At 41.9% G+C, this 144,179-nt stretch overlaps 1 protein-coding gene across 1 annotated transcript; it reads right to left on the bottom strand.

Moving 5' to 3' along the window:
- Positions 1 to 22,882: 22,882 nt before the first annotated feature.
- AMOT (angiomotin) lies at positions 22,883 to 93,130 on the bottom strand. Its single transcript, XM_040999529.1, has 14 exons — positions 92,763 to 93,130; positions 84,387 to 84,454; positions 74,285 to 74,414; positions 71,370 to 72,303; positions 63,953 to 64,454; positions 60,030 to 60,174; positions 58,301 to 58,393; positions 54,238 to 54,383; positions 37,505 to 37,654; positions 36,558 to 36,748; positions 29,549 to 29,671; positions 28,684 to 28,916; positions 26,821 to 27,549; positions 22,883 to 26,496 (listed from the first exon to the last, which is right to left on the bottom strand). The coding sequence occupies exons 4-14, from the start codon at positions 72,239 to 72,241 to the stop codon at positions 26,399 to 26,401; spliced, it is 3,282 nt and encodes a 1,093-aa protein (XP_040855463.1). The 5' UTR covers positions 72,242 to 72,303; positions 74,285 to 74,414; positions 84,387 to 84,454; positions 92,763 to 93,130; the 3' UTR covers positions 22,883 to 26,398.
- Positions 93,131 to 144,179: the final 51,049 nt, after the last annotated feature.

Below are 144,179 nucleotides of genomic sequence, written 5' to 3'. Positions count from 1 at the left end.
TGCTGGCATTCCATAAGCACACCAGTTTGTGTCCTGACTGCGGCCCTTAGAGTCCAACTGTCTGCTCATGGCCTGGGAAAGCAGCAGAAGATGGCTCAAATGTTTGGGGCCCTGCTACGCACATGGACCTAGGAGAAACTTGTCTCCTGGCTTCTGCCTGGTCCATCTCCAGCTGCTGCAGCCATTTGGGGAATGAACCAGCAGGTAGAAAACGAGTCAATCTCTCTCTTTTCCAAATCTCTGACTTTCTAAAGATTTTTATTTTTATTATTTTTTTATTGGAAAGGCGAATATACAGAGAGGAGAGATAGAGAGGAAGATCTTCCATCCGATGATTCACTCCCCAAGTGAGCGCAACGGGCCGATACTATGCCGATCCGAAGCCAGGAGCCTCTTCCGGGTCCCCCACGCGGGTGCAGGGTCCCAATGCTTTGGGCCGTCCTCGACTGCTTTCCCGGGCCACAGGCAGGGAGCTGGAAAGGAAGCGGGGCTGCCGGGATTAGAACCGGCGCCCATATGGGATCCCGGGCGTGCGAGGCGAGGACCTTTAACCACTTGCGCCACCGCGCCGGGCCCCCTCCAAATCTCTGACTTTCAATCAGATAAAAACATCTTCAAACACATACGCAAAGAGGATGATATTCATACAGCTCTCTTCTTTCTTTCCTCTGAAAAATGTATATTTTCCTATTGCTCTAGACATATATTAGTAATCTGTTCAATGTATCTCTCCACATTCCAGTATATGATTGTACCAAAATTACCTTAACGTTTCTAATTTCCAGGCTTTAGTTTGTTATTTTTTGTTTCCCCTCATTTTTTTTTCTTTTCCTTTTCTTTTTGTGCTGTTACAAAGTTGAAGTATCATTCTACATAGTTCTCAGTGATAATTTGTAAGTGCAGAAGTAGAAGAAGTTTTGACCAGTAACATTTGGTAATCTTTTTTTTTTGTATTTAGGTCTTGTCATTTTGGATATACCTAAAGAACAATAAAGGACACATTTTGTATCTTTATATTCTTTATATATCTTACAATTTTCACATAGTAGACACAGTAAATGCTAGATGAGAAAAAATAATGAAGATAAAAAATACTAAGATTTCAAAAATTTTGAGTAAAATGCATATTACGAAAAAAACTACACATGAATTTCAAAATGCTTTTCTATCAAAGCAAATGCATAATTTTACTTTTCTATGAATTATTGAAGCCCCTTTGTGATATAATGAAAATAATAAAAATAATGAAAAACCTCCAAGATGGCCCTCATACAGATATTAAAAATCAGACAAAAACATTGGGCAAGAACTTGAAAGCATTATGTTATTTTATGACATAATTTCTACTTCTGTCTATATTTTCCCTAAAGAAATCATTCAAAGTATGAAGATTTAAAAATAACAGTGCCCAGCGTGGTGGCCTAGCAGCTTAAGACCTCGCATTGAACGCGCCAGGATCGCACATAGGCACCACTTCTAATCCTGGCAGCCTTGCTTCCCATCCAGCTCCCTGCTTGTGGCCTGGGAAAGTAGTCCAGGATGACCCAAAGCCTTGGGATCCTGCACCCACGCGGGAGACCCAGAGGAAGCTCCTGACTCCTGGCTTTGGATCAGTGCAGCACCAGCCATTATGGTCACTTGGGAAGTGAATCATCGGATGAAAGATCTTCCTCTCTCTCTCTCCCCCTCTCTGTATATCTGACTTTGCAATGAAAGTGAAATAAATAAATAAATAAATAAATCTTGAAGAAAAAAGAAATAAAAATAACAATTAGGACCTGTGTGAAAGCAAAACTTTCAGAGCGGGTGTCATGGCACAGAAGATTAAACTACCACTTGAAATGCCAGTATCTCACGTGAGTGCTGAACTACACTGCTTCTGAACCAGCTCCCTACTAACATGCCTGGGAAAGCAGTGGAAGATGGTCCAAGTGCTTGGGCACCTGATATATACAAGTGAGACCCAGATGGAGACCTAGGTACCTGGCTTCCATCTATCCCAGCCCTGGTGGCTGTAACCATTTGGAAACTGTACTACTCATTACTCATTGGAAGATTCCCGCCCCCCCCCCCCAATCAAAATCACTGACAAAAAAAAAAACTTTGGAGACTGTTCAGTTGACAAATATGGATAATGCTAAGGTGTGTGATGGAGAAACATAGAAATATAGGTAGGTGATAGTTAATAGACATAAAAATATAAATGTAAAACTTTCAAAAAAACATGCTTGAAAAAAATGCAATAACATGGGCAAATTTAAGATCGTGTAAAAATGAGAAAAGTAAAAATCATATATATAAATCTCAGTGATGTAAGATATTTGAAGGGCACTGGAATTAAAACTAGACTGTAACATAACAGTTTTTATCTGCTTTTAAACACTTTTCCATGCTGTGCATAACACATTTCTAGAGTAGCCATGTGTTGCTTTGGTAATTGAGACCAAGATTTTCTCTCAAGTTAGCTAGAAGAAAAGGATTCTAATTGCTGTCTCATATTGGAGATATCTTCTGGTATTTGCTCAGTTCCCAGTCTACCTCTTATGTTTAGAGTTCTGTAAAAAGGCACAAGGAGCCACTTCCAACTGTAGGACATACCCTGTCATGTACTTCATTTCATAGTACTTCAGGCTAAGTCATACCGTGCCATCTACCCCTCTCAGCCTCTTTTCCCTTCCTTTTTCCTGCTGAGATTCATTCAAATTCACGTCCTTAGGTTGGCCACTTGATTATTTCAGCAAGTTTTACATTGTGGGTAATGTCCCCAGAAAAGTGTTGTGTAAGCACTGGAATACCCTTATACCTAGGGAATAGTCATGCCATTTATGAGGAGGAAGAGGGGGAAAGAGCTACCTAGAGTCTGACTCCTGGGAGTTATTATTTGGCACCAATATTCTTCAACCTGATTGGTTTCAGATGGGTTATATTTTTTCTGGGTTCTTCATTCCTGCCTTGGCTTTGGGAATTTCCATTGAGAGTGGAAAACATATCCAAACCCTACATGGTCAAAACATGACTAGACTTTATGGTCTGTGAAGCCTAAAATATTCCAAATCTGTTTCTTTATGGAAAAGCTTGCTCCTGGCACAATGGCCTAGTGGTTAAATCCTTGCTTTGCATGTTCCCAGACCGCATATGGGTGCAGGTTTGAGTCCTGGCTGCTCCACTTTCTTTCCAGCTTCCTGCTTGTGGTCTGGGAAAGCAATAGAGGATGGCCTAAGTGAAACACATGGGTCATACGCTAGCATTAATTTCTGCAGGAAGATAGTGTTTTGCACCACCCTAGCGTCACACTGATACGTCCTGCTACAAGTTCGACAGCATCATGGAGATGAAGGCTCACTATATACTTCTTTCTTTTTTTCTTTCTCAACCCATGGTGGACTGTACCTAAGGGAAGGTATAATGGAAGAGCAGCAGAAATCAATATGTCCATAGGCAGAAACAGAGAGAAGTATATCCTCGTACATTCAATACAAGGATGGTCTCATAGTGAAATGACAGATAAGCCCCTACATTGTTGGGAGACACCTCAATGGCAGTATGATGGACTTCCAAGCATACTCGAAAGACACCTATTAAAAGACTGGAGGGGAGAGCAATGAGGGGGTTACGGAGAAGGGGAGGGGAAACCTATTAAACTATATCATAAAATAAAGAATTAAAAAAAAAGAAACTCTAGTGCATCTACTCCATGGAATACTACACATCCATTAAAATTAATTAAATTCTACCATTTGTAATGAAATAGTCCCAACTAGACACTATTATGCTCAGTGAAATAAGCCAATCCTAAAAGAACACATAATGTGTGTTATCTCTGATATAAGGCAACCTTCATGTAAAGTAAAAGATCAATAGATATGTAGGTAAACATGTACACGCATATATTTACGTAAAAGAATTGTATTATGTATTATGGAAAGTGACAATACATTACAGCATCTCTAGTTCTGAATAAAAGATGGACTCTGAATGAAACTGTTAAATATATCTTGACAATAGGATGCTGGAGTTTCTACCATTGTCCATACCTGCAATGTCAGGATACACTTAAATAGCAGCATGATGGACTTGTAACTATTGTTAGAGGACTAGACTATTGTATGTACATATTGTAAATGTAGGGGAAATCATTGAAGGAGGTGGGGGAGATGTGGAGAGTAGAAGAAATCCCTGAGCCTGGGGAACTGTATCATGAAAAATAAACATTTATAAGAAAAGAAAAAATAATTGCAGTGTCTCTCCTATTGACGTTTCAGCTTCTAGAAGATGAAGCAGTCACAGGCTTTTCTCTTGGCTCTGTTCTTTTCGGCTTCCTGCGGACTCTGCCTACAAGAGTGATAGTTTTCAAAAGAGATGAAACTGTGCATTGGGCATCTAGCCTTGGCCATGTGCTCCAACTTTCCCGGCAAATTATGCACTGAGTTTTTAGCATCTCAATTAAAGTGATACTTTGTCCTACACTTGACAGCACTAGTTCAGCATTCCCAAGTCTTATACACAAATGGCATGTAAATACTAGCAAAAATTTCCCCCTGTTCCTAACACAAGCATTTCTTGGTTCGCTCAGGTTGTTCTAAGTCTCCATGATTCACTGCTCATCCTTACCCCTCAAATGCTGCAGGTGACTGACGTTTTTGCCCTTTTTTTCTTTGTGCTCTATGCTCTCCTCATTTATAATCTCAATCAGTTCTGTCACTTTAAATAATACTACCACACACAGGTGTAGGAATCCAAACTATTTGTCTCTATTCTGTACCTTTTTTGAGCTTCAAACCCAAAGATGCAAGTGTATCAAGCGTGCCAATTACATTGTCTTTGTTATCTTCCCTTCAGTAGAAAATGGCCCAAAGCCTTGGGACCCTGCACCCAGGTGTGATACCTGAAAGAAGCTCCTGGCTCCTGGCTCCTGGCTTCAGGTCAGCTCAGCTCCAACCATTGCTGTCAATTGTAGAGTGAATCAGCAAATGGAAGACCTTTCTGTCTGCATCTCTTTCTCTGTATAAATATGCTTTTCCAATAAAAATAAATGCTTATTTTTTTAGTTTTATTTAAAAGAGTTATAAAGAGAGGGACAGACAGAGAAATAATTCCTCCACCACTGGTTCACTCCCCAAATGGCTACAGTGGCCAAAGCTGAACCATTCTGAAGTTGGGAGCCAGGAGATTCTGAGTCTACCATGTGGATGCAGGGATCCAAGGTCTTTGGACATCCTCTGCTTCTTTTCCAGTCCCTGAACAAAAAGCTGGGTGGGAAGTAGAGCAGCTGAGACTCAAACTGGTGACCATGACCTGCCAATGCCATAGGTGGAGAATTAGGATGCTATGACACAACACCGGCCACAAGTGTGTGGACTCTGACTATCTGTGTTTCAAAGCTTTGCTACGAGCCCAGCATGGTAGTCTAGCAGCTAAAGTCTTCACCTCGCACACACAGGGATCCTGTATGGGCGCCAGTTCTAATTCCAGTGGACCCACTTCCCATCCAGCTCCCTGCTTGTGGCCTGGGAGGTTGAGGATGGCCCAAAGCCTTGCAACCGCATGAGAGGCCAAGAAGGGGCTCCAGGCTCCTGGCTTTGGATGGTGTAGTTCTGGCCGTTGTGGCTGCTTTGGGAGTGAATCAGTGGACAGAAGATCTTCTCTGCCTCCTCCTCTCTATCTGCCTTTCTAATAAAACTAAATAAATCTTAAAAAAAAAAAAAGCTTTGCTACTTGCTAGCTGTGTGATCTTCAGCAAGTAAATTCACCTTTGATTCTCAGCTTTCTTCATCAAAAATTGGAGATGGTTGTTGTTAAGATTAAATGAGATATGGAGTATTTGTTAACTGCTTACCTCTATACTTGGTATCTAGCAAGTCTTTCATAAATGTTTCCACCATTGGGCTGTTGTAACAAATAAAAGCAATGACTCTGCAATGCTGAGGATTTCAGATATCAGAGTAAAGGGACTGTAGCAAAGTGGCTAAGAAAAGCACTTTGAACTCCAGTTAATACATGAGTTATTTAATCTCTTTGATCTCAGTTTCTTCATCTGAAAAGTAAGGAAAATAATAGTACTTAATTCTTAGGGTAATTCTGAGAGTGAAATGAGTTAATATATGTAAGACACAATAATATCTAGTACTTAGTAAGCAGTATGTCACTGTAATTAGGTTATAATGTAACATGTTAGCAAATGCATTTCCTTGCCCACTTTGCCCTACCCTGGCCCATCCAAAATGCAACTACATTTTGGTAACATCTGTATCAGAATGTTGCTTCATTTTTTAAAATGTTTATTGCTTTTAATTTTTTCATATTTTTTCACTATGCAATTCCTTAGGCTCGGGGAGTTCCCCTTCCACCCTCTTCATTTCCCCTCCCCTCACTGTTTCCCCCTTATACTAGTCCTTCAGCAACAGTCACAAGTCCATCATTCTGCTATTTAAGTGGATCATGACACTATTGAATTTTTTATCATTTATTTTTGTTGTTGGAAAAGCAGATATACAGAAAGAAGAAGATACAAAGAGAAAGATCTTAGGCCTGCTGGTTCACTGCCCCAAGTGGCCACAATGACAGGAGCTGAGCTGATCCAAAGCCAGGAGCCAGGAGCTTCTTCTGGGTCTCCCATGTGGGTGCAGGGTCCCAAAGCTTTGGGCCATCCTTGACTGCTTTCCCAGTCCACAAGCAAGCAGCTGGATGGGATATGAACTGGTGCATGTATCAGATTCCAGCGCACACACAGTGAGGATTTAACCACATTGGGCTGTCATGCTGGGCTCTGAATTTTTTTAATCACAAGCTTTCATGCATGCAGAAGGTTGACTTCCACACTGTAACCCCACAGCCAGCACAGTCTTTGAAACACTACCTGATGGACAGATGTGTTGGTAGGTGGATGGACAGCTTGATAAACAGAAGTATGGACGGTTGTAAGGATGGATAAGTGAGTGGGGAGTGGATGAATGCTTAGAAAGATGAATAGGTGGAGAACCCAGCATGGTGACCTAGTGGCTAGGGTCCTCGCCTTGCACACCGGGATCCCATATAGGCGCTGATTCTAATCCCAGCAGCCTCACTTCCCATCCAGCTCCCTGCTTGTGGCCTGGGAAAGCAAACGAGAGCAGCCCAAAGTCTTGTGACCCTGCACAAACGTGGGAGACCCAGATGCATCTCCTGGCTTAAGACTGGCTCACCTCTGACCGTTTTGGTCACTTGGGGAGTGAATCATCTGACAAAAGATCTTCCTCTCTGTCTGTCCTCCTCTCTGTATATCTGACTTTCCAATAAAAGTAAAATAAATTAGAAAAAAAGAAAGATGGATAGGTGGATAAACAAATAAATGATGAATGGATCAAAATAAAGTACAAGTGTGCAAGTAACTTAACCTCTCTGATTTTCAGCTTTTCCCATCAAAAATGAAAATTGATTTGAAGTTCTACACATGGTATAAAATATGCAAGTGAGATCAACTTTTGTGATCAAATGGCAAAAGGAACACTCCCAGTGGGAACTTATGAAATATTAATAAATGACACTTAAATAACAATATGCAAATGGCACATTCCATTTCAGTTAACTTAATGTGCTAGCTCATAGTTCTCTATCTAAAAGTAAGCATAGCGGATCATTCACTTTGCCTTGCATACCAAGCATCAGCCTGAAACCAGTGCCCATGTGGGATCCTGGCTCATGCAAGATGAGGACTTTAACCATTAGACTACCATGCCGGGCCCTGGAATTTATATTTTTATAGACTACTCAAATGTCTCTAAAGCCATGCCTTAAGATAGCTAAAATTGACCAGTAGGTGTCACTGAATCCTTCCTACACCTGTGCAGTCCACCTGTCCTGTTGTGCTAACCTTTACCCACTTACTGGAAAACAATGTCTTCAGAAAGTTGCTCGGCCAGATCCTGGAGGCATCCCAAAGCTCAGGTCACATGCACCATGAGAAAAAAACAAAGGTCTTGTCGTGCATAGCATCTGGAAACCAAATGTTTCCCTAGGCAGCTTGGAGAAGCAAGGGTAGCAGGCACTTTGGCCTGTGCAGGAAGCAGCCCCCAAGCCTGTGGTTTTTCATTCTGTCCTGACGCATTGGTTTGTAAGGCGATACAGCCTGAAGGAACCTCTGTTCTTCTGGATGCCTGGAAAGAAATTTGTTCAGTGGAGAATCAGAAGCAGCAATAGTACCACTTCACAAATAAAGAAAAAAAAGGCATTTCAACTTTTAAATTGCCTTCAATTTTAACTTTACTTCTAGCTTTTGGAGCAGTAAGGGGCAGGGTTAAAGAGTTCAGAAGAAGGTGTGGAAATAATTGTATCTACTGTAGAAAGACAAACAGAACTTGAGCACTGGAAAAAAAAGAAACAGACTGTTCCTTGCTTCAGCAACTCAGTTTCTCAGGGTTCAATCTAGCCAGTCTTGCTTCGGGATTCAGCAGTTTGTTCAGCACTTTGGCTTTAGTTTAAAATACAGACACCTTCTTGCTAGAAACGGTGGTGGACTCCAACAACCTGACGTTGAATTTCAGTTGTTCTTGTCTGGGAACCTAGGACTCACTCACTCACACATCACACTGCATTCTTTTTTAAGTTTTAGGGTCCTCTGGGCCCAGCACGATAACCTAGTGCCTGAATTCCTTGCTTTAAACAAGCTAGGATCCTGTGTGGGCACCAGTTCTAGTCCCCGCGGCCCCGCTTCTCATCCAGCTCCCTGCCTTTGGCCTGGGAAAGCAGTCGAGGACGGTCCAAAGCCTTGGGACCCTGCACCCATGTGGGAGACCTGGAGGAAGTTCCTGGCTCCTTGCTTCGGATTGGCTCAGCTCCAGCAGTTGTGGCTGCTTGGGGTGTGAACCATTAGATGGAAGATCTTCCTCTCTTTCTCTCCTCCTGTCTGTATATCTGCCTTTCCAATAAATAAATAAAATCTTTTAAACAAAATGTAGGATCCTCAAATCAGGGCCAGGCTTCTGTCCTTCTTGATTCATAGCTGTTTCCTTCATGGCTTCTGCATGCCAGTTAAAATATGCCTGAAATATGATGGGTGTCTTTCTCACCTCTTGCTGCCATAGCAAATGCACTAGAATTGCATGCCTTAAACCATAAAAATAGAGTTTCTCACAATCCAGAAGCTAGAAAATTCAAAATCAAAGGTTTGGCAGAAGGGGTCAGCCTACTCACTCTGACCTCCCACGGTTTTTCCTCACTGTGAACTTACAAGGTGACCGATCCCTTCTAATTAGATCCCTACACTTATGACCTCAGTTTGCCTTAATTACAATATCCTAAGATCCATATTTACAAATATACTCATATTAAGATGTAGCACTTCAGCATATACATCGAGAGGACACGATTCACTCCCTAGCAGAAAATCTGAAATAGGATTCCTGGACACTGGTTACCAATTTGTCTGAGTCTGGAGAGACAGAACACCCACACATGCAAGAAGTTACATGAAACAAATCTATTATCTACAGGTACCGAACAAGAGGCAACAAAAGATTGGGATTCCTTGTCAGTCCCACCAGCTTCGGGAAGCTTCCTGGGCTGGCTGCCATGTTTGAGTGTGAGCTCCCACTTCTACAGCAGATTACAGAAGCCAGAAAGCAGCCTGCTGAGGGGGGGGGGGGTTATACCTCAAGGTCACATGACTTATTGGGCTAAAACATTTGAGGACATCTTATTTCTAGGAGAGGCAGGAGCAGAACCCAGCTTGTTCCCGCCAGCTCCCCATATATGAAAAGAAAGTATTCTTGAGAACAAGTAGAAATGAGGTATGACAGCGCCCGAAGTTAAAACCCATCCCGTAGAAGTCATTTCTGATATCTTAAAAATGTCAGGAAGTCCAGCCTAGCACGTGGCCTAACGGCTCATAGTCCTCACCTTGAACGCGCCAGGATCGCATACAGGCACTGGTTCTAATCCCAGTGGCTCTGCTTCCCATCCAGCTCCCTGTTTGTGGCTTAGGAAAGCAGTCAAGGATGGCCCAAAGCCTTGGGACCCTGCACCCACGTGGGAAACCCAGAAGATGCTCCTGAGTCCTGGCTTTGGATCAGCTCAGCTTTGGCCATTCTGGCCCCTTGGGGAGTGAGCCATCGGACGGACGGAAGATCTTCCTGTCTCTCCTGCTCTCTGTATACGTGACTTAATCTTTTTTAAAAATGTCAGCGTGTCGTCAACAAAGTAACAGAACCTCATTGGCTTCCTGGTCTCCAAAAGTGTTCCTAAGTGTATAGCAACATGGAGTATAGCACTAAATTTCCCTCCAACTGCTTCATGTATGTTTATTTGGTCTGTTTGAATCACATGTTTCATGAAAGCTTGGACGTAGGTCTGTATATTATTGTATTCCCCACAAAGCCTATGATAGACTTGAGGGAAGAGGATGAATTCACATATTTTATCTCATCTTTATGAAAAACACAAGATTATCAGGCTATGAACGTACCCTTTGTCTTTCAATCTTCAAAATGTTTATTTTAATTCCATTTAGTGTGTTTATTTATAGAACATTTATTGAGAGCTTATCATTAATTTTATCATTACTAACGCCAGCTGAGTACCTACTATGTAAGCAGTCATTGGATCAGGCACTGTGACAAATTCTGAAGATGCATACGTCAGCCGCACATGTTCCCGAACTGAAGGAGTCTTGTGAATGCGTCTCTCAACTGTACTTCTTTAACAATGAGGATCCAACCATTCTCTAAGCATCTTGCTTCATCTTGGAACAGTTCTGATAGAAAACTCTTTTTCACTTTGTGTAAGTCACCACCCTCTTTTGCTCATCACCACTCCTTGCTCCCAAGCCTAGCCCCAGGGCTGCATAAGATAACTTTTCCATTGCCTTTGACAATCTTTCAAATGTTTGCAGGCAATCGTCATCGCCATCCTGTTCGGCTTCCTTGTTTCTGCCTGATCGATCTCCTTCACAGCTGAACACAGTGACCTATCCTGAAGACTGCGCCTTGCCCCAGTTTCCAGGGCAAGGGAAGCTTGAAACAATAAGCATGGAAGTGGACAGCCTCCATCAAGTGCTCTGGTGGTGGAAGTACTGAGTGGAGGAGAGAGCCAGCCGTTCCATTTAAGGTTGTGAGGGCTCAGTGTTTTTAGAATTCTTGGCATCATTCAGTGCCACACTTGAGTTCCACAAAAACTCAGGAAAAAAAAAAATGGGCCCAGTGAAATCTTTAATGTGCCCAGGGTAAACACACACACACAGAACTCACAAATCAGAGGAGGACATTCAGATCTTCATGTAGTCCTCATCATAGTGGCTTTTAGAAATTGCGGGAGGATGAGTGAGCTGGTCCGCTGCAATTTCCAGCCTTGGGTAAGTATATGGGACTCGGGCATTGCAGATATTGCCGAGGGTAAGGTGTGTATGGCTGAGGAGTGAATCCTCAGAGAATTTTAAGAAAATGCTACAAAGAAAAAAAAAATGACACCTCCATTTCAAAGTCCAACTGCTGGGGCTTTGCATGCAGAAAAGGTCTTGGTTTTGTTTCTGAATCAGAGCTTCATCCTCACCCATGCCCTTAGTTGGTGAACCAAAACTTCTTACTGCAGTGACATTACAGCTCAGGCCTCTGTGAAGAAACTGTGGAGGACAGGAGAAGCTGCAGCTGGACTACGTTGATTGAATCAGAGGCATGCCCCTGGAAAGAGAGGCTGCAGATAAGGGAAAGAAAGCGCCTGGGAGTGGATCAGGACACCCCCGAGGAAAGCAGGAAGGGTAAGGGCCAGGGCAAAGGTGGGAATGGGATGGTTCACCTGATTTTAGTCAAGAAGAAGGACACCTTATCTTCAGAGACCGGAGGAGAAAGGCACGTTGAGTGGAGCTGTAGATAAGATTGCCCGTTGGAGAGGGCAGGAGCTTGCATTGTTCCTGAGGCTGGTTTTGAGCTGGTTAAAACCATCGTAGCAAGGACAATTGTTCACATCTGAGTGTTTTCTGATTGACCAATGGCTGTGGTCCACCTGTTGCTATTGATTTTATTTATGGGTTTTTTTGTTGTTGTTGTTGTTCTATTTGAAAGGCAGGGTGAAAGAGAGTAAAGACAGAGAGAAAGAGAGAGAGAAAGAGAGAGAGAATGAATTACCTATTCACTTGTTCATTGCCTGAATGCCCACAACAAGCAGGATAACAGCAGGCTGAAATCAGGATCTATGAACTCAGTACTGATCTCCCCAGAGGGTAACAGGGACCTGAATATTTGAGCTATCATTGTGTCTCCCAGGGTTTGCATTATAAGAAGCTGGAATGAAGAACAGTGCCAAGATTGGAAACCAGGAATGAATATGGGATGCAGATGTTGCCAGTGGTGGCTTGGCCTGCTGCATAAAATGCTTGCCCTGATGCACATTTTTTAATATGAACCTTGAGGTTCCGAGTGAAAACTGCCTTCACATTGAAACAGGAGCTGGCTACTTTCTATAAGGCAGAAAGATGGGTATTTGCATGTTGTGTGTGAAGAATACTATGGGAATACAGTCATGCATCATTTAGTAATTATGATACATTTTGAAGAATGCGAGTTAGGTAATTTTGTCATTGTACCATGTCACATAATGCATTTACATAGAATATATAACTATGATCTCACTGGACTGAGTTTTATGCAATTACTGCTGCATATGTAGTCTTTCATTGACTGAAACAATAAGTTGGCAATAAAGGTAGCTATTTGTTGAAGGAAATAGGAAACTGGCCAAGGGCAAGTACAAAGTATAGCTGAATGGTATCCTTACAATGCAGCAAATGATGGTTCAGGTAATTGGGTTCCTGCCACCCACATGGAGGCTCTAGATTGAATTCTTGGCCTAGTGTGCATTTGAGGAATAAATAGGCAGCTACAATTTCCATCTCTCTCACATATATAAATAAATCTTTGAAAAATGAACTTCCTGAATATGAATGGTATAGTGGAAATATAAAAGCCACAACCAAGTTTGCAGCAGTATGCTGAAGACTTGGGATGAATAGTTGCAAATGCCCTCCCGGACTAGCTTTGGTTTGGAGTGGTTGACGAGTTGGGACTAGACAAAGATGCAAACAGCATGGCCAGATACGCAGTAAGCAGTCTGTCGTTTTGCCTGCAGGAGATAGTGTCTTTTGATTAGGTAATGTATAAGGGCCCAGTGATTTGGACTGAACTCCTACACAAGGTCCCGACCTAAATGGAAGCACTCATGGTTGAATTCCACACCATTAAGACAAAACTGAATTGTTTATCTGACTTTCCAAGATATTAGGGAAGAGGAAAAAAGAGAAATGGCTAAATCTCCACACAGGCTAGTTACAGCCAGCCTAATAAAGAAGTCATTTCTGTTATAGCTCTGTAAGAAAAAAAAATAACTTCGAAATGTCCCATCTGCTTTTTGTTTCTTGGTTTTGCTTTTTAAAGCCTTTTTCTGTCTAAAAATACTGCCAACATTGTAGAGTGGGGTTATCTAATCTTTTCTTGTTTTGAAGGCTGCCCAATTCACAAATTATTCTTTGCTTAAAAATACTCCATTAATTTCATTTTGCATAAAGTTTTTGGCAGAAGTGAAGCAGAAAATGTTACTCTGGCTCATTTTCCATCACTGGACCCTCCAGCAACTAGCTGAGCTAGGAAAAGGCAAATCATTCATAGATGAATAATTAGAAAGTAGCTGATACAGTGTTGATAAAAAGTGTGCTATTTTTGTGAAGGTGAAAAAGTGAAACAAAAACACCACGAAAATTTGCCTTTAAATAGAAGAAAAATGTACTTAACCATTGCTCTATAAAATTAAAAAAAATAATAACGAAATAACCAATCCTCTATGTGCAGATCACAAAACAGAGATTACCGACCTGTGGACAAGATAGTTGGAACTCAGTAGAAGTGCTCAGATTTCATTTTCAGGATGGAACTAATAGAACTTGCTGGTGGCCTGGATGTGAGATGGAAATCACATTGAATCAATCCAAGGCCATAGGGTTCCTAACAAAGAGTTCTACGAAATTTACAAAACTAAGTTGAATGTACTGGTGATGGTTGGTCAATGTGGTTGATCGTTGACTTCACATGTCAGTTTGACTAGGTTATGGTAAACAGTAGGTGGACCAACAAAAATCTAGACATTGTGAAGGTATTTTTACTGTGCAGCAACATTTAAATCAGTACTTTTTGCCATTCATAAAATGGGCTAGTTTCATCTGATCAGCTAAAAATTTTAACAGCACACATTAAAATTTCCCAAGGTAAAAACATTTCTACCTGAAGATTGCAACACATACTATGACCTGAATTTCTAGCCTCATAGCCCACTCTGCAGGCTCCAAACTTCCCAGCCACACAGTCACTTGCACAAATTGTTTAAAATCAATCTCTCTTTATCTCCTCTCCCTGTCTCTTCCATCCCCTATGTACACACACACACACATACTTCAAAAAATTAATGAAAAAATGCAATTAAATGTTGTTTATTTGCTCTAACATATGTTTAAAAACTGTATATTTTTCATACTGCATGTTTTGCATGAACTTTTTGGTTTCCTTATATATATGTATGTGTTTATATATATGGGGTGTACATACATAAACAGATCTACAGAGAGAAATAAATATCTGGCATAACAGGGGAGTTCCCCAAGTTTCCCCTACCAGGTCTGCTCCCAACCCAAGGCTGAGATATATCTATGTGGTTTTCAACCAGTCTTGGGTATAGATACATCCTTCCTAAACCATACTGGCAAAGGAGTAGTCTCCAGAATTATCCCTACTGATTACACTTATTCCACAAAACAGTACAAGAATGCCACGTCAGAGGTCTTATCACTACATAAATGTGTTGTACGTTACTTAGCACTGAAAGCTTGTCGGATGGGATGAGAAGCCATGTATGAACTATGTAGATGTAGAAGTGAATTGATAGACAATCCCTCTAGACACCTGAAGTGTAAAAATGATTTGCAGAATTTTCAAGCCTCCTTACAGGACACACTCTGTATTAGGAATACACTCAGCAATACAGGGACAACAACTATGCATTATGTTTTTCCTATTCTGTGATGAGAATTGCACAAAGCATAGTTTTATCAGAGTTTTTACTGTCTTAGAGGACAAACTTCAATCAGTTCTATAGGCTGACAATAATAATAAATTCTGATCATCCATGCTGGTGCAAAGACAAATGTTTCTATTATCTCAATTTATAATAATGTCCCAAACCATTGCCATATAAAGATACAAACAAAAAATATAAATCCGGAGGTATGCATAATATGCAAGAAAGTTGTATGAAGTTGATGGAAAATGCTAAGTTGCATTTTTCTTTTATTGTGATGTGATGTTATTAATTTTTTTCATTTTTATTTTTTATGATATAGTTCCATAGGCTCAGGGATTTTGCCTTCCTTCCCTCCTCATTCTCCACACCCTCCCCACCGCTGATTTCCCTACATTATTACAATACTATAATCCTTCAACAATAGTTGCAAGTCCATCATTCTGCTATTTGAGTTTATCCTGACATTGCAAGTCTAGACGATGGTACAAATTCCAGCGTCTTATTGTCATGATATTAATATCCTCTTGTCAAGATAAATGTTTCATTGGGAGTCGATCTTTCGTTCAGAAGTAGAGATGCATACTGCTCTGTGTCTTCCATTTTCAGTGTGATAATCTCCCTTATCCAGTTTCTCTAGATGAATATATGTATATAGATGTTTCCCTATATAGCCACTGATTTTTAATGAAGGTTGCCTCTTATCAGAGAAAATATAAGATATTTGTCATTTTGGGATTGGCTTATTTAACTGATTGTAATAGTCTCTAATTGGCACCATTTTCTGAAGATTTTTTATTATTGTTATTTTAATTTTCATTGGAACGTCAGTGAAGAGACAGAAAGATCTTCCATCCACTGATTCACTCCCTAAGCGGCTGCAATGACTGGAGCTGTGCCAGTTCGCAGCCAGGAGCCCAGAACCTCCTCCAGGTCTCCCATGCGAGTGCAAGGATCCAAGGTCTTGGGCCATCCTTGACTTCCTTCTGGGCCACAAGCAGGGAGCTGGATGGGAAAGAGGACAGTCGGGATTAGAACTGGCACCCATATCGGATTCCAGTGCATGCAAGGTGAGGACTTTAGCTGCTAGGCTACTGTGCCAGGCCCTTGGCACCATTTTGTTGCAAATGGTGGAATTTCATTCTTTTTAATGGCTGAGTAGTATTCCACAGATTAAATATACCACAATTTCTTTCTTTTTTTTTTTAATTTCATTTTATGGCACAGTTTCATAGGCTCTGGGATTCCCCCAACCTCTCCCCATGCCCTCCCCTCATGGTGGATTACTCCACCTTGTTGCAGTACTACAGTTCAAATCCAGACATGATTCCTTCATTGCAAGCATGTACCACACATAAAGTCCAGCATCTTATTGTCCAGATACATTCAACAGTTTCTTGGGGAGACCATCCCTGGTCTGAAAGTAGAGCTGGCAGAATAGTATCCCGTCCAATGAAAAGTCACAACATAACATCAACAATAATTTGCAACACTATGGAGTTAATTGACATGGCATTAAGTGACCAATATGTTAGAAAATGCAAGTTCTTAACCACATCCTATGACTACTTCATTGACCTTTGGATTTTAGTTTATACACAACCGGCTGTTATACACCTTAAAATGGTTATAGGGCACTATTCAGCTGTCTTGTGCCTATTTTCAGTAGTATTCCACAGATTAAATATACCACAATTTCTTATCCACTCCTCTTTTGACAGACATTTGGGTTGTTGTCCATATTAGCTTTTAAAAGTTTGTACTTAACTGTCATTTCTTATTCTGAATAAAGATTTTAATATCTGGTTATAAAAATATGGTTATGAAAAATATGATTACATATTCATAATTTTTAAATTGTCTTTTCTTTTTTAAAAGTTTTATTGTATTTTTATTTGAATGACAGGTTTACAGAGAAAAAGAGACACACAGAGAGAAAGATCTTCCATCTGCTGGATCGCTCCCCAAATGACTGCAATGGCCAGAGCTCAGCTGATCTGAAGCTAGGAGCCAGGAGCTTCTTCCAGGTCACCTCTGTGGGTGTAGGGTGTCAAGGACTTGGGCCGTCCTTGGCTACATTTTCAGGCCATAATAAGGAAGCTGGATTGGTAGTGGAGATGCTGGGATATGGGCTGGTTCCCATGTGAGATGCCACTACTTGAAAGTGGAGGATTTGTGCAATGGCTCAATGGCTAAATCCTTACCTTGCAAGTGCTGGAATCCCATGTGGGCATCGGTTCATATCTTGGCTGCTGCACTTCTCATTCAGCTGTCTGATTATGGCCTGGGAAAGTAGTAGAGGATGCCCCACAACCTTGTATCCCTACGGCTGTGTGGGAAACCCAGAAGCAGCTCCTGACTCCTGGCTTCAGATGTGCTCAGCTCTGGCCAGTGCAGCCCTTTGGGGAGAGAGCCAGCATATGGAAGATCCTACTCTGTCTATCCTTCTCTCTGTAAATCTGACCTGCCCTACCAATAAAAATAAACGTATTTTTAAAAACAGAGATTTAGCTTGTTGAGCTCAACACTCACCCTGGAAATCCCCTCTCTCTCTCTCGCTTGTTTTGAAGATTTAATTTATTTTTATTGGAAAGTCAGATATACAGAGAGGAGGAGAGACAGAGAAGAAGACACTCCATTCATTGATTTACTCTCCAAGAGGCTGCAACAACCAGAGCTGTGCTGATCTGAAGCAAGGGGCCAGGAGCCTCCTCCGGGTTCCACACGGGTGCAGGGTCCCAAAGCTTTGGATTGTCCTCGACCGCTTTCCCAGAGCACAAACTGGCAGCTGGATGGGTAATGGCACCACCGAGACTAGAACCGGTGCCCGAGACTAGGACCACGGTGCATGCAAGCCGAAGACCTCAGCTGCTAGGCTACTGTGCTAGGACTGAAATTCATTCTCTCTTTTTTGAAATTCTCTTTTTAAAAGAGTTCTTTCCAAATCCCCTGAACATAAGGAATTTGTGTCTTGCATATAAAAAAAAGAAATATTGAAAAACAGGTCCCCGTTCCCATTTTTTAATTAAGAAAATACTGCTTCAGGTATTGGAAAGAATACATGTTTTGTATATTTCACGTAACTAGCTTCTAACACCTGAGGCTGACAGGTCGCAAAAATGTTGTTTCTTTTTAGGCTTTCCCTATCTCCATTTGCTCCTAAGGGTATCCTGATGGCTCAGCAGTGGCCATTCCTTTCTTTGTCATGTGTGACAATATGTCCTGTGCTTGAAATATTTCCCTTTTACCCTTGCCGGTTTGTTTCAATTAGCCCTCATAATATTGGATGAATGCAAATTACTATGGACTCATGGCTGAATAGAAATATAAACTATCCCCATTTCTGACTGTTTCAATATCCACAAAATTTTCTAGAAAAGTCAGTCTTGTGGACCTCTCTTCTTTGGAAAATGACACATACAGTTGGAAAATGAAGTAGGTATAGGCAAGGTGGGAGAGTAAAATATTAAGTGGGAATAGAACTAATGACAGATTCTATCTTGACAAATACTTCTACAGGCCTGTATAATGTTTTCAGTATATCCAAATTTTAAAATATCTTTTAGCTATGCTGCATAAACAATTTTGGACCCATGTGCAAGAATGTATGACCTCAGAGGCAGTTTTTAGTCTCATGGAATCCTGGTGTGTAAGAGCCAGAAAGGACATTAGAGATCATAATCCAGTGACCTCATATTACAGAAGAGTCATCAGAGTTAAATGAGTTGGCCAAGATTACAAACGTGGTTGTGGTTGTCTCGAGGACTACAAACTGTGCAAGCCAGTAACACAAGTAGCCAACAGAATTCTCTTGCTTGATCAGAGCAGTAAATCCAACCACTTAGAGTCATAGTTGAGAAGAATAGGCAGCTATCTCACCATGGCTACTAACAGTGAATGACGAACTAAAAATGATTGCCCACAAAATAACAGATAGTGCGATAGATAGTACCTAAATGTGAGGCTGGTGTTGCAGTGCAACTAGTTAAGCCAACATCAGTGAGGCGGTGCTGAAATCCCATTGGAGCACTAGTTTGTGTGACATCTGATCCAATTTCAATCTAGTGTCCTACTAATACCACTGCGAAAACAGAGGGAGATGGCCTAAATACTTGGGCCACTGCCAAGTACATGGGAAATCATGACAGAATACAGGGTTCCCAGCTTCAGCCTGGCCAATATACCTGGCTGTTGCAGCTATCTAGGGAGTGAGCCATTAGTTGAGATATCTTTGTCTCTCTGTCTCTCTTTCCTCCCTCTTTCTCTGCAACTCTTACCTTTCAAATGAATAAATGCATCATTTTAAAAAACACAATATTGGAACTGGTAATGTAGTATAAGAGGTGAAGTTGCCACCTGCAGTGCCAGCATCCCTTACGGGCTCTGATTCAAATTCTAGCTGCTCCATTTGCAGGCCAGCTCCCTGCTAATGTAGCTGAAAGCAGTGGAAGATGACCCAACTCCTTGGACCCCTATACCCAGACCCAGAAGAAGCTCCTGATTCCTAACTTTAAACCAGCTCAGTTCCTGCTGCTGTGGCTATTTGGGGAATGAATCTGTTTAACTTCTGTTTCTCTCTCTCTCTCTCTCTCTCTCTCTCTCTCTCTCTATATATATATATATATATATATATATATATATATATATATATCATTCTGCCTTTCAAATAAATAAATCCTTAAAAAAAAGACGATGCCTACACTCAACTAGGACACTTAATCATCCAAAGTTGGGGCTCTGTCACATAGCCAGGAAACTGAAGAAAGGAAAAGAAAGTGTCTCTCCAATTATGCACCTTCAGGAGGAGATACAAGAAATTTTGCAACACTTGTTGAGATGCGGATTCCTGCATCTTACTCCAGAAGTGCAAAAGTGCAGGATAGCATCTCTGGGGGCAAGATGAGGGAATGTACATTGAATCATTACCCAATGTAATACCAAGACAGGTGGCTTAGAAAGCATTTTAGGGAACACTATGCTGACTTCAATGTGCAAAATAATGAACATGCTGAAGAATCTAATGGAATAAGAGTCAAAATGTGTCTGCACCCTGATCACAAATGCATCAACTTTAAAACATTAGATTGGGGGCCAGTGCCATGGCATGTAGCAAGCTTAGCCTTCACCTGTATTGCTGGCATCCCAAATAGGTGACAGTTCATGTCCTGGCTGTTATGCTTTCCATCCAGGTCTATATTATGGCTTGGGAAGACTGTGGAGGGTGGCCCAAGTGCCTGGGAACCTGCACACATGTGGAAGAATCAGGGAAGCCTTAGGTTCCTGGTTTTAGACTGACTGAGCCAGCTCCAGCATTTGTGGCCATTTGGGGAATAAATCAGTGGATGGAAAGTATGTCACTCTCTCTCCTTCTTGGTCTATAAATCTGCTTTCAAATAAAAAGAAATCTTAAACTTCATAAAGTTTCATCTTTATGTATATTGAAAACATTATAGATAAAATGCTATGATGTGTGTGACAAGTTTTGAAGTCATGTAGGGTGAGATGGTGGAGACAATAAACACATGAAGATTAACCACACGTTGGAAATTACGGAAGTCTAGTAAAGTATGTGCGTGAATGATTCCCTAACTATTCTGTTTTGGTATCTTGGGTTTTTTTTTCCTTAATGAAAAATTGAAGAAACCACTTGATCTTAGAGATTCAGCCTATCATTTTGAATGATACTTCTCTTATATTTTCTTTTCAAGGCTTCTTTACGCCAGCTCCATCAGATTCACAAAGACAGATACTTTTTCTCTATTTTACAGGGAAATTCTTTTGATCCTGTTAAGGAACTTGTGCACAGGTAAATCACCATTTAGCGGCTCTCAGTAAGACTAGAATTCCATATTCTTTTGAATTGTAGATGAGTGCCGTCTATCACCTGATTGAATTTTTAGATTTTCATTAGGAGGTTACTAAAATTCATAGCAATTATCTAGGTCCTTTGACTTTGGAAACAGAGACTTGACTGGATTGTAGGCTCCGGGCAGTGAGACTGCCTTTGCCACATGTTCTTCTTTCTGCATGGAATATTCATCTCTGTCCCCTAGTTCAGAGCTCAACTTAGTTGTGCTGTTCTTTCATTGCCACTCCCCCACCTATTGCTTTTGCACTGGTTCTGAATCTTATTCAAACTTCTGCCATTTCGTATATCACAATGAACTGCTAATGCTTATGTGATTTTCCTTGATAAACTCAGATCACGGTCAGCATCTTAAATTTTGTATTATAGTCTCTCACCTAATGGCAATATGTAATTAGTAGTAATTCAACAACTCACACATGCCTGAATTCATTGATGTAGACGATTGGGAGGTGAAGACTCATGGGGTTTCAGGTACATACTCTGACCTTGGTCAATTTGTGCATCTAGGTTGCTCATCTAGGTCATTTTTCTTCTTTGAAGTAGATCTAATCACCCAGTCAATGTAGAAAATATTCTAAGACTGAGCATATTTTCCAATGAAAACTTCCTTCACAAAAAGATGGAAATGGAAGAGAAGGGAGGCAGAAGCACTTCCAGGGCACGTGTGTAACTCATTGAAAACTGCTTGCAAAAGAAATCTGCAAGACAGTAAATGAACTGCAGTGCAGATACCAGATCATTCGTAATAGTGAGTACAGCCTAGAAACATTCCTCCAGTGCAATCTCACATACTTTGAAGAAAGCCTGCCATTTTCTCCTCACAAATGATTGCTCATTATGAACTAAGCCCAATATATTCGAACAGTACTAGATTCTTGACCCCGAGAGAGAAGCATTCACTCACATAGTTTTAAAAGTATTCATGAAGAATACACAGGCATGGGGCTGGCACAGTGACTCAACTGGTCAGTCCACCACCTGCAAGTGCTGGCATCCCACATGGACTCATGTCTTGGCTGCTGTACTTCCAATCCAACTCCATCCTTGTGTCCTGGAAAAGCAGCGGAAGATGGCTTATGTTCTTGGACTCTTGCACACGTGTGAGAGCCCTGAAAGAAGCTCCTGGCTTTGGATTGACTCAGTTTCAGCCGTGCAACCATCTGGAGAGTGAACCAGTGAATGGAAGGTATCATTCTCTCTCTGTCTCTCCTCTCTGTAAAATCTGCCTTTTCAACAAAAATAAATAAATCTTTTAAAGAGGAATACACAGGGGGGAAATTTTCACCTTAAAAAATTCAAATTGATAATTAGACAAATTCTATACCCTACTTTATCCCTTTTTCAACACCCAGAAAGCTAGTCTCACTGTGAACCCATGTCATTTCAAAGTCTTTGCAGGCCCTTGTCCTCACCAGTCAGGTCTGAGACTCCCTGGTAAACAGCAGACACAAGAAAGGGCAATATGGAGGTAGATTTTTAACATTTGCACCCAAAAACCAACTTGTCTGTGGCTTTCATTTGGTTGTTATTTTAATTTTTAATTTGTCATGATACTGTTCCATTGGTTCAGTGATGTCCTCTTATTCCTTCCCCCTAATAATGTGTTCCCTCAAGCAGAACTGATGAATTGGTCTAAAAACAAGGGTACACAAAAAATATATCAAGGGGCTTTCCAAAATGCCAACCTAAGGAGAAATTCCTTTTTCTGGGAGGCCATCCTGTTATCCCTCAGAATGAGGAGACAAAAAGATTTTAATACATGCTACCTGAGTATTAAAAGAACCCGAGCAGAGCATGTGGCCTGTAACATTGTCTTTATACCTTTATAATTAATCTCTAATCACTTTCCCATAACTTGCAAATTTCAGTTCTGGAAACTGATTCCTTGAAAGGCAGTCTCACCACACGCTGAATTCAGAGTCATAGCTGATACTGCACTTGGAAAACTTTTGCCATGTGGCCACCAAAGCACTTTCCACTCCATACTGCATTTTAAAATACTTTATTGTCAGTGAAAAGATAGGCACAAAGTGGATTGAAACCTGCTTCACTTTATTGGAACTAGCTCAGTTGATTACAGAATAAGATCACAATCATCATGGGACAAAATACATTTTCAAGCAAAGGCAATTCTTCTCTAGTCCATCTCGCAACCCCTGTTCTCTGCTGTACAATCACATGCTGTTAATCACAAGGAAGCCAGAAAGAGGTCTGATGGCTCCATGGAACCTACCATTGCTACCAGAAAAAAATAAACTCCTGACACCTGTCCTACTAATGATGGATGGCACTTGCAAGATACATTCCCGAGAATGGCGGCAGACTGAGATTGGTGGCAATGAGCCCTCAGTGCATGCCTTCCTTTGAAAACATTTGTTTGCAAAAATGCACATTAAATGTAACATCTTCCATATGTGAATGAGCAATTTTGTTAACAGGAGAGTATACACTAACAGACATAAGAATATAATTTATGAAGGTTAGTGTATACATACTAACTTCAAGCTGTGGCATTATGAGTATTTAGGCTCTTGGTGCAAAGTTTTTTACACAGTTTGTTCATGTTCCAACGGTTATGCCCACCCAACAGTACAACAACAACAGCATGTGACAGGTCTCTTGGTACATTTCTCATGGCAGATGATGGCAGACATTTCTGGTTCCTGCTACTCTGTCACCCTGAAGCTCAGAAGCAGCACTGAGAAGAAATCCTTCATTAAGACAATAATCAAGGTATATGATTTTCAAAAGAAAGCTCAAGATACTTGCATTTCAAAGAAATCATTACTAGGAATTTTATATCAAGTAAAAGGTTGTTTTTTGGAAGTTGTTCTATACATGGGACATTGGGGTACAACTGATTGTAAGGTCCCCAGAGAACACCAGGCAGTGCAAATTAAGGCAACAGGTCAGCATCCTGTCCTGAGGTGACAGCAAAATGTATGTAAGTAAGTGGGAGTCCAGAAAGATAGCCCAAACTCACAGCCACACAATTGTGAAAAAGTGGCTACTTTAAGAGTTCTCCCAGAAACCTCATTTTTTTAAATGACATCTTGCAAAGATGTTTTGAAAAGGCAGGATTGATCTTCTCTGTAACCATAATGCACTGGCATGGTCTTCTTCCATACAATATTATTTTTGAGAATAAACCTGGGACTGGAAATTGAGTAGACAGGGGACTGCCTCTGATGTGAGAGAGCAGAGATTTTTTTTGAAAAGTCCAAAACAGAACTTAGCCAAGAACTTCCTTCTTTCTCCAAAACACCTGAGTCTGAAGAGATGGTTTCCACACTGTGTGGAATGTGTGACATGTGTCACCTGCCAGAATGCGATTACACTCACGGTCCCCAGAGTGAGCACAATTTCTAGTAATGTGTTCTGACCAGGAAAGAATTAAGTAAAAAAAAAATCTATATGTACCTTTCTTTATTTGGATAGAAAGTAGCTCCGCTGAAGTTTGCTACCTTCTGCTGCTACCATTACAGTTTTATTACGGTTTATTAAAATGCTAGTATGAAGAAGTAATAATTCTAGCTTTACTGGAGGACTGAGGTGTTCAATGTTCACTCCATTAAAGAGAATAGGAGAACTGGTTGAAAATCGCATTATCCTTCCTCATCTCCCCACTCCAAACACACACACACACACACACACACACACACACACACACACACACGGTACTTTTACATTCCTTTACTCACAGAATCCTATGAGATGATCTGAGATAACGTGATAGAGATGAACCTTGCACAAGGCACTGTAGGAGAGGCAAGACAAGAATCGCCAGACCCCTGAACAAACTGCTCAAGCCAGGGACATTCTGTAAAACATAGATACCATGGAGCACGAACATGCCTTTTTTTCAAATGGACTCCTTTTTTTTTGTGCGTTTGTTTCTCATGAGCAGCGTGGTAACTGGCAATGTGAATAGTGTTCTTGACAAAGTCACTGAATCTCTCCGAATCTCAGATTCCTCATCACTAACATTAGAGGGCAGGACTGCTAAAGTTCCTTCTCAGCACTATGGCTCATGGATATATCAGGCCTATTCTTCTACTAAATTTGGTTGCTAGCTAATACATCCCCAAGCTTCTATCCCCAACCCTCACCCATAACAATGCCCCCTCACCCTTCCGTACCCCTGCACAATTGAACTTAATGACATCGTCTGCATAATTGTTATCTTAGCGAAGGGCAGAGAGGTAACACAGGCCAGGGGCTTGTGGCAAGTAGCACCCTCTGTGTTGGTGGAGACAGCATGGCTAGGCTTGCAGCCACTGCCTCCTTTGGTCCCCGCCCACATGCACATTCCCCGTGGCTTTCCAAAGATATTCCAAAGCATCCCTGGCAATGAGAAGAGGTAACTGAGAAGACTCCATAATCCACCTCTCCTCTAAGTCATAGTACTTTGGATTTCTGGTGCCATTTCCTTGAGAGTCAAATATGCCTTAAGACATGAGACCAAGACTCTGGAAAAACAGAATGAATTCTTTTCCAAGTAGTCACCAGAAATTCAAAGCATTCAGATTATCAACAAAAATGCTCCCTCATTTTGCAAATTACTGGCAATTTAGGACTGGTGATCCAGCTAGTGAATCTATGCTGCAGAAGAAATAAACACGACGCTGATTGGTCTCAAAGGCAGGCGAGCTGTGTTCATGGCTACACACACAGACCACAGAAGTCCACACACAGCACCTCATGCAACTCTCCCGGGAGGCCTCAGGTGTCTAACTGCACCCCCACCCCCACCAAAAGAGGAAGTTGCATATCATTCAGTTAGAAAGCAATCAATGAATTATCCCAATGCATAAATTCCTCCACAGCATATATATGAATGTAGGAACCTCCAGGAGGGAAACAAAAGAACCCACTTCCAAAGCACCACTGAAATGAAGATCAACACAGTCCCTTGGGGCAGAACAGCTGGAGAGCTGGGAGCAAAGTGAGCTCCAGCGCCCTTCTGTATCCCAGGACTCCCCACCCCTTCTTCAGCTTACACAAGATCCTATAAAAGGATTCCCTTTCAGGAGCCTGAGGTGAGAGCTGGCTGTTTTCCAACTTAGTAACTGTACAAAACAGCACATTCATGAACTCTCTTGGGCTTGCAACATCCAAACTACATGTTACATACTGTCTTTCACACATGCTGTGCTCTTCAATAGAAAATGATCTGGAATAGGGAAATTTTAAACAAATTGAAGCACACTGAAAACATCACTGTATATCCACCTGCTAACTGGCCCAGTATTTGTATTAATGCAAACAGGCTTTGGAGCATATTCTGATGAATCTGTCTTTAGAGGTACTTTCTAAGTATACCAGAATAGACTGGAGTCCATATGGTATTACTTAAGTACTATATTGTTCCAATAAAAAGTCCCTTTAGAAAACATCCCACCACCCCCCAACCCTTGTCCTCACGCTAAGAAGAACAAACAAAAAGAAAAAAAATGATTAAAAGCATTCTTGCTGATAAACTTCAGCTCTTGATTGTATCATTCAGATGAGATATTCCACCATCTCTGCTTCAGGCTCTTGTCCCAGCATCTGAAGGGGCGCTTTTCTTTCCAGAGTACTGGAGTGGAAAGCAGGACCATCTGAATGGAAATAAGGAGATGAGGACATGATCAAAACTCCATTTTTTACAAATAGCCGGAGAGTTGTCACAGAGCTAAAGGAAGGCCAATTGATCCTTCAATGCCACCCCCCTGATTTGCTTCTTGTCCTGGCCACTCCTGTCTCAGATCCTCTCCTCCCCGTCTCCCTCCCCTCCAGTCTCCTTCCTCTCCCAGATTCCCACACGAACCTGAAGGGCTTGCTTCAAATGATCATTTCTGCCTGGACAGTGAACAGCACCCCCCACCCCGAAAATCTATGTTTTGAGGTGGCGTCATCAGCTGCTTACTGTGGAGAATTCTTACCTGTCTTCTCTGAATTGCAGGTCACATTTGGTGTAGACAGACGACGTGATCCAGAACCAGTGGCTGGACTTGCAGGAGCCTCAGCCTGAGCCAGAGTTGGAGCTGGAGCTGGAGCTGAAGGAGGAGCCACAGCCGGAGCAGGAGTTGGTGCCTGAGTCTGAGCCGGAACAGCAGCCTGAGCCACTGCTGGGGTCGGAGTCGGGACTGGAACCAGAGCTGGAACCGGAGCCGCAACAGCTGGAGTAGCCTGAACAGCAACAGCAGCAACAGCAGCAGCAGGAGCGAGAGCAGCTGCAGCGGCAGCCGTGGCAGTGGTGGAGGCGGCAGCTGGCATCTGAGCAGCAGCAGTGGCTGCAGGAACACCAGCAGCTAGAGCCGGAGCAGCTGCTGGAGCTGGGGCGGCAGCGGCAGTAGCAACAGCAGGCGTAGCTGAAAGAACAGCAGCAGCCGTGGCGCCTGGAGCAGCAGCTACCATGGTGGTGGTGTTGGTGGCAGCAGTAGCGGTGTTGGCAGTGATGGCGGCAGCACTGGCGGCAGCAGCAACTGGAGCAGGAACAGAGATGGGAGGAGCAGCTGCAGGCTTGTTGGGTTCCGGTCCACGTTCGGTTTGAGTGCTGCAGTCTCGGCTGCCTGTCTTGGAGTGAGCCGAGAGCAGTGGCGTGGAGGGCGGCACTGGTGAGGGTGTGGAAGGGACAGACTCAACACGATAGTCTCCACCCAGGAGAATGCCTACAAATGAAGAAGACAGAGCGGTTACGAAACAATACATTACTCTAACCCATATATCTGATTTTCTGCATTTCTTTGCAGGACTTGAAAGGGCCCAAATGCTTATTTTTTATTGATTGATTGATTTTGGCCTGCAGAAAATGTAAGAGTTGGCTTACCAGGCATTTTCTCTCATGGTTATCAGTTTCTTCTAGGCTTGGAAGATCCCTTGTGGTCTTCACCAGCCAACAAGCTCCCAGCACAACACATTAAACCTTCAAGTATCCTGAGTATCTCTTTTATTTTTTTCCAATGGTGATTGATTTTACCAAGTTGGAAAAATTCTTCCTCTTGGTTCCATTTATAACCAATACCACATATAACCAGAGAGCCAAGAAAGGACAGAAGAAACCTGTAGACACAGATGGGTCTGCTACTAAGGTTTGCTACTGACCTAAGGTTCTCAACCATGAGCAGGGTTTCCACAAATGCTTACTCCAATATATTCAAAGGATGCTGCAAGTGTCAGAGGACCACGGCATTTGAAAAAGCATCAGAAAGAGCAAAAATAAATAAATACATACAGATCCCTTCCTTAAGCTTTAGAGATGTACGTCATGCTACCTCCCAATATTCTTCTAGGACTCTGATGAATGGAATAGAAGGGACAAGCATGGATGACACAAAGTACATTCTGTTCTCATATCAGAATGTTCTGATCACAAAAACCTGCCACGCAGGTCCATTAAGCTTGAGTAGAATGCTGTGTCCTCCCTCAAGGGAGGAAAAGAACAAAGAAATTCTGGAATTTTGAAAGAACGACTCAAGGACCGCATGAGCTTTGGATACGGACAAGGACCTCTTCTAACAAAGGCCAAATCTGAAAAAAAAAATTTTTTTTAAGAGGACACTTATTTTTCTTCCCACCCAAGTAGAACTTAAGATTCTTGTCTTCTTGGGTTTGACCTCATTAATTTTTCTCAGCATGAGACTCCCCAGTGTGGCAGAGCTCTGCAAAACATAACTAACTTCTAAGGAGGAAAATATCCTGACCTGCTATATCTGCCCTCTGGAATCTGGGTGGCCACCCCTTTACCAAGCCACCTGGGGCTCTCTTGAAATGTGAATATTATCTTCTTGCTGCACTGTCATTACCTAGGCTCCCCTTCCAGCTCTTGTCCTCCCGTTTTTCTTCCATGATGGGGGCACCAGTCAAGGTGGAGGAGTGAGAGAGTAAGCCCGAACCAGCATTGGAAATGGACATCAGAGACTTGGCTGGTCGCATGGATGACAGCTGCTCGGTCTTACTTGACTCCTTCCGGGAACGTTGCTGGAGTACTTTGATCATGGCATCTTTCTCAATAATCTGGGCATGGAGAGTCTTAATCCTAGGAGTCAAAGACAAAATTATATATAAGACCTTGATGTGACCTTGTTACCTTTGTGTTCTGGTCTCACTGCCTACATGGAATGATCTCCCATTGTGCTTTTGACTAAAGAGTGGCTGAGTTTGTTCTGAGGTGGAAGTTGTGGGATGGTGTGCTTTAGGCTTTTAACTATTTTTCTGCACACCCAAGAGAGCATCCATAGTGGCTGTTTACACCTTCAGAGGTCAAAGTAAGGCACTGCTGAAAAGAAAGGCTGCACAGGACACAACAGGAGCCCTACTTCCCAGTATCAGTGAGTTCTTTCCCCAAGACTATATCACAGGTTTTATAGTGTATTCTTTACCAAGAATGCTCCAGAATATAAATGCCAATAATCTGACTTTGGCTGAGGACAATGGGAGCACAATGAAGAAGGCTATGGGGATAACAGTCAAACTTAGACTTCAGTGGTTGGTGGGTATGTTCGAAGTAAAGGTCATCCCACCTCAAACCCTAACAAGCAAGCAGGGGTGAAGGTGAAGGGGGAATTCCGTGTTAGCAGGACAGCTGTCACTTTTTGTCCTTCCCTACTGACTTATCTGTTCTCTACAGCAGCTTCTCAGATCCATCTGAAACCAGACTGACATTTTTACCTGCCCTCCATGTCCAAGCAACGCTTGTTGGCCATCAGAATTTCTTCTTCTTCCTTCTGGATGCGAGCTTCCAGAGCTGTGTCATAGCTGGTATTAGGAGAGTGGCTGATGACCGATGCATCCCTGAGGAGGAGAATGTCAGGGATGATGATGGGAGAACAACAAAGAGAAATGAATGCTATCTCTATCTTAAGGCAAAGGAAGATATGCTGGAAAGACCTAAATAAGATCAGTTCCATTAGGGATGGCTAGTTTCTAGATGACTTACTGCTAGGAGTCTCCAAGATAAAAAGGCTCAACTTCCAGAGTAAATGAAGAGGGTTTTGGCATGGGTGAGGCTTCAAGATTCGCTGAATGACTCCATAACATGTGCACAGTATTGTTTTCAGAACTAGACAGACATCCACCCCAAACCTTCTGGAAGACAGCCCCTTGAACTATTTAGGCCATGGCCAAAAAATATACATATATATATTCCACTTTATTCTAAAGACCACTGTAAAAGGGAAAAGGCTGGATGTTGAAGGAAATCAGCTTATTGTGACCGATGAGCATCAGGATCTACACCTGAGCACTGGAAACAAATGAACAGGCTGGCAGAAAAGACTGGGTAGGCCATGTGAGCTGACAAAGAGGGTCTTTGAGTCGGTCTCACTCAGGGTTCCTATCTAATCTAGATCTGAAACACTCTAGCACCAAATCAATGAGTTTCCCCGGACTAAGCGACTGTTCCCTTGCCAAAGTCCAGGCTATGTAAGGGACTATATCATGTTCCATATGAAAATGTCTTCGGCCATTAATCAAAAGGCCAGTTAATAGGGAAAGCATGTGTTGTGAATGTGCATGCGCACATGCACGTGTGACACAGAGGTATTAGGACAAGGAAAAAATATTGGTGTAATTATATTGGTCTTAAAGAAAACGAGACAATAGGCTGAGAAAACAATGAATTGGCCCTGCTCCCTTAAACTTCCTAAAAGAATGACGATCTGTGAGAAAAATCCAGGCAGATTCTCTGCTGGCAGTCAACTATACTCTCTTAACATTGAAATTGTGACTAGTGCAGGTGTAGATGAAGTGGCAAGGGATGTTAAGGTTGGGAAACTATGTGAACCTTTGCAGAACCACTCTTACTGAAAAGGCTTGCATTTTTTTTTTCTTTTTTGCCAAGTTGAAGACATACCTTGAAACAACAAAGTAACTGTAGAGCACACAGGAAAAAAAAATACAATGGTCATCATTTGCTCAGAATTCTATGCTTTTAACTCTATATTTCCTCTGGTACAATATACTTGGTTCTTGTTCGACTGGATACCTAAGACAAGGCAGTATTGTAGAGTTCTTAGAAGCTTGGGCTCTTACTAGAATCAACACTGCATTCAAATCCCAACTTTTGGAAGTACCCTGTTGCTATCCCCTTCGAGATCTCAGAAAATCACTTAGCTGCCTAAGCTTCAGTCTCTCAATATGCATAATGGGAACAATAGTTGCATCATCATCTCCTGGGGGATAAAATAAAAATTGTGCATGCAACATATATGTGGTTAGGCAGAGAGTAAAGGCAGTAAACAAAGCAAATCAGTGAGAGAGAAGTGCATAGTATTTGAATCTCTTGAATGAGATCAAGTGTAAGAGAGACATGCACAGGTAGAAGAACAACATAAAAGAGTATTACTGGAGAAGAATCCAGTTTCTGGTATAATCTGGAGGCTCTTCCTGCACTACAGAATTCCAGTCGGATGACTGAGGTTTCAAAGCCTTGCCTCTTAAAAGTGCATGGTCTCTAAGGACACTGAGGACTGGAGCGCACGGTTTGTCACAGGGGGAACTAGCCCTGGCTTCCTGCCACTTCCATTGCATAAAAGACCATTCTGCGGACACAGAGCCCTGCCAGCTAATTGATATGGACACTGTGAACTCCTCAGGAATGAAGCCTGAAAATGTGGGGCACTTAGTGAATTCCTACAGGGCTGCCAGGACAGCCCTCAATGTCAATGCTCCTTCTAGAAGACTAGGGCTACTAGGTCAATGGCTTAGACCAAACCAATCAAGCAGTATTTGTAGGAGCAATTTGACCTGCTACCTTGCAGCACTCAAATGTTATCCTTAGGAACATCAGCAAAGAGATTTCTGCTATTGTAAAACACAAAATCTGCAAGTCCCTAATCGCAAATCTGTCAATTTCACTTCAGCCATACTGTGAATTCTTCAGTAAACATTTTTTTTTTCTTTTTTTGGTCAATAAACATACTTCCAATAATCTTCTCATGTATTCCTTTCTCCAATAAAGTTATCCCCATCCCTCTACTCAAGCTCCTTGGTACAATGATAGTACTTGGTACTAGTGACATGCTTTTGTTTATTTAACACATGTAACCTACAGTAAGTGGAAGATGATTTTGAACTTCATGGAAGGCTGATGGGGGAGAAAGATGGATAAGGATAGTCCTTGATTGCAGCAAACTTGCAAAGAAAGGCAAAGAAAAAAGTAAATAATTAGCCATAATGGGAATGAGTTCGATTCTTATTTCAATAGGCAATGAAAAAATAGAGTTTTTGTAAGTGAATGAAATGATCTGAGTTGCGTTTTCAGAAGACACCATTATCTCTTGCTGAAACGTGAGGGGAGGAAGGTCAGAGGAGAAATATACTGGAATCAGGCAGGACAGTAAGTGAAGTGGATTCTAACAATCCCAGCAAGAGATAATGAAAACATGAACAGGTGCAGTGGCAAGGGGAAATGGGAACAGGCTGTAGGAGGTAGAAATGATAAAATTGGGAGACTAAGTGAATGTAGGCGTGAGAGCGGACAATAAGAACTTTGTCGTTCCCGATACAAATGACCAAAAAAGTGACAGACCATTGGTCGTGATAAGAAATGGGAAAAGGGGATTTGTGGAAAGTGCTGCAATGGATTTTGATTTTGAGTGCATCCCAGGTAAAGTGCTGAAAATCTCACTTTTAATGTCAGAGATGTCAGCACAACTATTATGGAGTTACTCATATTATTATTAACAAAGAGCAGGTTCAGCAGAAAAGAAGTATGAGTGTGGAATAAGGAGAAGATGGAAACTGACTTATAATTGCTTACAATGAAGAAACGGGTAGTCGCATGGCCTGTGTGTGAACAGCCTCTACCTCCTGCTATGCTTTTCTTTACTTCTTCCCTTCTAAGATTTATTTTACCCAAAATAAAAATGAAACATTGCGCATTCACTGAAAGCTAACAACTGGATTCAGGAAATACAAACAAATAATTCACATGTGTTATCCTGTTATCCTTTCACTGCTCTTCTGAAATAAATTCACTCCTTGTAAGCTGAAATCCAAAATCTGCCCTGCCAAATTGGGCCTTGTGGGATGGAACATGAGCACTTACTTGGTAATAATTTCCTCTCATCTATATGAAGCAGCAAGTGGGAACTCTCCAGGGATACAACAATATGGACCCTTAATATGGGCAATATTATTGAGACTATTTATAATATTTCCAAGTGAGTACATAATAAGCTTCAAGTATTATCTTATTGAGCAGTTAACAGTCCCTATTCTTTGAGCTACAATATATCTGGGAGGCAGCCAAGTTTAGCAGCTAAAGTGACAAAAAATATAGATATTAAATTCTGTTTTTCTGCCATTTCACAGCCATGTATGATATCCTCTTGTTTCAGCTTCCTCGATAGAAGGGACAACAGAACTTCCCTGGAAATATTGCTGTAAGGATAAACAAGGAGTGGGAAGGACCCAGAAAAACACCTTGAATGGTAACCACTACATGTGTTCGACAAGTAAAATGCCTGTTGAACAAAATAAATGTTCCAGATCTCAAATAGCCATTTTCAAGAAGATAAAGAATCAAATTGACTTTCTATTTCTAGGCAGTCTTAACTTTTAATTAACTAAAATTTACCTTCACATACAACTGACCAATATCATGGAGTTGCTGTGTCTGATGTTTTAGAATTAAAGACAGTTCCAGCACTTTCCATATGGATTAAAATGCCAATGGGAGGGAGAAGGGAATGGAAAGAGGAAGGTAATGTCATTATATTCTTAGAATCGTATGAAAGCTGATAAATATTCATTAACAGTTAAAATTTAAAAATAATGTATTTCCAAAAAATGCCTGTTCTTGGACCCTTTTAGACCAAATCTAGCTTTTTCATATACTGATCTTTTCAGAAATCATTGTATCAACAGCTTCCTCTTCAACAAGGTACTTCATAGAATGAAAGTACTGGAAAGGGTAGAGGCATCAATAGACAATCTAATGTGTCTTCTAACCCAAGAAAAGACATTTGTCTTATATTAATATGTATTATATTATTTGAAAAGGGTAAAAACTGGAGACAATCAATGTCTATCATCAGGTGAGTGGATACATGAACTGTGCTGCATTAATTCCGAGAAACACTGCAAAACTACTCAGCAATAAAAAGGAATAAGCTATTAATAAACACATCAACTCAGATGACTCTCAAACAGGAAGAATAATACAGTAAGACTTCCTTCTCTATGACCCTCTAGGACATAAAATTATAATTTTATGATAGAAGAGAATAAGTTTAAGGAACACAAACACCAAAATGTGTCCTCTCTTGACTACACTAGTGGCCATACTGTTTTATACAACTGTCAACATTCCGACTGTGCACCTGAAATGATACTCTAAAGATTGTTACTAATAGTGAATAGAACAATATTTCTGTTTTAGAACAATCTTTCTGTCTTCTACAATTACTGCTGATACCACCCAAGCAAGATGCCCAAATATGAAATGGGTCATCGATTTATGGATGATTTGATTTGGGATAATGGTAGGCTTGAGATAACACAATACACAGATTGAAGGATTTAAGATATACATCCCCAAATCATTTTTTTTCATTGCTTTCTGTCTCCTTCCTTTCTTCTACTTTCTTCCCTTAGTGAAATATATCTGGCAGCCTATATCCCAGGCACTTAAAATTTATTTTGAAAAGAAAAGATAAAACTTTCACTAAGGAAAGAGAACCAGTGGCCAGATTTCTGGGTGATTTCTGCATTTAGGACTGGGAGGAGGAAGAGAGGGACCAAATGGGATAAGAAAAGGAAAGACTCAGAAAGAAAGACACACAGGTTTTGCTGCACATCATGTCCTAATTCAAAATCTGAAAATAAACAAAAGAGGAATAGGAAACTAATCTCTCTGGCAAAGCGTAAGAAGCACTAAATGACAAATACAATTCAATTCCAGAAATAGTCTGATTTTTGTCTTACAAAAATTAAAAATACAGTCTATCTCCCAATCTCTTCTGTGGGCTGAACTACCAGCATGCAAAAAGACATACAGTCTAGATTCTGGGAACTGGATGGTTTTAACATATGACATGATAAATAGGGATTACATGAACCGTTCTACCTGCTGATGTAAATGAGCTTAATTTACACTAAAATCTACCTTTGCAAGCAAAGAGATTCTAGAAATTCACCAGAAAAGGGTTTCTCCCATGCTTATGAGTTTCAAGGGAAGGAGGAAGGAGTATTTTTTTTTCCTACAAGATCTCCCGTGAGAACCCCTAGCTTTGCTGCATTTTTTAGCTGGACTGCATCTGGACTGCACTCCCTCAAAGCTGGCTGTATCCTTCTAAGCTTCTAAGGATGGGGGAAAATTACTCTGTCATGTCTCTTCACCTCCTGATGAAACCAACGTGCTTTCACTGATAGGACTTTCAAAGTAACCTCTAACCCAGTGCTAGGTATTTCCTCGGGGGCCATCAGATAACATGATGCTTAGCTCTGCTTCTTACCTGCCTACAAACTTGTGACTATATTTCGACACAGGTGGGTTTTGCATTTCTTTCTCAGGAAACCAAGTCAGGAAAGTTTTAGCCCAAAAGAACCTCAAATCAAGCAACGGGCAGTTTTCATCTAGTTCAGCTCTAGGGAGTAGCTCGGAGAGGCAAGATGAATGTAAGATGACTTCTTGGAGAACTGGGAAGATTCTAAAACATTTGCCCACTCTGATTTTCCCTCCCTGATTTAGTATGAGAAGGACAGGAGTGCATCCAGACACTGCTGCCCTAGCATGCATTTGAGCTAACATTCAAACATGCAAAAATAGACAATAAATGCCTAGCTAGAGATCTACGTAGGCTCACATGCCATAGCTCACCTTTGATACTCAACAGACAGAAGAAGTGTATTTGTCACAGTATAACCCAAGTCCTCATTTGATCAGAACCTCCTTGCTGCAGTTTATCTGTCTATTCTTCCATCCTTTCTCCCTTTCTCTCCTCTCCTTCCTTTGGTTCCCAGCTGATGCTTCCGAACAACAGCAAGACAGACACTGCCATCTCCTCCCGAACCAATAACTAATTTTCACGGTTTGAAAAGGAGACAAGAATCAAAAATTTAAAAATCCTCCTGCTATTTTCTCTCCTCTAGCAGATGGAATGAGACTGCTTACATGAGATGAGTTCAGCCTCACAGAGAATGCGGCCTTCAAATATAGACTTTCTCAAAGGGCAGGGATGGACTCATGTTCAGCAGAGCCTTTGACATACCTTGGGAGAGCCAGAGATATCAAGTGACAGCAGCCACTCCTCAGTGACATTTATTTTCTGAGTGGCCTTTCCCTAGAGGGGCTTTCATTCCTGTCCTGGGGCTAAACAGCTTGCACACATGGCTGGAAGAATCAATCAGTGGCTCTAAGGGAAGGAAGGAGGTGGGCAAACATACAGCGGATCCCATCTTCAATTGCTCTGGCTGCGGGGGAAAGCTGAGCCATTATTTCAGTAACTGCAGAAAGCAATCTGCCTTTCCAACTTCCCCAGCTCTCTGACCCTGAATCCACTCCATCCCTACATAATCAGGTGGAAGAAAGCACTTAAAAATGAACTTGGAGAGAGAGAGAGAGAGAGAGAGAGACTACTAAAGAAACCCTGGAAAGGTTCAGGAATCAATTTTCTTTCTGTGGGCTCCCCTCTCACACCCTCGTAAGCCGAGGTCCTCCCAGCTAACTACTGACCTCTGAGCAGCCACGGTGGCAGCAGCGTCCAGAGCAAAATGTCTCATCACATTCTCCTCCAAATACTTCTGCTCCCACTTCGTCATATCAGCTTCCAGGGCCAGAATCCTCTCTTCCTTCTCTCGAAGGAGCTCCATCAGTGCTGCGGCACTGTATTCGGAAACGTTGGTGGGTTGTGTGTTGCCCTGGCGCTGGCGGGGAGGAGGGGGAACAGGCCGAAACCCTTGAGGTTAGTGAGGGAAGAATCATGCTGCCCAAGCCTCATTTGAAGAGTCTCTATTCTTGAAAGATTACTGCCCAGGCTACTGAGGTTGGATTCTAATACAAAGAGAGGTTATGGGCATTGAGATCTCCTGCAGCCCAGGACTTCCCGTCCTGACCTTGGTGACTCCCTTCTTTCAGGTAAGGAGCCTGCCACAGCAAATTGGCATGCGGCTCAGAAAATCCAGGAGTGATGTCAAAATTGTCATTCCCTTCTCACCAGAGACTAACAGACATTGGAACTAAAATACCCAGAATCTAGGTGGTTTTACCCCTAAGTTGTTGTGTGATCCTCAGTGAGTTAGGCAACTTTTTGTGGGGTCTTGATTTTCTCTCATCCAACACCAAGGACAAATATGGCCAGGGAATTTCTAAAGACCATTTTCAACTCTAAAATACCTGGGACTCTGTATAGAGTCTACTGTGTCTGGGGTTCATGTGAAAATAAAAGTTGCAAGATCATTGACATTAAAGATCTTGCTGGGAGAGCAAGCTGAAGAAACAGGCTTTTTGTCTGCAACAGGCTGGCGATCTGCAATAGTGTCAGATGGGGCAAAGCATTTAAAGATGAATAAACGTGTGTGTGTATGCGTGTGTGTGTGTGTATGTGTTCCTAGTAAATGGTAACTGAAAAGTAAGCCATCAGTCATAATCTCATTTGCTTCCTTCCTTTATATTGTCCATACCTGCTGGAGCCTGAGAGATTCCAGCTCTCTCTCCAGGCGAGTCCGCAGGCGGTGTTCCAGCTGCTCCCGCTTCTCACATGCGGCCTGGAGCTGTACGAGGGCTTGCTGCATCTTCTCCACCTTATCTACATACACCTGCTTCTTTTTCAACTGGGAATTCAGGTTGGAAGAATTGAAAAGGGGAGGGGGAGAAAGAGCGACAGGATCAGTTACACAGCCACCAAACATATCCCACTGTTTAGATTGCTTTCTGTAGTATCAAACAACTCTCTCCTTTACCAATCCCGCGCCCCCCCCCAAGTGAACAGTAGTCGATCTTTCATGGATGGCAGATTGTGTTGGATATGGCATTTCTAAAAGTTGGTGGGGAAAACAGAATTCAAAGATAAGTTTAGTTTTGTGCAAATTACTTTTGAAATCCATGCATAGTTTTCTTCCATATGTATTTCCATGAAGTTTTTCAAAATCCTTATGTTTCATATATAGGACACACGTGAGAAATTCTGTTTTACTTTCTTCCTGCTACCTCACTGCCTTTTCTCAGGAAAAGCTGTCCTTAGATGGAAAGTTTTTTAGTTTCCCATTATACGGATGTCCCCACCTCTGATGTTCCTCACTATAACCTGAAAAAAATCTGTAGGAATATGTATGTTATTGGTTATTTCAAAAGGGAAATGCTACGGGACAGGGGGATCTCTAGGGAGATGAGTTCAATTTACCTCCTCTCTAAGTGTCTCAAAGGGTGTTAACTGATGAATGTACCAGGAGACCAAAATTACCTTTTGAAATCTCTGACTCAGGTAATAACTCAAAATAATCCATCACTCTTCTCTTGGAAACTTTCTGTGTCACAAAAGTAAAGCTTCAGCCTTAGTTTCCTCAGTGATCACCAATGATTTGATACTGTGTTGTTCAAAGACCACAGGTGATTTTGCATTTTCTATCCCATGAGCCTGAGTTGATGATCCTAGACTGGTCCTTAACTTTCAAAGATCCTTAATGACCCAAACTAGCGAAATTAAGTCTAGACAGAACCAAGCATGACTCTTCTTCTTTGCAAGCCTATAATCCACACCCAAGAAAGCAAAAAGTAAAAAAGCCAGTTGGGGAATTGGAATGTGAGATCTCTGTGTGGTTGTAATTTACAGGCCAAATCCTGGCTCCTTGCAAATAAAAGCAAGCCTGACCTCAGAACTCTTAAGCAAGGTACATATAACTGCCACACCTAAGATTAGAAGAAAGGGCAGCTTTCACAGCTTGTTACCAACTGCATCGATGATGCCTTTCATAGCATGTGTGCAATATTTCTCAAACCTAGTATTTCAACCTGTGGATTCTTCCTAAGAGGACATCTGTTAGTATCATTCTCATAAAATGGAGATTAGGGATATTTTCACTGTTAAAATATGAAAATCTGAAAGTATTTTGATAATCGTCTGAATAAAAAAATTCTGGAGTTTAATTCTGATTTTTTTCTCTCCAAATCCCCAAGCCCTAAAGCTATCAAGATGGACAAATGTGCTGTAACTTAAGTGCACTCCCTGCATGGCCCATACTTGCCCAGCTGGAGTCAAGGCAAAAGGACCAACCTGACTCCCCTATTGCAGAAACCACATAACTGCTTCATGGGAATAAGTCCAAATCACAGCACTCCAGAAATCCAGTTAGATAACACTGGTACGTTGTACTGACAGCAAAAGCCTCCTTGTCTTATAACTGCCTTTGCTTCAGATTAGAATTGCTGAATTTTGTCAAGGTTGAAAAAAACCTATGTGACAAAATCCTAGCAGACCAACTGTATCCTGCTCCTATGTGGTTGGAAAAGAAAAACATTTACATTTTTTGTACACTGTCTTGATGTTTGCCTTCATACCAAACCTAGTTCAGTCAACCCTTGGAAACCAGTTGAAGGAAGTTCTAAGCCTACCAATATTTTATCCATCTTATCTTTCCCTAGGAATAGAAAACAAATTGAAAAAAAAATCACATTTTTCTCTCCAAATAAGCTTAAACCTTTCTTTTCTGGAGTATGTGATTATTTGTAATAACACTGTTTAGGGCAGTCAAATCTTTAAGGTCATCGATGCCTCTGCCTTTCTATTCACTAAGCTTTGAATAACTGGAGAACAGAAAACATCCTCTATGCTTCATGTTTTGGATTCCTTAATCCTCATAAGCCATTTAAAGTTGAATGCATTTATTTGTGAATCACTTTGGAAACTCTAAGGGAGCAGTACAATGTTAATGTAGAAAATGTTAACTATAATTACTAAGGCTTATGGTACTTATATTAAAGGCGTTTAAACTTAGATAGCATGCAGTTCTTCTCCTGATAGTTAAAATTCTGCAGTGTGAGCTCAGAAAACTGAAAAATAAGCAGTCCAAGGCCATGTGGGTTTCTTTATGTGCTGTCTTTCTTGTGAAAAGAAACTTAAATATCCCAGCCAAATAACCCCTAGTGCTGAGTTAAACCTCTGGAAGGGAAAAGCAATAAAGAGTAAGGCTCAGGGAGTTCTAGTTGGCTGAAGATAGGCATGTAGGTCAAATTCCACAAAGCACGCCAAGACAAATTCCATTATGGTTTGCCACTGGGATGATTTTCCACAAGGTACTAGGACTGGCATCGTTACTGGCATAATTCTCTCATCTCCTTTAAAAGAAGAAAGGCTACATCTCACCCATAAACACCATGATGATCCAAACAAATGTGTAGTCTCTAGATAAGTTAGGGTAGAAAAGATCAACCCTTGAATATTACTATTGGAAGAACCTGTAGATGCAATCAACGAAGTCAGCCATTTTCTAAGTTACATGTTTTGAACGTTGCATCTACATATAGAAAGGAATGAAGATCTATATACTTTAACATCACTGGTATTCCTAATCTTTACATACTTCATTTTCATCCTCATCACAAGGAATTCCCTTCTGTTTTCTGCCTCTCCTCTACAAAGTTATCTCTGGTACAAAGCTCTTCAGATATTGCATTGGGGTAACTAGGTCCCCAATGCCATCATACATGGCTGTGATTCTTTCTTAAGTAAAGAGCGGGGCTATACGGTAAAGTGTTTATGGTCATGAGCTCTAGACCAAATATTGACTCTACATCTTCCTAGGTGTGCAACATGAGGCAATGACTTAAATCTCTCCAAGATTCCTCTTTTATTTCTCCCCGAGTTTGCACTTACTCATTCATCCATAACAGAGATGATGGTGATACAATATATTTCTATCAAGATCAAATGAGATAATATATGAAGTGCCCCAATAGAGTGTCTGGTGCCAAAATGCTTAAAACTGACTTATTTATTGTTTGGGGCAAAAAAAGTGTACCAAGTCAGACATGTTCCAGTCATCTTAAGCTTCTGATAGCCTTAACATCAACTTCATTCTTTTGATAGTTTTAATGATCACTTCATCTAATTAGAACATTAAAATGAAGATATTTTCTCTACAGAAGTCATGTAGCTGGGGGCCTCAAATATTCCATGAAATAAGCTACAGATATCCTTATAGGAGAAAAGCTGTTCATTGGAGATACAATTAGAAGGAACCACAAGGATATGCAAGGACATTAAATTCTTTCAAAATGACATGATCTGGTGTGTATATCCATCATATACTTGTCTTATGATCAAAGATCTGTTTGAAGACCTTTAGGTAGATGTTATTCTCTCTATATCAAGCTTTCCCTCTTTCCCTCGTATAAACATCACAAATGTCCATTTGGTAGCACAACATAAGCAAAGGAATGAAATGGCAATCAAAAGATTTGAGTTCTAGTCCTAGCTCTGCTACATCTCACAGCTTGCTTCCCTGTTCTCTATCTGAGTCCACATTTGTTTAAAAAACAAAAGCGGCCCAGTGTGATAGCATAGTGATTAAAGTCCTCGTCTTGACCATGCCAGGATCCCATATAGGTGCTGGTTCTAATCCCAGCAGCTCCACTTCCCATCCAGTTCCTTGCTTGTGGCCTGGGAAAGCAGTTGAGGATGGCCTACAACCTTGGGACCCTGCACCCATGTGGGAGACCCAGAAGAGGCTCTTAGCTTCGGATTGGCTCAGCTCCAGCTGTTATGGCTGTTTGGGGAGTGAACCATCAGATGGAAGGTCTTCCTCTCTGTCTTTCCTCCTCTCTGTATATCTGAGTTTTCGATAAAAAGAAATAAATCTTAAAAACCAACAAACAAAAAAACAAGGAGTGTTTTATCAGGAAAGCAAATCAAACCCAGCCACAGCCACACCCACTGATTAACATATTGCCTAGGACTAACTTTTCAGCTACCATAACAGAGTTGAGCAGTTGCATCAGAAATTGCATGGTCCACAATACCAAATACGTTTAGTATGTGGACCATTATAGAAAATCTTTGCTGAGGCCTGAAAATGTTTTCAAACTGTGGCCCTAATGTTTGTGTAGGTACTTTAGGGGCCTCTAAAAGGGCCTAAAGTTCTACAAAAAGCTTCATTTGTAAGATTGTCTTCCTGTAATGAAGGTAGACTCCCAATGAAACTTGGAAGTATGCCTAGACAACAAAAAGTTACAATTCCTACTACTGACCACACCAATAATACTATGACCCATGTAAAGAGTAAAAAGTTGGAACCATTTCTCTTTCATCTCTGTTTTGAAGTGATTGTCCCCTGATGATATTCAATACAAACATGGCTAGGGGCTACTTTGCTCATCTTAGGAAATGACCCTTTCCTGTTTCAATGTGCAGTTTTGTGGTATCAAATCTAATTATTTTTGCTGTGAATTTTACCTTTTCCTACTTCATAGTTATTTGTATCTTTTTCAATAACTTCTTGTGATTCATTAATTGATCACCCGTAAGAGATGGCTTGATTGCTTGTAACACTGCTTTTGCTACATCTCATGGATAATTATGTTCTAGTTTTAATTGTAATTTCTGCAGCACCACATGGGTCATACAGTAGCATCAATTTCTACTAGAAGGTTTTTGATATTCGTTTTTATCACTTTAGCAATGCACTGGCTTTTTGTAGTATGCTTGTTAACTTCATGTTGATGAAAATTTACTCTTTCTCCTTGTTGTGGACTGTGTTTTCTGGCTCTGTATTTAGGGGGATGTATAATAGAAATGTAGCAGAGATTGCTATATTCACCTGTGAAGACAAAGTGCAGTGTATCTCTATGCATGCAGAACACAGATGGACTCCCAGAGGAACAGCTGGAAATATCCTAACAGTTAGGATGCTGGACTCTGACAGTGTCCATGCCCACATTGTCGGGAAACACCTCAATGACAGCGTGATGGACTTGTGGCTGTTCATGAAGGACCACCATTGGTGTTGGAGGACCACCACTAGTGGGGAGGTCAGTACGGGGAAGGGAATTTGTAGAGGGGGATGGGAAGTCCCAAAGCCTATGGAACTGTATCATAAAACAATAATAAAACAATTTTTTAAATACTGTCTTCCTGTATGTGTTTATGTGTCTGTGCAAACACACACACTCACATATGCGGGTGCACACACATTCATCATTATTGTCTGTTGTACCTAGAGACACAGGCCTGACAAATTATCTTGTTCCATCATCTTTTCACATTTAACGCATCAGTGTGGTTCAATAACTTCAAGTTCCTAAATAACTTTTAATGTTTCACCCCTCATTGATTTTGGACACAATATTCTCTGCTTACGAATGCCTTGTCCCATGAGGTTTTAAGGAACCAAATTTTTGAAACAATTAGATTAACAGATAGCCCAAGATTATCTTTACAGGCTAATTAATTCCCAAATTCTGAGCCCTCTTTTCATCTTCACCAGTGGACAATATCTAAGAGACCTAGACAAAATGGTGTCCTAGGATTGTTAAGAAAGATTCTTAGATACAAAAAAGAAAAAAGAAAATCTGGCTTCAATTTGTGTGCTAGATACTTAAGAGACAGATCATATGTGCGCACGCCCCACTGTCTTAGATGATTGATGTTTCTGTGTTTTTAGTGTTCAAAGAAGTGGAAGTTCACTTGAGAAGTTTCTAAAGCCAAGGTAGTAGCTCAGGTCTCACTTCAAGCAAAAATAAGTTTTCAGAACCACTGATTAGGACTCTGGGTTTCTTATCTAGAGGGCCAGTACCCTTGAGAACTTAGAAGCAACCAAGTAAATCCATCATTTAAATCAAATTCTCCCTGAGTATTCTGTGACTGTAGGAGATCATTCCATCCATTAATGTTTTATTGCCAAATGCTAATGTTCAGTAATTTTTCCTGTGTACTTATTTTGCCTTTATACCAACGGTTCTCAAGTGAAAGTGATCTCCCCCTTCTGCTGCACAGGGTTGGAAGTGCACTGCTCCGGCATTTGGTAAAAGCAGCCAGGGATGCCACCAGCCATCCCATATTACACAGGACACCCCCTGCTTCCACTAGGACCGAAGCATTTTTTAGTCCCAAATGCCCATAATGCAGAAGTTGAGAAACCTTGCTCAGCACTTCAATCCTGCTGTGTATCACCTTCATGCCACAACTGAAACAACTGCTTATATTCACAATGTAAAGTTATCACAGTTCCTTCACTCACAGAGCTCTAGCTGACTTCTGGCTTTCTCACTATGAAACTCAGTGGGTCCCAGTCTGCTGACACTCCCAATGATCACTCCATTGATGCCATCACTTATTTTTCCAGTCTTAGAATCTTGGAATAAAATGTTCTTTCTTTTTTCCTTTTTCCACTGTAACCAATCTGTCGCCATATCATAGTTATTAAAACATTATTCAGATTCTCTCATTCCCTTTGTTTTTTACAGTTAGTAGTTTGAAAGCTCTTCTTTGCCAAGTGAATTACTGTAGTAATGACGTAACATGTTTCAATTGCTCTTTCATTCTACACAGAGGTATACATGTGCATACACACACACAGAGTCCATCTTCCATAAAATCACCATCACTGACTTTCTGAAGTAGCTCATCATGACACTGCCTTATCTATGAACCAAAGAAAACTTGTGAGACTACATTCATTCAGTTAGGGACCTACTATAAGCAAGGTATCATTAGTCTTCTCTCCGTTCTGTAAACTGGAGCTCCTTGGTTTCCCATTCATCTTGATCCACTTGTCTTTCAACCTACCACCCAATCTACTGCGGTAGTATCTAGTCAACCCAGATCTGGTTCTTTGATGGCCCTTAAAAATGCTTTTGTTAATCAATCTAGGTAATTATTGCCTAAAAATTCTACCAGCTCTACTATGATCAAACTGCATTCATCTGACAATTCCTTCATTCCTTCTGAACAAATAATCTAAGTCTTCATAGTCTTACTTGGTTCTAACTACTATCTTTTCCCTATAGCTTCTTATTTTCATGTGTCTTCTATAAACATACTTGTATACCGGAGTCCAGCTCCAGCTGAGTTCGGAGCTCAAGAAGGGTGCATGAAATAGGCGTAGAGAGAAGAAACGGACCAGTACAATTCCAAGAACATCGTGGACCATGTGAGAAAGCTGTCTGCTTTTTACGATTCATCAAGGAAGTGTGTTCCAGAGGAGGAGTAGTCGGGGAGGACGGGGCATAAGCATCTGTCCCCATATCCAGTGTTTGTCTCCATACTGTCCAAATAGCATAGGTTGAGGAAGGCATGTCAGCTCTCCCGTGGCTCTGATACCACCTCTTTATGTCATTCCCTGCCTGATCCCAGATTTGTAAATCTAAATTTCCCTCCTCTGGGAACCAAGGACTAATTGTCCTTATAAACTGTAAAAATCCTGAAAGTTCTTTTTTGCTAACCTTACTTGTAAGATTTCAACTACGTGTGGATTTATTCATTAATTCAAGTATTTCCTGAGTGCTTATTATGTGCCAGGATTTTTCCTATGCCTGAAAGTAGGAACAACATACTGGGAAACAAGATGAAGACCTTGCTATCTCTCTTTGGTTTTAATTCTTAGCTCAATAATCACTGAACTCCTGGTGATCAGGTAATACTAGCTCTCACATAAAGAACAAATATGACCACAATATAGACTAGCAACAATAAAATGCATGTGCAATAAAAAAAAAAATAGCTTCATAAATGTATTCACTTGGCCAAGTTAACATAAGAGTTTCAAATCAGGACCACTCAGAGGTAAATTTTAAAGTGAAATCAGGAATCAGAGAAAGAACAGCAGGGAGCTAATCTAATGAAAAACAAAGCAAATACTTTCGAGCTCAATTAATTATATTTTCCTACTGCACTTCTGTAATAATTTGAACCCTTTCCTAAGTATTTGGCAAGTCCCTTAACCCCCTTCTGACTCAGGAAAATCCGATCCCTGCAAATGAATACCACGTGATGGCATCTCTTCCCTCCTCCCAACAACTGTGAGTGTCTTTCAAATGTATTTTTTTAAGGGATGGCTATACACAAAATTACTTCTAGAGTCCCTAAGGGTATTAACACTGGTCTCAGCTATCTGCAAGGAAATGACTTAGCCATTTACCTTCCAATATATTCACTGATAGACAAAGATTCAGCTTAGAAATTTTAGAATTAAGAGATCTGGGGATTTCTTTTCGATTTTTCACTAACTATATCACTGATTCTATCATATGATCTGTTAAAAAGGAAAAAAACTTTCAAGGAAACACTAAGAAATAACTAGATCTAATAACTAAGGGGAGGGAGGGAGACAATGAATACTATTTGGATGAACTTCAAAATACAGAAATCCTCCATGAGCTAAAAGGGCACTGAGTCTAATAACATAGAACTGCTTTTCCTCTTCCCTTCTATTGTCCAGAACTCCACTCACTGTTTCATAAACAGCACAACTGAAGTGTATTTTGTTTACTACTTTCTTTACTTCATGCAGCTGGTTACATGTTGCTCCATGGGTCTGCAGTGATTTTTACCTTAATCTGATTTAGTCTTACTGGGGAGCCCCTGGCTCCAAGTAAGGGTTCACACTGAAGCAATTTGGTAACACTACACTGGTATTAGCAAGCTGCCTCTGTCTTGCCAAAGGGCTGTGGTCCACTAGTGAATATTAAAAGAGTTAAAGAGTAAAAACAGTCTCTAAAAACTTGCAACCTCAGAAATGGTGTTCATGTTCTAAAGGAGACCAACAAGATATCCATAAGTCTCCCAATTTGGGACATTCAAAAGCTAAATCATAGCAAAAGCTTAAGACTTGAACTCACAGTAGTTCCTTCATCTCTTTTGGATTGGAGAGCTAATTTCCTTCTTTTTTTTAATATATTAGGTAGATAACGCTTCTCGGCCTTTTGGCTAAGAGCAAGTGTAATATATTGGGTAGAGCTATATCCATGTGAAAGAAACACTGCAACGTCATCCTTAGAGAAAATGCTCTCTAAATAAATAACTCATCAGAAGAATATCCTGGAAAATTTCTGAGTAAATGTATTCTTTATCTGAATTCTGTCAAAACTATAAATGCATACATATTTTATACCCTCAGATCTTCCATCTAAATTTTAGATCTTGTATCATGACCACTATGTTATGATAGATTCACCTATTGTTGTGAGAAAAATAGGTTTAAGTAGCAGATAAGGCATCTTCCTCTAATATTGGAAAAAGTGAAGTCTAGTATGGTGCTCTGTGAATAGATGTGGTAGAAGAAAATCGTGTACATTTAATCAAGGGCAGAAAAGAATCAAATAAATGCTCTAGAAAGAAAGGAAAATGTCAAGCTTTAAGAAGCATGGTGGAAACCAAGTGAAACTGCACAGTTTTGGAAAACTGAGTGACAAGGCATTAATGATCTGGAAAATGCACTGGTTACTCCAACAAGAGCTAGCAACAGTGTCTACAACACCACCAGCCGCTACAGTTCAGAAAAGGTTAACATTTTAGCCTCTACTCCCTGAATGTCTATGGCTTTCATTGTAGCCGAAAGCTAAAGCGCCAAGGCTCACTGGCCTCCTTCTGCCAGCCCTCCCACATTTTTGTCTGTCCCTTCCTGTGCACTGTGCTCAGTAAGCAGCCCATCCACAGCATCTTCCCTCTTTGATCTTGCCAAGGCCTTTTTCCCACCACGCCTGAAACAATTACCCAAGCAGCAGCTTCAACTCTGGATCATCATAAGACAGCAGCTAGCCAGAAGCCTGAAGTGCCTTGAGCCTTCGGAGAGGATGTGCCATGCATCCGTTGCAACTCTCCAGTGGGGTCAAATTGGTAGGGGGCGGGGAAGTTCTCTTTGAGTGAGAGAATGCTAAGGCTGCGGGTAGGGGACACAGAGCTCTTTTGACTTGAGTTTAATGAGCCTCCACTTCAATGGGAGCTACGTGTTCCGAAAGATAAGGGCAAGGACGGAAAGGCACCATTTACCACGTCTGGCTGCTTGCTGCACAGGCTGCAGACCAGTGTGTCAAGGCTTGGACCGCAGGGACTGAGTAAAAAGTCAGAGCCGTTTTTAACTTTGGATGCTATCCTCTCCCTGGCCTGATACCTTTCTGGATATCAGTGGTAAGTAGGGTCCTTAGAAGAACCTATGTTGAACTTGGAAGAGAAGGGAAGTTGTCACTTCAGGGCAGACATTCCCTATTAGCCTGGGGCAACACTGCTTCTTAGGGCACAGTGATTGTGGAGAACCAAAGGCAAGATTTAATGGGATTAGAAAGAGAGAATGAATTTCAGGAAATGAATCTAAATGAAGTCTTTAAAGAAAGGAAGACATAAATGGCTGCAAGGGTTCAGGGATCCTTCAAGTAGTCAACATCTTTCCCTAAGCATCTTGATGCAATGAGAAATAACTTCTTGAATAACTCTGTATTCAAAAAGTTGACAAAATACTCTGCAGGGGAAAAAAAAAGAAAAAGAGGACTAATTTGAGGAAGCTTTCTTAATTCTAGGTAAATTATAAAGGATTTTCTTGAAGAATTTTTAAGGCCTGAGAAAAGAAGGAAAGTTTGTGGTGTTAAGTGCAATCCATAAGTCTGTTATCTGTTCATATATGACACATCTAGCATGTCCTTCCTGCAGACATGGCTTTGCCACAGCAGCAGAAGGAACAGCTTTATTCTTCATCATTTAAGATTGTTCACTGATTTTTCTGAGGGAAACACAGTGTAGGCTCCTTGTTAGATCAGTTCTAGAGTTATCAGCATCTTATAAATATTTCAGGGTGATCCCACTTCAACATTTAAAGAAGAAAGACAAAAAAATTTAAAGAAAAAAGATGAGCAAATGATTGGCACAGCAATTAAGACACCACTTGGGACACCTCAATCTGATGTTGCTGGGCCTATATTTCAGCTTCAGCTCCACTTACAGTAGCAACACCCTGCTAATGTGCACCCTGGGTAGCAGCAGCTCAAGTACTTGAGTCCCTGCCACTCACATGAGAGATCCTAACTCAGCTTCCCAACTCCAGGGCTTCCCTGGCTCAGCTCCAGCTGCTGTAGTTATCTGGAGGCTGGCAATTACTGATGGGAAAATCTCTTTGTCTCTCTGCCTTTCAAAAACAAAAATAAATTTTAAGAATTTAAAGAACGAGAAATTTTAGTAACTAATGGGAGATCGGGTCATAGTGACAAGCAAAACCTTGAATAGCAGTTCTATATTTGAGAATAAGAGAAATTTTGCTTTGAACATTATAGGAAAGACCAGACAAACAAGACCAAAAAAAAAAAAAAAAAAAACAAAGCAAAAATGAAAATAAGAACCAGTTAATTTTCCCTGAAACATGATCATCCAAGTCTTTCTATGTATGAGAAGTGATCCAGCTATATATTACATGGCCTCTGGGAGTGTCCTAGGCGTGGATCTATACTCCCACTCCCCAGTCAAATGTCCCACGTCCCCTAGCACACTGAATCTCCCACAATTAAACTATGTGAAACTGAAAGCTGGATGGTGGCTAAAATATTAACAGTATCTTATGAGCCATGTGAACTCTGGTCACTAGATATCATATTTCAGTTCTAGCTCAAACATCTTTAAATTGTAAAGGTATATTTGTGGGGGGGGAGGGGGGCAGGCCCCTGGAAAAGTACAACAAATCTCTGGAATAAATGACCAAAAAACCTCAGATGGCTGAAGCTACAGATGTATTTCAGAAAACTGTTTCAGCGACACCTGCAACATGAAGAACTAGCGACGAACATCTTCTTGCAACACCTATGTTACTTTCATGATTAGACACCAATTGCCACTCTGCCCTCAGATACTTCAAAGCAATATGGGTACAAGGTCTTTGTGCCCATCTTTTTCTGAGTGACTGGATACTCTTTCCCAAAGGGACAACCTAATGGTAGAGATACTTCATTCTTGACTTAATGTGAACAATTCAGTCATGGAGTCTTTTGAAAAGAAGAGTCCATGGGTAGACATCTGGCTTAACCATCAAGACAGCCTTTGGGATGTCTATACCCTTGGGTCAAATTTCACCTTTGCTTCTAATTCCAGCTTCCTGCTAATACGCAGTTAGGGAGGTAGCAGGTGTCGGCCCAAGTACTTGGATCTCTGTCACCTATGCAGGAAATTTAGATTGAGTTCTTGACTCCCATCTTCAGCCTGGTCTAGGTCTAGCTGTTGTGGGTATTTGGGGAGTAAAGCAGATGAGAGATTTCTGTTCCTTTCTCTCTGTGTCTGTCAAATAAATAAAAGTAACTAATTAAAAGAAAAACATAAAAGGCCCAACAGTTGAAACAAGTTTTTTTAAAAATTAAAAGTTGCAGAGGTTACTAAGTCTGAACAAGCACCCACATGATCCTTTTGGAAGTAGAACGAGAGAATGATTCAGACATGAACACAGGCTACAGGGTTTAGGGAAGGAAGAGTTATAAGATAACAGTTTTATTCCTGGCTCTACCCAACATTTGCCATGTGACCACCAGTGAGCTATTTCTCAGCAGGTCTCTCAGTTTGGCTTTTTCTGAAAGAATCCAGCCTTACACCATTACCATTCTGTAATTTTCTGCGAAATGTACTTGCAAAAAAGGGAAAAGGAATATATGAATTGTAGCAATAAATAAATAAATAAATAGTGTGCTAAGCTCCCTAGACCTGGACCAGATAAATACAAGGCTTCCTCATTTCTTATCAAACAACTTACCATGAGGATAGATCTGTTTTGGTGCAAATAATATTTAAAGGTTTGTTTGAAAAGCAAATGGAAAGGGGAAGAGTTGGAGAGAAGAGGAGAGAGAAAGAGAGGAGAGGAGAGGAGAGGAGAGGAGAGGAGAGGAGAGGAGAGGAGAGGAGAGGAGAGGAGAGGGGAGGGGAGGAGAGGAGGGATGGGAGGGGAAGAGAGGAGAAAAGAAGCGAGGTGAGGAAAGGGAAAGAGGAGGGGAGGGGAGGGGCAGGAAGGAGAGGGGAGGGAAAAGAAGGGATGGGGATCCATTCTCCAAATAGCACCAATAATCAGGTCTGGGTCAGGCTGCAGCTATGTACCATGAACCACATCCAGGTCTACTATATGAGTCACAAGGGCCCAAGCAGTTGGCCTATCCTCTGCTGCCCTCCCAGGCACACTAATAGGAAGCTAGACTGGAAGCACAGCAGCAGAGGCTCAAACCAATACTCTAATACAAAAACTTTTTTGAAGAGCCTTCATATTTCTGATATAGACAACAGGATATTAACCTGATGCTGTGTAAATTAAAGTTAACCCTTAAGCAATTAGCCTAAAGCACATCATGGATGACAAGTACTGCTTGTAGGTAACGTAAGAAGCTTCTGTACAGCAAGGGAAACAATCAACAAAGTAAAAAAGCAACCCACAGAGTGGGAGAAGATCTTTGCACACGATATAGGCGATAGGGGGCTAATTTCCAGGATATATAAAGAACTTCAAAACAACCAAAAAACCAAAACAAACAAGCCACTCAAGAAATGGGCACGGGAAATGGGCAAACATTTCACAAAGGAACAAGTCCAAATGGCAAACAAACATATGAAAAAATGTTCCAGCTCCCTAGCAATAAGGGAAATCCAAATTAAAACATCGATGAGGTACCACCTAACACCAGTAAGATTGGCCCACATAAACAAGAACACCAACGACGCTTGCTGGCGAGGATGCGGGGAAAAGGGAACCCTACTCCACTGCTGGTGGAGCTGCAAATTGGTACAGCCTTTATGGAAATCAGTCTGGAGAACACTCAAACAACTCAAAATCTGCATACCATATGACCCAGCAATAGCACTCCTAGGAATATATCCAAAACACCTGTTTTACGACAAACCAACATGCATCCCTATGTTCATTGCAGCACAATCAGTAATTGCAAAAACATGGAAGCAACCGAAATGCCCATCAGCAGAAGATTGGATAAGAAAGCTTTGGTTCATCTACTCCATGGAATACTACTCAGCTATTAAAAAAAACAAAATGCAGTTCTTTGTGGCTAAATGGGTACAACTGGAAACTATAATGCTAAGGGAAATGAGCGAATCCCAAAAGATTAGATACCACATGTTTGCCTTGATTTAACCTGTAATTTTTTGTTTGGTTGTTTGTTATTTTTTTTTTTTTTGAACCTGTCATTGATACTGTCTCAACCCAGATGTTTCGAAGAAGGGAACTTGCATTATTTTTAACATATTGTTTACCCAATACTATGTCAATTAATTCCATAATGTTGTATATTGATACTGTGGCCTCGTTGGGGCTTTTAACTGACTGGATCTTTACTCTGTTAGACCTATTTTCAGACCATAGAAGGTCTCCCCAAGAGGCCACTGAACTTATCTGGACAATAAGACGCTGAACTTTATGCTAGGCATGTGTCTGCAAGCAATGAATCTCAACCGAACTTGAACTATGGTTATGCAACAAGGTGGAGGAATCCACCATGGGGGGAGGGGTATGGGAGGGGTGGGGGGAATCCCCAGCGCCTATGAAACTGTACTACACAATACAATGTAAGCAACAATAATAAAAAAAAAAAAAAAAAAAAAAAACAATAAAATAAAAATAAATAAAAAAAAAAAAAAAAAAAAAAAAAAAAAAAAAAAGAACCACAACACAACTCCAACCAGGATTGTCATGCCCCAAAAAGAAAGCTGAGGGCCCGGTGTGACAGCCTAGTGGCTAAAGTCCTTGCCTTGCACACGCTGGGATTCCATATGGCTTCCGGTTCTAAACCCGGCAGCTCCACTTCCTATCCAGCTCCCTGCTGTGGCCTGGGAAGGCCCAAGGCCATGGGATCCTGCCCCTTCGTGGGATTCCCAATACAAGGTTCCGAATTCCTGGCTTCAGATCAGCACAACACCAGCCGTTGCGCTCACTTGGGGAGTGAATCATTGCATGGAAGATCTTCCTCTCTGTCTCTCCTCCTCTCTGTATATCTGCCTTTCCAATACAAATATATAAATCTTAAAAGAAAGCAGAAGGAAGGAATTCATGAGGTAAAATATTTCCAATAACTAGAACCACTACGGGAGGGAAAGCAGGCAATGAATGAAGGCAGGAAAGATATTTCACAATAGTCAAAGCGCTATTTGGTCATAAATAATTTATTCTAGCTCAAGTTTATAAAGCTTTCATCTTTCAGATTCAAATTTTACAGCAGAAATTAGCGAGAGGTGAAATTTCCTTTACCAATGACACTGTAACATCAGTGCTTGGTTTAACCCACTCGTTCCCTGAGTGTAAAATATGTAACAATTGCTAGGACTTCGGTGCAGTGACAAACCGTGTCCAAAACTGATGAACAGCAGGTCAGCAACAAAGTTCTCTCTCTTTCACAGGCAGACAATTTAGGGCTGTAATCAAATAACACCTATGGCAAGACTAACCAGATACATATTAATTAGGTACAAGAGAGATTTGCTCTTCTTTCTCAAGTGAAGGCTCCATCCTTATGCCCGAGTCACTGACAAATCCACCCTACTGTATAACTGCATCCTAGAAACTAGCCGCTAAGGTGCAGCCTGGCTCTCAGCCAGTGCAATCCAACATAAACTGCAAACTTGCCATGAGTCTCGCCCTGTTCCAGAACTCACAACACTCATCTGCCAAGAAAGTCCACAGCAGAAGACATTGTCATCAAGATACATTTTTTTTTTTTTAGCGTGAGACAGAATCGGCATATTTGAAAACATTCAAAACCATTTCCTAGCTCTTCCCAAAACAACACTTGAAATTTTCTTAAGCACAGGAATATACAAGGAGTCTTCGAAGAGTTCATGGAACAGTGGGCATTTAGCCCAGCAGTTAAAGCATTGTTCGGGACACCTGCATCCCGTATCAGATGCCTGGTTTCATGTCTCAGTTCTGCTTACACTTCCAGCTTCCTGCTAGCGCACACCCCGCTAGGCAGCAGGGGATAGCTGATGTGGTTGGTTCTCTATTACACATATGGGATATCTGTATTAATTTCTTACCTCCTGGGTGTTTGAGCAAGGATTACTCTTTTAAAGTTTATCACTGACATGAATGTCTTAAAGCCATTTTTCATGAGCTTTTTGAAGGCTGTGTGTGTGTGTGTGTGTGTGTGTGTGTGTGTGTGTATCTGTCTGCCTATGTATCATGAGCTTAAGGCAAGTCTGGATAGGCATTGAGAACTTATTGTGTGAGAAACTAGTTGATTATATGAAGACCCTGGTGATTTCCTCTTCTGAAATAAAAAGAAAGAAACTTACAGAGAAAAGAAACTGCACTCCACCATTATCAACCCAACTATAACCGGAAGCTGCGGATGATCCCTCCCTGTTAGTGGATTGTACAGTTAGTTGCCTCCACGCTGGGGAGACCAATATTCTTGAATTCTCAATTCTCCAGGTCCCAGATTCAGATGTAATCTGACAAAACCATACCTCTTCTTCCAGCTTCACAACCTTGGCCTGGGCATTGCTCAAGGCCTGGTCTCGGATTTCAATGTGCCGCCTTTGATCCTCATTGGTAGAACGGGCAGTGGCCAACTCTGCTTCCAGCTTCTCCTTCTCCCGCTGACTTTCTTTATCTGCCAGGACACAAAATAGCAATACTGCCATTCCATTGCCACTCCACTGCATTTTCTGAGTAAAACTGACACATAACCCCCCACCCCCATTAATACAGTCTACTCTTGTAGCACACAGCTCAAAGAATGAGAATTCTCAAGATCTGGTCTTTATCAATGGCTCAATTGCTAGAAAAGTCACTAAGCAACAATTCCATGGCTGCTGTGCAGAAGTAACAAGAAAGTACATATAAAGTACCATGAAAAGAATGAATTATTAACAAAGAAGAATACACATGCACATGCACGCACGCGTGCGCACTCACACACACACACACACACACACACACACACACCAGAAGAGCAGCCCAGGGAATTTTCTCGCATTGTTTTCTCATGACAGTACATTAAACAGAGCTAAAAATGTCATTTCATTAGCCGGTTAAAACTTCCAATTCCTCCTAACAATCCAAAAGCTAAACAAACTGAAAATTCAGTGACTCTTCTTAGATCTGAAGAAGGAAGACCAAAAGGAGGGCACACTGCTGCCCTCAAAATTGGAGAGATGGATACAGAGAATCACAACTTGGAGGACAAGCCCCTATACAAAAAATTTCCAAGGGAATCACAGGCAGGGCGGGAAAAGTTGCATTATATAATTAATGAGCGGCTGCAGACCTGCGGCCCACAAAGCCTCCCTGAGTACTCCAGGAGACTTGGCCACAAGGAAGCTCCCACACTTTTGTGTTAGTTTTAACTTCAGGAGCTTGGCCAGGTTCTCACAGTAAAAGATCAGAGAAATATCCCCCAGTGTCCTCAGCAGAGGCAGGCAAGAGGTAACTGTTATGAAACATGCCAAAGCATCCTGTTCTTCTTAAGAAGGCTTGCCCACAAGATAAACTATTTAATCAGAGCCTAAATTATCGGTGTTTTTTTTTTTTTTCCACACAAAGTCCAGCCAACCTGGAAAAAGGGAAGTATCCTACTCTAGGCGGTTCTAGCACTCTATATGAGAAAATGCCTCCTTCCCTCCCCCCTCCACCGACTTCAGCCTTCTCTAACATCCTTGAACCTAAAGGGATGTGAAAAAGAAAAACTAGGAGGCAGGCACTGAGGAGCACAGGTTACATGGTTGCAGATCTCAGCTACTCTTGTTTCCAAACCTTCTTTCTGTTATCGTGCCTGGGAAGTCAGCAAAGGACTGCCCAAGTACTTGGGGCCCTGTAACCCATGTGGGAGATCCAAGCAGATTTCCCGGCTCCTGGCTTTGGTCTGGCCTATCCCCAGCCTTTGAGGCCCTGTGGGAGGAGTGAACCAGTGAGTGTAAGTTCTCTCTCTCCTTCTCTCTATAACTCATTCTACCTTTCAAATAAATAAATGTATCTTAGAAAAAAAAGCAGAAGCACTTGTGAATTTCACAGTCCAGTGAAATGAGCTTACTGAAAGACGGGGGGGACCTAATCATAACACTGAAGGAAGTTTCTCTTCCTCCCACACCTTACCGTCAAATCACTAAAGACCTATTTATTACAGTTCCTTCCCCGGCTCCTGACATTTGTGTCTGCCATTCAACAATAACAAAAATGATAGGGTGTACCAGTGAATACACAGAACATCAAAGTGAAATTATCAGTCTCAATTGAAAAACAACTACAATTAATATGCTGAATGCTTTAATAAAAAAAATGGACAGCATGCAAGAAAAGAGATGGGCAATATAAGTACAAAACTGGGAATTACAATAAAAATGCAGCAGAGTTAAAATGCAGGTAAAAATAGCCTATTTAAATTTGTAACGGTTTTTAAGGCTCAAGTGAGATAACATATTTGTTTCAATGAAAGAAACATTAGAAAGCACAAACACCAAAAGAAATTACTACATCAAGATAATCATCATCACCATGATCAATAATGAAAGAAAATCCGTACCTTCAAAATATGTCTTTCATTGTGATGTGACAGATTCTGAATACAGAATCTGTTTTTAGAATGAGCAGGTTGAGACTCACCCACTTTATGAAATTATCAAGTCTATGTCTGAATCCAGAATTACATTACAGCAACAAATGGACCATGAACACATGTCCCATGCCTTCTATCTTAACTAGGTGGGACAGACCTCATACCAGAAACTCTAATGAATAGTTTTGATGTGGATTTTAAGATCAGAGGCCATTCCTCTCGACAACTTGAACTTCAAGTTTGTAGGAGAAAATTCAACAGAGGAGCCTTGCCTTGTGACTTTATGTATCTATTCAAGTGTACCTTGGAAAGAAATGAACATTTGTTGAATACTTATTGCATACCAGGCATTGAATTAACTTAATCCTCAGACGGTCAAACCAAGAAAGGTATTATTGTCTTCTCCATTTTGTGTATGAGAAAATGGGGACCTGGAGAACTTAACTAACTTGCACAGGATCCCATAACTGTGAAAGAAAAGAGAAAGAAAGAGAGAAAGAGAGAAAGAAGGAAACAGAACTGAACCAGGGAGACATTCAAGAAAGATATCTTTTCTCCTGCCACAGTCCCAACCACACAGGGTAAACATAATTAAAGAAGCCAAAAGTCATGATCTCTTCCTTGCCTAATTCTAGAATCTTCTGGCAATCATTTGCCTTGCTGTTCATGTAGTCCGCCCTGTTACACTACCACTTCTTACAGACCCCCAGTGGCACTCCGAGCCCACCTGCCATAGCAGCACAAGTCCACACAGCCAGGGCAACAAGCACAGGTTTTGTATTTCTCTAGGAAGCTGCCACCCCCTTTTTGCCAACAAACTAGCTTCCAGGGTAACTGTGACACCACAAAAGCAACTTCAGAACAATTCACACCAGGCGCTGAGGACACCAGAAAAACGACATTCCTAGCTCTAAGACAAAGGAGCTGGAGGCTCAAGGGAAAGAAGGAGAAGAAAAAAAAAAAAAAAAAAAAGAACCCATTTTGAAGGCAGAGCACAACAGAGCAACCCAGGAAGGGAGGGGTGTATTGTAAGTGAAGATCAAACAAACTTGTAAAAGCTGACTGGAGGCTGTGTGGAATGACTTGAAAGGGTCATCTGGAGGCCCAGCAAAGATGGTAGAGACTGACAAGTCCCCACCAAACATGACCACAGCCACAGCTGCATGGAGAGGGGCTGCGGGTGGGGTAACCAACCATAGGCTTCACAGAAAGGAGGACAGTTCATCTGTGTCCCCACCCCCACCCCAACCCCAACCAATTCTTCCTGTGGACTCAATCCTCTATGAAGTTTTTAATGGTGGTTTTATTATGTCAATCAGAAAGCACTGGGCATTGTCTAGCTGGGTGGAGTCCGCTAGGGACTGATAAAGAAGAGGATTAATTCCTTGTCCTTGTCCCAAGAATATTTCCACACAAAGAAAACATTATTATGAGTGAGACACAGCCTGCTCTGCCCCACACCCTCTAACTGTGCAGCTAGTTGAGGCCTTAGGAGTGGCTCCCTCTAGCTGCCTTTGCAATCTACCAATATATGATACTACCAGCTGTATCACTCGGGGAGACCCAGGTGCTTGCTAGGCATTCCAAACATCACTCAAATATCCAGTATGCTCATCTCATCACTGTGAGAGGCAACAGGGAGACCCCACTAAGAAAATCTCGCCTACATTCAGCGATCTCATAGGCCTTTCCTCCACTAACCACAACCCCAGCCAGGCTCTCTTGGGCCTCTCTGGTTGAGTATAGAAGTCATTTGAAGTCACTAGATGAACATTTGTTGAATAAGTATTGCATATCATCAAGCAACCTTCCTGGCCTAAGAGGAAAAGAACAGAACCTTCCAATTTCATGCCTGAACAAGAAAAAAGAATCCCCAGGTAACATTCACATTCATTCAACTAGGACGTTGAAAAAGAACGACGTGACCTTTCCACACCATGTTCCCATCCATACCTGCACCTGAGGCTTTCACTTACTTTTGGCGAAGAGCTGAGAGATGGTTTTCCTGGTATCCTCTGACCCCTCATACTCCTTCTCTGCAAGTTGCTTGTTGGCAGTCTCCAGTCGCTCTGTGGAATTTGGAGACAATCAACAGGGCCCCAAATTAAAAATTCCAAGCACAAGCTGTTTGCCTTCTAAATACTGACCTTTGGCAAAAAAAAAAAAAAAAAAAAAAAAAAAAGCCTGCTTCTTGTTAAGTAGAAATGGGTGACAAAGACACACAGACAGAAGTTTGCAAATGTGAATCCCAAGGCCCTTTTAGCCCAGGGCAGAAAAGATGAAGCCAGTACTTCAACGCTTTCATTGTTTATTGCAAAAACTTTAGGTGCACTAAAAACAAACCAAAAAATCTAAGTGCTAGAGTAGGTGCTTGGCCTAGTAGTCAAAATGCCTATATAGCATCTTGCTGTGCCTGAGTTTGAGTCCCAGCTCTCTTTTCTTTTTTTTTCTTTCTTTTATTTTTTTAATAAGACAGATCCCTTGGGCCTGTGAACCAACTGTATCTTGTGGGGTTTTTTTTTTTTTAAGAGTTATTTATTTTTATTGGAAAGTCAGATACACAGAGAGGAGGAGGGACAGAGTAAATCTTCCATCCACTGGTTCACTCCCCAAGAGGCTGCCATGGCCTGAGATAAGCCGATCCAAAGTCAGGAGCCTGGAGCCTCTTTTGGGTCTCCCAAATGGGCGCAGGCTTCCAAGGCTTTGGGTCATCCTCGACTGCCCTTTCAGGCCATAACCAGGGAGTTGGATGGGAAGCAAGGCCTCCAGGACATGAACTGGCACCCATATGGGATACTGGTGCATTCAAGACAAGGACTTTACCCGCTAGGCTACTACCACATTGGTCCCCCAACTCTGCTTTCAATCCCAACTTCCTGCTAGTGCAGACACTAGGAGGCAGCACGGATTGGCACAAGAATGAGTATCCCTGTCAGTCAGTTGGGAAAACTGTAGTAAGTTTCTGGCTTCCAGGTTCAGCTCCATATGATGCAGCAGGTTAAGCCATTGCCTGTGATAACAGGTTGTCATATGGGTGCCGATTCAAGTCTTGGCTGCTCTACTTCTGAGCCAGGTTCCTGCTAATGCGCCTGAGAAGGCAGCAGATGACAGCCTGAATGCTCAGGCCCCTACCAGCCATGTGGGAGACCCAATACTGTCTGTTAAGCACATTTAGGAAGTGAATCAGCATATGGAAGATCTTTCTCTCTGTCTCTTCTCTCTGCCCTTGTCTTTCAGTTTAAAAATATTTTTTTTTAAAAAAAGAAATATTTTCATTATCTCCAGTGTCGTCAGGTGAAGGTAAACATAGGGAGGGAATGTACTCCAGAAGTAAGAAGAGGACACCATCATTTCAAGCTTGCAAAGCCAAAATGCATGAATGTATCAATCATTTCAAAGGAAAAGAAGCCTCATCAATTGTGGGGGTGAGCCATGTGGGTCCAGAAGTCCCCAAAGAGAACCTGCCTGACTAACACATCAGCTCCTGACTCTGAAGGCTAGTCAGGCACATATCCCTACTTTGATTAAACAAGCTTGAGACCAAGTACTATGACAGTCACCCAAACTTAATCTGGCATGGGACCTGCACTTGACCGACCAAACCAGTGAGCTGGAGAGCCCCAAAGCCAAATCCTCCTCAGCCTTTGCTTTTACCAGCCTGCAGCTGTTCCGGCAGCAGGAGCACAAGGCCCTCAACCCCCTCACCTCTCAGATCCCTGTTGAAGTCATGCATCCTTCGAATCTCGCCTTCCAGCTTGTTTCTCATAGCTTTCTCCAAGGCCTCTCTCTTAGAGGATGATTTCACCAGGTTCTCGTAGGCCTCCGAGACACGCTGGATTTCAGTCTCCACCTGAACAAGAAAAGGGAACAGTGGTAATAGGAGGAAGCTAATGAGGAAAGAGGGTCTCAAAGTATATATGCAAAACTTTGGCAACAGCTTCCTTCAGGGCTTACAGATGGCCAGGAGACAAATACAACACGGTCAGTTTCAAAGCAGGTCTTCCAAAGTCAACCATAAAATCAGTAGTTAACTCATGGCATTATTAAGTTGCCTCGGGCTAAAAGAAATATACTTTCTGCCTTAGGAGAAGGTGGTAAGATAAAATTTCATAAATATGGTTATAAATCTTAATTTCTTAATAATAATGTATATATAGTATGTACATAACTTTATCCCAGTGCATTCAAAGGGATAACTTGGCAGGGAGAAAATTGCCAGGGCCAGCACCAAGGCTAGCAGGCTAAACCTCCAACTGCTACACCAGCATCCCATATGGCTGTCAGTTAGAATCCCGGCTGCTGCACTTCTGATTCATCTCCCTGCCTGTGGCTTGGGAAAACAGCAGAGAACAGCCCAAAGCTTTGGACCCCTGCACCCATACGGGAGACCCAGAAGAAGCTCCTGACTTCTGGCTCCTGATTGTCTCAGCTCCAGCCTCCATGGCCATTTGGGGAGAGAACCACTGGATGGAAGATCTCTCCCTCTCTTTCTTTCTAACTCTAAATTTCAAATAATAATAACAATAATTAAAAAACTTTAGAAAGCGGGAAAATTATTTTTGCCCAAAATCAAGTCAGTGGCAGAAATACACCCTAACAATGCTAAGCTTGAGCCTTATGGTGTAAGTTCAATTCCACTTGACGTTTAATCAGGAGCCAAATGCTTATATCAACTCTACAAGGCACTGGAGGGTGTATAAATATGGATGAAAAACACCATCGTTGTCTTAAGTCAAGTCAAGTGAAAGAATATAAGGCTTAATACAATGGTCTTTAAAGAAAGGTAGTGGTGTTATCAAACACATAGAAGGAAGAAGTTATTCCTGGTAGGGAGAAGGGGGAGGGAGCAGAACAGTTTCTGGGAGGAGGTGCCATTTAGAGACAGGGTCAGATTTCAATGAGCAGAGGTGAGGGGAAGCATATTCTATTCTGAGTGAGCAAGATGTATTCCCAGTCTAATTTGGCTGGACACAGTGGGGGACACGAAGGGAAGTTGGCAAGATACGGTTGCAAAGAGATTGGAGTCAGATCATAAAAAGGGTTTTAATGCTAGGCATTTGGACTTTATCCCGCAGTCATTGGGAAACCAGTACAGATTTTTGGACATAAATTCATGATTGGAGCTGTATTTTATGACATCCTTACAAATCTCATAAAATGAAAAAAAAATCACAAAGAATCTTGCCCTGAATAACCCAGAATCAGGAAGAAAATAAAATATTCCTGTAACCAGTATAGCCCCACTGCACATAAAATAACCAGCGGTATTTGCATATCATTTGTATAAAACAAATAAATCCCATGGGTATTAAGCAACTTCCAAGTTAAATTTGACTCTTGCAACCATGCTGTATTCCTTCTCAATTTTCCACTATCCTCAGGAACAAAGCCTAGGGTGCATTTTGTGGAAAAAGACCAGGCCCCCAGTGGGACGCTGGGCGAAAGGTTAGGTTACCAAACACCTCAGATTCAACCTGCTGCCTTCGCCAATATTCTGCCTGAGACAAGGCTGCCTGCAAACAAATGAGGCTTCAACCACAGAAAAGAGCAGGCTTGAAAGTGTTTTTCTCCTTGCAGATGGCACCAAGATAGCAGCACAGAAGGTGAAAACTGGTGAATGGCATTTAGAGACAAGATCGGCAAGGCCTGTGCCTGATGAAATTTTTGCACAAAATTCAAGTGCTGGGTAGAGAAAATAAACATTTCCATTTGAAAGAGCAGGCTTGGTGTTGGTGTACTCTGGGCTGCTTTCAAACAGGGAGGTTTTCCAGCTCCCCACCACAGGCCATGCCTGGAAACCATTCCCTTCACGCAAGGTATTCAGACTGCTATTTACAGATTTAAACCAACCCTGCCTGGAACTGCTGTTGGGGTACCTTACCCTCCCCAAGATGAGTGGCACATCTGTCAATAAGACCTTCCAAGAGAAGAACTCACAGAGCATACATCCTGGCTTGGGCTGGCTGGTGGTGGTCTGTGTGATGATGGGGCACTGCCGGCAGGTTTCTAGACTATTCTGTCTACTGTTCCCATTGTGACCTTCAACCTTCCCATTTTTCCAGCACCACCTGCAGTCTACCTTATTCTCCTTACTTCCCATTTCTTCTACTCCACATGTCCCTCTACTCCATTTCAACACTGGTACGACACCCGCCCTGCCACCCCCAACACTCAAGCTGTGTTAACTACACTTACTAAAGGCAGCTTTCTCAATCCTAGGCAATGAACAATGACAAAACTCCTATTCCTTTTTTTTTTTATATACCCCCTCCCTCTCCAATCTCCTTGCTTTTCCTCAAAAAGAAAAAAAAAAAGCATCACATACCCTTGGGCAAAGAGAAATTTAGGCAATGTGGCTCAACATTCGGCAACTGCAAAGATGGGTCAGCACCGCTTCACAGAGAGTTTGAGGTGGCTGTCAGCAATGGACCTAATAAGCTACACTGCTTTGATGCCTGGATACACATAACTTACTGTGCCAATGTGATTGGTGGCATGGGGGACGGAGAGTTAGTGCAAAGCCAGGGAGAAACAGCTTTCATTTGACCCCACCCACCCACCTCCATGCAGATTTAAGGAAACTACGGGAAGGAGAGCATTCTGACATAACTGAGGCTAATCCTTCCTTTCCTACAGCAACCAGAGCCAGCGCTCACAAATTTTCAGCTTCACTGAGGCCCCTGAAATTTCCACTCCTGGTGTATCCTACAGACAGCTGTTGAACAAGGCAAGGCAGCTTCTTTCCCCTCCCTCCTCCTCTACCATCTCCCTTTCCTCCCTCAACAGGCCACTCTGTAGGATGATCAAACCACATGAGCTCCACGATGACAAAAAGCCTCAATAAGGCCGTCCAAGTCATAATTCTGTATTCACCAAGAGGCACTGAAAGCTCAGAACTAAGGTTCCTAGCTTGGAGCACTCAAGAGCTAAAGTCCCAGCTGCATGAGACAGTAGGGGTCCAGGGAAGAATGTGAACTGGGGACACACACTCAGCCTAGGGCTGTCACCTGTCATCCAGCTGTGATGCTAATCCCACACCCCACACACCAAGAAAGCAGATGTTAAGTCTGAGCTTCAGGGAAGGACCAGAGGAAAAAAAAGTTAAAAAAAAAAAAAGGGTGGGGGGTGAAAAGAAGTTACTGTGAGAACAGGAAAGTATGCTTTCTCCAGAACCAGACACCATACGCTCTAATTTCAACTCACGTGATTGTTTTAGGAAATACGGTTTATATTTAGATTCAAATTCGTATTTCAGGAACTATAATGAAGACAAAAAGACTTAAAATACTAGCAAGTCCACCACCTTCATAGGCATCACCAGTATGCTTGATGATCTCAGAGAAAAGTACCCCTACCTTTTGGGATTCTAGAACAGTGTGTTAAATTTTCCTTTGGGCTATACTGAGAAAATGGGTAATGAATTTTTCGTGTTTCCTAATTGTAAAATGTTACTTCTCCTAAGCAGGCGGGAGACATTTTCCAATGTTTGAATCATACCTAACCTGGAGATATAAGAATCCCAAAGATTGGCCTATAAGTAACACAGGCACCCACAGGCAGAGATCTTTGTACGCATATTAAACACATCCCATGAATAAGACAAGCTAGCACCCCAAGAGAATCCTCACCTTCTGCAGTCTTGCCACCTTCTCGTAACACCCTTCCAACTCCTGCCGCAGGTTGCGATTCTCATCGGAGAGGATCTCCACCATCTGCTGGGCTCTGGAAACAATAGCAAAGGGGTCTGCCGGCATGGGCTGGTAGGAAGCAGACTGCTGAGCTCGAGGCATGGCTGAATAGGTGTCTCCTGGCTGCGGCGGCTGCTGGTGATGGTGGTGATGGTGCGACTGCTGTTGCTGCTGTTGCTGCTGTTGCTGACTCAGGCCAGGCTGGGGAAGACGAAAGTGATCCCCTTGGTGAGCCTGATTAGGAAGAAAGTGCTGCTGTGGTCGAGGCAGGTGAGCTGGGTGATCTCCTTGGCTTGGCACCAGGGGAAGTTGAGCAGGAGACAATCTGGTCAATGGCGGAGACTGCAGCAAAGGCAAGGAACCGCCGGACGTCAGCGAAGAAGTAGGGCTGTGAGGCTGAGAGTTCCTGGCTGACAGAGGCAACGAGATGTCCTGTGCCGGCCTGCAAAACAAGAAGGGTGGGCTTAGGCCAATTTCTCTCAAGACACTGAGAGAGAATAACGCAAGCAAGTGACCTGAGGAGGCTTTTAGTGCCTTTAGACATCTACAAAATGAGCTGGCAGAGCGATACAATCTCTGCAAAGACTTCTCCAACCCCGCCAGGAGACTGCCGGACAGACAGAAATGTGATTCCATGACGGATAAGCTCCAGGCATTACGAAAACCTAAGTGATGCACGTCTTTGCTCTCATTGCTCACGTCTGTGCATTTTAAGTGATTTTTCTATGGGGCAATTTTCATGTCACTGTTTTAAGTTAAATCTTTTCTGACATTATGTAAGTGACCTAGTACACATAAAGATTCAAACTCAGGAAATAGGGTTCAGTTGCACAGAAGGGAACAACAGAAGCCCCCGTCCCCCAAAAGTATCAACTTGCTATTTGTAACTCCCTAAGATATTTTGTCAAAAAAATTACTTACTTGACAATATGTGGGTACTTATTAAATTAGAGACAAATAATTATTGTTCACTTCAATGGTTCACCCAACAACAATATCAAGTCAGAGACGGCTACTGGCCACACCATATTATTTTTTATGTACTACATCACAAAAATCTAAATTCTAGAAAGACCATCAAAAAGACTTAGTCCAAAAAAAAAGATGGACTTAGGGCCCGGCAGCGTGGCCTAGCGGCTAAAGTCCTCGCCTTGAATGTACCCAGGATCCCATATGGGCACTGGTTCTAATCCCGGCAGCTCTACTTCCCATCCAGTTCCCTGCTTGTGGCCTGGGAAAGCAGTCGAGGACGACCCAAAGTGTTGGGACCCTGCACCCACATGGGAGACCCAGAAGAGGTTCCTGGTTCCCAGCGCCGCACCGGCGCAGCACCGGCCGTTGCGGCTCACTTGGGGAGTGAATCATCGGACAGAAGATCTGTCTCTCCTTCTCTATGTATATCTGACTTCGTAATAAAAATAAATAAAGTTTTTTAAAAAAAGAAAGACTTAGTCCAACTCTGACACTGGACAGGAGAAAACTGAGGCTTATCTTCCAAATACGAAGAGTGCATTACTAGCAGTATCAAAGTATAATACTTCTTTCTTAATTCCCATTTTCTGGCTTGTTTCCCCTGCCAAAGTACATTGATTTCTATGCACTGATGTTCAGATTCCTAGCCCACTGCTTCAGGACATTTCTAGGAGGAGCACTTTGGTTACATCACTTAGTGCGGCTCCCATTTTTGTCCTTAATTATAAGGTCGGTTGCTATTATCTAGGTACAAATAACTCTTACCTAATGACTACCAGCCATTAGCAATCCATGCAGGCAGGTGCATTACCCCCTCCATCGCCGCTATCAGGAACATCTGTCAGTATTCCCTGAAGACAAAAAGCTTGCTCACCCCCAGTCTATGCCCAACTAACCTCATATGCTCCCCACGTCCTGTGGCCACTTGTCCTACAGTTGATATTTCTCAATCCAGGAAAGACAGATGGCTAAGAGCATGGGATTTGGATCCCAACTGAGAAAGTCTGGAGACTTCTCCTGTTGCTTACCAACTATTTAACCTTGCTCAGGTTTCTTAATCTGCAGGAGCCTGTTTTGTTCCTGAGGTTGCAAATAAATTGCAAAAAGTATCAGCATCTTCTCGTTTTCTTTTTTTTTGTTTGTTTTGTTTTGTTTTTTAACTCAGGAAGAATTACATGAGTCTTATCTATCTCCCCATTGAGTTGACCTTGTTAGCGATTTTCACTTACAGGATAGCTGTGTAATTTTTGTATTAAATTGCATAAAATCCCTTGTGGAACTGGGACAAATCATGAGGAGCAATTAACTTTTAACTGGCAATCCAGACACTAAAGCACATGCCCCACACACAGTGTGAGAGAGAGAGAGCGAGCGAGAGAGAGACTCCTGCTACCATTATTTTTCATTTACATGCCCCTAAAAGACAGCATCACCCTAAGGACTTCCTGTATCTGTGATCATTCCAAACATGTGCTCATGGATATGCAGCAAATTATACATTCACAAGAGCTCTCAAAAGCTGCACAAACCCTGACTTCTTGTCCCTTAAATCCTTCTATGTTTTTGGTGTGCCTACATTCTTTTAATTTCATTCATGTGTCACTATAAATAATGACCAAATACTGAAGCGGTCATACAAGCTACTAGGGCCCAGAGGAATTTATATGGTACTCATGATTACAACTGGAAAGCTGCCACTATCCCTAATCTTTCTCTCCAAGTTCTCAAAACACTCGTCTCATTAAAAGCCCAGGAGCTGTTCATAAACTGATTCGTGAAGTTTCCATTGCCCAGGCTGTGGAGCTTCAGACTCCTCACAGGTGAAAGTGGGAAATGTGCTCTCTCTCTCTCTCCTTTTTATTTTAAAGCTACTAAAACATCTACACATCTCTAGAATGGAAAGAAAATATCCTAGGATTTGCTGGGAACTTTTGCAGAAAAGAGGGGCTTAACTTCCAGCTTGCTCATGCCAGCTCTCAAAATGGAAGAGAAAAAGTCACTAGCTGGATTTCCATATTCTTTCCCAGGACTTTGAAGCCCAAGATCTACTAGTTATTTTTCTTTGAAGACTGAATGCCCAGTTCTCAACCTGATTTCCCCCACAAAAGCTCCCCTGGGCCTCAACAGGCAAACAGCTTCTGCCGCATCTGGAAGGCACCCCCCATGCCCCCACAGCATATGGCTTCTCTCCAGCCTCAGGAAAGAGCAGACCACAAAGATTTGCAAGGAGATCTCCAGAATCAGAAAAGCCCAGGACCAAGATAAACTGGCAGGCAGCTGCCAGGCAGTTCCCTGGGGCTGGAAGAGGAAGCAGATCTCAATGCACTGAGACATTGGGACAACCAAGGCCATATGTCACTAACAGACTGACAACTAAGTGAAGGCCTGGGCAGTTGCAGAAAAGGACAAGGGCCCGAAGTGAACGCTGCCTGGGCTCCACCACTTCGCCCAGGACAACAAACAGGACACTATCAACACAGAATACAGAAGAGGGGACTCAGGGAAAACGGAGGTAGGAGAGAATGACAGGGGAGATGACGGGAAGTCAAACTGCCCAAGACTGAATCATCGGAACGGCAAAGCTCCTAAGAAAAGCACCCGTCAGGTGAGCCACTCACTCTGTGTCCTTCCAACCACAAAGCGGCTGGACTGCTCCCCGAGGACACATTAACCAGGAAGCACAAGTCACCAACAGACAATAGGATCACGTGTCCCCAGGAAGCCCTGACCGACCTCCCTGGCCCTTCCCTCCCTTCATCCTGCTCCTTCCTGCCTAAGACGATCTGGGCCAATGGTGTCCCACACGTGTGCAGAGGCCCGGGAAGAAAGTCACAGTCCTCCCAGCTGCCAGAGACCCAAAGGGAAAGTAAAAGCTCCCAGCTGACACAGCACCTTCCACCCCTGTCACCTCCCAGACTTGGAGCCCTTGGGTTTCCCTGCCTCACATGTGTGGGTGCACACATTGTACTTCCCTTGCCTGCTGGTGTGCAAGCCTGTGTGTGCACACACACACACACACACACTCTCTCTCTCTCTCTCTCACTCACTCACTCACCAGAGAAGACACCACCGACAGCCTGGAACTCCGTTTCTCCTCACCAGAAAAGTTCTGCTGCCCACAAAAACTGTACCCGCGCAGGCTCGGCGAGGGAGAATCTACAAATGCTAGAGTGGCTGCAAACGCCCGATGGTTTCTCTTGCACAACCAGCTCGGCTGTGAACTAGAGTCAGGCCCCCTCAGAGGCCACTGCACAAGGATTTCAAGAAACCTCAGATCTGGGCAGGATTTCAACAATTGAAAGGAGGTGGCTGCTTTGTAAACAGAAATGATTTAACTTTTAAAAGCACTTGATAAATGCATAAACCCAGCATGCAGAAAAAGCTCGGCACTTAGGAAGACAAAAATTCAGAAATTTAAAAAGTCTTCAAATGGTTTGGCCCTGCTTTCCTTGTGCAGTTCTGGGCACCCAAGATATTTATTTATTTATTTATTTTAAGTTGGAAGGAAGGCATACTGAAGATGAAGTAATCAACGGATTGTTTTCAACGTTGTGCTCATTTTAACAGCAAATTTTCAACATTTCACTGCACCTCTGAAAGCAAGCCATTTCTTTATTTTTAACTGCAATTTATTTAAAAACTTGCTTTTCATCCTGATCTCTAAACTGCTGATTAAAAACTAGAGCTATCTGAAGCTAGCAGCAGTTACTTGGAAAGATACTCCACAAGCTATAGGAGAGATTTCCTAAAATTTCATAGAAAATGCCTAGTACAAAAAAAAACTGTTCATGAATTTCAATTTCTGCACCAGTAACGGCATTTACCAAAGCAGTTAAGCTGTTGTAGGGACACTCACAAAGTGCATGAGTTCGAGTCCCAGCTCCCTGTTAAAGCATAACTGGGACCCAATAGGTGGTAGCTCAAGTATTTGTGCTCCTGGCACCCACATTGAAGACTCTGACTGAGTTCCTGTCTCCTGGCTTTACCTTGGCCCGACTCCGGTGGCTGTAGACATTTGGGGGCTAAAGCAGCACATGGGAAATCTCTTACTGTTTGACCATCTTTTTATCTCTGCCTCTCAAATAAAAAGATATTTTTAAAACGTACAATTACACCAAAATACACTTATCTTTCAGTTCCATTTTGCGTGAACTATTTGAAGTACATTTCAGTGGTTAGTTGATTAAAGGAGGACAGAAGAAGAGGAGAAAGGAGACGGGGGAAAGTGTCTCATCACCTAAAAGCAGAACACTTCAGGAAAGCAGGTTAGCTACCTCCTATTACCAGTAGTTGATCAATATTAGGTGTCACTCCCTCAACTCAACATCTGCAGAAATTTCACAGCCAGAAATTGCCTGATGGGAGAGCCAAACTTCCCCCAAAGCATAATCCAACCAGCACCATTTTAGGCTGGCTTATTAATCAAGTACATGAAGCACTATGCTCTCCCCCTTTCTAAAGAAATTTATCTGTGTAAAAACATTGATCAACAAAGCACAGGTGAGTCTGGATTCTGTTGCTCTCTAGGATGGAGAGTGGTCCACTGATACCTTAGGAGGAAGAAACTACCTTTGTCGAAAACAAATGCAGCTGAATCATTCTGCTTGGTTTCATCAATATAGTATGGAGGCAGGGGGTGGGTGGGCGGTGGGACCTTTGTCTCCTTGTTATTTATCTAGGCAGATCAAAGAGCTTTTCCATCTAGCTTCAAACACTGTGGAAGTCTTTGCAGATCACAAGCAATAGGGTAAATGAGTTCTGAAAAATCTTTCCTGGGAAGGCAGTCCAAGGTAAGTAGGGCTTTGGCTTCTACTCCACACCCTAGTCTACACACCCCTCTCCCAACAGGCAACAGACATCAACCAATCCAGCCAGGGAGGGGATCCCACATATTCTTCCATACTAAGAGGGAAAGTGAAACACTGCTTCCCCACTCTCCAGCTTCACTGTCATTTGTCCTGCTTGCTCAGGCTTCCACGAACCCAATCAGTGTAATGGGCCAAGACACCTTGGATGTGTGATTTCACTGGGCACAATCAAATGAAATGGAGGGATCTTGCTCTCATGTAAACCTGAAATTCTCTGTCCATTCCAAGACACTTATCGGAATGTAAGCTCCTGCCCTTTGAAGGCTACCCAGAGAAGGCTGAAAAGGGTTAGGAAATCACCATGGATCAAAGGAAGGAAAAAAAAAAAAACCCTGAACTGGCCACAGTAGGAATGGTGCCCAAAGTGAATTGCCTCTGGCTAAAACAGGGCCTGGAGGAGAACACGAAGCTCCAGGAAATCAGATGTCTTTTCTTACCTTCACCCGCCTCCACCCACCCACCCACCGAGTGCCTTCGCTCCTGAGTCACCTGAGGAACCTCAAGCAAAAATGTTCTTTCCCAAATGAGCAAGGAGAGCACAAGACGTAAAGGACTTTGAACCTGATGGTCACCCATGCTTACCCAAGAGCGCAAGGCAGGAACACCACACGTAACTGACATCACTGTTGGCCACAGTTTAAGCTTTTTTTCCATCCCATATGCCAAAATGCTACACATCAGTGACATGACCCAAATAGTAACAGGAGCAATAACAGAATCATGGAACCATCAAGCCTAGTGAGTAGAGTCATGGGACCATAGGCCTTTGAATAATTAATTAGGTATATTTCAGAGGAACTCAATTTGTGAAGATGTCATGGCGATATTTTCCCTTCCATTTTTATCATCTCACCAAAATTTCTAGGATATGATGAATTTCTCTTAGATGTTAGAAAACGTAACTGGCAACTAACAAACTTAAGAGAAAGATGAAACAGTTCAGACTTCATGATCTTCAAGGAAGTACAAGGTAAGTAACCTTTTCAACATGCACAGATATAGTTATCTCGACTGTAATATCTGGATGGTCGTTTGGTTTCCAAAAAAAAAAAAAATGACAGTAATTATAATGAATGGGCGACAGATTTGTTCATTAAAATGGAGGGGAATTCATGGAAGCGATGGGAAGTTTCTGACTAATTCCATTCCAAGATAATTTCCTTCTGCTTCTAAAAGAAGGTCTTAATTCACAAGAAGAAAAACACTGAGCTTTGCGTTAACATCCTAGAAGACAGGACAACAGGTAGCAGTTGAAACTGAGATGCATGGTCCTGTTCATCTACTAGGTTGTTGAGGCTATGCTCAACACACAAAACCAAGGGAATGTTAACATAGGGCCAATTATGGCTGAAGAGGATTGAAATTCTGATTGGTAGGCCATTTATGAACCAGGTATGAACCTTGTAGAGTTGGGTTATACCAAACACCTGCCCATTCTTTCTCTATGACTCCCAACACACAGCAGAAGCGGTTGGTTGGGGATAATGTCAGAAAATGACAGAAGTGAACTCTCTTACCTGGCTGCTCCATACTCAGGGGGATGCTGATATCTCATCAGTTGCCCCTCTGTTCTCCCTGGCTGGTTCAGGCGATGCTCACTATAGAAGTGCCCTGGCTCTTGGGGCTTACACACTACAGATTGGGGTGGCATGCCCTTGAAGGGATACTCTGGTGGGGGGCCTCGGTGTTCCATGCCCTTCAGGCTATGTTGGTTGACAGGTGGCCCTTGGGCCTTGTAGAATTCACTGGAACTTGTGGGATTCTTGTAGAGATCATTGGTCTGTGATGGGGAGAGGGGAGCACTGGTAACAGGTGGATGGGCCTTAACTCCACTGGTGGCCAATGACATCTGCATTAGTCTTTCACTTAAGGAGCGGACATGGCCTTGCTTCAGATCTCTGAGTCCTTCATCCTGGTGCATCTTCCCAGGAGTGAGCCGCTGAACTGATGGACGTCCCTCTGTCCTCATCTTCTGGTTGCTGACTCCTGTGACATAGAAGGCAGCTCCAACACTGGCATGCTGTTGTCCCCGAAAATACTGGGACTGCACTTTGGCTTCTTCATAGGTTGGGAGTTCTTCGTTATTCTGCATTCGAGGGGACAGCTGTTTCTCCATGATGGAGTTTTCAGACTGGATTTCCTGGCCCTGGGGTTCTTGTCGAGCAGCGTGAGCCACAAGCTGTTGATGGTGCTCTTGGGGACTCAACACATCATTCTGAGGGCCTGGGTTGCCAGGCGCACCAGAGAAAGGAGGGCCATTGCCTGTAGCCTGCTGGTGTATGGCAAGAAGATTGCGATTCTCACTAGGATTGCCATAGCGAAGCTGCTCCTGTAACAGACGCTGCAATACTGTAGTTCCTCCACTTGGCTGTTCTTCAGAATTTCTCATCTCTATTGCTGGTGGTGCCTTGTGAAGAGAGAGAGAAATTGGGCACTTGGGCTGCCCTTGACCTGGGAAGGGGAAACAGGAAGCTTAACACTCGGTTGATGGATAAAGCAGTCCTTTAAAAGGGAAGAAAATAGGCTTTTATGGGTGAGGATTCCAGTGTCGAATGAAATGGAGAACTCAGTCTAGAATTAGCAGATGAATTGTTGGGGATTCCAGGCTGTAGCATTGACCTAAGGAGGAACACAGAAGCATAACGGCTCCGTGTTTCCTCTGTCACTTTTAGCAGCAGTTAAATATGCCATTTAAACTTCTAAAAAGATTGGGGAAACCTGGAAGAGTCAAATGGGCTGATCAGAGTGGACAATTTTCCAAGGTTCTTATGGGATTTGTCTTTCTGCATTCTATTTAAATTAAAAATCAATTTTATGGGTGTTGAGGTGAGTGCAGGACAGTGGGGGAACATTCCCCTGTACACAGTCTGTAAAGCAGTGCTGCATGGGATGGGAACTCTAAAATGCTAAAGACAAACTAAAATAGGGGTAGCTATTTAGCCTAGTGATTTCAGACACTGACTAAGATATCCACATCAGAGTAGCTAAGTTTGATACCTGGCTCCAGTTCCTGACTCCAGCCTCCTGTTGCTGCAGACCATGGGAGGCAATGGTGATGGCTCAAGTGGTTGGATTCCTGCCACACAGGAGGGAGACCTGGATTGAGTTCACAATTCCTGGCTTTGACTTGGCCCATTCCTGGCTGCCACGGCACTGGAGGAGTGAATGAGCAGGTGGATACTCACTCTATCTTTCTACCTTTCCAAAATAATTTTATATTTGTTTATATTTTATAAATATGTTTTTTTAAAAATAAAAGGTGAAGAAAACTCAGCTTGCACCAGAAAGAGCTGACCCCTCCTTAAGGCAAATATTTTTCTCTCATCTCATAAGACTCTGAAATACCTTTTAAAAACTTTTTGGTAATGTCTACTTTGACTCGTTAGTAAGAGGAGGACTAGGAGTAATTAACCGACAAAGTCTGTTATTATTGGGCAGGAGGAGGGTAAGGGGAAAATACCTCTTTAATTTGTAGTATGCCTCTGACAACATGAAGTTGAAAATTTGGTAAGGATATAAATATCCTATCCACTCATCACAGCACCAACCCCTCTAAAGGGATCTTATGGTTTGAGTAAAACAGCTAATCATCATTAGAGCACCTTAAGACTCAAATTCTAATCATACTAATGATTTGTGGAGTAACCTAAGCAACATGGTCTCTCCTGGACTTATATTTTTCCATCTGAAAATCAGGTATGTGACTGTCCTTTCTCTCCCTCCCTCCCTCTCTCTAGCTCTTTTTGCACTGTCTTTTTGGTGGCACAAACTCTTCAGAGGTTCAAAAATTCTTTGGGCAGAACCTGTCATGTTATATACTAAAACATGAACATTCAATTATAAGATTCTCACTCGGATGATCTTAAGTAATTGCTAGAGGATGAGCATGCTATCGTGGGGAAAAGTGTCACAATAAATATCAACCTAACCAGTGTCAGGATTTGAGACGAGCATTCTGGAATACTGCTCCCAGGCCCCTATTTCTGAGAGTCTATGCAGGCTCAAATCTCCCCGGAAACATGAACCCCTAATCCCTTTCCTTTAATCACACAGGGAGAGACCAAGAACATGTGTGTGGGAGATGGAGAGAGATCATCTCCTTTGTTACTTGGTGATGATCACTGTTGCCTGTTTCTAGTTGTTCGATTTGGACCCATAATTTCATTTGTCATTTACATCTGGGAAGTGTATACCAAGGGGCTGAACACCCTGCCCCCTTGTCACTGCTCCCTCCCTCGCAGTTACCTTTTGGGACACCTGTATTTAGACGGTCAAACTGGAACTTTCTGATACACTCACAGGAATCACATCCTGTCTGGCAGGAGATACAGACCCTGAGCCACCCTGGCCCCGGCAAGAATACACCGCCCCCTCCCCGGCACAGCCACCCCACCCAGCAAATACACACACAAACACAGTCGGTGGTCCATACCTATTTCTGCTTTCTTTTAGGCGTAAAGCCTTGCTCAGGAGAGGGAATTCTTTCTTATGAGCAGCTCCAGAAACCGCCCTAACACTCAGGATCAGGGTAAGCGCCGCCAAGAGTTCGACCACTGGTCTCTCTGAAATGTTCAGGAAGGGGAGGGAGGGAGAAATAAAAATGTCGTTTCGATCTTGCCACCAATGGCCAGCAGTTAACTATTCCAGCCCTTCCAAGGGAAGGACTCCTCCTTCCATGATGCTTGGCTTTTAAATCAGTGGCAGAGTCTATCTCCACAAAGGCGGGAAAGAAGCCAGCCACACTATCCGGCAGCTGTATGCAGTCAGGAGGCCATGCCAGTCCCCAGATGACGGAACCGCTCAGGTCTGAGGCTGGAAAGGATTGCAGTGTTCCAGCCTCCCGGTCCCAGAGAGACACTGCGGCCATGCCCACTTGCAATGGTGGATGATGATGAAACCACCGTCAGCTTTAGAGAGGCAGCCTTTAAATTGCTGTCAGTAGCCAGTTAGGTTAGTGAGGCTGCCTGCCCCACATACCAGAAGGGAAGGCAGTCAGGATAAAGCATGTTTTGAATACAAAGAGAGAGAGAGAGGGAGAGAAAAGAACATTCAGGGAGGCTCTCTGTTTGACTGTCTCAGGCTTGGATGGGCAGAAGGAAAACATAACTTTTTAGCCAAGTCATTAACTGTTTATTGCGTAGTGGCTTTTCCAGAAATTTTCCGGTCTCATGCTAGACATAATGAGGGCTTACAATGACACAGAAAATAGAGTTGTTGAACTTATGGAGCTTACAGTCTGATCATCTCATTGATGGCCTAGCCATTCTTGCTGCAGTCAGAAAACAGACTGCCCTTAACTCAAAGCAGCCGCCCTTCTCTTAGCAGCACACAGTGACACTGGCTTGTTCAGAACTCTCTCTGTACCCTTGCTTGAGCAAAAGGAAACTATTAGACTTACATTATAGCTGCCAGATGCAAACACCCCATAGATGTGGATTTGAAATTGTCCTTATTTACAATTTCTGCTATGACCTTCTGAAAAGCCATGCAGGTCCAAGCAAATGGTTATCAAACTTAAGTGTTTGTGTTTAGGTGAGAGGCACACGAACCATGTTCCTTTCTTGTGCCCCAGCCTAACTGTGACTCATTCAAATCACTTAAAGGAAAAGCATTCATCTGCATGAGAGAATCATTTTGCGGAGCAAGGCAGTGCAGAGGAAAGCTTCACATGCAGTTCTGTATTTTGGGATCACGTCCAAAGCATTCACTTTTTTTTTTTAATCCACAAAAACCACACAGTGATTAATTTAACATTATTTCCTTGCAATGTTGCCAAAAACAAAGTGAACAGATATAGAGTGAACAAACACGGAAATTTGTCTTTCCAGCTTGCTTGGGCCCAAAGTATAATCACCATTCAAAGCACAATCACCTCCGATCTGCAGCAAAATTATTAAAGGGTGTCTCCCCTAATCGCAAAGCAGAGGAATGACTTTTAACTGGACTCGCAGCAGGGCTGTTACCAGAGCTGTGGTAAATAACCACCGTTGGTTCTATTGTACAATCCTGAACAAAGCATTTGTCATTTTTTGAAGTGAAACACCAGAAAATGGCCCAAGGCTGTACGATTTTTTTTTTCCAGAACAGACTGGATTCTTCAGACCATTTGTGACTGGTTTTCTCCTGACACCTACCTCCTCATGGAGAAACCTACTTGGGCAAAGTCTTACCCTCTTCACTTAACTTCATTCTTTCTCTCTTGTATCCTTTCCAAAACACAAATCACTTTACGTCCATGGGACACAGACTGCTTCCCCACCCCTGTCATTTTCAGTTTCTGTTTAAAAGAGGAAAATACATCAACTTCAGAAAACAGCTTTTCAGTTACTGATGTTTCACTGAAACAGAAAAGCTCACATCCATGTAGGTCACATTAGCAAAAAAAAAAAAGTATTTGCTAGAAAAATGAAAGGCAAAAATCCCTTCTCTCATGCATGAGAACTAAAATAGTATGCACTCTATAAACTTTAGTCTGCCCACAACGTTAATCACGCCAGTGCCAGTGGTCTGACATCTTCAATCAATAAAATAACCTCGTGTCTCCTGAACATACAGACTCTCCTGCGGGATATCTGATAGGAGAACAAAGGATAGTCCTCGTTCTGTCATTTTAAAAACGCCATCTTAGTGTACACATTGAGCTCTTCCAGAACAACTCTGCAGCAAGACCAAGCTAAATTTTAATCATGTTCAGTCATTGTCATATCCCTAGTATATCTAGGAGATTAAGCCAAGATCTTAGAGGGGACCCAGATGTTACCCCCAAAAAAAGTTCCAGAGAAGCAAAGTCACCAGGTGGCCAGGACAGAGCAAATTCTCACCGTTAAGTAGATTTATGCATTATCCTTAAGATCTTGTGTCTGTTCTTTCATCGAATGCCTCCTGCCATTCTGTGCCCACCTCTCACTCCACCAATCCAGATGAAGACACTTTGGCCAGAAGACTTTTTCTGTCCAATCTTGATCAACCGATTTCACACAGTTTTATTCACACTTGAAAGGAGCCAATATGAAGTCTTCTTTGTAACTGTCCATACGTTTGTGCATAACACACACACACACACAAACACACATGCATGCGCGCACACACACACACACCCCCCGCACGCATGCACACACAACACCTATAACCTTTCACAGAAAACAAGAGGCCACAGTCAATCCTCATGTCCTCTCAGGCCAATCCATATTGTGGCCAGGAGTGTCACTGAGAACATATTTCCCAACAGCCTTGCAACTCAGGACATTGATTTACTATTGTCCTATTGTCTAGATATATTTAATCAGTTTCATTGGGAATCCATCTTTGAGAGTAGAGATGCATACTGCATTGTATCTTCACATCTGGATGTGATAGTCTCTATTACACAGTTACTATATATCCCCTTAAATGAAAAGCCATAAAACAAAATCAACAACGGAAAGAAAAAATAGAAAATTTACAACATGAAGATAATAGCATGCTATTAAATGACCAATGTGTCACAGAAGAAATGGAAAAAGAAAATCAAAAAACCTTCTTGAAGCAAGCAATACTGCTGCGTGACCTATGAGTCAGTGAGGAAATGAATAAGAAAAACACACTTTTGAATGAGTGAAAATAAAAACAAAAATATCAACCTCCCCTTGAGATGTAGCAAAAAACACTATTGAAAGGGCTATTGATCTTAAATTTTGCATTAAAGTTGCCTTATATCAGAGAGTATATATGCTAGTTGCCCTTTACAGATTGACTTGTTTCACTGAACATAATGGTTTCTAGTTGTGTCCATTTGGTTGCAAATGGTAGAATTTCATTATTTTTAATGGCTGAGTAGCATGCCATGGAATAGATGTACCACAATTTCTTTATCCACTCCTCTTTTAACAGGTATCTGGGTTGTTTCCATGTCTTTAGTGTTGTAGATTGTGCTGCTATGAATATAGGACTATAGATCACTTTCTCATATGCAGATATCATTTCCTTCGGATATAGGAAGGAAGGAAGGAAGGAAGGAAGGAAGGAAGGAAGGAAGGGAAGAGAAAGAAAAAAGAACGAAAGAACGAAAGAAAGAAAGAAAGAACGAAAGAAAGAAAGAAAGAATCTTTCTTTCTAAGGTTTTGACACAATCGATTAAGCCACATCCTGCAACACAAGGATCCAAGTGGACACCAGTTCAAGTCCCATCTGCTCCACTTTTGATTCAGTTCACTGTTAATGTGCTCGGAAAAGCACTAGAAGATGATCGAAGTTCTTGGGTCCCTACAACCTCCTAGGAGATGTGGATAGAGCTCCTGGCGCTTGTATTTGGCTTGGTCTAGTCACAGCCGTTGCAGCCAATTGGAGAATGAACTAGTGCATTCCCTTTAGATAAATAAATATTTTTAAAAAATGCGTGTGTGTGTGTGTGTGTGTGTGTGTGTGTGAGGCAAGCATGTGGTACAGCAGTTAAGATTCTGCTAGGGGGCTGATGTGATGACTCATCTATCTAATCCTCTGTCTGCAAGTGCCAGCATCTTATCCCAGATACTCTATTTCCCATCCAGCTCCCTGCTTATGGCCTGGGAACGCACTGGAGGATTGCCAAATTCCTTGGGACCCTGCACCTGTGTGGAAGACAAGGAGGAAGCTCCTGCCTTCTGGCATTAGATCAGCTCAGCTCAGGTCAGCCATTATGGCCTTTTGGGGAATGAACCAGCAGATGGAAAATCTTTCTCTATCTCTCCCTCTCTGTAAATATGCTTTTCCAAATAAATAAACATTTTTTAAAATATGCTGCTTGGTCAACATACAACCCATATTAGAGCACGTTTGAGTTCCAGCTCAACTCCCAAGAACAGTTTCCTATTAAGGCACACTCTGGGCGGCAGCAGGTGACAGCTCAAGCACCAGGAACCTGGAGACTTCACCAACAGGTAGAAAACTCTTCTGTCTGTCTCTGCCTTCAAATAAAATCAAAATCTAAATTTTAAAAAGCAAAAAAAAAAAAAACCCACTTTATTTGTAACTCAGTATTTTGTGCAAGCGTCCTTTAGATCAAAGGTCAGAAGTACAAAGATTCTTAGGAAATCACCAGTGTTCCCATGTACTCTTGCTATCGACAAAGATGCCAGGGTCTCAGAAGGGTGACAGCCAGGAGCAGAACACAGATTTTATAACTCTTAGGGCAAGAGTCATTCTAGTATTGTTTACATACACATTTTATATTATACATACATATATTATACATATATATTGGCATTATTACCTTATACATAGAAGATATTTAATAAGCACTAGACTGAATTGACTGGTTTTAAGACACTGACAATCGGGCTTAATGCTATAATCAATTTTCCTGACACATGGGAAGTAAACTGCTAATGGCAGAAGGGGAAATACAAAGAGGTAAGAGGAAAGTGCTCATCTAGACATAAGACAGAAGCTTCTATTTAGGTCAAGATGTGCAGGTAGTTCAGAGAGTTAGCACCAACTTCCGCTCTTCGATGTTTTTAGGTACTTGTTCTTGATCTTGTCAACATCATACCTTCTTGGCATCTGTTTTTACTTAACTATATAGTATTAGCTTCAGAAAAGGCTAAAGCAAAACAAACAAACAAACAAAGAACAACCTAGGTCCAATGCTTCTCTGCTATCACTATTCTATCTAGATTAGGTTGGAAATTTTATCTTAAGCACCAAAGCAAGGCCTTTTGCTTTGCATTTGCATATCATACTGAGCAGGAGTGGGAGAGATCCATTTCTGAGATGGTTAACTCAGAGGCTTGGTTCATTTGGGCTCTAGTCTTACTCGCCTGCGCCCTGAAGCAATTACCCTCCATGAGTCAAGAGGCAGCAAAGGGACTCCAGGCTGGAGAACCCACGCAGCGAGATACTGTGGTAGCAAAGAGGCTCCTAATGCCAGCTCCTTCTGCTTATACCCCCACCCAGGCACAGCACACACTTTCCTTTCAAAGGTGGACTTGACCAGTAGTGCCATGACTCACTTCCAATTGCCTCAGAAAAAGTAGAAAAGCATCCATGAAGCCAGACTGAGCGGAAAAAGGAGGCAAGTTTGAAAATAGACCTAGAAGCTGCCCACGTCACCAAATTTGTACCTCCAATGAAATGTCACCCATTTTTATGTGTAGTCTACTTTATGAGTAAATGATAATAGCACACATACACATGTAACATATTGAAAACAACATAGTCTCCAAATTTTCAGAATTCATAAAATATGCTCTTTACTTTTTTATATTTGTTTTTTCTACAAAGCAATTACATATTAATATGCATGACATTTTGAATGCTGCATTTCATTTTATCACAAGCACTTTCTCTTGGGTTGTAGCATGACTTCAAGACAAACACCGTAATGGCTATGTAACAGTCTATTAAATGAGTATATCAAGATTCATTTACCTATTCTCCAATTATGAAGACATTCAAATGGCTTCCAATTTTGTGCTAGTCTAAATAATGTTACAAAAACATCTTCGTGATTTAGCCATTTCAGTATCTTAGATTGTTTCCTAATGACAGAATCCCAGAAGTAAAATTAATCAGGCAAGGAGTATGAATTTCTTTAGATAACACACTAAAAAAATAAATAAATAAATAAATAAATAAATAAAATCAAACTAGCAACACACCAAAGCCCCATGTAATTTCCTCACTTAATAAAAGTTCTCATGCCTCCGTTTCTCTAGCAGGGCAGAGCAGGGTGCTGGGAAAGAAAGAAGCCAAGAGAAGCAGTCTAGTATCCCAGGGCCTTGCGAAACTGACAGCGCGGAATGCAGACTCCCCAGTGAATCCAGCTTGCATGCACTTGCCCCAAATTGCCACCAAGCCAAGAAGCTAATTAGTAAAAGCATCAGGTGGGTGAGAACAGGTTCATGGCCTGTAATGGCTTATATCAGCTTTCATTTTTGCCCTTGGAAGGATCTGCCAGTCAGCTTGAAGACATTCAGTTCTAGTGACCTGATGTGCTTCCTTCTGACGACTGAACACATTCGTTTCCAGATCCCAATCAGCCATATAACCTTAAGGACATTTTGCTGTATACAATCAAGCATGCATACGTGACCAAGAAGCACGTGTGTGTAACTTTCTTTTTCACCTCTGTTCAGTGGACACATTTAAGGTTAGCCCTGTTTAATATTATGACTAGGTGCCATCGGCCTTAACCGGTCAATGCGTTATAGACAGGCTTATGTGTAGACCTGAGTATAAGTAATTTATGCCAAAGTTAGGGGTTGTTACAGGCCAGAGATGTCCAGTTTGGACAGAGCAAACATGAGAAACAAGGGTACTTCAAAAGGTTGGCAGGAAAAGAGTTAAAAGTCTATTTTACTGAAAGTTTTTAAAATCTATACATAACTTAGAGAAAAATGTTTTAACACATTTATTTATTATTCATTTGAAAGGCAGAGACAGACAGATGGACATACAAATCTTCCATCTGTCAGTTCACCTCCAAAATTTCCCCAGCAGGTCGGGTTGAGCCAGGCTGGAGCCAGATGCCAGGAACTCAGTCCCGGTCTCTCCTGCAAGTAGCAGGGACCCACATATTTTGAGCCAACAGCTGCTATCTCCTGGGGTATACATTAGCAGGAAGCTGGGATGAAGAGTAGAGGCAGCCTTGAACTTAGTCATTATAACATGGAATGTGAGGAACTCCATCCAGCCTGTTACCCAGCTCTCAATGTCTACTGTCCAAGAACTTTTTGAAAACCCCTCGTAAGAATGGGTTTTCATTAAAATTTGCACCAAAATAAACTTGTTTTTTTATTCCATTTTTCCAAGAACTCTTTGAATTACCCTTCCTCACCTTCTTTTCCAGAACTCCCCAGAAAAAGAAAGCTTTACTTTCCACCTTCTCTTTGAAGGCTTTTGTGGAACCATTACCCATTTTCCCTCTGCCCCCTATTCTTTTTCTTTAAAATATGTATTTATTTTTATTGGAAAAGCAGATTTACAGAAAGAAGAAGACACAGAGAGAAAGATCTTTCATCTGCTGGCTCACTCCCCAAATGGTCACAATGGCTAGAGTTGAGCTATTCCAAAGCCAGGAGCCAGGAGTTTCTTCCAGGTCTCCCACATGGATTGCAGGATCCCAAAGCATTGCACCATCTTCTACTGCTTTCCAAGGCCATAAGCAGAGAGCTGGATGAGAAGTGGTGCAGCAGGGACACAAACTGGTGGCCATATGTGATGTCAGCACTTGCAGGTAGAAGATTAGCCAGTTGAGCTATCATGCTGGCCACTGCCCCCAATACATGTTGTAAAAAATTCTCTCTTCTCTGTGATAGTACTGGACTTTCTACGTACCTCAAGGACACAACTGACCATAGTATATCTCTCACACACGTTTACTGAATGTTTACTGGAACTAGATACTGTGCTGGGCAGACTGTGAGGCAAAAAATAAAACCAAAGTGGAAATCCAGTCCCTAAGGAACTTCCAGTCAAGCAGGAGAGCTACAACCCACTGGAAAAACCAAGATAGGAGCAGACATCTCTGACAACACAGAACTCCTTACAAAGACTCTGGCACCCCAGAGGAAAACCAGAAAAATAAACAAACACTTTTGTGTTGAGAAGATAACAAAGAAATTTGTGACCATCTTGACGTCAAAAATAGCTTGAGGCATACACATTTGCCCTAATGCTTAGCATGGCTGTTAGGATTCCTGTGTCCCAGGTCAATATGCCACAGACTAATTTCCAGCCCTGGCTTCTGACCCCAGCTTTCTTCTCTACAGACCTGGGAAGGTAGCAGTGATGGCAAAGTACCAGCCATGTGAGTGAGAGACCTGACTTGAGTTCCCAGTTTTGGGCTTTGGCTCAGGACAGCCCTAACCATGGTGGGCTTTGGGGGAGCAGACCAGCAAATGAAAAGCACACACAGAGGCTGATTATACCTCATATATTTTGGAATCACTAGCAAAGAGATGACAGCTAATGTCTTAAGAATTGGCTGGTCCATAAAAACAGAAGCAAGGGACAAAGTAAGGACCAATACCCTGGGGAAAAAAGTATCAAGGATCAGGCACTTTTCAAATGTAAGAGTGAGAAAAAAAAATTGTTGTGACTAGCAATGTGGCAAAATACGCTAAGTCTCTCTGACTGTGGTGCCAGAATCCCATATGGAAGCCGGTGTGAGTCCCAGCCGCATCATTTCCAATCCATCTCCTTGCTAATGTGCCTAGGAAAGCAGTGGACTACGGTCCAATTCCTGGGGTCCCTGCACCCATGTGGCAGACCAAGAAGAAGCTCCAGGGTCCTGGTTTTGGACCAGTTCAGTCACTTGGGGAGTGAACCAGGAGGTGGTAGATCTCTGTGTGTGTGTGTGAGTGTGTGTGTGTGTGTGTGTGTCCTCTCTGTAAATTTGTCTTTCAATAAAAATAAATACATCCTTAAAATGTATATTTTACTCCATGGCTTCCCCCACCATACACTTTGAATCTAGACTTGGGAATATACTTTTCCAAGGATGGAAGTCTACAACACGGAGAGGAAAAATGGATTGAGCAAAAAAAAAAATGGAAATAGAAGTTGTTACATTATGAGCTCTTACAGGACTGAGCTGTGTTTGTGATTTTGAAGTACACAAGAAGGCATTTGAAAATGGTGGTGGTGGTGGGAACCAGTATTGTGGTATAGCAGGTATTTTACCTGCGATGCAGACAGCCCCTAAAGGTGCCAGCTGAAGTCCCAGCAGCCCAACTTTCCATCCAACTCCTTACTAAAGTGCCTGGGAAGGCAGTACAAAATAGTTAAAATACCTGGATCCTTGGCACCCACATGACAGACTCACATGAAGGTTCCTGGTTTGGCCTGGCCAAGTCCCAGCTGTTGCAGTCATTTGGGAAGTGAATCATCAATGGATAGAAGATTCTCATCTGTCTCTCTCTCTCTTTCTCCTCCTCCTTCCTTCCTTTGCTCCCTCCCTCCCCTTCCCCATCTCTCTCTTCCCTCTTTCTCTTCCCCCTCATCCCCTCTAAAAGCAAAAAAGTTGGGCCCAGCACAGTAGCCTAGTGGCTAAAATTCTTGCCTTGTATGCGCCGGGATTCCATATGGGTGCAGGTTTGTGTCCCAGTTGATCCACTTCCCATTCAACTCCCTGTTTGTAGCCTGAGAAAGAAGTAAAGGATGGGCCAAAGCCTTGGGACCCTGCACCTGCATGGGAGACCCAGAAGAAGCTCCTGTCTCCTGGATTCAGATTGGCTCAGTTCCAGCCACTTGGTGAGTGAACCAGCAGATAGAAGATATTTCTTTCTGTAAATCTGCCTTTCCAATAAAAATAAATAAATCTTAAAAAGAAAAAAGTTTGTGATGGAAAGCAGAAAATGGGTACCATGAAAAGATGCATGAATTTCAAAATGTTTGCACCAAAACAATGGTCATGAACTTCTTGAAGTGCTATTATATCCATCTCAACACTGAAAACATTAACACATTAAAATGTGCTTAATAATTTTTGAATAAAAATCCCAGAAGATTTTGCTAGTGCAGCAGCAGAAGAAGAAAAGGGAAAAAAAGGCATGGAACAGTAGCAATAATACTTTTACCTTTAGTTTCTCAGTCTTTCTTCTATGAAGTCAAAAGCTCTTTCACTTCTGTTTTCCTCTCAGCCACTCTGTACGGAAATAAAGGCAGATGTGATTAATTCCATTTTAGTGATCGCTTCGGCAGCACATTATACTAAAATAAGTGATTAATTCCATTTTCTAGCTGGAAAAGTTCAAGTCCAGAATAGATAGTTAATGAAAACCAATTTGACCAGAGTTTCCCTGTTGCTCACCAGAACAGCCGGAATCAAGACTCAGGTCTTGTGACTTCCTGCCTGTACTCAGTTATAAGACAAAACCCTCTACAGAGCTGCCTGTCCAGTTTATAAGAGGTCAGTTCTCAAGAAAAATTCAGGAGGAAAGTAAACACCCTGAGAACTCCCAACAATCTGTTGAAGAGAGCACACTACACCTACAAGGACATATCTAAGACATTTCCCCATGCCCACGCTGCAACAGATGGTTAAAGGTAATTCCCAGTGGGACTTTGTTAACATCGCCGGGAGTTCCTTGTTTGGCTGTACCCCTCTGGAAGGCAAGTCCCATCTGTCTTCGGTCCGGTTTGTGTGCCTGAGTAGGGCTCAGGTGCTGACTGTAGGTGTGGCATCCAGCAGGTGCATGGACGGGAGCCAGCGTTTCATATCTTCATACCGAAGGGCCTGAGTCACTCTCCCAAGGAGGAAGGTAACCCCTCCTCCTGCTGCTGACTTGCAAGAGCAGGGAACCTGTCTTGATCCAGCTGCCACTGCAACACTGAATCCGGGCCCTGCCTTCTCAAGAAGGACTAAGGGCGAGATCAGTTAAACCACTGATCACCTAACGCAGCTAACCTTCCCACTCACACAAACGAGTGTGGGAATAGCAACAAGGAACATATTTACAGAATGGTTGTCTGCTCCAAAGGGGTTCCACAGAAGACCTGTATCATCTATTTACTTGTAAAGCATGTATTCTATTGCACATAGCACTGAAAACTCCAGAGCAAGAAGTCATCCACCCCCCCAAATTATGGAGGACTACAAAAAGAACCTGCTAGGTATGTACACCAATGTTTCCAGTGCAGCTTTCTGCATCAAATGGTGGCCTAAAAGTGTCAGGTCTGAAAATTCATCAGATTCCCCTGCCTAACGGAAGCCTAACTGGCAGCCTTAGGCAGGCAAAATGTTCTTGGGGGTAAAGAAGGTCATCAGTATTTTCTTAGCTCCAAAAATTGCTGCTTTTTAAGAAACAATTTTCCTCCCTCAATCAATCTCTCTCTCTCTCTCTCTCTGACACACACATATATACGAGATGAGAAACTAATTGTAGAAGGAAATAAAATCAAATACGACCTTAATGAAATGATTTATTATGACTCATTGCATTTCTCCAATTCATATGGGAAACTTAAATTAATATGCTTTGTTTTACAGTCTGTGATCCAGAAAGTAAAACTGGTTACGAAACCAAAACGTGATCACGCTATATAAACAAAACAAAAATTGGTACTCAAAATCTAATGTAATAAAGAGGAAATTAGATTTCTCCCAAAATAGGCAATCTAAATAATTTTATCTTAGTTTTCTATCACATGGAAAAAATGCCACTAATTCAATACAAATCCGTGCCCCTTGAAAACACCAAAATGAGTAAGGGATGTACTAATTAGCTTCCTAATGAGGAAGGTTTTAATTGAATTCTTCTATAACAACCTTCATCAAAGTTTCCAGGGCAACTTCATAAAAGGATGTCAAACCTGGCCCATATTTTTATCCCCTTAAAAATGATTCTCAATGCACAGAAACACGGAATGCTGATTTCTCTTCAATGCTGTTAGCACTCAGGCCACTACATTTTCTGATGTCAGCAATCCCCTTCCCACAAATATTCCAAGTATGCACCACCGTCATTCTCCTTTCAATTATGTGGTTTCTCTGCTCCTTTACTGATTGAGTCCAGGCCTCTAGGATAATGAGAAGCATGTGCAGGGAAAATATGCTCTTAAAAAACACATACATCAGTTTCATCTGCATTATAAAGAGGGGGGCAGGTCATTTGTTCATATCAAAAGGATCAAAATGTGAAGTTTGCTATGCGACATAGAAGGGAAAGAACAAGAGCAGCATCACCGCTGAAACCTGGGGGCAGGCAGTTATTGTGATCTGACACCACACCAATATGAGTAAGAAGACGCCCCGCCCCCTGCCCCCTGCCCAAACCCACCTTTTCTAGCTTGGCCACATTGATATTTAATGTTATCTTAATGTTGCTTTGGGGGGTATTTAAGTTCTGACATACACATGGAAATGAGCCACGAATTGTACAGCAAGCATAAATATTCTATCATTAATAAAAAACAGCTGTGCAAAAACACTACATTGGTTGGGTTTCAGTTACTGGCTATCATCAGTATGTGTCACACACAAATATTACTCAAAATTTTCTTCCTCAACACACACTCACACACACACACACAGTGGAAGAGGGAGGGAGAGAAATTTGCTTCACTATTTAATATTTTCGAGGAACTTTGACAAACGCACTGAGTTCTGTGGGATGGTTCAACTAATGTCTCTTTTTGAAGCTATTTTTCTTCACCCTGACAGATGCTAGAATCCTCTAACAAGGATTCAATTTATCACATGATATGAATTTGTTTTCAAAATATTAAAAAGGCCAGTAATATAAATGTTCAGTCAATCTTTTTTTTTTAAGATTTATTTTATTTTATTGGAAAAGTCAGATATACAGAAGAGAGACAGAGAGCAAGATCTTCCGTCTGATGATTCACTCCCTAGGCGGCTGCAACAGCCAGAGCTGAGCAGATCCAAAGCCAGGAACCCAGAGCCTCCTCTGGGTCTCCCACATGGGTGCAGGGTTCCAAGGGTTTGGGTCATCCTCTACTGCTCTCCTAGGCCACAGGCAAGGAGCTGGATGGGAAGCGGGGCCGCTGGGATTAGAACCAGTGCCCATATGCAATCCCAGCATGTGCAAGGCAAGGACTAAAACCGCTAGGCTACTGCACTGGGCTCAAATGTTGGGTCAATCTTAATTATAGTCAGTAAGGCAATGGGGCACCAAAGGGCATTGTACGTTCTAAGAGACCAAAGCTCATCAGAAGTGAACACCTTCTCAGGACCCTATAATAAGTCTGCTTTGCTATCATACAAAAACCTTTCATCCAATGATCACAAAGCATGTGCCCAATATGAAGCATACCTAAACACCTCTGTGAAGTATTAATATCCCTGCTTCCCAGAAGGGTAACCGAAGCTTAGAGGAGCTAATTCACTTACCCTTGGTCACATGGCAAATCAGAAAGGGGTTGGGCAGAGAAATTCAGCTCCTCGCCTCGAGTCACACTGTCTAATGACATTTCATGGAGTTGGAGGAAAAGTGAAAGTGACTTCACCAAAGTGAAGGCAAGCCTAGAGAGTTTTTAAAAAGTAGGCTTTTCCAAGAATTGCCTTTAGAAACGTCTGCAGAATTGGAATAAATCGGGAGAAGCATAGTAGATGGGGACACAGGGAAGACCCTCTCTGTTTCTAAATCTGTACCATACACATGGGAAATCTACTCACTTTATATAAGTGGAAAAAATATTATCAAAATTTTCAAAAACGTAGACAATTTAATCAAATTTTAATAAAGAGATATTAGCAGTGAGCTCCATCAGTATTTTCCCTATGCCTACGCAAGATCTTTAAAAAAGGTTGTAGTATTTCACTTGGTATTTTGCACATTCTTGTGTACTATACCTTCACTATTCAAGAAAACTGAAGGAGCTACGGAGCAGAGCTTTTGTTACTACATGATGAAGGCCTCAAAGGAAGGCTGTTGCATGTGGACTATCCCACAATAACTACATGGCTTTTATTATCTGAAATTCTAAGTTCCCTTACTATGTTTTAGGCTAATTTAGACATTATTTTCAAAGCTATGAAACAAGCACATCTGTGCCTCTCTGCATCTCCTTTCTGTTCTGCACTCCATACACGCTGGCAAGCAATTGATGGGTTATCATGCCACAATGACTTAAGAAACACTGCAAATGATTTAGATAAACAGTTGGCTCTAGTTTTTTTTTTTTTCTTAAAAACAATGGGGGTAGGGGTGGAGAATAACAGGAGCTCAAAAGAATGGAATTAATATCCTTGCTGGACAAATATACCAACAATCCTTAAATCACAGAAAGTGCTCAGGGATTGTTGATGAAGTCTGTCTCCCCATTCAAGGAGCAAAACGTAGGGGATGCTTCATAGTCCTTAGGCTCTGAATTCATTCCCGTACAGTGGTTTAGAAAGTAAAGCCTTGGTTGAGTTCTTATTTAAATATGATATTGTATACTCTTACAACCACGACTATGTAAATTCCAGGTTAGTATGGGAACAAAGGACTGGAAAGGTACTAGGAATCATGAAAGGAGATCTGTTAGGGTTTGGGGCTTCTTGATGAAGTTTTTGGACAGGCTCATAGTATTTCAGTGGGATATTCTTAGAAATACAATTCAAGATGCATTCATGTGGATACATGTCAAGCCTATTTTAGACACAATCATTACACAATTGTATTCCTAAAGAGTATGGCTCCTCATTCTGCTAATGATCATTCATGCGCCTAAGAAGAATCATACATTTCTGAGAACTGTCTCAAAATCACCCTTTTCAACCCCCACAATTTACATACAGTGTGATCACTTGCCACTGGTGGTAAAATGAGTCAGAATCAGGTCTGGAGTCCCAGGTTCCTCTCAGTCAACAGGCTTGCCATAAGCTTATCAGAGAATGTTAGATTAAAGATGGCATCCACTACCATTATTAACTTTTCTGCACCCTAGGTTTAGTCATACAACAACTGGAAATAAATATTTTACCTGTAAGAGAGTCTCACCATTAGATATATTCAAAATTGATTATGTTTGATTTATCCAGAAAGTAATACTAGCTACCTTCTACAAGCAATTTGTAGTGGGGCTAATGTGCCCATCATTGTGACAAACCAGAGTGAATTTTTTTTCAAAGATTTATTTATTTTTATTGGAAAGCCAGGTTTACAGAGAGGAGGAGAGGCAGAGAAAAGATCTTGCATCCGCTGGTTGATTCCCCAAATTAAGGCAATGGCCAGAGCTGAGGTAATCCGAAACCAGAAACCAGGAGCCCCCTCCAAGTCTCAGGCACAGCTGCAGGGTTCCAAGGCCTTGGACCATTCTCTGCTGCTTTCCCAAGCCACAAGCCAGGGGCTGGATGGGAAGTGGGGCCGCCAGGAAATGAACCGCTGCCCATATGGCACTTAGAGGTGAAGGATTAGCCAATTGAGGCATAGCACCAACCCAGACAAATCAGAATGACTTAGACCATTATGTTCATGTCATATAACAAGGAGTTGTCAAAGACAAAACTGCTCTCTCCTTCTTCAAAAAATATTAATTCAAACAAATTCTAATTTATTCCTTTAAGTCCAAGTATAGCAAATTTTTATATATCAAATTATAGTTAAAGCTAGTTCCTTTAAAGAAACCTGTTATGGGTCTCTCTCTCTCTCTCTCTTTTTACTAATCTTCAGACCGCATGTGTGTTATGTGTGGAAGGGGCAATTTCTCTCCTTTTTCTGGGTTAAGAAGGGTTAGAAACCCACCATGCAGGAGAGTGATGCAGTCTGGTCAGTCTGCTTAACATCCCCTTAGCTCCTGGAATCAAATTCTAACCTTTGACTTGGGTATAAAACCCTGGATTTTGGACCAAAGTCCAGAAAAAAAAAAAAAAAAGACAACACATCAGAGTAAAACACCAACCAAAATTCCTGGGGACAGGAAATCAATGGATCACAATTCTAAACAAATTGGTTTAGTCCCCAGCTAATTAACTTGTCAAGCAGTTCTCTAAACCCACTGAATTCATGGAAGAAAGAAGTGATGTAATAGCAGATTTGGAAACATTTACCCATTTACTGTCCTAAAAGGCCTGGCCTCGACCACACACACCTCTCTCCACCCTTTCGGGAGGTTTAAGCTGGGCTTAATGGGTGCAAAGGACAATTTCTACCAGACAGTCCCAAAGAACAGACAGTTCTCATGCATTCCAAACGCTCAGTCTCCATGGCGGAGGCTACCTGGTCACAAGCATTTCTCAAGAGGGAACATATCCTCTACTCCTCTTCATTGGTAACAACCAACCCCCCCATTCCACCCTCCCTACCCCAAACAAATCACAACAAAACAAAACAACTGTGAACCATCCTGAGACCTTCAGGGAATTTTTCTGGGGTAAAGGAAAAGGCACAGTGGGAAGATGGGGAGCAGGAGAGTGTGAGAAACTCCTGTAGTTTGCAAATGGAAAAAAAAAGGGGGGGGGCTTAAAAAGCGGGATCAAAGGGAAAAGGAGGAAAAGGGGCTGCTTAATTACAAAGACACCCTTTTAAATAAGGCACAGGCCCTGGGAGAGGGCTCTTAGGAGAGGCCCAGAAGCAGATGTACCCATTTAGAATTCTGGCACTCAATGGGATCTCAAAGTCATGGTAGTATCGAGCCCTCTGCCTTCTGCAAAGAGTCTGGTCCGTTTCTTACAAAACTTCAGAGAAAGCCTCTCCACAGAATGCCCTAGTTAGTCATTTGCCTAATAAACCCTACTTCATAAACCAGACATGAAATTTTAATTTCAAAACCCAATACAGGATTGGATAAGAATTTTAGGGAGTTCACTTTTGAAAATATCTTTTTCAAAAGGTTGAATAGATCTATAACTTTCATGTAAAAGTTGTTCTACATAGACGGGTGGTCAGAAGTTGACTTCACATCTAGATTCTCAAGTCAGTAAAATGCACTTTGAATTTTACAGAGCCACAAACTTTCCCGAAGAATTAAGGACGATGTAGTGCCAGAAAGTGTCTGTAAATGACACTGGATAAACTCATACAGAATAGCTGGGACCTGAGTTATGATCTGTAAATAGATACAACTCCTCTACAACCACCTGGCCACTCATATGTCCTAGGCCAGTTAGAAAATGTAGTTTGGTTAAGTCAGCTCTTCCCTCCCAGCTGATCTGAAACCCAACAGAGTCTTTAAAAATCATCGCTGTGTAACGTTCCTCCTCTGCCTTCCGCTTTTCCTTCATTCCATTAAAACCAAAGAAATTATTTAAAAATATAAGCATTTCGTTCCCAAACAAGCCACATGTTGGGGATCTTGAAGTGCCATCCTTCTTTGTAAACTAGATACCCTGGTCCAACTGAAGATAGGTGGAAGATGGGTGAAAATTTATCCCAGCTCCAAGTTGGCATTTCAAACTATTCTTAGTTACTAAATGAGGGTGCTGAAAGGTCTAACTGGGAAAGCTTCACAAAGGCTGGCCTCAGAAACAACCTTTCCCAAAGCCTAGCTCAAGGAGTCTTCAAAACCCCCAGCCCTTCATCACTGAAGATTCTGGTGACTAATTATCTTCCTCTCTGAATGTAAGAAGGTTATCTTCATAAAAGTTTTAACTGCCCCTCAACATCCCCGCTCCATGGCGAAGAGTGGTGGCAACTAAATTAAACTCCGCCAGTTGTCAGAGAAAGCTAAGGATCGGAAATGCTCTCTTAAACCAATGTTCCCTTTCCTCTCATTACTTAGTATTTAGCGCCGTGTGTAAATTATTATATGGTTATTAGTGGCAATTTACAAGGGATGGCTCAGTCTATAAAAATTTGCTTTTCCCTCTCATTTTTTTCTGCTCATTATATTCTTACGTCTACGAAGTACATCCTACTGCAGAAGTACCTATTTACAGGACTCCAGATGCAGGCCCTCCAATTCCTGCCCCACTCACAAAACTACTTTCCAACCTCTACGCATATTATACAGTACTTAGGGATAGGTGCCACTCCCACCACACACACACACACACACACACACACACACACACAAAACAGCGTTGCAATGTAAATCACGTCTACACTTTAAAACTTCAAGAAAACGTGCCCTCGGGCTCAGGGAGTGAAAGCACCCACCCCAAGCCAAAGCACTTAAAAGAGAAGCCTAACCAGTTAAGAGATAAGAGCGGACATTCAAGCTGGGCTAAAAGTAGACTTCAGCTTCCCTGGGTCTTTAGTTTCTACCGTGATGAATTGCATAGAGACCTACCAGGACCCCAGGAGTTAAGCAAATGAAAGCACCACCAAGTTGTGGTACCCACTAGCATCTCCTAGTCAAAGTACAACGGGAAACAAGTGCATAGTCTTTAATCAATTTCACTCACTTGCACATCCCCAAAAAAACTCATGGCCAGTTGTAAAATGGAACACATGAGCATCCCCACACGCAGCTAAATTGACTCACTCATGCCGAGGGCACGACCAAGTTCATGCCACTATGGATTCCTGCCCCCAGATCCCCGCGAAAAGTAACCATGCGTCTCCTACCCCCGAAGGCAACGAAGACAAGGTGACGACTCTCTGCTCGTTCTAGTGGCTTTGGTCCTGGGCCGGAGGCCAGGGATGGGCAGGGGGAGGACCCCAAACCCCGGCTGCTCCCCTCTTCGCTGCTCCGTCCGGGCTCTCCTTGGTGGCAGTGGACAGGCAGGATACCGGGCCGGAGGGTGGAGCAGCGGATGGTGAGAGGCGAGACAGACTGGAGGTGGTAGTGGTAGCGGGGGAGAAGCGAAGAGAACTAAGAGGAGGCGAAAGAGGGGAGATGGAGAAGTAATTCAGGGGGTCTACCAGTTCAGGCAGCCAGAAAGCTCCTCGGAAGGAAGGGGCGTGACTGCGCTGAAGGCAGCTCCTGAGCAGAGGATGGGAGGCAGAGCAGGGGCAGGACTGTGCGGCTTTTCTTCTTGCGGTGAGCGGCTAGGACCGCCCAGGAGCCGGGGGCGGGTCGGGAAGCGGGGCGGAGTAAAGGGCGGGGAAAGAAGGGCGGGAGCCAGCCGGACCCTGAGGCCAGGGGGCCGAGCGCGGAAGACTGGCGCCCCGGGGTGGGGAAGGGGGAACGGAGGAGCTGGGAAGTTTCAAACAATCGAACAGCGGGGTCCAGGAGCAAGGCCGCTGGGCAGGGGGCAGGCAATCGGAGGACCCTCGCTCTCGCCCTTCCTCCCACTGGCCGGGGAGAGCCTCGGTTATGGCAACCCGGGACAGCCCACGCAGCGACCGGCGGGGAGGAGGGAGACGGTTGCGCCAAGACGGCCACTAATACTCTGTGGCCATAGCTCAGCAGAATCGCGTGGGAGACCCAGGGCAGCTCCCCGCCCTACTGCGGGAGAAAGAAAAACAAATAATAGAAATGCTGGAAAGCTACTTCCACTGAAGCCCGGGTAAAATAAAGCAGGAAGGAGGGCCACAGATCCTCCGTCTCCCTTTCCCCCTTGTTTCCTATTAGCCACAGCACCCCTGCTCCCTCACCCCCCCTCCCCAGGCCACAGATCAGGGAAGACACCCTCCTTTCTTCCTTCGCTCGCTCTCCCCCTCCCCCTTGGTGCACTTGGCCGGCGAGAGGGGGCGTGAGCGGGGCCCTAAGGAGGCGCCGCCCCTTGGGTGGGCTCCCTGCGCGGTGCTGAGCAGCCGGAGCGAACCCTGGAGCGCTAAGTTCCGCCCATCATTATTTTACGGCTACCCTTTGGCTACTCCGAAGTTTAGGGTTTGCTTGCGATTGGTCCGTTAGGTTGTCAGTCCCATCTTTTTGTCCCGCCCCGCCCTCAAAATTCATAAAACGAAAACAAGAGGCTATTGTCTAGTTCTATGTTCTCTCGCAGCTGCTGCTGGGAAGAGAAAGATGAGAAGCTTGATTTCTCAGTCTGGTAAAAGGGTGCGACAGTGTGTCTGCCGGCTCTGGTTCACCTTTATGTTATGGCACACTCCAGGCCACTGGGAGTAGGTAACTTTTCTTCCTTTTTTCAACCAGGAGGAGAGAAAAGTACCTGCGGTGTCAGTGTGCTGTTCCCATTACCTGGCTATGAAAAAAAAATGATATCGTTTAAAAACACGGAGGGTTGAGAACGCCATCCGGGGACATGAAAAATCTACCATTTTACGCCTGGGAAAAAGGCAAGCACTGAGAAGCAGCATAGGGGTAATGGAAATGCAGAATTTGGAGTCCTAGAGACCCAGAATTCATCGGCGTGGGGAGGGGGAGGACCGGAGAGCGGGACTGGCACTTCGTGAAGCTAGTCTGCGACTTTTAAGTGGCTTAACTTCTCAGCCCTCCTTTTCCTATCTGGAAATAAAGGCTCTTTAGACCAGTCCTGTGCAATGAAATGTGTATCAAGACTCTTAACCCACAAAGCCCTCCACACACGTGTGTGTTCATCCTCGTGCGTGACACATGCTGAAGTGCTTCCCATGTGTTTGTTAATCAAACATTCTGCTTATCTGTTTAAGCATTTACATCCGTGATTGTGTAGGCTTTGTAGCTTCGTTTTAAAACGTCAATTCTTCTCCTACAGCTTCGGGGGTGGATATGACGGAGCTGGCTCCCTGCAGTTAGAATAATAAATTACCCCTTTTCTAGCCAGGGTGGGTGAGATTTCTTTTTTAAACATTTCTGCAGTTGTGCCACAACCTAAATCTATTGTGGTGCTAGTGCTGAAAAAGGAAATCACGCTGTGTATTTCTGAAGTGAACTTGAGAAAACAAATATGAGGGAACATTTACCATGGAAACCACCATTCTCTACAGATTCATATTTCCTAGAAAACCTTTCAAGGAGGAAGCAGACCTACATGCAAAGGTCCTGACAACACTGAGCTATTATCATGATCTCATGGTAATTAGAGAGGGACAACCAATTCAAGCCTTTCCAGTGGCCATGGACCAAGGCCTGCAGAAGCAATTGGGTTTAAAGGAAACACTATGGCACGGTGAACAGGATCTAAGAATACACTCTGGGTACAGGAAGAGTGGTTAGGTGGGAGGCATGTCATAGAGTGTACCATGTGATCTGCTAAGAACTGCTGAAAGATCCAGAAGAAAGAGCGTGGGCAGAATGGATTCTTGATCGGATAGATGCCTTATATGTGGAAGTTGAAGTTCTCCCCATGAGATCTCCTGAGGAAGGTGAGTCTGAGTGTTACAAAGAAATGGAGACATCTGGTCTTGGAGGCAACATTGTTTCAGGATGATTGGAGGTGAGGACAGGAGAGTCAGATAGGATGAGAAGATGCTGGAGAACTACTACTTATCACATTAGCAATAAGACACTCATAAAATTAACAATGCAGTTAAAATGGAATATGCACCTAATCAAACTAAAACATTACTGAGAATAGTGGAAACACCCTTTCTATCATCCATTTCTATAGTCTTTTTCTTTAGGATCATGTGTAACTTTCACAATACATCATCATTTGCATACACATTTATGCTTCAGTTCCTGTGCCACCATGCCTACCCCATATTCCTTTATAATATACATTTTCTGTGAACTTTCAAAAGACCCCTGATATGTCTTCCCCCTGATTTAAAGTTACCATCAAGGCAACTTTTCTAGCGTTATCTTCACCACATCCAAAGCCTACATGCAATGGAAAGCCCTGGAACACTTTTTCTAAAGATTATTTTTAATTTGAAAGGCAGATTTACAGAGAGAAGAGAGGCAGAGAGAAAGATCTTCATCTATTAGTTCACCACTCCCCAAATGACAGCAATGACTGGAGCTGAGATGATCCAAATCCAAGAGCCAAGAGCTTCTTCCAGGTCTCCCACATGGTTACAGGGTCCCAAGGACTTGACTCATCCCCGGCAGCTTTCCCAGGCCATAAGCAGGGAGTTGGATCAGAAATAGAGCAGCTGGGACACAAACAGATGCCTACATGCAACACCTGTGTTTCTGGGTGAAGGATTAGCTTATGCAGCCAAGGCACTGGACCCTAAAACCCCTAACTTTAACAATTCCTTTTCAGAAACCACCCTGGGTCCTCCCCAAATTTGTATCTTAATGGGGCAGAGTCAGCAGAACTCTGAAGTTCATACTGAGTCTTTGTTACTTCTTACCTTAACCAGTCTTTGTTACTTCTTAGCCAGTGCAAAGTTCTGGGTCCCCCTGCTTCCCCCAGGTCTTCCAAGCCTTTAGGTGATCCTTGCCCCCTGCCTGGCAAGACTTCCTCTGTGTTTTTGTACCCTAAAAACCTTTGAGTTTGTTTAAACTGAGTTTGAATTTAAAGATCAGCAGTGCCTAGTCTACTTAAAATGGAGGAGGGGCGCGGGCGGGAGAGGCCAACATCAACAAACATTGATTGAGCTGCTATTAGGGACAAGACTGAGAAAACAAAGAAGTATAAGACTTGGCTCCTGCCTTCAAAGACATACACATAAAAAGCAACTAGCAAGCATATGCTAAGTGCTAAATGAATGGTATTGACAGTAAAAGCTGTGCAAGTTAACAGCAAGGAGTGAAAACTAGTTCCAGAGAGTTAGTTTATACAGCAAACTGCCACACACATTTAACTAATCCTCATTGCATCCCTGTGTCTTCATAGCATGACTATAAAATATGGAAAGCCCTCTGGGGGATACCAGAAGCATTAACCATTAGCAGTAAAACACCTGTGTAAAGACACGGGTCGCCTGAGTACTGCACACTAAAACCTGCATGTAAAAATGTGGGGGTGGGGCGGGGGTACTTTAAGCTCAGAACTGAAGATTCTCCCTGTCCTGTTTAACCAAAAGTGCTTTTTTTTTTCCTAATGAAATGCAATTTAAAAAAATCAATGTGTGTGCTTTATAAAAAAATAATAAAGTTCATTTAAAAAATCAGATGTCTGGGCTTGAAAACATCGGGAAAAATGAAGGAATCCAGACACAAAAATAAAAATGTGTGATTCTACTCAGAGGTGGGACCTAGCCTGGGAGAGTAGTGGTGATCAAGGACTGGAACGGAGGTGGGAAGGGAGGAGCATTTGGCCAGTACATAGTTTCAGTTTGGGAAGATTAAAAAAAAAAAAAAAGATGTAGGGATGGATAGTGGTAACAATTGTACAAAATTTCAAATGCATTTAAAGACACTGAATTGCCACTGAAAATGGTTGGAATGGCAAATTTTGTTATGCATATTTGACCATAATAAAACAGATAGAATGGCCCTAAGGTTTAGTAGGATCAAGAGTCCGCACCAGGGATGGGGGCTAACAGGAAGAAAACAGGACCCCCATGAAGGGAATGACCTGCCCATCGCCACAGGACCGGGCACGCCAGTGTATCCAGGACTGCTGGCTTTTGAGAGAAGTCAGAAGTCAAATATTTTTAAATTTTGTTATGTATTCATTTGTGAGACAGAGATCTCTCATATACTGGTTCATTCCTGAAATGTCCCTAACAGCTGAGACTGGGCCAGGACGAAGTCAGGGGTCAGAACCATAATCCAGGTCTGCCACGTGGATGATAGGGACCCAGCTACTTAAGCCATCACCTGCTGCATCCCAGGATGTGTATTAGCAGGAAACTGGAACTAAGAGTAGACCGAGGACGCAAGCCACACACACCACTAATGTGATGTGGGCATCCCAAGCACACTGTAACACTGTACCAAATGCCAGCCCTAGACGGCAGGTGTTCAGGCTTTTGTTTTGTTTTGTTTTTTGTTGTTTGTTTAAAAAAAAAAAAAAACAAAATCTGGCTTTTAAATTTGGGCAACTTGTAAACATACTGATTTTTGAAAGTCTGTCTTTTGCATGGACTACGTTTGCACAAGTACAGGAAAAGTATAAAGGAGGATTTTCTAATCTTTAGCTAGAGTCTGTCTTAAGGAAAAACCACCAAATCTTTGTGTCCAGCCTAATACTTTGTACTAAATAGCATTTTTTTTCCAGTCCACCAAGTGGGACTGAGAGTGTGAACTGACCACATCTTCCTTTAATCCCTTTTTGAACAACTGCATCATTCAAATGCATTAAAGACAATGCAGAGGCAAGTACATATGCTGGGGAAAACAAATCCTCAGGGCTTATGTCTCTATCCGTGACAACTCCCCAGTCCCCTCCCAAAAAAACACTCTGTAGGTATATCAGACAAGCATTGAAAACACCTCCTAAAGTGAACCTCTTGTTTATTTCTAAGGACATTAGCCCTGTACATGCATAAGTCAAACTGAACAGGACACGGCAGTTTCATCTTAACAGGAAAGGAATAAAGGGCTGCATATGTAATACAAGCCTACATACAGTTAAATGCTCTTCCTTTTGGATCCCCTTCCACTCTTCCCAAGCACATACACACACACACACACACACACACACACACACTCTTGCAGGCACACATACACAGTCCAGACACAGGAAGCTTGAAGCCTGATCCATGTGTGGAAAACAGCAATGTGGGAATTCAGGAAACAACATCAGAACTAGGCTCCAAGGCCAAGGCCTGCTCCAGCATTTGAAAGCCAAGTTATTCCTGGTGTCCTGTGGGCCCCAGCATTTTGGAAGTAGATTTGCTGTAGAAAAATAAAGCTGCCTGCGAGTTGATTCCCCAAGTCATTCCCATAGTCCTGTTTGAGTAACTTGGATTCGCCTCTTTATGATTTATGCATGGCCCCACTTGACCAAATACCCTCTCTCCTTCAGCAGCTTCAGTTTCTGGAAAGACTTAGACTGTCCAGGTTTACTCAGGATGATTTTCGTTGCAATGTCCTAAGTTGGACAGACCAAAAGGAGGTGGGGAGGCTGAGGAATAGGCACCTAGACTTTGTCTCTGAAAAGTGTGGGCTGAATCTTGAAAAGCAAGGTGGAGGAAAAATCAAACTCCCCAGCATAGCAGCACCTTAAATGTGGAGTGTTAGTAGGATTTGAAGGAAGTTCACCCTCTGACATTACTTTTTGCAAATAAATTCTTGATTGATATGGTGCCCTCTTTGTTTCTGTAGTTGCCAGAGTATCTGAGCGCTATTATCCCTGTTGGAGGAGGAGAAGACTGTGAGTAGGTGGTGATTTATCTTCTCTGGCTCACTGCCTCACTGAGGAACTCCAGGGAGAAGGCAGCAGGTCAATGCCATTCTGCTATGATTTAAGGCAGGCCCACCTGGAAGGCCATGGTCAACCTTCTCTTTGGCTTTGTTTGTCACTGTCCTGTAAAATTTGCATAGGAAAGTTACCTGCCAGTGTGAGGAGTCAGAGCAGACAGCAGGCAGTTAGGGTCTCTGGTCCCTGGTAAATTATCCTTTAAAATATAAAAACGGGGACCCCGCTCTGTGGTCTAGTGGCAGAAGTCCTCACCTTGCACGCGCCAGGATCTCTTATGGGTGCCAGTTCTAATCCCGGAAGCCCTGGTTCCCTTCCAGCTCCCTGCTTGTGGCCTGGGAAAGCAGTCGAGGACGGCCCAAAGCCTTGGAACCCTGCACCTGCGTGGGAGAACTGAAAGAGCTCCTAGCTCCTGGCTTTGGATTGGCTCAGCTCTGGCTGCTGCAATCACCTGGGGAGGGAATCATCAGATGGAAGATCCTCTCCTCCTCTCTATATATCTGACTTTGCAATAAAAATAAATATTTTTTTAAATGTTAAAGCAGGGCTTTCCCCTATTTCCATACCTTTCCTGGAGCACATTCTCTCTCTGGGGAGTGAACAAAGGGACAGTAGGCAGGCATCGGCATACTCTGGTGGAATGGGTCTAGACATCTGGAATCGCTTATGCCTGGATTCCAGTCCTAGCTCCACCATTAACCAATGAGGTAAATGACTGACATGCCCTCACCTGCAATTTTTGACTCCACAAAACAGGGAGAATTTCTTCACTATAGGCTGTCATGGTGAAGATCAAAAAAGCTAACATCTTTAAAGGTCCTGTCTTAATGCTTGGCTAGTCTTTCAACAGTGTGACTCTTGCTGGTTTTCCACTACTTCTTTAGGAACTAGGGTAGGGGAGTGGAAGTGGACTTGCCTAATAGCTCCCAGGGATTAAAACACACCTAGCAGAGCAGTGGCACAATGGTTTAACTGCCTAATCCTCTGCCTATAAGCACTGGCATCCCATGTGACCACCAGTTTGTGTCCCAGCTGCTCCACTTCCCATCCAGCTTCCTGCTTATAGCCTAGGAAAGCAGTCACAGATGGACCAAGTCCTTGGGAACCATTCACCCATGTGGGAGACCTGGATGAAACTTCTGGTTGGCTCATTTCTGGCCATTATGGTCACTTTGGGAGCAAACCAGCAGATGGAAGATCTTTCTCTCTCTGTCTCTCCTCTCTGGAAATCTGGCTCCTGGCTTTGGATCAGCTCAGTTTTAGCCATTGTAGCTATTTGAGGAGTGAATCAATGGATGAAAGATCTTTCTGTTTTTCCTGTTCTCGGTAAATCTGACTTTCCAATAAAAATAAATGAATCATATATATATGAATGCTTTATAAATTATATATATTATATCTAACATGCATAATATAGAAATATAGAATATAAAATATATTATAATATAGAAATATATTGTGTTAAATATATAAATATTATATATATATATAGCATTTAGCAATTTATGGCACCCACAATCCCTTTTCTCTTCTAACCCTTGCATGGGGAAGTGTGGTGCTGAACACAGATGGTCTTCATTCATTTGTGCATTTTATGCAAGTTTAGGCCAATTTTGGTCCCCAGTTTTTTTGTTTGTAAAGTAAGGATAATAACAGCAGCTATTTCAGAGGGTGCTGAAGAGACATGACAGCCACACACAAATATTAGCTGGTATTATTTTTAATATTTTACTAAATGAGATGACCAGAGTTTACTTTTTCTACCAAGCAGTTTCTAATCTATACCAAGGAATGGTTTTAATAAGCATGCGGAAAAGTCTTTAAGCAAATGCCAGCTGTCTGCCCCCAACTTCCTCATCTTGACTAAAAGAATGTGGGGCACAGTGTTTAGGCAGGAGGTGTGTGAAAAGATGGACTCCAATGAGGTGCTGCAAAAGCTGTCGTGCAGTGCATGTGGGCCTGCCACTCTCACGCCCCACTCAATGTTCCGTATATTTCTCCTGCTTTAGAACCACTGTATGCCACATGCACCATTTTTCACCTCATTCTTGTCCCACATTTGTTTTTCTTTTTAAATTTTCATTAAAAAGACAGATTTCCATAGAGAAGGAAAGACAAAGAGAAAGATCTTCCATCACTGGTTCACTCCACAAATGGCCACTGTGGCCAGAGTTGGGTTGATCCAAAACCAGGAGCCAAGAGCTTTTTCGGGCTCCCCACACAGGTGCAATTTCCCAAGGACTTGGGTCATCTTCTGCGGCTTTCTCCGACCATTAGCGGGATCAAAAGTGGAGCTGGATCAGATGTTCAGCAGCTGAGACATGAACCTACAGCCAGAGCTTGAAGGTGGAAGATGAGTCTATTGAGCCATGGTACCACCCCTTTCCTCCCACTCTTTACCTCACCAACTCAATTTCATTTCTCAGACTTTCACTTAAATCCTTCCTTCAGGGAAATATTTCCTAAGCAATTTGCCACTTTCTGTTTGCGTATTTTATAGGATAAATTACATTGCAAACATTTTGACTTAAAATGAGATTTCACATATTTAAAGGGTGAATTATTTATCTTTCTATCTAGGAAACTATTGGTCAAGATGGAGCATCTTGCTTAATACTCTGTGTATTCCCAGCCCCCTCTTAACTACTCCCTTAAGGATGCCTGTGGGCTAGCCTGAGTTTACTAATTCTTAAGAGTTATTCTTGAGCTACTAAGTGGGAACGTACAGCTAGATGATCTTTGGGGCTCCGTGCAACTCTTAGGAATTATCAGAACATTGACCAGTTCTCTCACGCGGGAGAGAAAAGCTAAGCAAAAATGGCATCCCCATCCTCCTGCCCACCAGCCACATCAATTCCTCAATCTGTGTCTAATGGGGAGTTTTTGAAGTATGAGGGAGCTTCAGAAAGTTAGTGAGAAATGTGTGTTCTGAAAAACTACGTATGGGGACCAGCATTGTGGTGTTGTGGGTAAAGCTGCTGCCTGTTATGTTGATATCGCATATGAGCGTTGGTTCATGTCCTGGTTACTTCACTTCTGATCCAGCTCCCTGCTAATGACCTGGGAAAAGCACTGGAAGATGGTCCAAGTGTTGGTACATCCAGAGGGTGAACCAGTTGATGGAAGATTTCTCTCTGATTTTAAAATAAATAAATAAATAAATATTTCTAACATGGAAAGAAAAATCACACAAGGACTGCAACACTTTTTGTAGCAAAATAACCCTATTGTTTAATTTTAGTTTCCAGGAACTTCTTGAGGTACCCTTGTATAGATAAGAAATGTGTGTGAACTCTAAGCTGAATGCACAATGTTTATTAGGAAGACAGTGAAGGCATGACTACAAGTGAGGCTGTTGGAGTGCAAAGTTGGCTTAGTGTCTTCCACAGCCAGAAAATGAGTCCAGATTGCTTAGTGGATGGTGTCACTCACTGTGTATTCGTTTAAACTGTAAATTCAGAATCGATTTCTCAAAAAGCAGCCAGGTAGATAGTGAAGAAAAGAAGTCATTTGGAATCAAACAGAGCTAGATGAAGATGCCCACAGTGAACTGACTGTGGTATTTTAGATAAATCCCTTCATCCGCCAAGGTTCAATTTGACTGTTTTAGGGTTGAACAAATGTGTGTCGATCATTCACTATGGGTAGATGATTCATCATCATCATTCTAAGGGTAGGAGATGTGTTGGTGAACAAAACAAAATCTCTGTGTGACTGGTAGGTAAAAATTTGTGATGCTGTCTTTATAGTTTATTACTATGATAGCCATTCAATAAATAATAGCTATTATTCTGAGGAGGAGGAAGATACTATTTTAATAAAGTAATCACCATCTGTTAAAACTCAGATATGAAGTCCACTAATTTCTGTGTGCAGGTCAAACATCATAATGCTTGCAATGCTGGTATCCCATATTAAAATATTAGTTTGAGGCCTCCTGGCTGCTCTGCTTTTGATCCAGCTTCCTGCTAAGGTGCCTGGGAAGATAGCAAAAGACAGCCTAAGTACCTGAGATCCTGACATCCATTTGCAAAACCCTGAATTCCTGGCTCCTGGCTTCAGCCTGATCCAGTCCTGGCTGTTTGCAGCCATTTCAGGAGTGAACCAACAATAGGAGTCTCTCTCTCTCTCTCTCTGCCATTGAAATAAATAAATAATTGTTTAAAATAATGGGTGATATGTGGTTTAAACAAAGTATCTGAGAGATGCTTGTAACATTAAATATCAGGTGGCTTATAAAAGTTTTTCTTATCATAGTGTTAGCAGTTTTTCTCTTAGTTTTTCCTCAGTAGCACTTCCTTCTGTGGTAAAATTTAGCCAGGGTGGCCCTGAACACTAGCCTGAACCTCTATTTGGATAAACTTTCCTCCTTTGTTATCTCTGGGAGCAAAGGACACAAATCTGGAATCATGACATTCCCCTACAAGCACTCCTGTCACGCTCTTGCCCAGGTGATGTTAGCCAACAACATGCACACTTAAGCTCAATTTACCACCCCTCTCATAGCACAGTTCCCTTTCTAGAAGCATAACTGTGAAGAAATGGGAAAGGAGGAAACACTGTGCGTGGTTTCTTGTGGTTCATGATTTCTAGGTCAGTGTTTTACAAATGGCAGCTTTAAATGATTGGAAAACTATGACTTGAGTCTCACACTTCATGTGGTTAATGCCACCAAGTGTCATGTTTCATGCAGCATCACATTTCTCGCATTTCAATGACCTCTCCCCACCTGCTGTAGCTGGCAGGGCAGACATGACGTCAGGGAGAGTGTGCAATGGGCTAGCTGCACACACAACCTCCCCAGCTCCCTCCCTGCCCCTGGGCTTCAGGTCTCATTCCTATCATGTTATTTATCACATTGTTTTGTAGCAATTTATTCTCCATATTGCCCACTGGGCTCTAGGCTCTGCTGCAGGTCACAGACAGTGCGTCATTCACTGGTGTATAGCCTACACTGACAAGCATTGTATCTGCTACATAATGGATGCTTTCCAGATGTTTTTGGATAAGGAAAGTATGTATTTCTTGTCAACACAGGCATCCAAGTAAACCAATTCTTTTTCTTTCTTTCTTTCTTTCTTTCTTTCTTTCTTTCTTTCTTTCTTTCTTTCTTTCTTTCTTTCTTTCTTTCTTTCTTTCTTTCTTTCTCTTTCTTCCTTTTTTCCTTTCTTTCTTTCTTTCTCTTTCTTTCTTTTCCTTCCTTCCTTTCCTTCCTTCCTTCCTTCCTTCCTTCCTTCCTTCCTTCCTTCCTTCCTTCCTTCCTTCCTTCCTTCCTTCCAAGATTTACTTATTTTTGTTTGAAATGCAAAATTCTAGAGAAAAGGAGAGACAGAAAGAGAAAAATCATCCATCTGCTGATTCTCTCACATTGGACCAGAGCTGAGCCAACCTGAAGCCAGGAGTTTCTTCCAGGTCTCCCACATAGGTGCAGGTTCCCAAGGACTTGGGACATCCTCCACTGCTTTCCCAGGCCATAAGCAGGGAGCTGGAAGGGAAGTGGAGCAGCTGGGACATGAACCAGCTCCCATATGGGATGCAAGTGCCTCAGAGTAGAGGATTAGCCTGTTGAGTCACAGCACAGGCCCTTATATTCTTTCTTGATGCCTCATCCTACTTTGTATTTATATCCAGAAGCAGAGCTGTTTTCCTCTGCATCTGTAGTCAAATGGGCAGACAAAGTCATTTCTCCAGAGTATTCCTCTGCTTCAGGGGCAAGTTCCTCAAACCATCTACCCTAATTCATTGTGACATAGACTCTGAATTTCGAATTGTGTCCATTTAAAAGCCCTTTGGACTCACAGTCCTCTAGAAGCATCTAGCTCTTCCTGACTCTAACATCCTTATCTGTCAGTAGTTTATCTGCATTCATCCCATCCGGAGTCCAGCTGGACCCACTTCTCCCGAAAACATTGTTTCCTATCATTTCATGTTTTTGTAAAAGTAGCAGTGGGTTTGGAGTCTAGGGTGAGATTGGTCATTGGGTACAAAGTGACAAAGAGGAAGAATAAGTCCTGGTGTTCTTTTGCACAGTGAAGTGACTGTGGTTAAGAATATTGTACTGGGAAGCTGACACTGTGGCACAGTAAGTTAAGCCAGTGCCTGCAGTGTTGGCTTCCCATATGGGTGTCAGTTTGAGTCATGATTGTTCTGCTTCTGATACAGCTCCCTGCTTGTGCTGGGAAATCAACAGAGGACAGTCAGTCCAAGTACTTGGGACCTACATCCACATGGGAGACCTGAAAGAAGCTCTTGGCTCTTGGATTTCGCTTGGGCTTGGCTCAGCTCCAGCCATTTGGGAAGTGAACCAGCTGATGGAAGCCTTCTCTAATTCTGTTTTCCTTTTATTTATTTATTTTTAAAGATTCATGTTTATTGGTCACCAGATTTACAGAGAGAAGGAGAGACAAAGATTTTCCACTCAGCAAACTGCCACAGTCACCAGAGCTGAGCCTATCCAAAGCCAGGAGCCAGCAACTTCTTTCAGATCTCCCACAGAGGTGCAGGGTCCCAAGGCTTTGGGCCATTCTCTGATACTTTCCCAGGACACAAGCAAGGAGCTGGATCACTCCCCCAGTACATAAGCAGGGAGCTAGATGGAAAGTGGAGCAGCTGGGATACTGACTAGTGCCCATATAGGATGCTAGCACTTGGAGGTAGAGAATTAGTCAGTTGAGCCTTCCATTGTGTTGGCCCTTCTAACTCCGTTTTTTCAGGTTAATAAAATAGGGTTTGTTTTGTTTTAAATAATATTGTATTGAGTATTGGGGCCAGCCTTGTGGCACCGTGGTTTAAGCAGCTGCCTATGACACCCACATCCCATCTGGGCATTGGTTCAAATTCCTGCAGCTCCACTTCTGATCCAGCTCTCTGATAATGCACCTGGGAAAGCAGCAGAGGATGGATCCCCTGACACCCACATGGCAGACCCAGGTGGAGTTCCTGGCTTCTGGCTTTTGCCTGGCCCACTCCTTAGCTGTTACTGCATTTGGGAAGTGAACTAGTGGATGAAAGAACTCTGTCTCTCCCTCTACCTCTCTGCCTTTAAAATAAATAGATTTTTAAAAAAATTTTATAAAAGCAATATTGCATTTACCTATCCAAAATAGCTAGAAGAGAGGTTTTTGAATAATTTAGCCAGATAGAAATGATTAGTGTACTAGATAATAGTCATGCTAAATGTGCTGATTTAATTAGCATGCAATGTATGCAAGCAAAAATATCACAATGTACCTCATAAACATGTACCCTTCTCAATTGAAAACCCTCAACAGATTTGACTGTGACATTGTTACCACAAGCTGTGAAAATTTGGGCAAGTGCCTTAGCTCTCCTGAGTCTACCTCCCAGCATCTATAAAAATTGAGAGAATAATCATTGCCATGTCTTTGTACCGCACTGGCTTGCTGCAAGCTTTAGATCAAATAATGCTTGTGAAAACACCTTGGCAACTGAAATGTATGGCTATTTTCGGGACTCCTGTGGTTAATGTGGTTACCACCCACACTAACTCTCCCAGCCTTAGCTGTAGAGCATTGATTCAGTCTTAAACCCTCTAGCCCTGGGCTAGCTCTGGGTGGGGGAAGCATTGTTCCTCCTATCATCTTGACAAGTTGATCTTGGCTTAAGACTTGTTGCCCTCAGGTCTTTTCAGTCAGCATCTGGGGGGAGCCCCTCCCTTGACTTCTCAAAAGCTTATTATCAGGTGCTCTGTAGATACCAGACAACTTCTACCTTCGGGCTTGCTTTGTCCTCCCTGGTGAAAAGTGGGCCTTATTGGGAGGGGTAGGGTTGGGAACTTTGCCAGGCTCCTCCCGAGAATCCCAGGGTCCCCTGATTCCAATTTTTTCAGGCATAATTTCTTTACATTCATTAGACAGATCCCAGGTAGGTGAATAACACTCCACAGAGATTCCACTTACTCCCGAAGTGCAGCCTCAGCTGGTTGGTAATTTACAAACCCCAGGACTTCCCCTGCCTGTGCTGTCCCAAGACAGGCTCCTTGTTTGCTTCTCCTTGACCCCACAGCTTGCCGATTGCCCCGAGCCTCCTCTGAAAGCTCTTCAGGGAGGTCCCCAAGTTTAATTTAACCAGATGCTCCCTGTCCTGCACAAGTCACACTCTTACCCCACACAATTTGATAGCTTTTAGACGGACCCTCAGCTTGCCTGAAGCCCGCCCCCTTTGTGGCCACTTTTCCCACTGAGAGCAGTTGCCTTATTGCAGGCTAAGGAACCTTGGTTACTTAGTGCTGGCTTAAGTGTCTTTATTTATTTAATTATTTTTTTACCTTAGAGACCATCTACCTCTGAATGCTCATGATTGATTTAACCATGATAGGTGCTCAATAGGTATTCATCAAGTCAAAATTCGTTGAAACCTACATGGATAATCACCATCTTCTAGAGCAACATGAGCACACATCTATATAACTGGGTTTTGTGCCATCTCAGCTAAGATTCTTGCTTCAACGGTTTTGATGTGTTGTTAAAAGAAAAAAAAATGTAACATCATCAATAGGGTTGTGGTGCACAAAACCTGAAATATTTGCTATCTGCTCCTATACAGAAAATGTTTGCTGATCCTAAAATTTTTCTAAATAGAGACCCAGCACGGTGGCCTAGTGGTTAAAGCCCCGGCAGCCCCGCTTCCCAACCAACTCCCTGCTTGTGGCCTGGGAAAGCAGTAGAGCAAACCCCAAGGCCTTGGGACCCTGCACTCACATGGGAGACCAGGAAGAAGTTCCTGGCTTGTGGCTTCGGATCGGCAGGCACAGAACTGGCGGTTGTAGTCACTTGGGGGGTGAATCATTGGACAGAAGATCTTCCTCTGTCTCTCCACCTCTCTGTATATCTGACTTAGTGATAAAAATAAAATCTTTCAAAAAAAAGAATTTTTCTCAATATCAAAAACCAAAGATTGAAGCAATTTTGACCCAATCACCTTGTTGGCCAAGGTTACAGGAAATTTCTGACTTTTTTATCACCCCATTTTAATATCTCATCTATCCCATCCACTCCATTTCAAGTCTTGTCATGAAGAGTTACAAAGGTTTCGGTTCTACCTCCTGAACTCACATTTCGCTTTGTTCCCAGGGAATATACTAAATTTCTTTAGTTAGACAGGCAGCCTGTCCCCTCTCCTCCTGCCTCTAATTAACATCCCATTGGCTTTGGTGTTCACTTTTGGAAAGTGAGGGCTCCTTGTTCATTTCCATGGTATCAAAAAAAAAATGTTCAGAGTTACTTGAAGACGGAGCAGATGTTAAATCTGGGGAGATTTTATATACAACTAAACCATGAAGACACTTAAAATCCCCTTGCAAATGGAGACTCTGTTTCACCCACAAGGTGATTTATTTTCCATAACTCTTTGGAAGGAGGCAAGGATCAGTTTACTAGGGCTCAGCTTACTCAGCAGAAGGGCTAATCTCTTCTGTTAAAATGTATTTTCTGCTGAATTTAATCTTACTCTCATTGGTTTTCCTTTTGCACTACCTTCATAGTTACTGAGGGTGGGCCACGCCTGAAGAATGTTGCCAAACTCAAACAAAAGAACATTAGCCCTTAGTCCAAACACAAATACTTGCTGAACCACCGTAGATACCTCACATGGGATTGGTGCCACAAAGTCTAAACTTGGACCCAGCCTCCCAAAGCCCCAGGGGATCTGGGAATTCAAAATGCTTAAGTAACCACAGAAAGGTGATGGTGGGGGTGTCAATAAAACAGCTCAGATCAATGAATAGTTCCAATTTAAAATATCTCTTTTTGTTATCCTCTAGCACACATCTATTTTTCAAATTTTCATTTTATTCTGAATGTATGGTCATCATAACTTTGTTTAATGGGGAAGAGAAGTAGATGTTTAATGAAGAGACTGAATGACTGTATGTAGAGAAGTTAGAGGAAGACATTCACATTACATGGGCAATGCCACAGATTAGAAAATGGTATCTCGAAGTATGGCAATTTAGCAGCCTAAGCACTTCGACCTAAGAGCCTAAAAGATCCAAGGTGCAGGCTCAGAAGCTACAAGTTTGTCTCTGCCTTCCTGCCTTCCTGTTTCTAGTCCCATAGAAACCAGATTCCTCTTCTGTAACAGGGGCCATCGAAGCTGAAAGCACTCTTTCCAAAGAGCAAAACGTCATACGCAGAAGGTCCACTGTCCCCTTTCCCTTCTCCCTTGAAGGTCTTCATTTCAGAGGGGTTCTAACCCCTGCTTAGAAGGAAGGACTACTATACAGGGAGGCCAAGAAAAAATCTGGACAGACAGGCTTGGCAACTTGATTCCTTCAGTCTATCAGCATCAGATTGTGTTCACATCGAACTCCCTACAACAAGATCACACATTTTCAGCCAGTCATATTTCTACGCAGCTGCCCATGCCTCATTGAAACGAAACAGAAAACCACAGTTAGCCCTTGGCCTTTGGTTTTTTGGTTTGGAGGCTTCATTGCAGTGTACAATGCTGATTAAATAAATTGGTATATTTAGCTCTTTTAAAAAAAGATTTATTGATTTTTATTGCAAAGTCAGAGATATACAGAGAGGAGGAGAGGCAGAGAGGAAGATCTTCTGTCTGATGATTCACTCCCCAAGTGACCGCAATGGCCTGTGCTGCGCCGATCTGAAGCCAGGAGCCAGGAATTTCCTCCAGGTCTCCCACGCGGGTGCAGGATCCCAAGGCTTTGGGCCGTCCTCGACTGCTTTCCCAGGCCACAAGCAGGAAGCTGGATGGGAAGTGGAGCTGCTGGGATTAGAACTGGCGCCCATATGGGATCCCGGTGTGTTCAAGGCGAGGTCTTTAGTCGCTAGGCCACTGTGCCAGGCCCTATCTAGCTCTTATTGATCTGTCTTAAAGAGTGTCTGCCATGATCCTTAGAGTGAGTGAAAAAATATCACTTCTTTCTACTTTTTCAGTGGCAAGACTGGGTTTGTGTTTTAATACAGTTCTGTGACATGGATGAAGGACTTGAGGATGGGCTGGGAACAAGATGCAGGAAGTGAAAGTCAAGGTTATGAAGCCTTGAGATAATTAAGCAGATGGCCTTATTCCTGCAGAGAGGGGACCTGGGCAGAGGCACAGCAGGGTGAGTAGATATGAAGGCAGACGATGTTTCGTTTTATGCATTCTAATTTTGAAATGCCTAGCAATTATTCAAGGTGTTTCTGCAAACAGATCTAACAAAAGATCCATCAAGTAGAATTGATTTTGCAATCATTGTCAACATAGTCCCCTGCATAAAGAACAGCTAAAAAGCAATTTTTAAAAAAATCTTTATTTTTATTGGAAGGGCTCATTTATGGAGAGAAGGAGAGATAGAAAGAAAGGTCTTTCATCTGCTGTTTCACTCCCAAAATAGCTACAATGCCCAGAGCTGAGCTGATCCGAAGCCAGGAGCTTTTGACCACCCTTTACTATTTTCTCAGACCACAAACAGGTAGCTGGATGGGAACTGGAGCATCCAGGACATGAACTGGCTTCCAGATGGGATTCAGCACTTGGAAAAGGAGGATTAATCAATTGAGCCATTGTGCCAAGCCTAAAAGGCTTTCTTTTTACGGGGTTGTAACTTTGAGTGTCACTGAAAATTTCATGGTATTGGCCACTGGCTGAATATGCTCCAATAACCCAATCTAGCTGATTTTAGAGTAGAATAGGTGTATGAATTTGATTGCAAAATGTGTTGTATGGGGCCTGGCCGGTAGCCTGGTGGCTAAAGTCCTTGTTTTACATGTACTAGGATCCCACATTCGGCAGCCTCGCTTCCTATCCAACTCCCTGTTTGTGGCCTGGGAAAAAAACAGTAGAGAACGGCCCAAAGTCTTCAGACCCTGCACTCCCATGGAAGACCCAGGGAGTCACTTGGCTCCTGGCTTCAGATCAGCTCAGCTTTGACTATTGAGGCCACTTGGGGAGTGAATCAGTAGATGGAAGATCTTTCTGTCTATATATGTGCCTTTCCAATAAAAGTAAATAAATGTTTTTTAAAATGTGATGCATGTATTAAGGTGTTCTTCAGGGAGTTGGAAAAGATCCAAGCAAATCAAATTTGGGACATGACATGTTGCTAAGTAGCATGCATATGCCAAGAAGTGGACATTCTCTAATATCTCTAAGAGAACAAGTCTGAATTATTCTAGTTGGCATTTTAAGTTTCTTCAACATAGTTGAACTTTTCTGAACTTCTGCACAAACTGTCTGCTCCAGTTATGTCCATCTACTCACACTGCAAATAAATGAGAAATACTTTTTAGATTAGAAACTTCTGCTAGTACTATTCTTGTCAGGACAGAAAGGTTTGCTGCCTTTTCTCACCCTTAATAAGAGTCATGACCAAAGTCCTATTAAAAAAAAAAAAGAAATAAGAAAAAGGCATATGTAACCTTAAGTTATGTATGATGTTGGAGCCTTCACAATTGAAGCTCCAAAGATCCAGGGAAGATAGCATTTTTGATGTCTCAACAAAGCATAAATAGCATAAATAGTTGTGTAATAATGTGATTGGGCAAAAGAGTATGATCTAATGATAATAGACTGAGGGGGTCAATCTAGCAACACCTGTCTGTTCAGATTCTTCTTGTCTCCTCGGTGTGACATTCCTTCTTCCTGGACATGGGACAAGATCCTTCTGTAATGAATATCTTCAAGAGAATAGGGACAAGGACCTGTAAGCTTTGTGTTATGCTCTGGCACAAATCTGATTCCTATGACTTACTACATGCAAGAAAAGGAGACCAAAGATAAGAGGGTATGAAGTCAAAGAGAGACTGGGCTTTTCCAATCACCTGTAATCCAAAGTCTCAGTATGCCAAAGTTTCACACTTTTTTTTTTTTTCTAGGCACATGACCCATGGCGGGTCCCAGCTTCTGCAGAGGCAATGTCAGAATGAGAGCCGGCTGGGCGCCACCCCTCCTGCCTGCAGGGCCACAGCAGGAAGCCTCCTCCTGACCCTGGGGTGCCAGGTCTGGGGCACCATCTTCTGCGCCCCCTTCCCTGGTGGCTGAGTTTCACAGTTTTTGATACTGCTTTGTGAGCCCCCAAATCACTGCTGTACCTACAAGTCTTTCTTAGTGCCCATATGCCTTTCAAGATAAAATCTCAAACTCCTTGGTTTATCCCACACACCTTCTAACTTGCTTAAATCTTTTTTTTCTTCACAATTCATGTCTTGTGTTTTATTCTCGCTCTCCTTTTCTTTAAATGCCAGCTTGTCCCTTGATGCCTTTGAACAAAGTATTCTGTCTTTGGAAATTCTTGCTTCTTCTTCTCCTCTTTTTTTTTTTTTTTTTTTTCCTTTTGAGGATTTGTTTATCTTGTGCCTTCACATGGGCTCAGTTGGCTCATCCTTCACCTACCTGGTGGCTCCACTTCCCATCCAGCTCCCTGCTTGTGGCCTGGAAAAGCAGTGGTGGATGGCTCAAGACCTTGGGACCCTGCACCCAGGTGAGAGACCCAAAAGAAGTTCCTGGTCCCCAGCTTCAATTCAGCTTAGCTCCTGCCATTGTGGCCATTTGGAGTGTGAGTCAGCAGATAGAAGAGCTCTTCCTTTCTAGATGTCTCTCCTCTTTCTGTAAAATCTGCCTTTCCAGTAAAAATTAAGAAATATTCAAATGGCTAATAAACACATGAAAAATTCTTAGGATCCATAGCTAACGTGAAAATATCAGTAAAGACTGCACTGAGTTTCCACCTAACTCCAGTGAGATTGGCCTACATTTAGATATCTACTAACAACACCTGTTGGTGTGGATGTGGGAAGAAAGGTACCCTACTCCACTGCTGGTAAAAGTGTAGGCTAGTGCAGCTATTATGGAAGTCAGGAGGGAGAGTGCTAAAGGAACTGAAAGTATCTACCAAATGAGCTATACCTCTTTTGGGAATATATCCAAACAAAATTAAATCTGCACATGAGAAAATGATTGTAATTCTATGTTTATAACAACATAATCTACAAGAACAAAGACAGGGAAACAACCTACATGCCATCGAAAGAGGGATGGATAATGAAACTCTAATACCTCTACTCCATGGAACACTACAGAGCCATTAAAAAGAATGAAATTCTACTATTCACAACAGAATGGTTCCAACTAGAGACCATTACATTCAGTGAAAGAAGCCAATCCCAAAAGGACAAATATCTTCCGTTCTCCCTGATGTAAGGCAACCTTCATGCAAAATACAAGATCAATGGATATATAGGTTAACATGTAAATGCATTATGTTCTTGCAGATGAACTGCAGGATGGAGACCAGCATATCAAGGAGTGAAGATACGATGCAGCATGTATCTCTGCTTGTGAGCAAAGGCTGGACTCCACAATGAAGCTGTTAAATACACCTTGACAATAGAATGCTGGATTTTGTACCATTGTCTATACTTGCAATGTCATGACATACTTAAATAGCAGAATGATGGACTTGTGACTATTGCTGAAAGAGTATAGTATTGTAATAATACAAGGAGAAATAATGGAGGAGGCTAAATGGGAATGGTGGAAGGAAAAATCCCTGAGCCAATGAAACTTAATCATGAAATATATATATATATATATATATATATATATATACATTTATTTGTATGTGCATTCACATTAGGACAACATACAAAAATTATAAATAAAATCTAAAAATTTGAAAAAAAAAACCAGATTTAAGCTTGAGTCCAAAGCACTCTGATGTGGGATGCAGACATTTCAAATGTCTGCCCCAATTAGCTTTTCATTTGAAAACTTAGAAAAGAATAAACCTGAACAAAAACACACTCACATACTCTTTATGAAGATTCTCCTGTGGCTTATAGTTTATCTTATTTGTTTTAGTATTTTTATCTAAGTATCTATCTATCAATATAAATCCATGAATCATTCAAGAGTAAGTTGCATGCCTTATAGTTCATTGCTCCTAAATTCTTTTCTATATCTCTTCTGCTTGCTATGTGTTGATATATTTACCTAATGGAGTGTTAAGACTGTGATTGCAAGGTGATATGAAAATGTATCATTGTAAAAGGGGAAAAATAAAGAAATAAGGAAGGAGGTGGATGGGTGGGGAGTGCAGTCAGGCAGAGGGTAAGGTACGAAGTTATCTCTGTACTGCTAAATCTCTATTGTGCAAAATCGAAAATTTGCTCACTTTGTATAGCTAAAAAACATTTAAAGCATATTTTTAGAATATTTATTTAAAAAATGTTTAATAAACAAATGAAAATCCTACATACATATGAAGCATTGTGTAATTTTATATACCTCTCTTATGTCCAATCAGAGTAATGTTATCTGTCTCTTCAAATGTTTAACATTTTATTATGGTGAAAACACCCCCTATCCTATTCTCTGGTTGTTAGAATCAGGGAGTGCAGGGTTGGCAGAGAAAGAAGGAGAAAGATCTTCCTTCCATCTGCTGGTTCATTTCTCAAATGCTTACAACAGCCAGAACTGAGTCAGCTGAAAGCCAGGAGCCAGAATCTCAATCCAGGTTTGCCACTTGCTTTGCACTAGAATCGTAATCTCCTGCCTTCCAAGATGCGCATTAGCAGGAGGCTGGATTGCAGAATGAGTACTAAAACTCAGGCTCTATACAATAGAATGCAGGTATCCTCCAGAAACATCTTAACTGCCCCCTCCAAAACATTTACCCTTAGTGTTATTTTTATTTTATTGGAGAAGTGTACCACATATTGATGTGCAATAGAATCGCTAAAACCTGTCATTTATCTATAACCTTGTATAGGTCAATTCAACTTTTTCCATTCCTCCCATTGCTACCTTCCCTTCACAATATCTGGTAACCTAAACCCCATATACTTTTAAAACCTTAGAGTTCATCTTTCTTCAGCCTGCACATATGAGTAAAATCATGTGATAACTGTCACGATTGCCAGGATGGTCTACATGCTACAGCACAGTTATCAACTGCAGTAATGTCAACAGTGGCAGAATATTTTATGTAATCTACCATCTGTTTTCCATTTTTGTCAATTGGCCCAATAATGTCCTCTGCGACATATTGTCCTCTCCTGCTACAGGATTCTGTCTAGAATGAGATACCTTGGTTATTTGTCATGACTCTTGAGCCATGTTAAATTTAGAACACTTGCACAGCATTTTCAACTGTATCTTACAACAATGTATGTTGCACAAATTTTATAATAGTAACGAATTCTTCCACAAAGTATGGAAACAGAGTAGAGACTCTTGAATCCAGACTGGCAGAATTAGAGTCCCACGTCCACCCCTAATTAGCTGTGTGAGCTTACGATAATTACTTTATTGTCTCTGTATCTTAGTTTTCTCATGAAAAACAATTAATAACACTACTGCAAAAATGAAATGTTAATACACACAAAGCGTTGGTAACAGTTCTTAGCACATGGTAAATGTCCAATAATATGAGATGTTATAATTCCAATGTCAAGTCAAATATACCCAAATGCGTACCTCTTACATGTACTCATTTATTATTAAGACCAAGTCATTCTTACTAAAGCACTTACAGTAATATAGACTACTTACATTTTGAAAGTTTAAAGATTATGATTCTTTCTTCTTTTCAAAGATTTACTTGTTTTTATTGGAAAGATACAGAGAGAAAGATGTTCGGTCCACTGGTTCACTCCCCAAGTGGCTGCAAAAGCTGGAGCTGAACTGATCTGAAGCCAAGAACCAAGAGCCTCCTCCGGGTCTCCTACGCTAAAATTTTGGGCTATCCTTTATTGCTTTTCCAGGCCACAAGTAGGAAACTGGATGGGAAATAGAGCAACCAGGACACAAATCGGTGCCCACATGGGAACTTGGCATATGAAAGGCGAGGTCTTTAGCCACTAAGCTACTGCGCATGGCCCAAAGACTATTAATTCTTAATTATTTTTTGCATCACAAACTTTTGAAAATCTGACAAAAATCAGTGAACCACCCCACACCCCTAAGAAAAAACAAAACCCAATCTGTGCCTTTCACTAGGGAGGAGTAAAAAGAAGGGTGGGCAATCTAAAGATTTAGGAAGTTTGGAGTGATGTGTTCCCAAGTCAACAAATGCTGGCAGATACCCGAAGCTGGGAAGGGACATGTGAGGATTTCCCCTTGAGCCTTCAGCAGGGTTTGTGACCTTGTGGACACCTTGATTTCACACTTGTGGCATCTAGAACTAGGAGAGAGAGATTTTTGATGACCTAACTCATCACATTTGAGATAATTTGTTACAGACACAACACCAAAAAAACACAACTGTGCTTTCATTCACAATTCCGTGGATTTCAACAGAATCTGTATGCCAGGGTGAGAAACTCTATGCTTGGTTATTTACCAGTCAGGGGACAGAGGCTCAGATAGAACCACTGCTAGGCCTTGAACTACAGGCAAGTGAGGCTAATGATGACAAGCAATGGTTCTGGCATGGAATGGGGTGTGACTGAATCTCAGGAAACACAGTTCCCCTAGGGAAGCCTAGCAGGTCCAGGGGCAGGCATGAAATATGTTTCCTGCGTGCCATCACCGTCTCAGAACTTCCTGCCTCCTCACGAGCCCTGTTCTTCCTCACCCCCAATATTTGCCAACTAAAGAAAATAAACACAGTTGCCACTGAATGTATTTGAACAAAGAACATTTTAAAAAAAGAAAGTAAGCAAACCTAACACAATGAGGGTGGGCGTGCCATGTGTCCAAGTAAATGAAGAAATTGAAACATGGCCATACAGAAAAGGATTGTATAGAATTTTTTTCCCTGATAAAAGCAAGTGAAGGAGAAAGTGAAAGCTATCAAGGTAGGGGTCAAGCTGGTGCTTGGTCTAAAGAAATATCATATCCTTAAAACTTAGTCACTAGGAAATGCCACAAGTATGTCATGACATTGCAGGTATAGACAATGGTACAAAATCCAGCATTCTATTGTCAAGGTGTATTTAACAGCTTCATTGTGGAGTCCAGCCTTTGCTCACAAGCAGAGATACATGCTGCATCGTATCTTCACTCCTTGATATGCTGGTCTCCATCCTACAGTTCATCTGTGAGAACATAATGCATATACATGTTAACCTATATATCCATTGATCTTGTATTTTGCATGAAGGTTGCCTTACATCAGGGAGAACGGAAGATATTTGTCCTTTTGGGATTGGCTTCTTTCACTGAATGTAATGGTCTCTAGTTGGAACCATTCTGTTGTGAATAGTAGAATTTCATTCTTTTTAATGGCTCTGTAGTGTTCCATGGAGTAGAGGTATTAGAGTTTCATTATCCATCCCTCTTTCGATGGCATGTAGGTTGTTTCCCTGTCTTTGTTCTTGTAGATTATGTTGTTATAAACATAGAATTACAATCATTTTCTCATGTGCAGATTTAATTTTGTTTGGATATATTCCCAAGAGAGGTATAGCTGTGTCATATGGTAGATCAATTTTCAGTTGTTCTCTCTCCATGACTAACAGACATACAAAAAAAATGCTCAAGATCCCTAGCAATCAGGGAAATATACATAAAACCTACATTCAGATTTCACCTAATTTGAGTGAGATTGGCCTACTAAAAATACCTGTCTATGATTTTGGGAGAAAGTTATCCTATTTCATTGTTGGAGGGAACATAGGCTAATCAATGCATCTTCTAACTTTAGTTTGCTGTAGATGTAGACACTCAGTGGCAGCAGGTGAATATGGCGCTGGCAGTTGGGTTCTTGTCATTCACATTGAAAACCTTCATTGAGTCCTCACCTCTTGGGCACTTGGGGAAGTGAACCAGTGGATGGGAACTCATTTTGTCTCCCTCTCCCCTTCTCTATTTCAGAAGTAAATTCCAAAAGCAAATAACTCTGTTCCCCACCTGAAAATGAAATTAATAAATCATCAACAAAAATTAAATGTAAGAAACATTTGTTTTTAAAAAATATATATTTTATATTTAAAAGGCAGTTACAGAATGAGAAGAGGGAGATACTATTTTATTTTCTGGCTCACTCCCCAAATGGCTTAAATGGCTGTTGCTGGGTCGGTCAGAAGCAAGGAGCCAGGGGCTTCTACTGTGTGTCCCAGTTGGGTGCACGGAAGCGCTCCAGCACTTGCGACATCCTCCACAGCCTCCTACTTGATTGAAAGTATAGCAGGTGATCAGCCTTTATATTGACAAGAGTAGATTAAGCATGCTGCTTAATTTGACTATATCATGGCACAAACATATATAGTTACATGTCAATGGACAAACTCAGATAAGATAGTCATCAGCCAATAAATACATTTATTGAATATTTATAATATCTGTATTGTTCATAGTACTATGCTATTATACTATTGTCAGATACTGTTGAGTATGTGTTGTAGACATAGATATATCCTGAAGTTTCTCAAATTGGTTTGGAAAATGAGATATAAGACAAGAAAATATTACTACAATACAAGATGGAACTTAGGAAATAAATACATGAAGGGGCTTCAATTTTATTGAAAATACATACAATTAAGAAAAAACTATATATAGCTTTTAAAATTTGGGAGTGACTGGTTAGCACAGTTGTTAAGACTTGACTCCCATGTTCCATATCAGGGTATCTGTATTTCATATCTGGCTCTGAGCCCTAACTCTAGCTTCTTGCTAATGCAGATGCTGGAAGGCAGCAATGGTGGCTCAAGCAATTGGGTTCCTGGACCCAAGTGGGACACTTGGAGTGAGTTCTTGCTTTTTCGGTTTTTGTTTTAGCCCAGCCATGGGCTGCTCTGAGCATGTTAGAAGTAAGCAATTACATGGAAATTTTTTCTCTTTCACATTTTCTTTTAAACAAATAAAATAAAATAATTACACACAAATAAACTTATTTTTTCATCTGATCTTCCATAAACTTAACTATTGATATATTTGGGAGGCACAGGGACAGGAATAAAGAGAGCTGCTACCTCCTGATTCACTCTCCAAATGCCTGGAATAGCTGGGCCTGGGCCAAGTCAAAGCTGAGAGCCAAGGATTGAATCATATCTCTCCATGTATGTGACAACATCTCAGTCACTTGTGCCATCAGCCCTGTGTCTCAGGATTTTATTAACTGAGGTCAAGTGAGGAGCCAGGAATTGAACTAGGGCCCTCCAAAATGGGTCATGAACATACTAACTTATATTGGGTTAAGTTCAATTGCTGGGTCAAGCACCCACTTCTGTGAATTTCTTGATGTGCCTTCATACAGGCAAAAGAGTCTATCAATGTCCTTAGGGGAGATAATCACAGTGGTTTGGAATCCTTAGGGAAAGCTTGTTTGAAAAACTGGACCTTGAGGGAGGAGTAGGATTAGGATAGGCAGAGGAAAGACATTCTGTCAACGGGTATAGATGTGGAAAGTGGCAGGTTTCATCAGAAAATATGGAATCAAATTCCTTTTTTTTAATTTTTTCTTATAGTTTTGATAATCGTTACACAGTTAAAAAGGTTCAAGGGCTACTGGAAAGTGGGTAAGATTGTTATTTCTACATTGTTTCCTTCATGTATCTGGGGCAAAGAGAAGCCCAACCCATTTTCCCACCCACCCCACGTCCCTGATGTGGGGTATGCTCCGAGGGTCTTGCCCAAGCGGTTTTGAAAGTTCAACAGTCATGAATTGCTGCTAATCGTGCTACTCCAAGCACGATGAGGTCGTTGAAGAATCCACTGATTGACATAGTCCATCTTAAGGTCTCTGTTTGCCCAGTTTTTCACTGCCAACATGTAGCTCAGGTGGTTGATTGACTTGTTCTGTCCTCTGTCTGTTCATGGTTAGAGTTCTGAGTCTGGCAGTTCGGCTGGGGGGATCCCCAAAGAAACTTTGTCTGAGGTGTTCCCAGACCAGATTCTTGTATGTACTAGCAAGCACGGGGCCCGGCACAGTCCATCACCCCATCAGTTGGTGGTTGTAATTGCTGGGTTGGTTCTGTTTCCAGCCCCGACTTGCACTGGAACTGATGAGTGTTGTAGTCCAGCCTGGGATTCAAATTCTAAAGAGTTTCAAAGTTGGTCAGTGGAAGGTTATTTAAGGTTTTTGAGCTATCAAGTGAGACAATAAAAAGAGTGTTTATAGAAGTCTTAGAAGTAGTGAATAGAATGGCTCAAGCTCATGAATGGGTCAGCATTTCATCACTATAATGAAATACTTGAGAGACATTAATTTTACTACAGGTTTGCAGTCTAAGATCATGTAACCTCTTTGGTAGAGAATCTGGTAAGATAATTCTCTCCTAAAGAGTCCTAAGATGGCACACAGGTGTGTGGAAAAAGAATTGTGTGTTTCTGTTATGGGTGCCCCCCACTTGAATGCCCTACCTTAATCTAATCACTCCCTAAAGGTCTCACCTTCTAAACACCAGAATTAGGTTTTGTTTCTACCTTCTTAGTACCATTAACGTAAGACTTTGAGTATTAATGCTTTCATACACAACCTTTAGGGGATACCCAAACTAATATCTACATAATGGCAACTTAGGAGCTCATCTTTGCCTGTTCTGAGACCTGACTCCAGAACCTGAAATTCTGATTTGAAATATAGCTTGGATTTTAGGATTTCAAAAAGGTTACTATGAGGTGTTCCTATTGTGCAGGAAAATTTGGGGATTGCTACAATGGGGGAACAAGAGATACTAACATGGAGAAGATGATACTAACAAAGGTGTAAGATCACAAGTTTGGGAATGTTGGGACATGGAGAGGAAGGTTTGGTTAAAAAAAATTTACTGAGCTTCAGAATACTTTGAACATAGAGATTGAGAGGGAAGATTTTGAAGATGCTAGCAAGATTTCTGGACCCAATATCTTATTCCTGGTAAACACTCAACTAACATTTGCTGAATAAACTGAATTCATGACAATTTCAGGACTCATGCTTTGTTAGCATAAATCTGGCTGTCAGAAAGGAAAAAAATGAGTTTGGGAATTAGAGGGGGATTTTGATTTTTAGGGCAAATACGAATCGGCAGCAAATTGTGCAAGTGATCAGTTAGGTTTGATAAGACTGGAACTGTCAGGCAAAATCAGGAGTGGAGACTGTGTCTTAGAAACTATCTACATAACTGATGGCTGAAATCCGGAGAGTCGATGGTATCAGCTAGGGAGAGGGACATAATAAGGGAATAAGAAGGTGGATAACAGGAGCTGGTGTTGTGGCGCATCAGGCACAGCTTGGGATGCCCACTTTCCATGTGGTAGTTCCTAGGTTGGAATCCTAGCTCTCCTGTCAATTGCAGCTTATTTTGGTAATGTACACCCTGGGTGATAGAAGATGATGACTCAAGTCTGTTCCATCCATGTGGGAGACCCTGATGGAGTTCGTGGGTCCTGGTTCCTGACTTTAGTTTGGCCTAACTCTAGCTCCTATAAAGTATTTGGGAAGTGAATCATAGATGATTCTCTCTCGCTCTTTCTTTCTCTCTTTACCCCTTCAATTCCAAATAAATATTCAAATAAATCATTTTAAAAAATATGTATGAGGATGGTAAAATGAGAAAGGTAGATTCATGTTTTTGTTGTTGCTTATACCATGCAAAAGGTTCTGTAAGCAAAGAAGAGAAATTTGATAACATCCAGCTGGAGCAGGCGGAAGTACTGTATAGCTATCCTAAGAGGTAGAGTACAAAGTTCCTCTCTTCAGGTAGATTATAATTCACTTGTGTAGATCACTATAATAATAGCTGCATTAGTCAGTAGACCTGTCGATCCACGCCAAATGTGACAGCCCGAACTCAAAACAGTCAGAAAGGAAATGAGGGTTCAACCTGCACAGTGACTGGGTGTATACTTTTTCTGATTAGAAGGAATGTGAAAGGATGCATGCAGAGATGGAGAGAAGCAGAGACAAAAGGGAAGGACAAGCTTTAAGGCCCAAATGTTTTCTGTCATCTTCGCTGAGCATCTCAGTCTTTTGTCCACTCCTGTTAGCCACAGAACACGTCTTTAATATTTTGTTTTCTTTCATTCCAGTCCTAAGTCACCATAGAGAACACTCACTCTAATTTGCCAAAGTTTAATATACTCCCAGGGTAATATTTAATAAAATATTGCTGGTACCCAACTAGTAGGTTCTTTACAAGTGTAAATCAGAAGTCTAAAATAGAATAAAATTAGGTAGATTAAGTCCATCTCAGAAAGAATTAATGTGTTCAGCATGTTCAGTACTGTGTACCAAGACACGATGTGGGAGAACAGCCCACAATATCAGAGTGTTACCATGGGAGAGCCTTGCTGTGTCTTTCAGAATAATTGCAAGTTGCCAACCTATGGTGCAGGCACAACCTGAAACACTCCACAGGTTACCGAACCAGCTCATTACTTGTTTAGTGCCCTACCGTTTGTTTGACATTATTTAGACATAGGGCTCTATTGAATGAGGAGAGTGTGTTAGTTGGTAGGTCATAACTGCGGCCTTGGAATTACAATCCAAACAACCTGTCATACATTTCAGTCACACATAGCAGCAATATAGTTCTGTCACGTTGGAAACAGTTAAAAGGTAGTTTTACCATAGGAAGAGAAGCTCATGAAAACAGGGAAGGGCTAGATTGCGTTGTGATTGACAGACTGTCATTACTATTTGATAGATACCTGCGATTGTTTTTTCTAACAGGAAAATGGGTGAACCTTAAAAGCAGTTTGGGGTTCTTTTATTATTATTATTATTTTTAAAAAGCCTCTTTCTTCAACGTTTCTGTCTAGTGTCAGTAAATGAACTGTTTCCTCTCAAATCATGCATATCGCCTTGCAGTCTTCAACTGCGTAGTAATATATCACAAACATTTGGATGTAGGAAGGGGAACGGCCAGAAATAACCGTTTAGGTCATGTGGGTTTGCAAATGCATCTGTTTATGCACAGAGGGTCCCCACAGAAGACTGCTTCAGTTTAGGGAATATTTTACCCTCCTGACAAACTGTAAGTCAGTGAGTCATTTTCATGCTCTGGCATTTTGCTATAAAAGTGCTTGAAAGAGGGTGCGTCACTTTTATGGGCTGCTCGTGCCCTGAAGCAAGTTGCAGGCATCGGGTATGACAACACAGGCTGTATTGGATAGTGGACATTTACAAGACATGGTTAAAATGGAAACTTGCATTTTTCAACTTTATTTCAATCAACTTGTTACAGAATTTAATACCGCTTGCGATGATGGGTAATTTGAGAACTCCATGAAAGGATTTATAGAAATCTTCTAGTCATAATGCTTAAAATATTACAGATACATGTTTCCATGATTATTCTTACCTTAATTAAGGCATTTCATTTTCATATATCTCTGGATCTCCATTAATAAACGTAGTGTAAGTCCATAAAGAATCCAGGAAGTTATTTCCGTTTTCAAAAGTTTGTGTTTTGGGAACACAGAAACAACTTTACTACACAAAAAATGGTAAAAAAAAAAAAAGTTATTGTTACCCCTCCAAACCAGTGCACGCAAGGCTACATGATCCATACCGTGCTTGAAGTAGTGCACCTTCTATATAATATTCTCCGAAAAGACAAAGCTCAGTTCCAATATGGGAGTATCGGAATCAACCCCCTTCCTTGCAGGTGCTCTCCTCCCCTACTGGCTCCTCCTCCAATCCGAAATTCTTTATCAGTCAGGCCATGTGAAGGAGAACGCCTTGGACTTCAAGACAAGGCTGAGCTCTTCTGGGGCCAAGAAGGGGAAGGGAAAACGGAAACTTTCAGGCCTTTGGGGCTCAACACTCCTTTTCTCTCTCATCATCAGCTTTTGCTCTGCCCACTGCTTGGGCGACAGCTTTTTTAAAGGATATATATCAAATGTTATTGATGGTAGCAATGTAAACAGAGGTAAACATTGTATACATATATATACATATATACAAAATCATATATTCATATATATGAATTTTTATTGATGGCAGCAATGTAAATGGAGATAAAAATTCTCAGGTCTACGCTTCCACTTCTTTACACTCACTTGCTTATTTAACAACCACACATCAATCAGTCCCTATGTAGCAGGCACTATGCTCTCAACCCTTGGCATCCAAACATGAAGGAGCCCTTGAGGCCCTTCCAAGTCTACTGAGGGATGCAGACATATAAACAAACCATTGCAATGCAGCATGCTATCTGCAGTGATAGAGTGGTCTACCAGGTGGAATAATGTCACAAAAGAGGCAGTGTTCAACAGGGTCAAAGAAAGTCCCAGAGAGCAGACATTAAGCCTAGTCATTAAAGGACGAGGTGTGCGGCAAGCAGACAAGGGGCATTAAGAAGCCATCTTAGGCAAGAAGGTCTGAAGCAACATGTTTCAAAAATAAAGAGAGAAAAGAAGAGTGGTAGGGTGCATATTTGCCTCAACAGTTAGGATACCTGCATTCCATATCAGAGTGTCTGAAATCAGTCATGCTTCTGGCTCCCTAGCCTACATTTCTGGCGTTACAGGTCCTGAGCAGTAGTGAAATGATTCAACTTATCTCGGTCCTGCCACCCATGTGGGATATCTGAATGGCCTTGGCAGCTGCTTGCTTTAAGTTGGGCCCAATCCTGGCCATTTTGAACATTTGTGAAGTGAACTAGTAGATAAAGGCCCTGTTGTCTGTGTCTGGCTCGCTGCCTCTTAGATAAATCAAGTTTCAAAATTACATATTTGAAAAAATTGGGCCTGGTGTGGTAGCCTAGTGGCTAAACTCTTCGCCAGTTCATGTCCCCTTGGCCCCGCTTCCCATCCAGCTCCCTACCTGTGGCCTGTGAAAGCAATTGAGGACAACCCAGGGCCTTGGAACCCTGCACCCACATAAGAGACCCAGAGGAATCTCTGGGCTCTTGGCTTTGGACTGACACAGCTCTGGCCATTGTGGCTGCTTGGGGAGTGAGTTAACAGATGGAGGATCTTCCTCTCTGTCTCTCCTCCTCTCTGTATATCTGACTTTCCAATAAGAATAAAATAAATCTTTAAATATATATACATGTGTATTTTAAAAAAATAAAATAAGAGCAATTTGCTATGGTTTCATTACAGGTACAAACTGGGAATCTTTGGAGAGAAGGTTGAATAATGGCTTTAGGTAAGCCATCTTGTATGTTAAGCAGAAAAATTTCTAGTGATTAATGCAGAATGCTATTGCAGGATTTTATATTGGAGAAGAAATATGGAAAATAGATGAAATGGGAAACAAAAGGAGGCAGAGATTTTAAAGAATCAGAAGAGGGCCCGGCGCAGTGGCCTAGCGGGTAAAGTCCTTGCCTTGAATGCCCCGGGATCCCATATAGACGCTGGTTCTAACCCAGGCAGCCCTGCTTCCCATTCAGCTCCCTGCTTGTGGCCTGGGAAAGCAGTTGAGGATGGGCCAAAGCCTTGGGACCCTGCACCCACGTGGGAGACCTGGAAGAAGTTCCTGGCTTCGAATTGGTGCAGCACCAGCTGTTGCAGCTACTTGGGGAGTGAATCATCAGACGGAAGACCTTCCTCTGTCTCTCCTCTCTGTATATCTGGCTTTGCAATAAAAATAAATAAAATCTTTTAAAAAAATAATAAAATAAAATAAAGAAGAATCAGAAGAAAGGAAGGAAATGTTTTCATTAAGTTATCTTAATTTTTTAAAAAAATTTAATTTAGAAAGCTTTAAATTGTGATGAAATACAACGATACTTCAAAAAGTTAACTGAAAATGGAATTAAAAGGTAAGTTTATTTTGGTGCAAAAGGATTTTGAATGACAGGCACAGTTTTTTTTTTTCAAATTTTTCCATGATACATGTTTTCTGTGAACTTTTTGAAGGCCTTTGATATGTATAATATAAAAATTTACACCTCAACCATTTTTTCAGCACGTGGTTCAGTACTGTCAAGTATATTCACATTGTTGTCCAACCTCTGAGAAATTCTGTGATCAGTAAGAAGCCTGTTGGGAATTTAAATTGTGCTCTTTCGGATATTTTGCCATCTGTTTATTTTTTTCCTTTTCTTCCTAACCAATATTAGTATGCATTTATGCAATGGGACCAGGATATTCTACGGAGCATGAACTTCTTGGACATGTTCAGTTGACCATCAAGAACTGTACAAGGCTTCTCTGAGGCCTAACTCCAGGTGTGCCAGATTCAGAACTGGGCTCAGTAAGCATGAAGTCAAGGACATGTTGAAATTTTGAAGTACAATTTAGAACTATCTTCTCGATGCTGGGGTGATGGCTTGTGTCAAAAAGATTTAATTACATTTCAAATCTGTAAGCTGGAGTTCTTTAAGATTACTTGCACACTGAGCTAGTCTACCACTTTCTACTTCTGTCTTCAGTTCCATGATTTTATTGAAGATTCAGTGCAAAAACTGCCCAGGATGGATGACTGATAGCCCTTACTCATGACCTCCTAGAGCACATTTTCTCTGTCATAGAACTCTGAAAGATAGAAAACTGGATTCAAAGTTACATGGAAAATGAAAAGTTTTTTGAAGTGAATACAGATACTGTAACAGTGTAACGGCCTCAGCATCTTCCAGAGACTCATAAACATTGGATTTCATTGTAAGCCAGAACAGTGTGGGAATATCAGTCAACTTTAGCAATAGTAAGATGTACTGTAATGTCCTTGCTCAAATGGATGGAACACCTCATTCTGTACAGATCTAGGGGAAGATTCAGTTCTGTGAAAAACTCTAGAGATGATCATTTAATCTTCTTCAGATTGCTCATCCCGGAAGGAATCAGGAGGTTAACTAAAAAGCACACACATGGGCCTGGCGCAGTACCCTAGTGGCTAAAGTCCTCGTCTTGCATATGCCAGGATCCCATACAGGCACCAGTTGGTACCACGGCTGCTCCACTTCCCATCCAGCTCTCAGCTTGTGGCCTGGGAAAGCAGAAGAGGACAGAGGAGCCTTGGGACCCTGTACCCATGTGGGAGACTCAGATGAAGCGCCTGGCTCCTGGCTTTGTGTCGGCTCTCCTCTGGCCATTACGGACGCTTGGGAAGTCAACCAGTGGAAGGAAGATCTTTCTCTCTGTGTAACTCCTTCTCTGTGTAAATCTGCCTTTCCAATAGAAAATAAATAAATCAATAAATCTTAAAAAAAAAAAAAACCCTGTTTTTTTTTAAAAAAAAGCATGCTAATTCTTTAAGCACTAACAATGCATCATATATTTCCTGGTGTTTCTATGCCTCATGGAATATTCCCAACATTCCATGGGAGGCCTCAGACATAGTGGTAACTATACAAAACTTGGAGTCATATAGACCTAGGTGCAAATTCTAACCCTATAAATGAATATTTCTGTTATATCTCAGCAAATTCTTTACGATAAACACTATCTAAATAGGGATATTGTGTAATGTAGATTAAGTATCTGTCTTGATGCTTTGCACATAGAAATAGAAATGGTAGCACCATTGGCTAAACATTTAATATATGCTCATTTCACTAAGCACTTGATATTCATTATATATTTTAATATATCCTGCACTGTTTTATACGTGAACATTCATAATTCTCTATTTGATCATGGATATATCACAAATGTAAGGCCATGATGCTGGCAATTACAAGAAGCAGCTTAACCCATTGTGCCACAACTTTCACCATAAACAGATACTGTATTTTTCTGAAGATTTATTTATTTTTATCAGAAAGTTGGATATACAGAGAGGAGGAGAGACAGAGAGGAAGATCTCCCGTCCGATGATAAACTCCCCAAGTGGACACAATGGCCGGAGTTGAGCTGAAATGAAGCCAGGAGCAGGAGCCAGGAGCTTCTTCCAATCTCTCACATAGGTGCAGGGTCCCAAGGTTTTGGGCCGTCCTCCACTGTCTTCCCAGGCCACAAGCAGGGAACTGGATTAGAACCGGCACCATATGGGATCTTGGCACATTCAAAGCAAGGACTTTAACTGCTGTACTGCTACCGTGTTGGGCCCCAAACCGGTATTCTTGAAGGCATCGTTTGAGCAGAAAGCTTCCAAATCCACCCTAAGTTCCCAGTTATGTAAGCCAATTGTTTCTTTTTTCTCTTCAGGTGAGTTTGATTTAAGTTTCTGTCATTTGCAAATGGAGTTTCTGTGATGATCATTGTCAAACATTATCTTGGACCAGCACTGTGATGTGGCAAGTAAAGCTACCAGCTACAAGATTGGTATCCCTTGTGGGTGCTGGTTCTTGCCCCTGCTACATTACTTTTGATCCAGCTCCCTGCTAAAGGCCTGGGGAAGACAGTGGAAGATGGTCCAAGTGTTTGGGTCCCTGCCACCCAGATGGAGACCTGGATGAATCTCCTCAGTGCTGTGTTTGACATGGCTCAGAGGAGTGAAAATGCAGATGAAAGTTCTCCCTCTCTCCGTGTAACACTTTAAAATAAATAAATAAAATTTAAAAATGGATTATCTAATACCTGGTTATCTGACTTTTGTGTAAATAGGATGACACCCCATACCTGAATCTTTGTGACCCAAGTATTGGACTTGTAGTGGCAATGAAGTGATATTTAGGAAACAACCATTCAGTGAGGAAATTAACTGAGCTTTTACCATCGGAGTAGTGTCAAGCCAGAGCAGATAGTGTTTACCGTGGAACAATGGAGCAGCCTGACGGGGGGTGTACGGCAATCAGAGGCACGTGCCAGTGAGAAAATACAGAGGTGGGCAAAGCTTAGAAGGTGAGAATAAGAATAACTTCTTTTTAAAATATTTTCTTTTGTTTTATGATATAGTTCCATAGGCTCTGGGGTTGCCTGTGCTCCTCCCCAAGGTCCCTCCCCACTCATTGATTTTCCCTCTAGTTTTACAGCTGGTGAAGAATAACTCCTTATTCTCACCTTTAACTTAGTCTTATCTTTAACAAGTTTAAAAGGAAGTGGTTGCCAGGTAGATTTTTCTCTTTCTTTCTTTCTTTCTTTCTTTCTTTCTTTCTTTCTTTCTTTCTTTCTTTCTTCTTTCTTTCTTTCTTTCTTTTTTTCTTTTTGGTGACTGTTTGTTTTCTGTAAATCTACTAGCTATCTCTAGCTAACTATTTACTTATTTACCACTAACTATATCTAGTTGCCCATGGCTACTCAAATAAGAAATAGGATGTTGGATTTGAGAGGAATGTGTTTGTGATCTTCTAGGTTTGTTCTGGTTATTCTATTGTCACTCCAATCTAGCTATTAGTTAGCTTACCACTAGTTAACTTATTACATAATTTATGTAGCTTCTAGTTTTCTATGGCTTTTTTTCCAAAGGAAATGCATTCTTCATGTGTGTGGGTGTGTGTGTGTGTGTGTGTGTGTGTGGGCACACACACACAATACGGTTCCATGGACACAGGGATTTCCTCTTCCTCCCTCATTGCTTTCCCTGCCCCCCATTTTCCTCCATATTATAGCAATAGTATAGTTCTTCAGCAACAGTCACAAGTCCATCATTCTGCTATTTAAGTGCATCCTGACATTGTAGGTATAAACCTATTCACTATTTTCAGAAGGTATGAGAAGTTAGCTTTGAAGGGAATGAACGTCAGCTTCTTGGTTTACAATAATCATCTTGATTATTTCTAGTTTATCATTTATCTATGCAATATTGCCTACATCTAGTTAGCAATAATTATTCAAGAAAGAAGTGGGAATTGAGATAAAAGTGCCATTTTGAACCTCCTAACATACTCCAGTTATCCAGTTAACTCATCATTAGTTTACTTGATTCTGCATTTTTCCCATTTTCTATGGTTTTCACTCATGATCCTAACATGAGAAGAGCTGGATGTAGAATATTTTTTTTTGGCTTCCTCTAGTTCTAATTACAGAGTTACCTAGTTGCTGTATGTTACACCTAATTATCACTAGCTGCTCACCAAATCTGTTCCCTTTTCTTAGGGGCACAGCTGAAATTTACTTCTTATTCTCCCTTGGTCTTAGTGGAGCCTTTGTGACTGGTTCTTTTATACGGACTGTGAGCAAAAATAATGCATGCTTTTTTGGGCCAAGACAGGTGATAGTAGAAATGTCTTCTCTGTGTTTTTTCTTTCTCTCCTGATTTGATCTAGTGACTGCTGACTCTGAATCCCCGCTGAATGCCCCAGTAGAGGTCTCTCTGGCTGCTCTCAGCCACATTGGACTTTGACTTGAATTAGCAGAAAAATATTTACTGACTTAAGCCACTGAAATCTTGAGGTTTGTTAGAGTATTTATCCCATCCTGACAAATACACCCTAACATAGTACTTATCACAGCGAATCTGCTTTGTTGTTCTGTCTCCTGCACTGTGAATTATTTGAGGATAGGTCTAGTGTATATTCACCATTTTATCCTTTTTGCTTTGTAAAGTGATAAGCACATGTTAATCTCAATAATGGACAAGAATGGGTATTATTGAATGAACACTATACATGAATATGTGTGTGCTGATATAAACTCTACAAAACCCCCTTTTAAAATATGGATTTAAAAAAACATGTTTTGTTTTGAAAGACAGAGTTACGGAAAACAGGGAGAAAGAACTTTCATGCACTAGTTCCTTTCCCAAATGCTTGCAAAACTCTGGCTACGCCAGGTCAAAGCTAGGAGCTCTCAACTCCCTGTGGGTGTCTTACGTGGGTGTCAGGAAGCCAAGTACATGGTGTCAACTGCTGTCACCCAGCACTAAGCTGTGTGGGGGAGTGGGGAGGAGACTCAGTGCCAGGCACACTGATATGTGACGGCGGTGTCCTTGACAATAGCCTAACCTATGGTGCCATGGCCCCCAAGCACCACTCACCAGAAGACTTCCCAACCATGGTCTCACCGGTAAGGATTGTGCTTCACCAAAGAGGGAAGTCTAGGTTTTCACAAATGGAAGCTCACTATTTGTCTTTCACATTTTACTTGAAAGTAGAGAGAAGAGTTTTATAATGACTTTGATGTTAGTGAGAAGGTTCAAAGGTCAACTAGTGGCTCACATACAATAGTTCAGGGGACCTTAGTGTATATAGTTAAATCATATTGTAAGTTGCTTACAAATAGCAATAGAATTTTTCTAAAAAGCTGAATTTCTCTTATGGAGTCCATAGATGTCAGTATAACAGAACAAATATACCAAAGATTGGCTGCATGGGATATAAAGTGCACATAACAAAGATATGTTAAAATTGACAAGTAAGGGGTTTTATGAAAGGGCAGTTTGATTCGTCATTCTGGAGTAAAAATGCAACCAAGCAAGTACAATTAGCCAAACTAGCACTTGGCAATTCACAGCCAAAATGAAAACCAGTTACTTAAGAAAATTTTCGCTCTAACAGGTTGAGCAAATGTATATACAAATGTGCCCAGTGTCTTAAAAATGATTATTGATAATCATCTAGCAAATTTAAGTAAAATGAGGCAGGCGTTTTCTAAGCCAGTAGGAAAAACAGCTTGCAGTGTTTAGTGGAGCGATTTTTCATTGAGTCTTAGAAAAGATCACTGCAGAGATTTCTGAGAAACTTCTAGAACATTCGGGTTATGCCACTTCCTGAATGATTTGTCTAGTTCAAAAGGAAACTTATTAAAAAAAAAAAACACTTTTACATGCTAGGGGTTATTTCAGGGGCTTACTCAGTGCCAAATAGCTATTCTGTTTCTGCTTTCCATTTTCCATCTATCCTTTTGTTTGTTCCATCTATCCATTTATTTGATGCAATCTGAGTATGCGCAGTATTACAGAGTGCTGTGGGTACTGATGAAATCTCCTGCAGTTCAATCTGCCAAGTACAGTTGCCTTCATTGTTGTACACATATTCCCCTAACAGATCTAAGGCAAGTGCAGAGTGACAGGCAGCTATTTTGCTACCAAAAGACAATGGAATAAGGTTGCAATTTTGGAAATAAAGGTTTTTAGTTATCATTGTACATGTGACACATTCTATAACCCATTTAAATGTAAGACATTTCTAACTACTTCTTAGAATGAAAAAGAGACAATTAGGTCCACATTCATATGCTAATTAGCATTACGTTGTTTAAACTTGTTTTTCTTTTTAATCTATGAAAATGAGAATTGAGCAGTGGCGATGGAAACACATAAAAGTCGCAATTACCTTTTTTTTTTTTAAAGTGCAGCCATTTATATAAACACATTTTCAGTTAGCACATTCACTTGCTATTTTTCAATAGTAAAATTTTGTGAATAAGCCTTATTTTCCCCACAGAAATAGATTTTAAAACACAAACTATTAAGTTACCTTAAAAATATCTCCAAGAGAAGCAGCTTTGCTGAACATTTCCCATTTCTTATTTGTTTTGGAAAGCTTGCCTTAATGATGGAATATGCTATAACTTTTTTTTTTTTGCTTTCAAAAAATAATCGAGCAGAAAGGGAATCAGGAAGCATCCCTGTGCTCTTGCTAAATGGTATTTTCTGTTGGACTCCAGAGGCCCAGGAGAACATGGTGTTTTCAGATCTTAGAAAATTAACCTCAGTAGACACTGTTGACTATCTCAGCTTTGTAATGCAGCTCTCCGTGAATATTGCAGGAATGTTGTTCAGCATTTGTTAGATGGCTTGGGTGATGGTTCATGAAAATAAAATCATAAAAAATTACTCTCTCATCTGCTTGAAGGGCACATTTGAATGTCCGAAATGAATCAGGAAATAAATCCTATTATGAAATTCAAGTAAATTCACCCTTTGAAAGTGTGCTTTATTGCTGCTTAGGTCATGGTGCACATTGATGATAAGGCAGGTAATGTTGAGTATGAGTTCATTATTTGACATTGCCTGTTACATCATGCCCACTTCATTGGGCAGTGTGATTTTCCAATGCCTTCTGCTCAATGGTTAACACACTAAAAACACTACTGGCAAAAAGGAATGAGCTTACTGAACATGCTGTGTGGTTTTCCTTTCAATCAGGACACCTCAAGGACAGAATTAGGAGTTTTGCAGTTACTTTCCTTCCTCATTCAGCTAAAGCAACTCACAGTGCAACTTCTGCTAATTTCTTAATCATCTTTCAAGGACCTATAAGAATGAGCACCCATCCAGTTTAAAAGCTGGAATGTGCTATGCATGTGCAAGGTGTTAATAGTGCAATAGCAATCTGTTACAGACTGGAGGTGGCTTTGCTTTCTGCTGATGCCTTTCTGCCCTCCAGTCTTCTAAAAACAATGAAAATTCTAAAGCAATCTGTGTGCTTGTTCTGTGTTTACGAGATTGCTTCAAGGTGCACTGCTGCTTAGCAAATTGCACAAGCTGCAATCTCCAGTTCAAACTAGAAATAAGCTGGGGGTTATGCTTTGCTTTGTGGTGTTTGAAGTCTGGGAAAAATTCTCCATAAAGCAGACAAGATAAGATAACATGGTCTGACGAGACCTGCACATTCAGGTTCTGCTTAGTGGTGCCGCAGATACAGTAAAAACAGAGCAGAGAAGCAATCACATTGCGAAGCTAGTCAATAGCGTGCCTGAATAGAAAAAGGACTGCATTTTTCTTCTGGGCTTCCCCCAACAAAATAATCCTGTGTGTGTATGTGTTCCATGGTGAAACCCAGAGGTAGCAAAGAAATCCTTAGTGAGGGGAGTGAACAACAACAAGCATGTAAGCATGTAAGCTATGAGATCTCAATGTGTAATGTATGGTTAGGTGGCAAAACCGATCTTACACTGATGTGATGCTGTGCTTCCTAAGTGCCAGCTGAGCCCACTTCCCTCAGAAATGTGTCTGTGGGTTGACAGCAATCTGAATGTTCACTTAGGGTTGGAGCTTTGCTCCAGGAGCTTGAGAGTGTTACTTCCTTTTACTGTTTCTCTGTAACTGCTGGCAAGTACTTGTGTGTTACAAGGACACTTCAAGAAGTCTGTGAAAAAGTAGACTTAAAAGCTGCATTTATTCTGGTGCAAAAAAAAAAAATGCAATCCATGAAGTGATCATTTGGAGCAGCAGCTAGGATGCTGCGTGGGATACCCGCTATATTGAAGTACCTGGGTTCGAGTCCCAGTAGCACATTCCTGAGCCTTTCAAGGTAGCAGGTGATGGCTCAAATGCTTCAGTGCCTGCCACCCAAGTTGGAGGACAAGGTTGAGCCAGTGGCTGCAGCCTTCTCTGTGGCTTAGACTTGGTCAGTGGGATCATCTGGGGAATGGATCACTGAACAGAAGTGTTCTGCCTCTCCTACTCTCTCTTTGACTTCTAGATACATGAAAATAAAATAAAAGAGAGTTAGCAAAAAATTTGGAAGTCCACAAATAGCCTTTCCCTAATATGCATTGCTCTGCACTGTTTGACCAGCTCTCGTGTTAAAAATTACTGGGGAACAGAGTTGTTGTGATTTAAAAATCAAAGTAAATAAGAAATTAGGAAATGACTTCTTTACAACCTAAAAGAAACAATTCTCTGGGCTATTTGAAAGTTCCAAATCCTTGCAGGAGGGCTGTGTCTGAAAATGCAAAAGCACATGGAGAGAGAGAGAGAGAGAGCCTGGCGTCTCTAAGTCTCCGTGGAAGGGATGAAAGTTGGAGACAAGCGAGGCCTTTGCCTTCATTCAGCTTTCTCTGTTTGTAGGCACATTCAGAAGAGACACTTTATGACTGCAGTGACCTTGAAAAAACAGGATTGCACCATAGATACACACCTGCGACAGTGGCAGGCTTTAGACGTTTGCTTCTATCAGGCATCTGGCCAGCTTAAAAGAATGCTAATCAGGAGACGATTTATGAAGTAAGATCACATGGACTCTGTCCTCTGTGGAGTGCTTTCAATACCCAGGAAAAGGTAGTTCAGTCACTCAGTTGCTTATCAAGCCTATCTTAATTATACCTGGGTAATCAGTATGCAAGTAAACTGTCATTAAGCTATTTCTATACTCTCTTAGGCAGTGTGCAGTCTGTCTATTCATTTCTGAAAGGAGACTTTCTTCATCTCGAGGAGTCACAGCTGGAGTAGAACGAAAACGTAACACCAGTCAGGAAGCTTCCTGCTGGGCACAGTTTTCCAGCTTTCAGCATAATTATGCAAATTTATCTTTGACATTAGAGAAGGCCAATGACAATGTCAAGCAATGTGATCCAATTTTCATTTGTCCCTATTTTCAGTATTGACATAGATGATGTTCAAGCACTAAACCACGTGAATCATTTCAGTTTCCAAGTGGGGTGCACTGCTACTGGAGTGGTTCTATTAGAAGAAAATCATCTGCACAGAGGCCTCCCCACTTCTATGTCCTCAACCAGCAATGATGCTTTCAGTTAATGTGCAATTGTTGCAACATTCACGGGCAGTTTCCATGGCACTGACTTCTGTCAATTCTGTTTTATTCTGGAATTAAGCTGCGAGTGAATGTAAAACAAAAGCACCTGCAGTCAGCCTTTCATTCTGTTGTATGTGTTTGTTTTTCTACCCAGTATAGCCACAAGGGTCCAGGAAACCACAAACATTATATGGCTTTTCAAATAGAAGAAAATGGGCATAGAAATCTTCCTAGTTGGTTATAGAGGCTAAAGAAATAGATCCATGGATATTACGGTCTGCAAACAACTACAGCATGACATTGAGTGGTCATTACATTATGCATATGAATTATCAGAAACCAACTGCAAATTAGTTGTCTGAAGTCTTAAAATGAATCAGTGGCATAGCAAGGAGAAGAAACCACATTTTCTGATATGCAGTCCAGTGCTTGTTCTACTGCAGTGCATCATTTTCAGGACATGTTTTAAGATCAGGAAACACTTATCCACAGAGCCAGCAAGAACATTTTCTTATGCTATGAAATTTCAGGTTTTCCATAGTCTCTTGATGAGGTCAGTAAAACCGAAATAGAAATATTGGAGGTTTGCCCAAAAATGGTGACCATGAAAAGTAAATGACCCATTGAATGACGCTTTTGGGAAAGCTGACTATTGAAGATGAGTTTCACATTCCAGAGAAAATCAGTTGCCTTTGAGAGACTCTAGTGAATTCACTGATCTATGTTGCTCTGATTCGACAAACTGACTCCATAATAGCCGTGGCAGTCTAAGGATACAAGAAAGCTGAAAAAATGCAGTTCTTTCAGAATTATATTATGGGTTTTCAGGCTTTATTCTAGAGTGATTCTGAAGATTATAAAGGTAGATTAACTGGGTTTAAATGGATACAGGATAAAGGACAGGGCTGAAAGGGGAAGATAATAATAATATGTAACAAAGGGTAAAAGAATGAGGGAGAGAGAAAGATAGAGAGAATGAGAAAATTGGAGCAAAGGAGGCAAGTATCCTATTTATGTTGGTTTCCATAGTGCAGATCCTGTAAATACCACAGGCAGAAGAGAGGATACCAAAGACTGGACATATACTATAAAGAGTAGAGCTGTTGGTGAATCAAGTTTTGATGTCCAGATACAAAAATTGTATCTCCAAATCTGAGCAAGAGCTTGGAAGAATAAATACAAGAAACAATGAAATGGAGCCAGTGGGTATATGGTATGATCAACTTCTAGAGCTCTATGTTGTTGGTTGGTATGACCCAAAAGTTTGGGTCTCTCACCAATTCCTGTGCTCAAATGCCAACTCCCACGTGCATTGGTATCAGGAGATGGGGCCTTTGGGAGGAAAGGAGATCACGGGTGTATAGTTTTAGTGATGATATAAGTGCTGTGAGAGGAGATGTGAAGGTTTGCTTTGCTTTTGCTCTTTCTTGAATTTGAGAATACAATGAGGAGAAGACCTCCCTTTAAATCAGGGCGAGGGTTTTCACCAGAGTCCAGCTTGGCTGGCAACCTGATCTTGGAATTTCAGTCTCAGGAAGTGACAGAAATAAATGTTTATTCTTCAAATCAAGGCTGGGATTGTGTGGGGTAGTGGGTAAAGTCTCCACGTGCAATGCTGACATTCGATATTGGCACTGGGTCATACCTCTGTGGCTCCACTTTTGATCCAGCTACATGATGACAGTCTGGGAAAGCAATGGAAGATGGCCCAAGTATTTAGGAGAAGCTCCAGGCTCCTGGCTTCAGCCTGGCCCAGCCCAGGCCATTATGGTCATCTGGGGAGTGAACCAATAGATGGAAGTTCTCTATCCTTCTCTTCCTCTCTCCCTCTCTGTAAGTATGACTTTCTAAGTAAATACTTTAGAAAAGCTATCAAGTGTATTGTACTGTTAAAACAACCCAAACTGACTAAATAGTGGAGGAGCAAGCTCTAGTTACAGAAGGCACTATAGGCTTATGCAAACAATGGTATTATCAGCACATTATACCACGACTGGAACACAGTAGGGGTTTCACAAATGCTTCTTGAATGAATGAATGAAGAGTGCATCCTCTTTCTTCAACAACTATTCTTGAGTCAGTGATTGGCCATGGGGACGGTTAAAGAAATATTAGAATATTTAGAATGAGAAGAAACAGCAAAACGGTGAAAGAGTAGAATTTGAAGATATTACTTGGGGGGCCTGGATACGTGCCTAAATGATAGAATTAGGGTAGTAGTCTATTATTTTACAAAAGGCCAGCCTTGTGTTCTGTTTTGTATAAAATGAGATGATGTCTCTTTGTGAACATACTTTGAAGTTTTGAGTGTCAATGTAATATGAGTTGAGTCAAGGTATGTTTGTTCTTCCTGATCCATTCCCTTGGGGCTTTTGTTGGTGTAGAATGGGTGTGGAGTATACATAGATCGGAAAAATTTCAATGTATTTCTTTTCTTTCCCATATGAAAAGGACTAATGTCTTCACATTTCTTGTTGGGCTCATGTGTCACTACTTTTATTGACATAAAAAGGGAGTCTTTAATGCCATATGATCAAAGGGTATAAGCACAGTCACAGAATTACCATGCTAAAGTATTAATTGGCCATGAAAATTCAAAAGCACCCATGGAGTGTTCATAAAAGAATCCTCCACTACCTCATTGGTTTGTTTCTCTGTTTTATTTTATGGCAAATTGAAGATGGACGTCAAATTTAGATTCATAGCACCTACTTAACAAATGTGTGGCAAATGTATGAATGCAGGAAATGCTTCTAGGTCTCATTTATAGCCATTAAGAAAGGAGACTGGAACTGGCACTGTGCTTCAGCACATGAAGCTGCTGCTGCAGCACCAGTGCCCCCTATGCACATCACTTGGAGTCCAAGCTGCTCTGCTTCCAATCTGTCTCCCTGTTAATGCACCTGGGAAAACATCAGAAGATGGCCCAAGTTCCTGGGCCTCTGTCATTCATGAGGGAAACCTGAAAGAAATTTCTGGCTCTTGCCTGAACATTTCTCCAGCTCTGATCATCGTGGCTATCTGTGGAGTGAAACCACAGATGGAAGATTCTCTTTTTCCTTCTCTCCCTGTAACTTTGTCTTTCAAATAAACAATTCTCTTTTAAAAATATTTATTTTGGGCCCGATGTGGTGGCCTAGTGGCTAAAGTCCTCTCCTTGAATGAGTCGGGATCCCACATGGGCACTGGTTCGTGTCCCAGTGACCCCACTTTCCCATCCAGCTCCCGGCTTGTGGCCTGGGAAAGCAGTCGAGGACAGCCTAAAGCCTTGGGACCCTGCACCCACATGGGAGACCTGGAGGAAGTTCCTGGCTCCTGGCTTCGGATCGGCACAGCTCTGGCCGTAGCGGTCACTTAGGGAAGTGAATCATCGGATGGAAGATCTTCCTCTCTGTCTCTCCTCCTCTCTGTATATTTGACTTTGTAATAAAAAAAATTATTTTTTATTTGAAAGGTACATTTCTATAGAGAGAAAGAAAGACAGAGAGAGGTCTTCTATCCACTGGTAAATACCCCAAATGGTGTGAGCTAATCCAAAGCCAGGAGCTTCATCCAGGAGCTTCTTCCCACATGGGTGCAGGGGCCCAAGGAATCAGGCCATCCTCCACAACTTTCCCAAGTCATTAATGGGGACCTGGATCACAAGTCCAGCAACTGGGACACAAATCAACACCCATATGGGATGCTGGCACTACATACAGAGGCTTAGCCTACTATGGCTTGCGGCTCCAAACTATCATTTTTAAAAGAAGACAAACACCTTAACTTTCCTTCTCCCAGTGAACTTATTACAGCCTCAGCTTTTTGGTTATAATATTCTTGACATCTGTCAGAATGGATAATTTTTAAATCAATCATTACAGAGCGGTTTTTTTGATTTGTTTATTTTTATTGGAAAGTCAGATATACAGAGAAGAGGAGAGACAGAGAGGAAGCTTTTACGTCCAATGGTTCACTCCCCAAGCAGCCACAACGGCTGGAGCTGAGCCAATCTGAAGCCAGGAGCCAGGAGCTCTTCCGGATCTCCCACATGGGTGCAGGGTCCCAAGGCTTTGGGCCGTCCTCGACTGCTTTCCCAGGCCACAGGCAGGGAGCTGGATGAGAAACACGGCTGCTGGGATTAGAACCGGCAATCATATGGGATTCCCGGCACATTCAAGGTGATGACTTTAACCACTATGCTATTGTGCCGGGCCCAGAACATTCATTTTTGAAAATACAACTCTTGATACTTGGATTACCAGACCGTAAAGGTTTAAAACAGTGTGCTTGGAATTGAAACTTGCCTCTCTCTATTATTTGCCACGAACTATGCACAAGTTACTTATTTTATCATGTGTTAGTTTCCTATTCTGAAAAACTATGATTTTACTGTATTGTGAGGCATGCATGCTATTAAAAATAAATCATTCTGGGGCCCAGAATGGTGGCCTAGTGGCTAAATCATTGCCTTACAACCACCGGATCCCATATGGGTGCCAGTTTGTGTCCTGGCAGCTCCACTTCCCATCCAGCTCCCTGCTTGTGGCCTGGGAAAGCAGTAGAGGAAACCCCAAAGCCTTGGGACCCTGCCCCACGTGGGAGACCTAAAAGAGGTTACTGGTTCCTTGCTTCGGATCAGCTGAGTTCCGGCTGTTGCGGCCACTTGGGAGTGAACCAGCGGATGGAAGACCTTTGTATGTATCTCTCTTCTCTGTAAATCTACCTTTGCAATAAAAATAAATAAATCTTTAAAAAATCATTCTGAATAATCATTATCACATAAAAAGAGCTGAAAAGTGTTTGTAATAATTATTGTTGTATTGCTATTATGAAAAAATTTTATTAGCAGATAATATCACACTCTGGAAAAAGATTTTTGCTTTGTTAGTAAAGACAATGGGTGCAGTTTTAATCTACAGATAAAATACTTTGTGAGACTAATGACCAATTTGTTAAATGTACAGTTATCATAGGGTAGTGATTAAAATACAGAGAAAGAGATCGCGGAGAAATTTGTATAGCGGTGAGAGTTGAAACTGAGGGAAGAGGGAAAGCTGGTTTGTTGATGAGCACCGCAGGCCTTGAGCTGGGGAAAGTTGCATACTGCGGAGCCAGATGAAGAGGAAGCAGCAAAGCCAAAAGAAGGTGGAGATGATCAGAACAATAGCACTACCGCCAGGTAACCAAAGGACCAGGATGTATTATAGAAGGATCGGTGAATCAACAGTTTCAAACATTTGCGCAGAGAAATGAAGCATGATTCGATTGAAAAGTCACACCCGTGGCTACTGATGGCCTTGGGCAAGGGGTGAGAGAGTGGATGCAAAGGCTCTGTCTGCATCTGGGGGTTGATGGTTACCACGGTGACCGGACGAGGCGGAGACAGCTTCAAGCCGGATCTCAGGCTTCAACCCGGAAGGGACTGCGGAATTCTGGGACGCCCCTCCTGCAACGGGGTCACTGCTGCACCAGTGAAGGACACGAACCAATATTCCCCACCAAATAAGGGCCGAAGAGTCCCCCCCTTAGGCTTTCCTGTTAAGGGAGGTTTAAAACTCCCTTGCGCGTCTCTTCCTGGTTTTTTCTTTTTGTAGCTGCCTCTTTCACGTCTGCCTTTCCGCTGCACCAGGAAGTAAAGCCTGTGCCCGTGGTTCCCTGGATTAAAGGTCATGTAAATTCTTTTATATTCTGCACTCAGTTGGTGTATTCCTTCCCTGGTGGAGGGCGAATCTAACAGTGGTCTCCTTCTCTCTGTCTCTCTGCCTTTCAATATTTTTTTTTAAACAGGAAAGCATTACATTAGATGATTTCATAAAAGAACATAAAAAAAGGTGAACTTGTAGGGTTGCAGTTTGCAGTTGTGGCACAGTGGGTGAATCTATTTGTGATGCCAGCATCACATATTTGCACCAATTGATGCCCTGGTTGTTCCACTTTCACTCAGTCCATTTCCCACCCTGCCCCCGCCCTCAGCGAAATGTACTTGGCAAAGCAGACAACCTAAGTGTTTAGGCCACCGCCATTCTTCTGGGAGGCCTGGAAGAAGTTCTTGGCTCCTGGCTTCATTTGGTCCATTCCTGGAAATTGCAGCCATGTGGGGAGTGAACAAGCAGATAGAAGATCTCTCTCTCTCTCTCAGTAACTCTTTCAAGAAAATTATATTTAAAAAATTTTTTAAAGGCTTATTTATTTTTATTGGAAAGGCAGATTTACAGAGAGAAGAAGAGGCAGAAATACTTTATGTCCTCTGGTTCACTCCCCAAGTGGCCACAATGGCTGGAGCTGAGCCAATCCGAAGCCAAGTTCCCCTGGGTTTCCCAAGTTAGTGCAGGGTCCCAAGACTTTGGGGTTTCCTTTACTGTTTTTTCCAAGCCACAAACAGGAGCTGGAAGAGAAGTGGAGCAGCCGGGACATGAACTGACACCCAAATGAGATCCCAGGTGAGCAAGGCTAGGATTTCACCACTAGGCTACTATGCCAGGCCCAATAAGTAAATAATATTTTTAAAAGGAAAATTTGCATATATGTTTTGTGGTAGAGATCAGACTACAAGATAAAGGAATCAGTGCATGATGAAAAAACAGAAGGTACTAGTTGAAGAAATGGTAATAGCAGAGGTGGAAAACTCAGGATAGTATGTGAAGGAAGTCACAGGGTAAATAAAAAGCCTTTGAAAGAATGTGCAAACGAAAACTGGGTTTTCATATAGTGAGAAGAGTGGTTGAAAATGCCTTACGAGAATGGAGGAATGATAGAGTAAGAGTAGTTAGAGAAATGGGATTGAAAGGAAAGTGTCAAACTCACCTTCTGAGTGGCAAGAGGAGAGGATGGATGGCAGTATAAACATATTATGGTTTGGGGAAGGAATGTGTGGCTAAGGAGAGGTTTGGAGAGAGGAAGAGAGGACTTGAAAGAGCTCACCTTAAAGGGTCTGGCACACAGAACATGATTGCTCTGTATGAAGTGTGGATTCGAACAGGAAATATTGGAAGCATTCTTCAGAATTCTCTCTCTCCCCTATGGGATGGATGGATCATCTACTTGATGCACCCTGAGTCCTGAAGTTAGTTCCAAAGAATATTTCAAAGTATGGGTAAACCTTTCAAGAACCAAGCAGCACTGAATTGAAAAAAAAAAAAACACTTTAAATTGTGTTAAAATCTAAGAATGTTCGGTATCAGTATTCACTGTAACAGAGTTTATTTAAATTTATTTCGTTATGTGTTCTAAACTTTAAGACAATAAAAGTGTAACTCTAAGAGAGATGAATAAGTGCTTTCATGACAGTGATTCAAATGTGTAAATTACTGTTTTATAGACATACACATTCAGCTTTTATAATTATACTGTTTTATAGACATACACATTCAGCTTTTTCAGTTATATAATTTTGTAGATATTTTATTTTTTTTGGCATGTGTTTTGTCAGACTCACTATATATATATATATGGAGTGGTGGATTGAATCTAAGTCAAACATTTCAACTTGATTTGAACAATTTTCTTAGAATTTTGGAATTCTTGCAATCAGAAGCTATTGAGCTGACTTCAGCCATAGAACTCTACTAGAGCTAAGAACTGAACTATCATTTAGTTTCTATTTCCATTACCAAAAATCTATAGGCTTCTAAAGTATATACTCTCATCACACTTTGATTGGTATTCTCTTGTAATGAACAGTAGTGTCCACGCCTGGGGGAGGAGTAGTATCCTTGGATGAAGATGTTTCTGTTAGAAGTTGTTTAGAATTTCCTGGTTATACTGCTCCAGTTGCTGTAGTAGCCATGTAAGATATATTGCATATTTGTCCTTGAGCCATTGAAGCCTTCTTGGGAAGGATAACAGAAAGATAAATTGCTTTAGCATCTTTCATCCTCAGAGTGCCTTTCCTCTTGCTTCAGTAGAGCAATTTTTCTGAGTCCTGCTACTTCAGGTCAGAATGAACACTTGGTGTTTCCTTCATTCTAGCACAACCTGTAGCTTTTGTCTTGACCAATTTATACAAAATTTGATTCTTTTTCCTTGCAGTTTCTGATGACTTTATTTTATTTTATTCTATTTTATTTTAAAGGCAGAGTTACAAAGAGGAGAGTCAGAGAAACACAGAGAGGCATTTCCCTTCTGCTGGATCTCTCCACAAATGGTCATGCCAGGCAGAGTTATGTTGATCTGAAGACAGAAGCCAGGAGCTTTTTCCACGACTCCACCTTGAGTGCAGGGACCCAAGGACTTGGACATCCTCTGCTGCATTTTCAGACCATAAACAGAGCTAGATAGGAAGTGGAGCAGCCAGGACATATAGGATGCTGATGCCTCACGCGGAGGCTTAGTCTACTAAGCCCTGAGGCCAGCCCCAATTCCTGGTGAGTTTTTCTCCTTGTATCCTGGTGTTAGGCAATAAAAGGATTGTAGGAATTTCAATGTGTGGTTTAAATATGAATTTTGAATTTTGAGGTAGGCATTTAGCCTAGTGGATAAGATAGCTTGTTCCCCTGGGGCTCAATCCCCAGCTCTGGCTATCAGCTTCATGGTCCTGCTATCATAGTTCTAGTGACACATTTCTCAGTAGATAGTGTCTCTGTCACATGTTGCTATATATATAAATGGTGTCTATAACCGCTCACTTCCTTTTTGTTTTAAAAAGCTTACTTATTTGGAAGGCATAGTTACAGCAAGCTAGAGAGAAAAAGATGATTAGATAGATGGATAGATAGATAGATAGATAGATAGATAGATAGATAAAGTGCCTTCCATTTGCTAGCTCACTTCCCAAGTGGCTGCAGTGGCTTAGGCTAAGCAAGGCTGAAGCCAAGAGGCTGTAACTCTATCCAGGT

Source organism: Ochotona curzoniae, unplaced genomic scaffold, assembly GCF_017591425.1.
Source record: "Ochotona curzoniae isolate NIBS_2020 unplaced genomic scaffold, NIBS_Ocur_1.0 scaffold_1852, whole genome shotgun sequence".
NCBI classification, from domain to species: Eukaryota; Metazoa; Chordata; class Mammalia; order Lagomorpha; family Ochotonidae; genus Ochotona; species Ochotona curzoniae.
Note: the sequence above shows the minus strand (reverse complement) of the source record. Positions and strands in the feature narration are given on the sequence as shown.

Coding starts and splice junctions, on each gene's coding strand:
- AMOT (XM_040999529.1), bottom strand. CDS start 72,241: ATGAGAAATTCTGAAGAACAGCCAAGTGGAGGAACTACAGTATTGCAG. Junction 37,655..54,237: donor TTGTGAAGCTGGAAGAAGAG/GTATGGTTTTGT, acceptor CTGAATTCCCAG/TTGAAAAAGAAGCAGGTGTA. Junction 29,672..36,557: donor GCCACCGTGGCTGCTCAGAG/GTCAGTAGTTAG, acceptor TCTCCTCCTCAG/GGATGCATCGGTCATCAGCC.